Genomic DNA, 144179 nt, shown 5'->3' with positions numbered 1-144179 from the left:
CAAGTCACAGAGAGGAAACAATAATAAAATGCTATCACTATAAGCAATTTTGGTTGTGGGGCTCTAAGTTTAAGTTTTTGCGAAAAGCAAAATTTTTAGTTTTCCACTCTGCAAAGTTTTCTACACTTCACCCACAAGAATCGTTCCCTCCTTTTATGTCCTCGCACTGCCAGATGTTTGAGGACGGGACAAACGAAACATGGTCTTCCATAGAGTTCCTCTGGGCCACTGCTGTTGCCCATCCATTTCCTACTATTCCTCTACATCTGTTCGACAGTCCGTCCAGAGTCACAACTAGGGTCAACCAAGCCAGAGCCCATAGTGACTTGTGGCTGCACATGTAAGCTTCCGGTCAAGGTATATTCATCCGTGTCTTCGAGCCTCGGTGAAGCTTTCCGCAAGATGTCATGGCGCTTCTCCATGCATCCCTGTCTCAACCACCGGGTACTCCAGGGTGCCCTTCCATCTGTCCTCAACCCAGTAGTGAAATTTAAGTCCATCTGAGATCTTGAAGTCTTGGGGTTGTAGTCATCAACTTAACTCTTACAATTCCCATGTAATTCATTCAACCAACCCCGTGTACTAAGCATAGCAAAATAACTACAACGCTCTCGGGCATTGGTAACAAGGGGATTTGGGTTCAACCTACCACATGATACTACTCAAGAACAGAAAATCAAATTCACCTACTTGCATGCATGGTGGGCAAGATATCAACTAATGAAATAAAAATCATAGGCAATAAAATACACGATCAAATGACTTGCCTTGGTGACGATCTTCAAACTCTACAGACTCGTAATAAGAAGCCTCGCACTCCGGGTAATCTATCAAAACAAACAAGACATACATAAGCATACCACCATACAAAAAAATACTATAACAGTAAGTAAAACTAATAATAAAACAATCAATGAAACACACAAAGAAACCTAAAAACAAAACCAAAGAAAACTATAAAACTCAATGCAAAGTCTTACTACAAGTAAAACAGGCTACAAATAAATTTTCGGCCACTAATAAATTTTAACAGAAAGAAAAACAAAGTTTTTACTACATAACAGAAAGAAAATCAACTCAAATTTTCCATGCGAAAAGAATCATAGTAAAATCATTTATAAAACTCCCATAATGATCAAAACTAGTTTTCAAGAAAGATAAAAGAAACAAAGTAATACAAGAATTTTTTTACAACAGATAATTGGGCTACTGTTAACATAACAGAAACTAAATATAACTTTTCAAAAGAAGACAAAAGAAAATAATTTAAAACAATTAAAACGAAAGAAAATAGCACTAATCCTATAAAATACTAAAACACTACCGTTTTGATAAAAGATAAACTCTAAAATAAGGTAAAAACAAATCATGAGTGCTACTGAATAGACTACTATTTTTGTGACAAACTTCAAAAAGAACCAACTTAAATGCTATTTTCAAACAAAAGATATTTGTAATCAAGTGTTTGAATGAAATTCATGCAAATTCAAATTTCTAACTTTTAAACATAGTCAAACTTGGCCTCTACAGAAACTTGATAAAATTTCTAACCTAGTGCAAAAAGAATCACTAAAAATACTAAAAACTCTAGAAGATATGGATTTTCTAAAAACAGAAACTATTCTAAAATCTATAAAGAAAACAGAAAGGAAAAAAATCTACGGATCGGTTGATGGGCTACATGGCAAAGCACTATTGGCTGCGGCTAGCGACCGAACTTCAGATGCGGGCGGATGACCGAGCGCTAGAGAAAAATGGTTCACACCTAAATAAAAAATGCATTCTATTATGGCCGTGCGATTTAGATACTACGATGGAGGGGACTCCCGGGGCTCGGTGGTCGACGGGGAGGCTGCTCCGGTGTTCTCTAGCTGAGGAGAGGGGAGAGAGAGAGAGAGAGAGAGAGGTGTGGGCCGCACCGGGGGGGTCCTTTATTTATTAAACATTTCCATTTTGTAAATAATAGATAAATAAAAGAAACAAAAAGAGCAGAAAATAAAAATAATATATATGCATATTGTATATCGAAATGATCAGGAGAATAAATCCCAAAACATGGACTATTTTTAAGAGGCAAAATAAAACCTAAATAAAAATTACTTTTTAGAAAAATCCAAATAAAACACTATTTGACTTTCATTTCTTTTGACATTATTTTCTTATAATTTTCGGTGTCATGTTACCTCCTCTCATACTTTTTGACAAAAGTATTTTGTCAGGGATTCTTTTTGAAATATATTTAAATGATATTTTGAAATGAAGTCAAAACTAATATGGAAACCCAATTGCCTCTAAAAGTTCAACTGCCACCACACTTCAATCAAAATGCAATAGATGCTTAGCTATAATTTTAAAACATTCCAAATTGCAAATTTTGGGTGTTACATAAAAAGGACATGCAAAAGAACACTTTGAACTATAAAGAGAAAAATAAACTGACACTTTCAATAATACATATTTTGTGCTTAAAAAGTTGCATGTAAAACGTTTATTCACTTTCTTATTGGCATGAAAGGGCTAGAGAAGTTTGCATCATTCTTCTGTCTTAGAATTAATCGGCATTAAAAGTTGATTGAAATCCATCATACATGAGTGATTTGTAAAACGGTGATAAGTTGCACTAGATTTTAAAAATCGTATTCCCCTTTACAACAGGTTTAGTTACTAGGGGAGGGCGGGGGTTATCCGGCTGTCAAAATTAAAGTGATACGATCTGGTTCATCCTTGGTGTTGGACCTTAGAACCCGTAGGAAATTGTAAGGTTAAAGCCCCACTTCGATTGCCTTCGAAATTTAAAACATGAATGGTTACTCATGTATCTTATTGTACCAGTAAAATACAACTGAATATATTTTCCCCTATAATCCACCGCCATCGCCCAAAGAACAAGGAGACAATGCCCATCACGTCCAAGACTGATGTTGCACTATCGCAGATCGATCTCAAGACAACATCTTATTGGGCGGGACCCAAAGCATTGCCTCTGCAGCACATGGCCGTAGAAAAGTCCCGTAGTGGTCGTCGAACTCTAGATCGGCCTCCTCAGCACGACAAAGTTGGAGGGGAGCTCCAAATGTTCCACCATCCGAGGCGCCGGTGGCCTCCACACTACAGAGGCGAGTCTATGGTGTAGGGGAGGACAGTCGACTCAAGTTTCCGCCGGCTAGCTCATCCTGAAGTCTTGGTCGCCTTCGTTATCTTTTTTTTTTTTGTCCTCGCTCGACTTATAAAATTTACCAGGCCAAAGCCGATGGAGGAGGAAAATAATCCGACAATCCAATTGGCTCGGTTCAGGAAAAAGAATAGGCTCCATATTATATGGAGGTATGGGATATAAAGATAACGATCCAAGCGTGCCCTAAAGGTTGTGCACCCCCTAGTAGAGTAAACGGGTAACCTTTAGATTCGTAAGGTCCAACCCTACCACCTCATGTTGGCGCTGGGAGCAGTACGCCAGTACAACAGCTTGTGCTTCTTCTACACAGCTTGCTGTAATAAAATGGCAGTGCAACAACTATAGTCATGAAGTAGAATAAGAAGCTACAAATTATAGTAAACCGTTTTTATGGCCTATTCAATTCACGTGATTCTCAAACACAAGGATAGATAAACAATACTAGCGCATATGCCCGTGCGCTGCAACGGGAGAAAATTTTCATGAGAAGCATCGGAAGAGATAATTGATGTGTGCATCAAAACAATCTTCACAACAATGGGGCAACAGAGCGGAGAGCTGCACTGTTCTCACGGGTCATGTTTGGCCTGCGAGATCTTTATAGTAGTGGAGTTGGTCGGAGTGGCGGCCACTATCCAACTCGTGCCTTTTTTTCCTTCAGATCTGCCTCCTTGTCGAGGTTGCGGTGACCTTTTGATTTTTTAATCAAATATGCGAGCATTATTTCAGAAAAATCGTTAATTTCTGGAAAAAGGCAAACAAAATTTGACATAGGAAGATTTTTTGAAATTCACAATTTTTTTGAAAACAGGGACCATTTTTAAGGCAGAGAAACGAACATTTTTTGAATTTGTGAACAATTCTTGAAAATGGAAACTTGTTTTGAACATTAAAAACCATTTTCAAAAATGTGTCATTAGTCACGAACATTATTTTAAATTACTGAACATTTCAATAAAAAGAATATTATCATATTTCTGTTTTAATGCAATTTATTTTAGAATTGTAGAAGAATTTTGGAACTTTCTTTTGAAGAAATATGAACATTTTTTGAAATTTGAAAAAATTTGGAACGAGAATAAAAATTTAAAGTTCCAAATATTTTCGAGAATGTGAACAAATATTAAAATTCTGAAGATTTAATGAAAATTTGTAATAAAAAAGAAATTCTGAAAAAATACAAATAATAAATTTATGAGAAAAAAACAACTTGGAAGGAAAAAAAGAAAACGAAAAGTAGAAAAAGAACACAGAAAAATAGTCGTTGGGCGACCGATGCGAAGCTCCAACAATATGCCGGCAAGTGTGATCAATAAGGCTTTCCTAGCTACGTGGGCAGGATATAAATGGGTGGCTTCTCTGGGCCTTAGCGGGTGCGGGCCCATGTACAAAATTGTGGCCAAAACTCTCTTTTTTTCTTTATCTTTATCTTTACCTAATATTAAAGGGAGGATTGTTTCTCCACTTTTTTTGTCATAGTCATACGGTCGGACTCAGATAAATTTTCGTACATCAGGCGTTTCCACGTTAGTCCCGATTTGTTTTCTGCAAAAAAAAAAAAAAAATTAAGACGCACATAGCCGCGATGGCCCGGCCCATTAGTACAGCTCTCGCACCAGCGAAAAAAGTCAAAGGAAAATGAATACCGCATCTTGAGGACTCGAACCCGGGCCCTCAAAGCTAGAGGCTCGGAAAGCATTTATGATTACATGGACTACACAAGTTATTATGATTACATGGCAGCGCGACGTATTAAATTAGACTAGCAGCCGCGCCAGATACTGAGAGCAAAAGGAAAACAGTTTTTTCAAAAACCGAATATATTTTAGAACGCAAACATTTTTTAACCTGAATATTTTGTAAAACATGAACAATTTTCAAAAACTAGGAGGTATTATAATGATTTTTTTGAATTGGCGAACATTTTTTAAAAACACAAAAAAAATTGAACTTTGAATTTGAAATGGTAAAGATTTGTTCAAAACATAAATATTCTTGAAAAATGGGAGGTACTACAGCTAATTTTTTTTAAAATCTATAACTACTAATAAAACGGGGTGATTTTTTCAAATACACCCACGGATGCATTGTTTTAGTTTCATTTATTAAACTAGGGGCATGGAAGGAGTCCTTTTCTTCGTCGCCTCCTCACTTACGACTAGCCTAGCTCGGCCCAGTGACACCCGTCACAATGCATGAGCAGTGCAATTACGACTTCATGGTCTATTTGACACAAACTATTCGATTTATATGATAGCACGGGCATATATTATATGCACTACTTTTTCCTAATATATTACTCGGATGATAAAAAAATCTTTGTTCAAGCTCGTCATCTCGCCGGACATGTTTGCTCAGTGGGTAAGGACGTATGGGGTTTTTTTTCTCCCATTGCAACGCACGGGCATGTTTGCTAGTCTTTTCTAACAGATGGACCAGAATAATTTAGTACCACCTTGGGTATAAAAAATAATACATTCGGTGGTGAACGCATGAAAAAATTGGAGAAACACACCTTGCTTTATTAATAGGTATAGATATAGATATAGATACAGGGTTAGAGCAACATGTCCTCCAAAATCCGATACATTTTCTTGGGCAAGTCTATTTCTCGCCTTATGCGAGATAGAAGGCAGTGTCGCCTACAGAGAACAAGTGGTGGGTTGGCCCAGTAACCAAGTGGTCTTGTCATGCTAACGTCATGCTGATATCAGAGTGTCTTTTCTTCACTTTTGTTTATATTTTTAAAATTAAATACTAAATGCATATATTGCGAAAAAATAAATCAGTAATTCTTTAAAAAGTGTTCATTGCTGTAACATCCCAAATTTTCAATTTGGAATATTATACATTAGATCATCATTGCATAGCATATTTTATTGCATTTGGCAAATCCTCGAAAATCCTAAGCAACTCAAGGACCCTCGGAGAGAGTTGGGGATTTTTCGCGGTTTTCATATTTGATTTTTATCAAATGATGAAATGAGGATTTTTGGTTTTAATTATTTTTCTCTCCGAAAAATATTTCGTATTAAAATAAATGAGAGGAGAAAATATGACTTCTCTAAAATAATTGAAATATTGGAGGAAAAATATTAAAATCAAATATTTGATTTTATTCGGATTTTATTTGCAATTTTAATTGCATTAGAAAAATTGCACGTTTTCAAAACTGCATTTTTGGGCCAAGAAAATGTTCATCTCGTTCTAATTATTTTAATTAGACGGTGAAAAATTGTTTTGGCATTTTTGGATTTTTATTTATTTTTCTATGATTGTTTTTAGGTTCGGCGAAATTATTTTAAAAAAACGCGCGAGCGCCGACTGGGCCGAAGCCCGGCCGACGGCCCAGGTCCCGCCCGAGTCCTCCCCGACCTGGAGACCCGCCGCCGCCCGAGTCCTACTCGAGGACGACGCCGCCGCCGCCTTCGCCCCTTCCCCACGGCACCCCCCCCCCTCTTTAAGTACCCCCGCCGCCTCCCTCACCTCACCCCGCCCCGTCCCGACGCCGCCGGAGCCCGAAGCCGCCGGAGCCCCGACGCCCGAAGCCGCGCGCGAGGAGCCGCCGCCGGAGCTCCCGTACGCCGCCGCCCCCGTCGCCCCTCGCCACCCCGACGACGCCCGAGCCCCGCCGCCCCTCGCCACACCCGCAGGACCCCGCCGGAGCCCGTCCCGACCTCGCTGGAGTTGCCCGTCGAGGTATAGCCGCAGCCGCCGACCGTGCCGGTTTATTTTATTTATTTATTTTTCGAAACCCTAGATTTTTTTTAAATAGATCGGTTTATTTTTTTCGGTTTAGTTAGTTAGTGAACGTTCACCGACCTGTTCGTTTTAACAAACGTGTTCGTCGGTTAGTCGCTGTTAACGAACGTCCGTTCGTTTAACTGTTCGTCAGTTTTCCTTTTCGACGGATTATCCGCGATTTTCCCAGATCGCGATTTCTGATCTGTTTTTCGTTTTAGTTTATCTTTTAGCTCGTTTATCGGAATCAGGCGATTCAAGCGCCTAGAGTTTCGTCTCAAAATTCTCTTTCCGTTTAACCTGTTCAAACAAGTTTTTGCTACTGTAAAATTTGACTTAGATCCAGATTAGTAAACGAAGCTTGTTTCTTTCGCCGTTTGACTTTTGTTGCTTCGTTTGATTCGATTTTTTTTGCAAACCGGAGTTCTTAAGTGAACTTTCTGGTTAGATCTTTATTTGAGTTTTATCTGTGCACTAGATGAGTGCTTATTGTTTGGTTGTTTGTTTGCGATAGAGTACCCGGAGTGCGCCGCTTGCTACTTCGAATCTCTAGGTTTCACGGATCATCAGCAAGGCAAGTAACACTTTGATCATATCTCTTTTACTACCCAGTTTTATTGCATTAGATCAACCCTCAAACATTGCATGGTTAGGATCTAATTAAATTGTGGGAATTGGGAAGTAGTTGAGGTAGTACCTATTACCTGTTTATTATCAAACCCTTGGGAGTTACTTCTACGTTTGCTTATATTGCTATGCTATGCTAGTAGACATGGATTGGGTTTGAGTGTTACCATGACAGATGTGAGATTGTTAATTAATGGTTAACCTTAAGGTGGCAACTAAAACTCACATCTGGGTGGATTGAGGTACCTGGGTATTCCAGGATTGCCTGTTTTTCTTTTGGACCGCCACCCAGGTTCAAAGGGATCATGAGATTATTCATGGTAGAAACTTCCGTGTGCAGCCACAAGCTATTATGGGCTCTAGCATAGTTGACTAAGTTGTGTGAACTCTTACAGTGGTAGACTAGCAGATGTAGGGGAAAGTAGGTGTAACGGTCTACCCATTCGTAAGGTGCAAACACTTCTGAAAGACTGTGTCTCGGTCATCCGTTTCTCAAACATCATGTAGTGCGAGAATCAAGCGGAGGCGATCGAGTCTTGTGGGGAAAAGTGCACAAACCTCTGCAGAGTGTATAAACTAATCATGGTTAGCCGTGTCCCCGGTTATGAACATCTTGAGTATCTAGTACTTGGATTATCATGTGAATCTCATCATGTTACTTTAATTAAATTTGTTGGGTTAATGATGATAGTTAATTGGGATTGAGAATGTTGTCAACCATTCTCAATGTTTAACAACCACCATGATAGTTAAATAAAATTTATTCCTTTGCAGTAGGAAAAAATTGGCTTTTCGCAAAAACTGTAACCATAGAGCCTTCTACCAGCCATATATGCATGGAGTGTAGCATTATTATGTTCATTACTCTCTATGTGTTCCATTGCCAGCATATTCCATGTGCTGACCCGTTTTCGGGCTGCAACGTTTCATGTTGCAGACTTTTCAGACGACGAGTAAGGTGCCTTAGGTCGTGGTCTTATACGCAGTGATGCCGTTGGAGTTGATGGACTCACTTATCTTCCAAGTCTTCCACTGTTATCGTATTAGATGGCCTTAAGCCATATTTGTCATACTTATTTCCCTTTTGAGATACTCGTTGTAATAAGTGTGTGATTGCTACTCTGTTATAAATCCTCCATTTGTACTGTGCGTGTCAGCATTACTGATCCAGGGATGACACTGGTGCACAGCAGCACAGACTGTTTGAGGTCTGGTCGCTACAAAGGTGGTATCAGAGCACACGCTGACTGTAGGACACGACCACTAAGCTTAAACCCTAGAACACTACTCTCTTCTCATTTCTGACTCCTCTCCACTTTCTACTCTTTTAGGAATGGCGGATGCAAGGAACAAGTTCATGCAACCGGATGAAGAGACACCTTTTGGACGACACTTGAAGGAAGTCACTAAGTACCTGAACATCGGAATACCAAGCTTCACCGGGACTTACAACGCCACACTACCAGAAGAGAAGCGCTGGAAGATTCAAGTTCAAATTCCAGGAAGGACATTTACGCCAGTCACTGAGCCTATAGAGTTTTCCTTTGATGCACCAACCTGGAGTTTAGGGAAGAGCATGGCAGCCCACATCTCTATGGGACACATTGGAGAAGTCTACCACAGGGAGCTTAAGGATACTATTTATCAGGTTTGTGGACGCCGAGATGAGCAATGGGAGATGATCAGCACCAAGAAGGATGGATCAATTGCAGCTTTCATCCAGGAGCAAAACCAACACATTCGTCGCCAGGAGAACCAGATGTGCGCAGACATGATAGATCTAAAGAAGGCATTGACCAAGATCACGGAGTTGGAGGAAGAACTCAAGTCTACGCGCGATGGATATGAGGAGGAGATCGCCACGTTGTTGGAGAAGAATGACGACCTGATAAAGGAGATCGGAGTATTCATGGGAGAATCAGCACCAGGAGGAGGAGATAACGATTTTACTTGCCCGGATAACTACATCTTCATCGACAACACCGACTCAGACCCCAGTGAAGATGATTTTGTTGATGAAGCTGGAGCAGATATCATGGAGTCTTCGACCGATCAAAATTTCTAGTAGACCACCATATCAGTAGTAGTATTCCCCCATGTATATAGTATAGTCCGAGCACTTTGTAACGATAGTTAGATCGATTGTATGCCTTGATTGATTGAGTGATATTGATTGTGTTTGTCTCATGAGCATATGGGTAGTGTTTTCCCTCTAGACCTCATTCTATTCTAAATTCTCATCTTTTCTAAACCTATCAGATGCCTCCGAGACGCGACACCGGATTTGTTTTCCCACCGGAGATCACTCAGTTGATTCAGCAGCAGAATGTCGTGATGCAAGTGTTAGTACAGAACCAAGGCAACAACAACAACAACAACAACAACAACAACAACAACAACAACCCACCACCACCACCTGTTGACCACTTAGCCCGTTTCTTGAGGCTAAATCCGCCGGTGTTTTCCAGCAGCACCGAGCCAATTTTGTTGTAGATGATTGGCTCCGCAAAGTTGGAAGGGAGTTGACCACTGTAGGATGCACAGATGCGGAGAGAGTGCGTTTTGCCGCACATCATCTTGATGGACCCGCAGCATCATGGTGGGAGAATTACACAGCCACACACCCTATTGACACTGTCACATGGGACCAGTTTCAGCAAGCTTTCCGTACTGCCCGTGTTTCAGCAGGAGCTATGGCCATGAAGAAGCGTGAGTTTCGCAACCTACGCCAAGGAGGACGCACCGTAGGCCAATATGTGGAGGACTTTAGTAAGTTAGCACGTTATGCTCCACATGACGTTGCTACAGATGCAGCCAAGCAGGAGAAGTTTCTGGAAGGACTGAATGATGAGCTAAGCATGCAGTTGATGGTAGCAACCTTCAACAACTACCAGGAGTTGGTAGATAAAGCTCTCATGATTGAAGGGAAGCAGCAGCAGATTGAAAACCGTAAGAGGAAGTATGGACAAGGGAAGTATAATTCTGGAGCTCATTAGAAGCCACGTTTTACCCCGAAATCAGGAGGACAGTTTCAGCATACCCATGGTGGAGGTAGTTCGCACAACCATAATGGCCCCAAGAATGGTAATGGGAATGGAGGAAGCAATAGCCAGAACCGTACCAACCCTTCAACCCCAGCTAAGAGAGACCTGAGCCAAGTCACTTGCTTTAAGTGCCAGAAGACTGGACATTATGCCAATGAATGTCCTGAAGCCCAGAATGGAAATGGCAATGGAAGCTCTGGGAAGAAGCCGAACCCTTTCAACAAAGGACATGTGAACCACATTTACGTGGAGGAGGTTGAAGCACAGCCTGAAGCAGTAATAGGTAAGTTTTTGGTTAAGTCATTTACTGCAATCGTTCTTTTTGATACTGGTGCATCGCATTCATACATATCAAGGGGATTTGTGGATAAGTTTAAGTTGCCCACCAAAGTTCTCAGAACACCTATGTTAGTAACCTCGCCAGGAGCAGAGTATATGGCAAGCCAAGGATGTTTTCAGATGCCATTGGCCATAGGTAGGCATGATTTCCCCTCAGACCTAATAGTTTTGGAGTCGCAAGGATTGGATGTGATATTAGGCATGGATTGGTTATCGATGTATGGGGGAAACATCGATTGCGCCAGTAAGACGATTTTGCTTACCACCCCAGAAGGAAGAAGGATTAAGTATGTATCCCGGCATATGCCGAAGAGGACTCAGGTGAATTCCTTATCAGGAGTTGTACAGGAGGAAGTACCAGTGGTGAAGGATTACCCGGATGTATTTCCAGAAGAGTTGCCAGGCATGCCACTAGATAGAGACATAGAGTTTTTGATTGAACTTTTGCCAGGCACAGGGCCGATATCTAAGAGACCGTACAAGATGCCCGCAAAGGATTTGGAGAAAATTAAGAAGCAGATTAAGGAGTTACTGGATAAAGGCTATATTCGCCCAAGTTCATCACCTTGGGGATCACCCGTACTTCTAGTGGAGAAGAAAGATGGATCGTTGAGGATGGTTGTTGATTATCGAGGATTGAATGAAGTGACCATCAAAAATAAGTACCCACTGCCGATGATCAATGATTTGTTTGACCGATTACAAGGAGCTAAGGTATTTTCCAAGATCGATCTACGATCAGGATACCATCAGTTGAAGATTCGATAGCAGGATATACCTAAGACGGCTTTTACCACCAGGTATGGGCTATATGAGTATACCGTTATGTCATTTGGTCTGACTAACGCACCTGCCTATTTCATGAACCTGATGAACAAAGTGTTTATGGAGTTTCTGGATAAGTTCGTCGTAGTGTTCATTGATGACATTTTGGTTACTCCAAAAACGAAGAGGAGCATAAGGAGCATTTGCGTTTGGTACTTGAGAAGCTCAGAGAACATCAGCTATACGCCAAGTTCAGCAAATGTGAGTTTTGGTTGAAGGAAGTTGGATTCCTCGGACATGTTATATCCGGAGAAGGAATAGCAGTAGGCCCCACCAAAGTTGACACAGTAACAAACTGGGAATCACCCGCATCAGTTGGAGAAATCCGGAGTTTTCTTGGACTTGCAGGATACTACCGGAGGTTCATTGAGAATTTCTCGAGGATTGCTAAGCCCATGACAGAGTTGTTAAAGAAGGACACCAAGTTCAATTGGACTGAGGAATGTGAAGCTAGTTTCCAAGAGTTGAAGAAACGTTTGGTTACATCACCAGTGCTGATTCTGCCAGATCAACGCAAGGATTATGAAGTATATTGCAACGCTTCACGTCGAGGACTTGGGGCAGTGCTAATGCAGGAGGGAAGAGTTGTTTCATATGCTTCACGACAACTTAAACCCCATGAGAAGAATTATGCCACCCATGATTTGGAGTTAGCAGCCGTAGTGCATGCGTTGAAGACATGGAGACATTTTCTCATCGGAAATCACTGTGAGGTGTACACGGATCACAAGAGTTTGAAGTACATTTTCACGCATAAGGAGTTGAATCTCAGGCAAAGGAGATGGTTGGAGCTCATTAAGGATTATGATATGAGATTGCATTATCACCCCGGGAAGGCTAACGTAGTAGCAGATGCATTGAGCCGCAAGAGCCATGTCAACACCCTCATGACCGGAGAGTTACCGAAATTATTAGCCGAGGATCTTCGCGAGCTATGTTTGGAGATAGTTCCAAGAGGCTATTTAGCAACGTTGGAGATTCAGTCTACCTTGATGGAAAAGATCAGAGAAGCTCAGAAGACAGACAAGGAGATTGCAGAAATAAAGGAAAGGATGAGTAAAGGAAAAGCCAAGGGATTTCGTGAGGATGAGCACGATACCTTATGGTTTGAGGACCGCATTTATGTCCCCAATGATCCGGAGATCAGGAAGTTGGTCTTGCAAGAGGCCCATGATTCACCGTATTCGATTCACCCAGGAAATACCAAGATGTATTTAGATTTGAAGGATACTTTCTGGTGGACCGGAATGAAGAAGGATATTGCAGAGCATGTAGCAGTTTGTGATGTATGTCAGAGAGTGAAGGCAGAGCATCAGAAGCCAGCACGATTGCTACAGCCATTGCCGATACCCGAATGGAAATGGGATAAACTAGGCATGGATTTTATCACGGGATTGCCCAGGACTCGTTCAGGCTATGACTCAATATGGGTTGTAGTCGATCGTTTGACGAAAGTAGCTCATTTCATCCCAGTGAAGACCACTTACACCAGTGCTAAGTTGGCAAAGATATGCGTGACCAGGATCGTATGTCTGCATGGAGTTCCGAGGACCATTGTATCAGATAGAGGAACCCAGTTTACTTCAAAGTTTTGGAATCAGTTACATGAAACTTTGGGTACCAGGCTAGAGTTCAGTACAGCCTTTCACCCACAGACAGACGGACAGACCGAGAGACTCAATCAGATTTTGGAAGATATGCTGAGAGCTTGTGCGCTAGATTATGGATCTAGTTGGGACGACAATTTGCCGTATGCAGAGTTTTCTTACAACAACAGTTATCAAACCAGTTTGAAGATGGCCCCTTTCGAAGCTTTATATGGAAGGAGGTGTAGAACACCCTTGTGATGGGACGAAGTTGGAGACCGCCAGTTGTTTGGACCAGATTTGATTAAAGAGTCTGAACAAAAAGTGAAGTTGATTCGCGATAGACTCAAGGTAGCCCAATCCAGGCAGAAGAGTTATGCGGATTCTAAACGCAAGGAGACAGTTCACGAAGTCAGAGACAGAGTTTATCTTCGAGTATCACCACTTCGAGGAGTTAAGCGCTTTGGAGTTAAAGGAAAGTTAGCGCCACGTTTTGTAGGACCATACAAAATTTTGGAGCGTATGGGAGAAGTTGCTTACAAGCTGGAATTGCCTGAAGGATTGTCAGGAGTTCATGATGTATTTCACGTTTCCCAGTTGAAGAAGTGCCACGCAGGGATGGCTGAGATACCACTGAGAGATACGGTGCCATTGGAAGCGATTCAGCTGGATAGTGACTTGACCTATGAGGAGAAACCAGTTAAGATTCTTGAGTATGCCAGCCGAGTCACCCGCAGCAAGGTTATCAAGTTTTGCAAAGTTCAGTGGAGTCACCATACCGAGGACGAAGCCACCTGGGAGCGACAGGAAGATCTACTGAAGAACCACTCTCATCTATTTTCTAGCCAACCCGAATCTCGAGGGCGAGATTCATCTTAAGAGGGTAGGTTTGTAACATCCCAAATTTTCAATTTGGAACGTTATAAATTAGATCATCATTGCATAGCATATTTTATTGCATTTTGGCAAATCCACGAAAATCCTAAGCAACTCAAGGACCCTCGGAGAGAGTTGGGGATTTTTCGCGGTTTTCATATTTGATTTTTATCAAATGATGAAACGAGGATTTTTGGTTTTAATTATTTTTCTCTCCGAAAAATATTTCGTATTAAAATAAATGAGAGAAGAAAATATGAATTCTCCAAAATAATTGAAATATTGGAGGAAAATATTAAAATCAAATATTTGATTTTATTCGGATTTTATTTGCAATTTTAATTGCATTAGAAAAATTGCACGTTTTCAAAACTGCATTTTTGGGCCAAGAAAATGTTCATCTCGTTCTAATTATTTTAGTTAGACGGTGAAAATTTGTTTTGGCATTTTTGGATTTTTATTTATTTTTCTACGATTTTTTTAGGTTCGGCGAAATTATTTTAAAAAAACGCGCGAGCGCCGACTGGGACGAAGCCCAGCCGACGGCCCAGCTCCCGCCCGAGTCGTCCCCGACCTGGAGACCCGCCGCCGCCCGAGTCCTACTCGAGGACGACGACGCCGCCGCCTTCGCCCCTTCCCCACGGCACCCCCCCTCTTTAAGTACCCCCGCCGCCTCCCTCACCTCACCCCACCCCGTCCCGATGCCGCCGGAGCCCGAAGCCGCCGGAGCCCCGACGCCAGAAGCCGCCGCGCGAGGAGCCGCCGCCGGAGCTCCCGTACGCCGCCGCCCCCGTCGCCCCTCGCCGCCCCCGACGACGCCCGAGCCCCGCCGCCCCTCGCCGCACCCGCAGGACCCCGCCGGAGCCCGTCCCGACCTCGCCGGAGTTGCCCGTCGAGGTATAGCCGCAGCCGCCGACCGTGCCGTTTTTTTCTTCAGAAAAACCGCTCGGTTAATTTTTTTTTCCGAAACCCTAGATTTTTTTAAATAGATCGGTTTATTTTTTTCGGTTTAGTTAGTTAGTGCACGTTCACCGACCCGTTCGTTTTAACGAACGTGTTCGTCGGTTAGTCGCTGTTAACGAACGTCCATTCGTTAACTGTTCGTTAGTTTTCCTTTTCGACGGATTATCCGCGATTTTCCCAGATCGCGATTTCTCATCTGTTTTTCGTTTTAGTTTATTTTTTAGCTCGTTTATCGGAAACAGGCGATTCAAGCGCCTAGAGTTTCGTCTCGAAATTCTCTTTCCGTTTAACCTATTCAAACAAGTTTTTGCTACTGTAAAATGACTTAGATCCAGATTAGTAAACGAAGCTTGTTTCTTTCGCCGTTTGACTTTCGTTGCTTCGTTTGATTCGATTCTTTTTGCAAACCGGAGTTCTTAAGTTGAACTTTCTGGTTAGATCTTTATTTGAGTTTTACCTGTGCATTAGATGAGTGCTTATTGTTTTCTTGTTTGTTTGCGATAGAGTACCCGGAGTGCGCCGCTTGCTACTTCGAATCTCTAGGTTTCACGGATCATCAGCAAGGCAAGTAACACTCTGATCATATCTCTTTTACTACCCAGTTTTATTGCATTAGATCAACCCTCAAACATTGCATGGTTAGGATCTAATTAAATTGTGGGAATTGGGAAGTAGTTGAGGTAGTACCTATTACCTGTTTATTATCAAACCCTTGGGAGTTACTTCTACGTTTGCTTATATTGCTATGCTATGCTAGTAGACGTGGATTGGGTTTGAGTGTTACCATGACAGATGTGAGATTGTTAATTAATGGTTAACCTTAAGGTGGCAACTAAAACTCACATCTGGGTGGATTGAGGTACCTGGGTATTTCAGGATTGCCTGTTTTTCTTTTGGACCGCCACCCAGGTTCAAAGGGATCATGAGATTATTCATGGTAGAAACTTCCGTGTGCAGCCACAAGCTATTATGGGCTCTAGCATAGTTGACTAAGTTGTGTGAACTCTTACAGTGGTAGACTAGCAGATGTAGGGGAAAGTAAGTGTAACGGTCTACCCATTCGTAAGGTGCAAACACTTCTGAAAGACTGTGTCTCGGTCATCCGTTTCTGAAACATCATGTAGTGCGAGAATCAAGCGGAGGCGATCGAGTCTTGTGGGGAAAAGTGCACAAACCTCTGCAGAGTGTATAAACTAATCATGGTTAGCCGTGTCCCCGGTTATGGACATCTTGAGTATCTAGTACTTGGATTATCATGTGAATCTCATCATGTTACTTTAATTAAATTTGTTGGGTTAATGATGATACTTAATTGGGATTGAGAATGCTGTCAACCAATGTCAATGTTTAACAACCACCATGATAGTTAAATAAAATTTATTCCTTTGCAGTAGGAAAAAATTGGCTTTTCGCAAAAACTGTAACCATAGAGCCTTCTACCAGCCATATATGCATGTAATATAGCATTATTATGTTCATTACTCTCTATGTGTTACATTGCCAGCATATTCCATGTGCTGACCCGTTTTCGGGCTGCAACGTTTCATATTGCAGACTTTTTAGACGACGAGTAAGGTGCCTTAGGTCGTGGTCTTATACTCAGTGATGCCGTTGGAGTTGATGGACTCACTTATCTTCCAAGTCTTCCGCTGTTATCGTATTAGATGGCCTTAAGCCATATTTGTCATACTTATTTCTCTCTTGAGATACTCATTGTAATAAGTGTGTGATTGCTACTCTGTTATAAATCCTCCATTTGTACTGTGCGTGTCAGCATTACTGATCCAGGGATGACACTGGTGCACAGCAGCACAGACTGTTTGAGGTCTGGTCACTACAATTGCACATTTTGAAATGTAAACACAGTGTAAAAATATGTTCATTCAACTTAGAGGAAATATTTTTACCATACAACAAATCTACGTGAGATTAGAAACTCTCCCATTTAAAAAAACTTTACGGGACACTTTAAGAAAATTATAAAATATAAAAAAAAGTCCGTGTACTAAAACAAGGTTTTCACCATAAAGAAATGATAATTCATTTGAAACAAAAGTTTTGCGATATTGGAAAAAATATTTATTACATCTAAAATAATGTTTACATAATTTGATAAAAAAATGATTAGTATCATACAAAAAAGTTTCAACATGTATTCGAAAATTTTCAACACCTATTTCAAAAAATGGTCAAAACTATTATTTCAAAAAATTTAATCATATATTTAAAAAATTATTTAGTGTATACAAAAAATTTACAATGTGTATGAAAAGGCAGAAATCAAAACATATATTGGAAGAAATGTTAATAATGTTTGAAACAAATGGTAAACATGTATAAAATTATGAATTATATTCCTGATGTATACAAAAAATATGCAATGTGTATGGAAAAACTAGAGATGAATAGGAAAAATACCTCAAGAAAACATGTGAAATCCAAAACAGAAACGAATAGAGCCAAAGAAAAAAAGGAAAAAAATAAAAAGGATAAATGAAAGACCCCAAATAAACCCCGAAAAATGATGCAAAGCATTGAACAAACTAAAGAAAAAAAACGTGCTCAACTGCGTTATTAGGCTGGCCGAAATACTGCCATGCTGTAGGCGAGCTTTTTTTTTTTTTCGAGTCGCGCTGGAGCTGGGTAATAGGAATAAGAATATGCGACAATAAGCTCCCGTGCAATTTGTTCGAATCAACGGTGGGTTTAGTAAATTTAAAACCTTTACTTTTTTCAGCATTATTGTGTTTGGGCCACTGAGGTCGATGTGGCTTACGGATGGGCTACCCGTTTGAGGTATCGCAGTGCAGCGGAAAAGTAGCTAGTTTGGTGCTTTCCTTCTTGGGCCACTGACGCCCACAGTTTGCTCAGCAAGCTGGTCCACCGCATATGCAGCGCGCCACTTGTCGCAACCTGGGAGTTTTCTCTTTTTTCGTAGATCCGTTTATTCAAAACGTTTTATCTCTCAAACCGTGTGTTCAAATCTCGAACCGCTTTCACCGTTGGATTCCTCGCGTCGAGATCTTCAAAATTAGATCCCATGTTGATAGGTTTTGACAAACTTTTTTTTAACGAAAACCAGACAAAAAACCAAACCGGAAGCATGGGTTTTTTCCCTTTCCGAAAGAGGCATGCCCGTTCCTCTCACGAAATCACAACCGTGCCTCTCGCGGAAGCAAAACCGTGAGTCTCGCGGAAGGAAGAAAAAAAAGAGAAAGCGCATTTTTTCCGTTTTCGAGTAGGCACGGCCGTGACTATCGTGAAAGCACAATCGTGCCTCTTGCGAAAGCAAAACCGTGACTCTCGTGAAAGGAAAAAAAAAGAAAACGTGTTTTTTCCCTTTCCGAGAGGCACGGCGGTGACTCTCGCGAAAGCACAACCGTGCCCCTGATAGAAGCAAAAACCGTGACTCTCGCGAAAGAAAAAAAACAGAAAACGTGTTTTTTCCATTTCCGAGAGGCACGGCCATGACTCTCGCGAAAGCACACCCGTGCCTCTCGCGGAAGCAAAACCGTGACTCTCGCGAAAGCAAAAAAACAGAAAACGCGTTTTTTTCGTTTCGAGAGGCACGGCCGTGCCTCTCGCGAAAGCAAAACCGTGCCTCTTGCGGAAGCAAAACCGTGACTCTCGCGAAAAGAAAAAAAAAGAAAACGCATTTTTTCGCGCAAAAAGTTTATATTTTCCAAAAAAATTGATTGAAAAGCTAAGGAAGACCGGGGAAAACCAAAACATCGAAAAAACCCGAGAAAAAACCTTTTAAAAAGCCGAAACGCGTGCGGAAAAGTAAATAAAAAACAAAATCTTGAGGAAGCGCCCAAAGCGCGACACGTGGCGAATGGCAGAGAGCGCGCCAAGTGGCGCTGATCATTGCGAGGCTCCCAAAGGAGCGCTCGTTAACTAGTTACGTACCCTCGAGCGCTCGAATTTCTATGGGCTGGCCCATTAAATTTGGGATTTAACCCCAACTGGTTTTGGGAAGGTTCTAAGACTTTCCTTGAACCAATTTTTTCTGGTTTTCTCCTTTTGATTTTTCCTTTCATTTTTTTCTTTTTTCCTTTTTCTGTTTTCCATCCTTTTTTATTTTCTTTTTTCATTCTTCCCTTTGATTTTCTTCTTCTTTACTTTTCACCTTTTTGTGAATTTTCTTTTCAAACCCATGAATATTTTTTTGTTCATCAAATTCAATAAAAATTCATTGAAATTAAATTTAGTTCATTGAATTCAAAAATGTTTATCGAATTCAAAAAAATTCATCAAGATTTAAAAAATGTTAATCAGAATTCAAAATTTGTTCATTGTTTTAAGAAATGTTCTTCAAATTAGAAATTTGTTCGTCAATTTAAAAACATCATCAAATTCAAAATTTGTTCTTGCATGTTTTTCAAAATGTTCATCTAACTGAAAAAATGGTCATCATATTCAAATTTGTTCCGCATAATGTTTAAAAATGTTGACAAAATTTAAAAAATGTTACCAATATCCAAATTCACTAGCATTATTTGAAATAAGGAACATCTTTTCAAATTCATGAACATTATTCGAATTCAGGGACATCTTTTGGCTCCATGAACTCTTTTGAAATTCGCATTGTTTTTGGAATTTTGGAAAGTTTTCGAAATCCCGAATTATTTTAGAAAGAAAAACGAAGCAAGACAATAGGGGGCTTCGCGCTGCGCTCATGGGCCGACCAAAAATAGGCGCGCGCGTCCGCTCCTTAGCGCGTGCTGCACCATATAGGAGGAACCTTAACCCTGCTCCAGCGAGGCGCCGGCCACGGCCGTCGACCGAGCTCCGAGGACGGCAGCGCGGCTCCGTCGGCACGTCCAGCGCCAACCCCGAGCCAGGCCTTCGGCTTGGGGCGTGCCCTCGCCTGCGACCCTAAACGGTATGCGTTCTACCCACCTTCCCTTAGCAAGAAGAAACCCATCCTCTGTTCCCGGTGAGCTGACCATTAGTCTGAACATCTTTGCTACATCTACATTTACCCTCTCGATTACAACATTAATTAATCGTACGATCAGCCACCTCCTCCTTGACGTCGTCATCTACCGCCGATGGCAGCATCGTTGATGGTTCGTCGAGGAACTTACTGGCTTGCTCCAGGTACTTGTCCATGCGTGGCGTGGCCAAGAGCCGCATGTTCTCAATGTTGCAGCCCCTAGTCACGAAACGTTGCCAGATGTGTGAAGACTCGGATGATAACGTGTAGGGGCGGCCCTGCTTCTCGTAGGTTTCTGGTGTTTCTAAGAGCTCCTGCAACTCGGTCCTGAGCAGCGGGTTTGAGCGCTCCACCAGCATGTTCTGAGCCTCCACTAGCTTGTGCCTTGGCATCGAGCAGCATGTCGTTTGACTCAGGATAAACCTACAACTTCAATTACGGAGAACGGAGGGAGTGTCGCGTAATCACTGACTAGGAAAAACGCGAGCGACCCAGCAGAGTAGAAAGGATGTGCTTTATGATGTCTACGCCTTCTTCAGGTCAGGCCGGCCAGGGTTTCAATGAAATGCAAGAAAACACATGGAGGCTACTACGCCTTGTCGTTTGAGACTTCGCATGCTGTGCCAGAAGCGTTTCACGGTCAGAGAGCTGGCCAAGAAGTTCCACGACGACCCTACGGTGTAGCCGCCGTCGGCGGACGAGGACCGATCTTAAGGAGGAGGCCAAGAAGTTCCACGATGACCCAACCACGCAGCCGCCGCCGGTGGACGACGAATCAACAGTTGAGACGCTGCCAATGGCGTGTATGTATACGTCAAGTGTCTATATGGTTGAGGTTGAGACGCTGCCAATGGCGTATATGAATACGTCAAGTGTCAAGTGTCTAATTAAGCTAAGCAGGCGTGCTAAGCCGTAGCGCACTTCGATTAGTTTGTTTATTATTCTTCTACAGGTATTCCCACTCCCTGTGTTGTACTCCTAGTAAACTTCAATTAGTTTTGCACTCGAAACCCAAGTCATAAATCGGACCAAATCCATTATTACAACAGATTACATCAGAAACCGGCATACTGATTGCACCAGAGCAACATTGTGGACAGGATTAAAAATATTGAAAGAGAAAGTCAATGTTTTCTTGTTGCTTAGGCAGTTGGCTTGTCATTCTCACACGTTTTTGCTAGAAATGTATTCCATGGGGTGCTAGGCCAATAATAAAGATTACAAATAGATGTAGTTTACAAGGATACATTGACTTTCTGGTGGGGAAGCTATCTCCCCCGGTGACCGTTCGAAAAAAGCAAGGATACACGTTTACCGCCGTGTGTCGCCCACCTTTGAACATATCGCCATCAATAGTTTGGAGACTTATATCTGGTGAAGAATCTCTATAAGACTTGCAGAGGCTACTCAATTTGTCCAGAGTCCATAGAGATCACCAACAACTTCCATCATCGACCGTCTTCTTGCTTGCCATGGAGGCTGCCATATCCGTAGTCACGGGTGAACTAGTGAGTCGTTTCATCTCCTTCCTCAAAAACAAGTACAACTCCTCCTTGAGCCATGCACAATCAGAGAAGATGGAGGAGAGACTGCAGCACCTCTTGATGAGAGTCAGCATCGTCGTCGAGGAGGCGGATGTGCGGTACATAACCAACTCTGGGATGTTATTGCAGCTCAAAATGCTGTCAGGGGCCATGTACAAAGGATACCACATGCTGGACACCATGAGGTTCCAAAACCACCAAGAGAGTGCATGCTTTGACAAGGTTAGAATCAACGACTCATCTAGCAACAACTTGTATTTATCCATTCCTTTCAAGCGTTCTCGGACAAAAACTGAGATGGATGACAAGGCCATGCGCCTCGAGTCAGATGGTGCCTTGGAAAGCTTAGAAATTGTTGTTGCTAACATGACAGAATTTGTTGTGTTTCTGGGTGGATGTGAGCGCATGTCTCGTAGGCCATATGATGTTCATCTTTACACCAACAACTTCATGTTCAGCCGACATGCTGAAAAGCAAAAGCTCTTGAGCTTCTTGTTGGAGCACAATGATTTTCATGCACCTGCAGTTCTTCCAATCATAGGTGGTGTTGGAGTTGGGAAGAAAACATTGGTTGCTCATGTGTGTGCAGACGAAAGGGTTCGCTCACAATTCTCCACTACTTTGCACTTGAATGGAGACAACCTCTTGACGGTACTTGACCATGGAGGGACCATGTTTCGGATGATCTTGGTAGTTATAGAGTTTGCTTCTGATATAGGCGACGATGACTGGAAAAAGTTTCACTTGTTTCTCATAAGAATGAACAAAGGAAGCAAGATCATCATCATAAGTAAACTTAAAAGATTAGCCCGGTTTGGATCGGTGCAACCTATTTTCTTAAGTGTTTTGTCTTATGACGAGTTTAGGTATCTTTTTAAGACCCTAGCATTCGGGAGCGTAGACCCTGCAGAACATCCACGACTACTGCAATTAGCAGATGAGTTTGCCAATCAGTTGCACAATAAGCAAGGTTCACTTGTAGCAATAAATACGTTCTCACATGTGTTGAGAATGAACCTCACTATTCAGTTTTGGCGTTGCATATTTGACAAGATGACAAGGCATGTTAAAAGAAACCTCTTCATACATGGTGCGCACCCCAGCGTGCTTATGGAACAAGGCCTTCCAGTCGACATAACGGACTTTGCTTTGCATCCACTTACTATGACAAGTTATACAAGTAATGTTCCAATCAAGGAGAAATCACCAAGTGTGACATTTGCAGAGCTTCTAGCAGATCCTAGTGTTAGACCAGAAGGAGACTTCACTCTAATTAGATATGAATCAAGGATACCCCCTCATAAATCATTTGTTCATTTTGTTACAAGTCGTGCTCAGGATACACATGAAGGTAGTAGTAGTACCTTGCCAGGGAGGAAGCGACGGGGTGTGCCAATCTAATTTTGTTTTGGGACTCGTGTAATGTAAATCTTATTGTATTTTTGGATACATGATAAACATATGTGTTCATGTATCATATATATCAATTAAAGTACTGTAAATTTGTATTATGTTTTTGTTTTGGGTGGGGGGATTTCCCACCTGAATAAATTTCAGAATAAGGCATAGACCCAATCTATCTACTATATAATTAAAATAGAAGACGTGAACCAACCCGTGATTAGATGGTTAGGTGAACAATGGTATCCCCAACCCACCAGGTTTAAGTCGATGATGTGTCGGCTCAGTATCTCGGAGGTGCTCATAGGGGTAGGATGTGTGTGCGTGCGTTTATGGGGTTGAGCATCTGCGATTGTACTATGATAAAAACAGAATACAAATAGGTCAACACATTAATCCATATAAGCTAAAATTATTTTATCCATTGATCTTGCGTATGACAGCTGGGATTTAAAAGTCTAAAAGATATGACAATATTATTCATGTACAACTAGTGTTATAACTAGAGAATACCCCGCGCGTTGCTATGAGAATTGACTAAAATATATTTTAGTGATCTGATTGTATGAACTAGAACTAACAATATTATATATTATATTGGACTACTGTAGTCATAAAATATTTGAAATCAGTGACATAATATAATGAAAAACCTTTTCCCATGCATGTTAAGTGGACCTTTGACGAAACGACATGTGCGGTGAGATAAGATGTGCGCATGGGATCAATTAATAATGAAAACCTTTTTCCTACGCATGTTTGATGGGCCTTTAATGAGGTGATATGTGTGCATGTTAAGATAACAAAGATCGTGGGGATAAATTATTGAAGTATATAGTATATAGGATATGTCACGTATACAACCTTTCCACAAAAAATAAAAGAGCACCTCAGATATCAAATAACAAACAAATATCAATCGGATTTTAATGTGCCTGATTAGAAGGACAACGTACAACTGTACAAGTTTAGACATGTTTATGACAAAGAACTCTCAGAAATAAACAAAGGAACCTGTAAAACATGTTTTTTGGGGAAAGGCCATCATGGCTAGCTTTATTAAGATCAAACAACGATTACATCATTCACTAGTTGGCTAATCAAGAACCCTGGAGGTTCCTCGGTCCAAATATTATTATATTTATTACAAAAACTAAATTTAGCTAGCTCATGAGCTGTCGAATTTGCTTCGCGAAAACAATGACTAAAGATGACCTTTCCTATTGACGTAGTCACATCTGTGCATTCAACAAAGATGGCAGCAGCTGCATCCCACCATTGGTTTTGTCCCTGGCAACATTTCACAATGTTAAGCGAGTCAGACTCTGCTCCCACCCTGTTACAGCCCAAGTTGATCGCCAAGTTTAGCCCGTCACGCATCGCCATGGCTTTGGTTGTGACTGCATCCACTGCATAATGAATATATTTGCACTGTGCCGCTATGAATCGTCCTCGTTCATCCCGTATAACTGCAGCCGTTGCTCCTGACCCCTCATCTGAATGATAGGACGCGTCGACATTTAACTTAACAAATCTCGTCTCAGGCCTCTTCCATTCGCGCTCAATCACCTCCCTCTTCTGGCTAACAGATTTTACATAGTTAGCAACAATTGACAAAATTGAGGTAGTCCATGTGGTGAGTATGACTCCTCCGTAGCCACCAGAGGTACCAACAACCCGCTGAAATCACTTCCTTGTAATTTAAACTTGGCGTGATACTCAAGGGTGAATCAAGTTCCAGGAGAAGAAACTCCAAGACCGCCGATCCCGATCTGTCCACTAGCAGGGCGTGGTTTATGCGATCCATGAGTCCCAACACGCTCCATAGTTTCCTAGCAATATCACACTGGAACAACATATGTCGCATATCTTCAGCATCCCTGTGGCAGATCGGGCATTCCCCACTGATGGAAATATGTCTATTAGCAAGTACAGATTTTAATGGGACGATTCCTCGAAGAGCACGCCAACAGAATATTTGGATCTTCGTGGGCACTTACAAACACCATAGCTGCTTCCAAATCGCTAATTGCAGGGTACTACTGGACGTCAGATCACCGAGAGAATGGCTCCTGTACTTATGTGACCATTGTTCCATATATGCGCTTTTCACTGAAAATTTCCCATGTTTAGTCAAGTGCCAAGCAATGAAGTCATCAAAGGCCTGAAAGTTGATCGGTATTTGCAAAATCCTATTGGCATCTACGGGATAGAATATGTCTCGAATCCACTGTTCATGCCATTGTGTGGTGACTGGATCAATAAACTCAACTACTCTTGATATCACCGTATGACCTCGCGGGGTTATTACTTTCCTATCCGGACTCGAGGGAATCCACGAATCATCCCAAATATTTACATTCTCCCCCGAGCCGATTCGCCAGATAAAACCTCTTTTAAAAGTAGCTAGTCCTGCGACGATGCTCTGCCAAGTAAAGGAAGCACCATTTCTGGGACCTGCATGCAACAAATCAGTGCTTGGAAAATACTTTGCCTTCAAAATCCTTGCACAGATAGAATCTGGGTTGATAATCATTCTCCAACACTGTTGAGGATATAACCATTAGAGTCACCGGCGCAGGAGGGGCCGGGTTACGTTATAATAATCATCACGTGAAGCCCAGTACCAAGCTTGCGGAAGGCGGGTCAGTAATGGGCTTAAGATCCGGAGGCGGCTTAAGGCCCGTAATGATGAACCGCCGTTATGGCAAGACTTGTAGTGTAAGGCAAGAATAGCTAAGAGTCCGAGCCGGACACTGTTATAAGCCGGCCGGAACTCTGAGAGCCGCCGGGGGCGTCAACCTCTCTATATAAAGGGACGACCCGGCGGCGGTTCTGGACAAGAGAGAACAGATCGATAGCCAGGCATAGCGATTAAGCTCCCTGGTCATCGAAACCCCAAGTAATTCCACCTCAACTGGAGTAGGCTGTTACCTTCACCGTAAGGGGCCGAACCAGTATAATCCTCGTGTCCTTTGTCCCGTTTAACCCCTTTAAGCTTCCTAGTTGCGATGGCTCCACGACTAAGTCCTTGCACGAGGACATCTGCCGTGACAATTCCACGACAGTTGGCGCCCACCGTGGGGCCAGCGCACGGTGGATTTGAGTTCTTGAAGGGCAGCTTCGAAGGGCTCAAGGGATACGCTGTGGGCCGGATGACCAAGAGTCGTCGCGGCATGCTCTACATCGACGATGCGAGCTGGGGCCCCGACGCCGGCTCAATCGAGTACGGGTACCGGGTCCCCTTCGGCGGAATCCACGTTTTCATTGGCAAGATTGGCGAGCCGGGCCCTAAGCCGGACCTCTGCGCCGACCTCATCGAGACGGCTCAGCGTGCGAAACCCGCCCGGACTCTGCCTGCCTCGAAGCGTGCTTTCGTGGGATGCGTCCATGGAGGACTCTCTGAAGGATCTGGATCTGGCGATGAGGCGGCCGCTCGCTCTGACGGCGAGTCATCCACGGATGAGACCGGCTCGTTATACCAGCTTCAAGATGGCAGGCTTAGGGGTTGTTCCGATGGTGATAGTATTCCGGACCCCTTTGAGCCGCCCAGCCGGGTTGGAATCTTCATGGCCGGCGCACAACCTGTTCAAAACTCCGCCACTGGGGCAGGAGGCCCTGTGCACTCGCCGGCTCAGGTGCTGATGGATCTCACAGACAAGATGACGACCCTGTTAACTGCTACGGTCGCCCCAGCGGATCAGGCTCAACATGATGCGGAGATAGCACAGTTAAAGCTGGACATAGCAAGAGCCAAGGAAGATCTGGCAGCGGAAGGGATCAGGATGGCTGCGGAACGGGCGGCTCTCGACACCCAGACTCAGCTGATTCAGGCGCAATCCTTCCGGCTCACGATGGATCAGAACGCATCCAATGAGATCATGAGAAGGAGGCATCAGAAGGCTCAATGTCGACTCCCTCCGGTTTACGACCCTCGAAACCTCTTCAACACGCCTGGTGCAGGACCCAGTAACCCGCCGGAGATCCTGGCACCCGGGGCTGGAACGCCGATTCAGCCACAAGTGATGGGGCCTCCCCGGGTGAGCACTACCCCGCCTCAGTACGTGCCAATACCGCTGGGTCATTATGCCAACCCATTGGAAAACATGATCGCCGCGGCAGCGCGACTGGCGGCTCTTCCAATCGAGGGCGACTCTCCAACGGCGGTCGAAACCCGCCGGGTCAGAGAACTTCTTCAGACGGCTCTGGCGCAGTAAGAGGCATACTCATATAGCCGGGACAGGATTCATTCAACCCCTCGTCCAAACCAGAGCCCAAGTTATAGCAGGCACATGGAATCAGCGACCGGCTCAAGCAACGTCCGGCGCCGCAACTTGCCAGCTGGCCATGGCCTGGCGCATAATGAAGCCGTTAACATGGTAGACCATGACAGAGCACGACAAGAGGCGGAGCAGGCGGCTCAGTTGACGGCTTACCAGCCACTCCCGGCTTATCCGACGGCTTCTATCGACGCGGGTATACCTACGAGGACTGAGGTGTCCCTTGTCTAGTGCCGGCTCTCCGTAATGAACGCCTGCCTAAGGATTTCAAAGGGCCTAGGAAGGTACCTAATTACACGGCTGATTTACAACCCGGAGCATGGATCGAGAGTTACGAGATGGCTATGGAGTTGCTGGAGGTCAGTGAAGCGGCAATGGCCAAGTACTTCACCATGATGTTAGATGGGACTGCCCGCACTTGGTTGAAAGGACTACCGCCTAACTCTATCGGGTCTTGGGCTGAGCTAAAGGCCCGGTTCATCCAAAACTTCAAAGATACATGTAGGCAATCTATGTCAATTGTGAATTTGACTAACTGCAAGCAGCAGGAGGGTGAGTCTACAACCCATTGGGTTCGGGTCAAAGAGATAATACATTCCTCTGATAAGATGGATGCCGGCTCTGCGGTCTTAATGTTGGAGCAGAATTGTCGTTTTGCGCCCCTGAAGATGAAGCTCGGGCGGCTCAAGCGCGATTGCAATGATATGGGTACGCTGATTGCGGCTCTGGTCAAGTACGCCGACTCTGATAGTACCAAGGATCCCGCGTCGGATGATGAAAGGACAGGGAAGGGAAAACGGAATGGCAATGGCAAGAGCCCCCAGCATAACCCGGCGAACCAGGAAGGTAACAAGCGTAAGGCTGATGGTAGTATGGAGTTTGTGGCCAACGCCAATTCACAGGGTAACAACCACTGGCGTAAGGGGAGACCACCTCCCCGAGCCGGCTGGTCAGGCCCGACGCTTGAGCAGTTGTTGAATGAGCCTTGTCCAAGGCATGGCTCTAGGGAAAAGCCGGCCACTCATCTATGGAAGGACTGCGCAATCATGAAGGCCTTTAAAAATTCCAATGCTTTCAATGGCAACAATGGCCCGGGCGGCGGCTCAGGTGCCGGCGGTTTTCACGGCCCGGGCGGCGGCTCAAATTCTAACTCTCAGAATTTTCAAGGGGGCTTTAATCAGCGATCTGGCCAGGGTAATCAGCAGCAGCAGCAGGGGGATACCAGACCAATCCAAAGCAGCTCAATGGTGGACAGTATGATGTGTTTACCACCAGTCTGTGCAAGCGAGACCAGAAGCTTCATAAGAGGGCTGTAAATGTTGTTGAGCCGGCGATTCCCCGTTATTTAAGATGGTCTGAGCAGCCTATTGTGTGGAGTAGAGAAGATCACCCTCCACGGGTTGATAATCTGGGTCACCTGGCCTTGGTGGTGGCTCCTCAGGTTGGAGGGTACAAATTCACTAAGGTGCTCATGGACGGAGGTAGTAGCATCAACATCCTCTATTATGAGACCTTCCGTCGTATGGGGTTAACTGATAAGAACTTCAGCCAGTCTAATACCGTTTTCCATGGGGTGGTGCCCGGCAAGTCGGCGTATCCAGTCGGTAAGATCGAGCTGGAAGTGGCCTTTGGAGATGAGTACAACTATAGGGCGGAAAAACTAACCTTTGAGGTGGTTAAGATAAGAAGTCCGTACCATGCTTTATTTGGGCGGCCGGCTTACGCCAAGTTCATGGCACGGCCGTGTTACGTGTATTTGCAGCTCAAAATGCCGGGTCACAATGGGACCATTACGGTTCATGGCAGCAGAAAGATAGTCTTGGAGTGTGAGGAAGGTGACGCGGCTTACGCGGAATCTGTTTGTGCAACAGAGGAGTTGAAGTTTTACAAGGACAATGTTGACCCGGCAGATATGACATCTTTGAAAAAGCCAACCACGGAGCATGAGCCGGTAATGAAATTTAAGTCAGCTGATGAGACTAAACTTGTTGATTTTGTTCCAGGTGACTCATCTCAGCAGTTTAGCATCAGTGCCAATCTGGATCCGAAATACGAAGGCGCGCTCATCGAGTTCATCCGTGAGAACAGGGACATCTTTGCATGGAAACCTTCTGACATGCCGGGTGTACCTAGAGAACTCGCTGAGCACACTCTCAATATTGATCCGAAATTTAAGACGGTCAGGCAATTCCTCCGGCGGTTTAATGAGGAGAGGCGGAAAGCCATTCGTGAGGAGGTAGCCCGGCTCTTGGCGGCCGGGTTTATTGTTGAAGTTTTTCATCCGGAATGGTTAGCTAACCCGGTGCTCGTGCTCAAGAAGAACGGCACCTGGCGGATGTGTGTGGACTACACGGATTTAAACAAAGCTTGTCCGGCTGATCCTTTTGCTCTCCCCCGTATTGATCAAATTATTGATGCTACGGCGGGTTGTGAGCGCTTAAGTTTTTTGGATGCTTATTCTGGATACCATCAGATTAAAATGGCAGTTAAAGACCAGGAGAAGACGGCGTTCATCACTCCCTTTGGAGCCTTCTGTTATGTGTCTATGCCTTTTGGGATCAAGAGTGCACAGGCGACTTACCAGCGTTGCGTGCAGAATTGTCTTCATAACCAGATTGGGCGCAACGTTCATGCCTATGTGGATGATATCGTGGTTAAATCCAGGGAGAAGGAGACCTTGATAGATGATCTTAGAGAAACCTTTGATAATCTCCGGGTTTACAAGATGATGCTTAACCCGGCCAAGTGTGTTTTTTGTGTTCCCGCAGGCAAGCTCTTGGGTTTTCTGGTTTCTCACAGAGGCATTGAAGCTAACCCGGAAAAGATCAAGGCAATCACCTCTCTGTCCTACTCTATTACAGGACTCCCCGAGTCCAAAAGGTGAGGCATTGTTTTTAAGGTGTAACCATGAGCCGCCTAAGAAATCAAGGTGCTTGTTGGGTTGAAGCTCCCGGCTCATCCCTCTCCGCTCCTCCGGCTGTTTCCATGACCTGGAAGGTTGATGATTTCCAGTCAATGCCACTCAAGGCTTCAAATTGAGCCTCATCATCAATTAACCCGGCCGGGTCAACTTCTGGGGCGAAGGTATGCTTACGAGTCTGAGGGATCAGGCTGACTACTTCATAGCGTGGAGTTGGGATCCTCTGATTTTCCGCGTCATAGCCCGGTTCATACTTGGTAAGGTCTGTGTCATTCCCAATCAAGGTGGCCATCGGGCGTACGCTCTTCACACAGGCGGCGAAGTCTTTCTGGTCAAAGGGGGTGCCGTCTTCCTTCAGGCTGGGGTATCCAAGAGCGATGTCGGCCGGGTCTAGCTCCGGTAGAAACGCCTTGGCCCGGCTCAGAGCAGCTATAGCTCCGGCTCTTGCAGAAGCCCGTCTCAGCTCTTGGAAGCGCTGAGGAAGTACGGCAAGCCGCCTGAGTACATCTGCCAGGTGATTGGGAACTTCATTGGACAGAGCCACAACGGCTAAAGCACGTTGTGACCCGGTGTAAAGTTGCTCCACTAAAGTGTAAACCGCCTTCAACTTGGTCAGCACGCTCTGGTTGAGGTTGGAACTCCTGGGACTTGCATTACAAAGTCAAGTGAGCTGTTGGCAATTGAGATGTTTCTGGGAACTAAATGATGTAAACTGATTAGAAATTTACCAAAGATTGCGGAGACCATCTGAGAGACATGGCGTTTTAAGCCGGACAGCTCGGCGGTTCTCTCAGTAAGAGTGGCTTCCGCTTGTTCGGCCCGGCTAAGCAAAGCAGCTTTTTCATCTGCCCAGGCTTTCCTTTCCGCTTCAAATTTTTTCTTCAGTTTCTCTTGTGCAGATACACTGAGTTCAAATTTGGAGTTGGCTTTGTGGGTTTCACTTTCCTGGGTCTTCAGCCGGCTCTTCAAATCAGAGATATCCGATTCAAATTTCTTACAGGCGGCCTGTACAAATTCCAGGTTACAGTTCAGGTGATTATAATGCAATATTAAGTCCCAAGCACTTTGCAAGCAAAGACACTTGGTACTTGGGGACTAATGTCTGCTGAAAGGCTCTATCTATAGTGCCGGTTCATGAAAGTAAGTCCCGAGCACTTTGCAGGCAAAGGTACTCGGCACTTGGGGGCTAATGTGCAAAGTTGCTCAACTACTTGATTAAAACATAAGATAAAAGACCGGGTCACCTAGGCTGTTTAACCCGGCCCTTGAGTGTTACCAGGTAAGCCGGTATTAAGTCTACAACATATTCTATCATAAGTAATAGACTTGGGGGCTAGCATGGTAAGGATGACTATGGAGTAAGCAAGAGGGTTGTGCCTCAGATTTTTGCTATATCTGCTTCACCATGTCAATTTCCAGGTCCCGGCTGTTGTGCACTTGACTAATATAACCAGCGACAATATCTCCAATGCTCAGATTGGCATAGTTAGTAATGTCCAGCCTGGCTCTGCGGCGTTCCAGAAGTTCCTCCTTAGCAGAGCACTTGGCCAGCACGGTGGGTCTTCCGGGTTCAACAAATTCGGTCCGGGTAATCACCACATCCGGGTCATCCGGATGAGCCGGGCTGGGGATCTCCGGGTTATCAGAACCCTCCATAACTTGCTCGTCAGATGGGGCGGTGGTGGTTTCTGGAGCTGGTGCAGACGGCGGCTCAGAGGCAGAGGCGTTGGGTTCAGTCAAGACCGGCTCTTCGACCGGTTTACTTTTCTTTGTCCTCTTGCTGGGCTTGGCTTGTGCACTGAAAGTCAAAAGGTTAGTGCAAAAAAATGAGTAAGATAAGCACAAAATAAGCTGATCATCATTACCCGGGTGCGGTCTTGAAAGCCGGCAAGTTAGATTGCATGGAGTCACCGGAGGAAGGTGAAGTTTCCTGATAGTTTGAATCAGAAGAATTGAGTCGCTGACGAGTGACGCCCGCCAAAGGATGAAAAGGATATAAGTTGGAGATAACCTCGGTCCGGCGCTTCCTTGATGCTTCAGGTAAGCCGGAGGAGAGGTATGCATCCTTGTTGGTCCGGGTTTGCCTCCGGTTCTCATGAATCTGTCGCTTCAAAAGAAATTGAGGATCTTGATAAGCTAAAGGATGTGAAAATCTTACTTTCCGGGTTACTCTTCGGACTTTCAGCCTTGGCAAGGGCTCCGAGTCGGAGGAAAGTATAGTTACCTCTTCAATCACTGGATTACTCGCTCCGGTATCCTCCTGCTGATAATCAGTGTCAATAAGGTGGTTAAGAACAAACAAAACACAAAAGAAGAGCCTAAAGAATTAAGGGCTACCTCTGACTCGGAGGTGTCATCCAGTTGAAGCAGGTCTGAGGCGCTAGGCTTACTCCCCTTCTTGCGGGGAGCGGCTCTCCTGGCGGCTTTTTTAGCCTTCCTGGCTTTTTTAGCAGCCTCATGGTCATACCCGACCTTCCAGAACTTATCATTAGCCTGAAAAATACAACAAAGGTTTCTTGAAGTTAAGACGAAAATTGTTAAAATGGAAAGTAAGGTGTTCAGATTAGTAGCTTACTGCCGGAGCCGGGTTAGCCTTGCAGAAGGGACTTAAGCCTGTCCTCCCGCAATCTGCTGAGCTCTCGTTCAGAAGGGACTTGGTCATGTCATCAACGACGTCCTCAGGTAAGTCGTTGGGGCTATGCCGAAGAGGATCATCCTTCCGGCCCGTGTAATCACACATTAAGCCGGGGCGGCGGCTTAGAGGAATCACCCGCCAAGCAATCCAGACCCGGACCAGATCAACGCCGTTAAGGCCGTTTCCCAGAAGAGCTTTGATTTTGTTGATGGTGGGGATAAGTGGTTGACGCTCAGCTTGAGATAATTTGTCTGGCAGGGGGTGATTTGACTCCAAACGCAGCGCGCGAAAGCCGGGCAGAGGGTTGTCATCAGCCGGAGAAGTATCCTGGCAGTAGAACCATGTCTGGTTCCAGTCCTTTGGGTGGCTTGGCGGCTCAGCATAAGGAAAGAGACAATCTCTCCGTCGTTGAATTGAGATTCCACCAAGTTCCAAGCTAGGCCCGTTGGCGCATTCATTCTGGCGGTTCAGGTAAAATAACTCCCTAAAGAGTAGCAGGCTGGGTTCTTCTCCAAGGTATACCTCACAGAACACTTGAAAGTTGCAAATGTTCGACATGGAATTGGGTCCAATGTCTTGAGGTCGTAGATCGAAAAAGTTCAGAACATCTCTGAAGAATTTTGAGCCAGGAGGAGCAAAGCCCCGGCTCATGTGGTCAGCAAATATAACAACCTCTCCGTCTTTTGGTTGAGGTCTCTCTTCGGACGGGTCAGGCGCACGGTAGGACATGACCTCCTTTTTAGGCAGGTAACCCGTTTTTACGAAGTCATCTAAGGTGCTTTCAGTAACGTTGGACCTCACCCAGTTGCACGTAATGGGCGCCTTGGGAGCCTTGGGCGGCATTGTGGAAAATGGAAGCCTATGACAAAGGAAAATTTCCGGTTCAAATTTAAGCCGGAGATAGATTTCAGTTCAGTATTCAAGACGGCGTTTTATGAAGGGGCCTAATGATATATGACTAATTGTGTCAGGTTATTTAAGCCGCCGTGGATATTATAAGCAATTTAAGTTATTTAACTCTATTATGAGTAAGCCGGAAATCTCACAAAGCATGGCTTCTTTTAAGCCGGCGATATGAGCCGCCATGGCTAACAGATGCAGTTTTTGTCTAAGTGTTGCATAAACAAGTTCCACAGATTGCAGGAATTATTTTGGATCAAACGATCGTCCAGAAAGGAGAAATTTCTAGACCTAAAAAGCTGATACAGAGAAGTTCATAAGCCCTAAACAAGGTCTTTTTGCGGGCAAAGGGGATCTACTAGCATAAAAATGGGTGAGAAACTACTACTGCAGGGAGTCTGTACCGTTTTTGGATCAAAGGGAACCTCGGTGGCGGAACTGTGAAGAAATCGTGATGAACTACGAAGAACACAGAGAACTTGCGAGCCCTAATGCGGATCTAAGGTACGGGACGGCGAGGACTTACTGGTGCTGATAAGCAGCAGAGGTGCGCCACAGGTTTCTGGTCAAGACAGGTTGATGCAGCGGCCTTGGTCGGTGAAGACGAGGTGCGCGGCGGCGGCGGCGGAGCTCGGGCTCGGGAGCGTCAAAGGAGGAAGACGATGGAGGAGGAGAGTGACGAAGGCTTATGGGATGCAGCGGCCTTGGTCGGTGAAGACGAGGTGCGCGGCGGCGGCGGCGGAGCTCGGGCTCGGGAGCGTCAAAGGAGGAAGACGATGGAGGAGGAGAGTGACGAAGGCTTATGGGCCGGGCCTATTTATAAGGGACGGCTGGTAAATGGGCGCGAGAAACGAGGAGGCTGAAGACGTGTGATTATCTTGCCGCAGAAACGCCTCGATTTTCGGGATGGTCATTAAAGATAAGATCCGTTGGGATATGACAGAATAAAAAATGAATTTAATGGAAGATGACGTCATAGCGGGTTACCAAGAATCCTGAAGATGACGTCATGGCGGGTTATAACCTTTGCACAAGCAGAAGCCGGAAGATTTTGAAGATTGACGTGAACCGGTTCAAATCAGTCTGGGGCCTAATGTTAAGGATATAACCACTAGAGTCACCCGCCCAGGAGGGGCCGGGTTACGTTATAATAATCATCACGTGAAGCCCAGTACCAAGCTTGCGGAAGGCGGGTCAGTAATGGGCTTAAGACCCGGAGGCGGCTTATGGCCCGTAATGATGAACCGTCGTTATGGCAAGACTTGTAGTGTAAGGCAAGAATAGCTAAGAGTCCGAGCAGGACACTGTTATAAGCCGGCCGGAACTCTGAGAGCCGCCGGGGGCGTCAACCTCTCTATATAAAGGGACGACCCGGCGGCGATTCTGGACAAAAGAGAACAGATCGATAGCCAGGCATAGCGATTAAGCTCCCTGGTCATCGAAACCCCAAGTAATTCCACCTCAACTGGAGTAGGCTGTTACCTTCACCGTAAGGGGCCGAACCAGTATAATCCTCGTGTCCTTTGTCCCGTTTAACCCCTTTAAGCTTCCTAGTTGCGATGTCTCCACGACTAAGTCCTTGCACGAGGACATCTGTCGTGACAATTCCACGACAAACACTGTTTTGCAAGAAGTGCCAAGTTGAAAGAATGTAAGTCTCTAAATCCCATGCCCCCGTCACTCTTTGGGATACACAATTTCCACCATGAAAACCAATGCATTTTTTTATTTTCCTCATCATCTCCTCACCAATATTGAGCAATAACATCCGTGATATCCTTGCATACTCCTTTTGGCAAGAGAAAAACTGACATAGCAAAAACAGGAATAGACTAGGCTACTGCTTTTAACAAGGTTTCTTTCCCTCCTGTTGACAAATTTTTCTCCATCCATCCTTGTAACAATTTCTTTATCTTCTCACAGAAATGTTTAAAACAATCGCTTCTATCTGCCCCCACCATAGAAGGCAAACCAAGGTACTTATCAGAAATAGCTTGGTTATTAATGTTCAGATGTTGACATATTTCATCTCTGGTTTGCTCACGAGTGTTTGGGCTAAAGAAAATACTGGATTTCCCCAAACTTACCAACCTGTAAAACGTGTTAACATAGGACACGTACCAATTCTTGATTCAGTTTAGAACTCCACATGGAGTATAGGATAAAAAGAACTCTACATAGAGTCGGTCAAGGCAACAAAATAGAAAGACACTCAGCCGGCCACATCCAAAGCACGCCCAAGAGTCAGAGTCAACCAATTCTAGACAAATCCAAGTCTGCAAATCTGCTTTCCGACTGAGAGCACCACCAACAAAATCAAAGTCTTCCATAATCTGCTACCCAGGAAGAGTAACACCAATAGAATCGAAGAGTGCAGAACAAATTTGCGACCTGGCGAAAGCACCACCAACAAAATCGAGTTATGTGATGCCAGACAAACATAAAAAACAGTCAAAACTGTAATGTTAGTGCAACTGGACGACCGACCAAGTTAGGCAAAATCTTCTGAGCTTTTACAGGTATGGAACGCTATCTTTTATTATAGATCAACAAATGATCCGTGACTCATGTTTATTCACCAATGTAAAATAATAGTTTTACTTGACTAACTCCATGTGTGCCGGTACTCGGCAGAAGGAAGTTACCAAAAATGATTGAGATATATAGCAATACATAAGGAGCACTAGAAATATTTCCCAAAAGGAGAAGAATTAGGGCATTTCTAACTGATCCCGTATATCAATTTTTTTTGCGGGGCCCTATATCAACTTAGTGGAGTATATTGGCTTTTTACTCCACTAAGTTTGACCTAACCGATCCCCAACTACTTAGTGGACTATAATTTTTACTCCCGTATCCACCGGTGTATATATACTTCTCTCTGTGGCCGAGTAAAATCGGCTCTCTTCTCCCCGCCTCCCCCCCCCCCGCATTGCCACTGGCGCGGCCCCCGCCCTCCCTGGCCTCTTCGATGGGCGGACGTGGTGGTCGCCGGTCCCCGCCGCCAATCCGCGGCGCGGATCCACGCGCGGGTCATCCTCCGCGAGCGCTTCTCCGCCGGTTCGAGGACTTCCCCGTCCTCCCTCCGCCCCGGCTGCCGACGAGGACCTACCTCGGGGTCCGGCAATGGCAGTGGGGGACATGGATGGCCGAAATCACGTATGGGGAGACCCACACTCAGGAGCTTCCATAAGACCGTGCTCGCAGCCATGGAGTACGATTGCTGGCAGGTCCGCTACCACGGCACGGCAGCCCGACTCAACTTCCCCTTCGGCATGGCCTCGGTCCACCCCGTCCCGCCAGAGCCGGGGGTGGTGAACTCGGCTATGGCGCGGGAGGACCGCGAGGCGAGGGAGCGCCTCGAGGCCAAGGCCGCCGCGGACGCCTACATGCAAGAGCTCCGCCAGCGGCACCCAGAGGTCGTGGAGGCGGAGCGGATGATCTTTTGCCGATGCTGGCGGCAAGGTTATCGTTATCTCTTCCGACGACGAGGTTAAAGGCGGCGAGGGCGGCGAGGTGGGCAGCAAGGACGAGTAGATCGACATCTACGAGTGGAGGAGTGTGTTCCCCGACGACGAAGACGACGGCACCGGCCCGAACCCAAATCGCAGCACACCGTACCTGACGAGGAAGGATTGGCTCGACCTCACATTCGACCGAACGTAGTTTAGTTAAGATTAGTTTAGTTTAAATTTGTGTTTTATGTTCGGTTGTGCAAAACTATCTACATTTATGTTTGAATGCATGCTAAATTCGGTTCAAATTGCTTTGAATTTAATCTTATTGAGGTTTACTCCGTTAAGATTAGGGAATCGGCTAGAAACGGCAAAAAAATTAGTTAAGTATATATACTCCACTAAGGGTTTTACTCCGTAACTTATAGGGGATCGGCTAGAGATGCCCTTACTGGAATGAGGCACAAAAAGCAGAGAAGTTAGGTAATACATCAAACTTCTTCTTAGACATGATATCACCACTTCTTGAGGAACGAGACCCTCAGACATGTAGTGACAACTGAGTAATATCAGTTATAATGGAACCTTATCTATTTATGTCTCTCAACTTTTTCGGGTCGCTAACTTTATTTTGTTTTCACGACAATGGCTATAAGAGATCTCCTACACGAAAATATTCAAATGATCGTGTTTTGATTGACACAAACTAACTACAAAGGAAACCGACAAGTATTACTGCGATTATTGTTATATATATCAAGAAATTATAACATGTGCTAAGTACATTCTACTAATTTGAACAAGAACTTTCATATTACATATACTCTGCACTAATAACAATGGTATGGAAAGATTGTTGAACTCATTGGATGGAAAATCCGAGAAGCGCCAAGTAAACCATTGGACGGAACATAGCCGTGGAACCCGACTGCATAGCTCTCGACCCAGTGCCACAAACAGGAGAGCAGCGCAAATCAGGGAAACAGATCTCTCATATTCTCCAGTAACCTCCCCGGTTGCCGCATTGCCTCGCGTCCTCGCTTCGAGGGGGCAGAGAATTCGCGGCAGGAACGCGTGCCCCAGCCTCGGTCCGATCTGGCCTCCAAGAGCATCTCCTTCCCACTTTTAATGATGCACGGGTAGGCCACTCGATGGATTTGGTGCAGCCACTAGCCTTCACGTGGGCAAGCCAATTTCTCATAGCCAAAGCAAATCTCCACTCCTTTGGCAGGATCTAGCAACGAATTGTGGATGAATCCATAGATCAACGAACAAACGGAGAAAAAGGAACGGGATGAGAATGAGAATGGGAAGAGGGATGAATAGTACTACAGCCGGACGGAGAAAAAGTCCACATAGCCACCCCCACCCCCTGCGGAGATTTCATCCGTAGACTACTTAACCCCCTCAACTGTGAAATAGGGTATCTAGCCCCCTAAACATTACAAATACGGACAAATCACCCCCCCCCCCCCCCCCCCCCAAATCTATTTTATGTGGTTTCTCAGAACAAACTTTCATCCTGCTTTATAAATGAAGCAACCAACCGTTCTAACATCGAGTTGCAACATACAAACATAGATAGTCTGGTGCGGCCACGTCACAAGCACGCCCAGAAAACATAAGAGAAAGCATAAACAAGATCACCAATGGGTCATCCCATCAAGTGGACGCTGGCGAAGCTAGTCCACGCGACGAGGCCTGCAGCGCATCCAGCATCCGTTCTAGGCGCACCTGATCCCGTTGCCTAGCTAGCAGGGTCAGTGCTACAAGAACGCAAAGAAATTTCAAGAAAAAGCTAGAGGCACGTCGTAGAAAGACCCTCTCGATCACCATCTTATTTCCAGTGGTCCATAGTGTCCAAGTAAGAGCAACAAAGATCAGCCAGAAGAGGCGTCTTTGCCTTCCGGTCTGCATCGCTCTGGCCTGGAGGAATCCGGAAAGCAGTGATCACCTCGCTGCCATCAAGCACCTACTTCGGTACATCACGGGTACGCTCACACATGGATGTGTGTCGTGGCGTCGGCGAGAGCTTGGTCGGATATAGCAACTCCGACCATGCTGGTGACGTGGACTCCCAGAAGAGCACCTCGGGCATGTTGTTTCTTCTCGGGGGTAGCCCCGTCAGCTGCCAATCTATAAGGTAGAAGGTTGTCGCCGGATCTTCGTGTGAGGCGGAGTACATCGCGGCAGCTACAACGGCTTGTCAAGGCATCTGGCTTGCTCACCTTCTCCGCGAGATGCTGAACCATGACACTGCCCCTGCGCTCATCTTCGTCGACAACAAGTCGGTGATTTTACTCTGCAAGTATCCAGTGCCCCACGACCGCAACAAGCACATCGATCTCCACTATCACCTCATACGTGACTACGTCGAGAAGGGCAAGGTCATCGTGGAGTTCATCAGAACTAGTGAGCAGAAGGCCGACATCCTGACAAAGGTTCTTGGCCGCGACCGGCTCCAAGAACTGCACGACAAGATCGGGATCGTCGATATCTAACCCCAGAGATAGGGTTGAGGGGGAGAATGTTGGGTTCAACCCAGTCTGCCGGAAGGGCTATCCCGAGAAGGAGGTTCCTGGGAAGGAAGCTCGCGTCAGGCCCCACGTGCGCCGCACGTGGGGTGGCCCCCCATGTGTTGACTACACATGGGGCGGCCCACACGGCACGGCTGTTCCACAATCATGACCCATGCGGCATGTAGGGAATAGTGGTCTTCGATCACTGTTCCAACCACTCCATGGTGATATCATGAAGTGGTTTTGTCTAGAGAAGATAGGTACTCCCTCCGTTCCTAAATATAAGTCTTTTTAGAGATTTCACTATAAAGACTACAATCGGATGTATATAGACGCCTTTTAAGTATAAGTTCACTAATTTTGCTTCGTATATAGTCTATAGTGGAATCTCTTAAAAGACTTATATTTTGAAACGGAGGGACTAGTATTCTATTACTCCGTACTTAGTATGAAATCAATGAAACGCTCTCAGTAGAGAGTAGCGAAAAGGGAGAAAGCCTCCCAGACCAAATCTCAGACACATTGCTCCTCCTCCTCAATTACTCCGACACCGAGGTTCTGCCACGAGCTCATTCCGGCGGCCGGCAGAAAGATTGGGTTGGGCCAACAACCGCCACCAACTTCTGGGAAGATAGTGCTAGCCATTAGTACGTAAAAACAGAAAACAAACAGTGGTAAACAGGTTAGATGAGTTGCACAATGGAGAAGGTGTGGGCGTAAGCAGATGATGACCATGATTGATCTAGCCATCACAGTCAATTTGTTTCTAAAATGGCTGTAATTTAGTTTGACTTATTAGATAATGGTTACATTGTTCCCAAGTAAAATAAACTCTGTCTAATCCAGTAACACAATTGGGGGATACCTATCAACTCTCTTCGATAGCTCTGTGCTAGTTGACATGTAAACATCACATGCATCATGGTTTTGTTTCTGCACCTGCCACACCAGGGATTCGTTATGTGTTGATTGAAAAATAGCTCGGTGACATGCCCACGAATAGTACTGCGCACACACCTATCAATCATTATCTGCTTACATTCACACCCTTCTCGATTGTGCAACTGATCCATCTGTTCTAACATGGTTACCACTCTTTGTGATGATGTCTAGCACTATCTTTTTGGCTGGAAGCTGCTCTGGACTTCAATTGACACTGTCGATCCAAAGGTCTTGGCAAAACAGTACCGGTTCCACACTGTTTGCTATGGCTGTAATCAACTGAAATTCATGTATGTTGGTTTAAAAACTCAATTTCTGGGTAATATGTGTTTCATCTGTATTTCAGTCAACCATCAGCTGGATAAAAACAGTACAAGGCAATTAGCCACGTGTCCACGACCATGATTCCCATGATCTTTGGGGAGGGCTAGCTAAAAAGGAATTTACCAGCTGTTTAGGACCAAGTTGAGCAGAATATATAATAAGAGTGGTAAGTGATTACCTTTGAGTAGAATAGTGAACTCAACTAATATATATAGGGATACATTTGCCCACAGCCCAAACCTTCAGAGCTGAATTTATGTAATTTTGATTTCTTTTTTATCACAAATCATTGCAATAAAAAACTGCACAAATGTACAGTATAATTTGGTCACTGAAACATTGCTCCTAGCTAGGATGTCAACGGGCGTTATGTGCGTCTTTAGTATTCATAAGAAACCACAGGTTGAGTGAGAAGTGGTGTTGAATTAAGGGCTGCTGCACTAGCCTCACCGACGGCAACGTTCTTCGAAATTGCCTCAGTAATTTGTATTGTTTCAGTTTCCCAAATTCTATTAGAAAATTACTGCTTTTATGGGAGGTACTGGCGCCCAGCACACTTAAGCTTATCTTTAACTGTAAGCTACCTTACTGAGAATAGCCCAGTAGGTACTGCCACTTTAGATGATGTTGTTCGGTATCTAAGAAGAGCAGGTGCTGGTTTGCTCGATATATGATAAAACATACAAGTCTGTTGTACAGTAATTGAGATATGTGATACCTTTAGTTCAATGGTAATAGATAAACACAACCGTTTGTCATGTGTCAGAAATACAACAAGAGTTACATTACACAGAGTTCTGAAACAAAATTAGATTGGCACTCCTCGTCGCTTCCTCCTTGGCAAGGCACTACCTTCCAACTTGCTACCTTCATATGTTTCCGCAGCAAGACTTGTAACATAATGAGTGAATGATTTATGAGGCGCTATCCTTGATTTCCATGCAATTAAGGTGAAGTTTTCTTCTGGTCTGACACTAGGATTTGCTAGAAGTTCCCCTAACGCAATACTTGGTGATTCCTCCTTGATTGAAACATTAAGTGGTGGTTCCCCCAATGTCATGCTAAGTGGATGCAAAGCAAAGTCAGAAATGTCCACTAGATGGCCTTGTTCTATAAGAATGCCTGGGTGCACACCATATATAGAGAAGTTCCTTCTAAAGTATCGTATCCCCTTGTTCAATACGCAACGCCAAAACTGAACATGGAGATTCCTTCTCAGCACATCCGCGAACACATTTATTTCGACGAGTGAACCTCGCACATCGTGCACCACCTTGACAAATTCATCTGCTATTTGTACTAGCTGTGGATGTTCTGTGGGGTCTACGCTCCCGAATGCCATTGCCTTGAAAAGGTACCTCATCTCATCATAAGATAGAACCTTAAGGAAAATTGGTTTCACTGATCCAAACCGGGCTAATATTTTAAGTTTACTTATGATTATGATCTTACTCCCTCTGTCCATGCTTATGAAAAACGATTGAAACTTTTTCCAGTCATCATCGCAGACATCAGAAGCAAACTCAATAACAACCAACATCGTCAACCCAAACATGGTCTTTCCATGGTCAAGTATTCTCAATAGGTTGTCTCCATTCAAGTGCAAAACAGAAGAGAAGCGTGAAACAACCCTTTCGTCGCCACATGCATGAGCAACCAAAGTTTTCTTCCCAACTTTGGCACCACCTATGATCGGAAGAACGACCGGTGCATCACCAGGAGGGTTTTGCTGCAACAAGAAGCTCAAAAGATATTGTTTTTCAGCGTGTCGGCCGAACATGAAGTTGTCGGTGTAAAGATAAATGTCGTATGGCCTGCGAGACATGCGCTCGCATCCACCCAGAAGCACAACAAATTCTGCCATATTGGAAACAGCGACTTCTAATCTTTCCAAGGCATCATATGGCTCATGGCGCATGGCCTTGCCATCTTTCTGAGTTATTGTTCGAGAACGCTTGAAAGGAATGGTGAAATGCAAGCTGCTGCTAGATGTGTTGTCGATGCTAACCTCGTCGAAGCCTGCACTGTCTTGGAGGGTATGGTACCTCAAGGTATCCATCACGCTGTATCCTCTGTACATGGCCTCCGAGAGCATCTTGAGCTGCATCATCATCCCAGAGTTGGTTATGTATCGTGTGTCCGCCTCCTCGACGATGGTGCAAGCTCTCATCAGAAGATGCTGCAACCTCTCCACCGCCTTCTCTGATTGTGTATGGCTGGAGTAGTGGTACTTGTTGATCAGGAAGGAGATGAACCGGCTTAGGAGTTCACCTGCAACTGCAGACATGGCAGCCTCCATGGCTGGGATTGATGAGGTCGTTCTGTCTAGACAAATTTAACTAGGCTGGCCTCTGCCAAATCTTGCAGAGATTCTTGGCAAAATAGAAAAGTCTCCAGAGATGACTTCGATTCAGACAAGGGTGGCTGACACGTGACAAGGACATGCCAACTATCCAAGCAGCATGAAACAGTTGACTAGTATTTATAATATCCACAGTAAGTAGGTCCAGATTAATTATTGCCTAACCTTGGACACTTTCTACAGTTATATCTGCAAGTGTGAGAACGACAAGCCAACTGACCAAGAAACATGTAAACATATCTTTATTTTTCACATATCGACATGTATGTAAGTTAATTTTTGGCTCTTTCATCGGACTCGTTTTACATTTTACACGGCATATCCAGTATATGTGCACTCTACTCTAGCATAGTTTGACCGTGGAAACTGACTGGGCTTTTGCAGATGAACTTCGGTGGAGAAAGCAGAGCGCAACTCATCAGGAAGGCAACGGTGTGCGCCCTTTTATCTTGGTCAGTGATGAGGGCAATCACAACTCCATGCTTCAGCAATCATGCAGGGAACATGTATTTAACATATTTACTCCTTTGGTTGGTTTCTTCATAACCCAATCAGTCTACAGGGTTCAGGCTTACTCCTTTGTGCTAGTTCAGTATTTATCGGAGACTGTCACATCTTATGCATTCTACAGGGTTCAGGCTTGACCTGATGTTGACCCCCGAAATAGCGAAAATGGAAATAGGAAAATAGTAATGACTTGTTTGCGTAAATGAAATTGTTTTTGTCGCCCTGTATATTTGCTCCCTGTAATGATTATGATGAGAGAAATGACCAAAGCATCATGCATTCTGAAATTTACTGACTGAGAATTTTGGCCCAAATTCTTGCAGAGAAGCTAGTGATGGAGGAGTTGCGTGTTGTAACCGGGGTGCTACACGTCCAGCCAGTGCAGCACCTCGCTGGTGGCAGCAGAGGGCTCTTGCAACCTCCTTGTGCAGTCGTCCATCTTAGCAAAAGTGAGCACTGAAGTTGCTGAGCTTCAGAATTTGCAAAGTCAAATTCCAAGAACCTCATACATATACACTAGCACATATGCCCGTGCGTTACAACGGGAGAAAAAATAGTATGCATTTAAAGTTAGTGAGAATTATATGTGCAATCAAAACCTTGTGTCACGTGAAAAATGAACATTTAGCTTCTCGATTTCGCCGGGTGTGAAGGAATCAATCAACTATTTTCCATTCATTGATCGAGGGCATTTAAGAGTTTCGTTATGTCATTGTACACCAGAGAAGGCCCATGAATTATTGAATCTAGTTTTCCTTTCAACCGAGGAGATTTTAAGGTATAAAGTTTCTAAATATTGTAGGAAACATGAACCATTTTTTAAATACTGAACAACTTTTTAAAAGTTATGTACACCTTCATAAAAACGCGAACAAAATTTGAAACAGGGACATTTTTCTAAATTCAACAACATTTTTTGAAAACACCAACTTTTTTTATAAAAAACATGAACATTTTTTGAATTTGTGAAAAAATTTAGAATGGGAACATGCGTTCAAAATTCATAACATTTTTCGAAAATGTATATCTTTTATACGTGAACATTATTTTGAATTGTGAAAATTTCAATAAAAGTAGAATATTTTTCGAATTTGGAGCATTTTTTGAAAAGCCATTTTCATTTTAGAAATCTTGAACAATTTTGAAAACCAATAAAAAAATTGAAAAAATGGGAAATTTTTTCAAGTTCCTAATATTTTTCAAAATAATAACAAAATTTTGGAATTCTGAACATTTTCGAAAATTTGATGTTTTCTAAATTCTGAACATTTTTTGAGAATTTTGAATTTATGAAAAATTCTACAAATAAATTAACTTGTAAGGGGAAAAAATAAATAGGGGATGAGAATAAAATAGAAGTAAAACACGGAAACAAAGAAAAATGGGCCAGCCCATTATTGGTTGTCCTGTGCGAAGCTCCAACTATTCGTCGGCATGTGCAAAAAATAGAATTTCCCAACTGCGTGGGCAGAAAATTATGTGGGCTGGCTTCGCTGGGCCACAGCGTGCGGCCCACTTACGAATTGTGGAATAAAGGTCTTTTTTCTAGCGGACGAACGTATAAGAATTTAGTACCACTTTGGATTAAAAAAATCCTTTTCGGTGGTGAACAAATGAAAAAACTGGCGAAACGCATCTTGCTACTCCCTCCGTCCCAAAATAAGTGACTCAATATTGCACTAACTTAAATATAGATATAGATATAGAGGTATAGATAGATGTGGGGTTTGATCTGAGGTAGGGTACAGTTCTCGTGCACCCCATCACGCCTTTTATTTTGGCATTGGAATTTTTTCCTGGTCAAAATGTTAATTTAATCATTTTGGAAACATATAAATTTATCATTGTGCCTGTATATCTTTTACTAAAATCCTATACTGTAAGTTTTTCAGGTTGTTTCATAAAGACTTTAAAAAGGACACACGTCCTTTGCAACAACTACAGCACGTCCCGCCATGCGTTCATGTAATCCTGCCGGAGCAAGCTAAGATTTGAGCCGATGAATGCATCGTGAAAACCAGAAGGTGCGGAGATGTATGTGTGACTTGATGCTACATTAATTCGAGGTTCTTTAACAGGCCCCTTAACCATCTTCATTCAAGGATCAGGTCAAAATCTTGCCAGCTCAAAATGACTCCGAGTAACTTATGAGTGAGTTAATCTTCTTGGTCAGACTGATGATGATGACCCCAAAAGATGTAAAAGTTTCTGAACGTACATTAATTTAATTTTCTCAGTTGTGCATCGAAAAATTGGAGCCAGAGTTGTCCATTTTCTTGGCTGAGAGATTATTATTTTTAATTGGCTGAGAGAAATTTTGGACCAACTTGTTGTGCCTTTGACGTGTGGGACCTAGCCAGCAGAGAGTTAACAAAAGCCATACCGTTTCTGTTTTCATGTGCGGCCCAATGCTCAGTCCCCTACCAGTGATGATTAATGCACCCCGAATCTTCTTCCCCAAACACACCAATAGCGACAACCGGTGTCGAGCCACGCACCACTCAGCACGTAGCATTGCCGCCACGCCTCGTACGAAGCGATGGTGGTCGCCAACTTCAGGCTGGTTGTAATGCTAATATCATAGCTAGTATCATGCATACCAACTAGGCAATTTTGATGACGTGTCATAAATTAAATGAAGAAAGAGAGGCTCGAGTATCATATCATGATACCGTATCATAATAAATGATATGCTACTATGTGTCATGCATGACAATAAATAAAGTAGTACATGATACTGATATATAATACTATGCATTAGAGAGGTAGTATCATACACTAGTATCATATGCATGATACTAGTATATGATACTCCCTATTACAACCAGCCTCAAGTGGGGGCAATACACATATGTTCTTCATTCCTATTAGTTTCTAATTCACGTTTTACCATATATTTGACAATATTCAGAGTAGTTCAAGAAAGAAATGTGCATTTTACTTTTACCATTTTGACGGACAAGGACCTGAAATTCTCTGAACCTGGCTAGAGGTGTTCTGCTTATGTTGTAACTCACGTTTTAGAAACAGCAAATTATGGGGAGTCAAGTCACAGATATACATAAAACAGTGTTGATCCATGGATGATATAAAACGATAAGCAACCATTGGTTGGTTGGTCACGAATAAGGAGGGTGGTTGTGGTACCAGTCCACTAGGCCAAATCCCTATCTAACACCACATGTATGTCCTACTTAGCTGGTTATTTTTCCGGTGTAGGCGACATTTCTATTGACAACGATCTGTTTATGGTGACTTCATCAATCATCATGACTCTAGTTTTGGGTAAACATTATATGAGTGTACTGTGTGAATGCCTATGCCGTTTACCCAATATTTATCCAAGGAAAAGAATAAGTAAAAATAAACTAGAATTGGGGATGGCGTCCATGCATCCATCTTATTGCGTGGGCACGGGCACCTTATTGCGAGGTACTAGCAATATAATCATGCATCATGGAGCCGCTTGGTGGGTGACACAGCCTCTATAGCTTCTCCGAGGGGCCACTTGGCTTCGATGAAGTATTCCCCGTGCTTCACCTTCTCCACCACTGTGATCTCCTTGGCTGGCTCCAAACCTGCACTCGCCATATGATTCATATCAGCTAAACCAAGTCCAACTGGTTATCATCACATTGCCAGAAAACACTAGCAACCACGCACTAAAAATCCATCACCGGCAAGGACTGAAGACTACTATATGTAGCTACTTACCGAACCCATCCACAAGCAAGGAGTACTGGTAGACGAGGTCCATGCAAAGGTAGGGCACGTCGGTGGCTCGGGCCTTTGGGTATGCCGCCTTTGCTTCCTCTAGGCTCAGCGTGCAAATCTTCTCGGCAGCGGCCCTGTACGCTGCAGGGGTGGTCTTCCCACTGGTAGCCTCACTGTCGATTAATCCAACCTATCTCAGCCAGAAAGAGAGACACAAATACAACAGTTTTTTATCGAAAAACAAATACAACAGTTTATTAGTTATTCTCACAAAGATGTTTTGAAATTAAATTAGCCAGTGGCTCACCCTTGATGCCATGTAGTAGAAACTGGAGGCGGCATAGAGGTCGGCCTGGCCAGCACCGCCGCCGCCATTCCACACGCCATTGAAGGTGCAGTTCTTCGCTTCACAGGGTGCACTCAATTTTAGTGCCTTGGTCACATCCTCTTTGCACTTGTCATATGCTGCTCCTGTTGGTGATGCAATGGCGTCGTACTTATCTCCGTTGTAGGTGTATTTACCTTCAAGGGTAAATATGTATATATCAGATGGAGCTATCCTTGATTACGAACTTACTCAACCAAAGTAGGAAGGTGTTCATGCATGTGTAGTTTGAATTACCAATGAATCCACGCAGCATGCAGTAGCTGACTGGTCCATTCTTTGCCTTGAAGATCTCTCCTCGAGCAGCCATTGCGCCGTAGTGCAAGTAGCTGAAATGGAAACACCATTAAATTTTCCATTAGCACAAATAAGTTATTGATGAATCTAGTAGCTTAAATTCAAGTAGTCAAATAATGCAAGCAAAATACTCCCTCTATGCCAAATTATAGTGCATATTAGATTTTTCATAACTCATAGTGTTTGATATAAGTTTATGAAAAAAGTATGAACATCAATGAAAACATTGTTTTTTTGGATCATTCTTACTTTGGCTACATAGAGCAGCTTCTGGCTAGCTTTTAACTGCATCCAGTCATTTGTTTTATATTTTCATTAGCTTCAAAGTTTTTCGCAATTTTTTTAATTTGAATGGTTCTATTTTTTATTGGTCGACACAACATAATTTCAATAGTCTATTTCCTGTTTTTTTTTCCTATTTTAGCCCGATAGAATTCTAAAACTTTTCTGTTTATTGCATTAGGCTGCATAGGTGCGAGACCGTCAACCCCTACTCTGAAACCATTTTGATTTGGTGTGGAACTTCATAATATACCACACATCTTCCACTAGTATGCATAATATATATTTTCATTTAAATGAGTATGCATAATACTCTCTCCGTCCCAAAATAAGTGACTCAGCTTTGCACTAACTTTAAAGTTTGTGCAAAGTTGAGTCACTCATTTTGGGAACGATGGAGTACATGTTATTAGTTCTGATTCTGGTTTTGTACTATCTGTACTCACTATCTATCATTATTAGTGATTTAATACACCTATAACTGGTTTTACATATTCCTGCAAAAGGAGTAATAGTTGGTTCTACACATTTTTACACCTCTCTATTTTAAAATAGATATCTGCTTAAAATGAGGATCTATCTTGTATTTAGATTTCCCAACCAAATATAAGGATGATCAATCTTGTTTGATTCCAGATCTCCAGATCTTATGGATCAAATGAAAGTTTAACTTTGTATATTCTTCTCATGCCGTTCGCCCCACTAGTATTTATCACACATCTATTGTTTTTAAACTGAGTGCCTGCAACACATTTTTGCACCTCTCTATATTCTAAAATAGATATATGCTTAAAATCAGGATCTATCTTGTATTTAAATTTGCCAACCAAATATAAGGACGATCAATCTTGTTTGATTCCAGATCTGATGGATCAATTGAAAGTTCGACTTTGTATATTCCTCTCATGCCGCTTGCCCCACTAGTATTTATCACACATCTATTGTTTTTAAACAGAGTGCCTGCAACCCTTTTTAATTAAATTTTTTACCATTGATCAAGGTATCAATTAATTTTGGGAGCTACCATAGGGCCTTGTAACATTTAATCTTGATGTAAGTAAAATAACCAAGGATATTCTGAGGGTCCAACGACTAACCTGTGAGCATATACGTTGTAATCTCTTCCTTTGAGATACTCTTTCGTAACGTACTGATCCTTAACCACGGGAGCGGCAGCAGCAGCATCTGCAGAAATGGCATATGCCATTTGCACGGACCCACCTCCAAGGTCAATCACACCTACTGTCTTGGCGTACTCTCCTCCCAATTTATCCAACAGATAGTTTAGCGCAACCTACAATTTGCAACATTTATTTATTTTTCTAGCATATGCTATTAATTTGTGTGAATTAATACAGAGTACTGTATGTAATACTACTATATGAATTTCATGTACAGTAGTATATACCCATAAGTAAGATCCTTCCTGAGATCCCTCGAGCACATTGATCCAACTAGGATTGTACTGAAACTTGCTCTTGGTGTGGACAACACTCCTGACCTGTATTTTAGGAATCGGTTATGTTTTAGATTTTAGCAAGTCCATTTCAGATTTTGACAGCTGTTAAAACGAGACTAGCAAAAATAATCAAAATATACAGTTAGCCTCTAATTAAGTGATCAAAATAATTATTTACCGCTTCAAGAATTTGCTCCGCCTGCTCGTCTCCTATGAGTCTGAGTCCAGCCGTCGCCTGCACATTATTTCAATTTTGTTGGCCCAGAGGAGAAAACAATACAAGTACTCCCTCTGATTTTTTACTTCACATATTAGCTTTGTCTTAAGTTAAACTTGGAATTGAATGGACGGACGCACCCCAAGTTTAATGGGTGTTCTCTTCATGAGTGACCGAGGCACAGCGGTGTTGGCCTTCTCAAGCAGAGGCATGATGGAGTTGGCAGCGTCCTGTGGCCGTCCGGCGTACGAGCTCAGTCCCGGATTCACCTGCGCCAACAAATTACGGGATAATTAAGGCAACAAGAACATACTAGTGTAGATGAACACATGAACGGCTGACTGGATGTGCAATTGTGCGTAATGTATACATACCGTGGCGAAGACCTCAATGTCGCCGCCAACGTCGACGAGCTCCATCCTCTTGTCGAACCTGAAGACGTGGACGCGGGTGCCAGTGCTGCCGGCATCCATGATCACTGCGTACTTCCCCGGTCCTGGCCGTGCCTCCACAGCCGCGCCGGCCTTCTGGCCAAGTACGATGTCGGTAGACGCCGCCGAAGAGGCCAGGAGGAGGAGGAGGAGGAGAAGTGAGTGGATGCCCAGGGCGTGAGCCATCGCGACTGAGCTGCTGCACCCTTAGCTAGGTAGCTAGCTAGTGCAACTGCTGCTACTCAAGCTCAAGTGTGTACTCGTGAGTTGGGAGGGTAGGGTTTAAAAAGGGAAGGATATGGGAGAGATCTAGGGGAGGCAGCATTTCATTAATTAAGCAGTTTTCAATCCATGCGTAACACGCTCCATGTGCAAATATTCTGGCGGGGCGCCACTTGGCCGTGCGCGATCTCTCCTCGACTGTCGGTATCTTCCTCCCTCGATTATGAATGATATCACAAGAGATATGCACCACTATGTTAGGAGTAGGCTAGCTATACTCTGAAGAGTAGTAGTATTACTGTGTTTGAAAAATGCTAATGGAGCCTGAAATTAAAAAAAATAAAAATAAAAATTTAGGCTTAAAAGAAACTGGAAAAAAGTACACATATGCCTATAGAGTTATACTACTTGTCTATAAAGGCAAAATATATTTTCGTGCAAGCTACATAAAAATAAAAAAAATCCTGTATTTCTAACACATGTACTATTCACTAGTATAAAGGTTCATGATTTTGTCTTTCTGTACAGCTCACATCAAAATGTATTTCATAACGAAATTTTAGTCACATCTAATGTGCATCTAGAAGTACTTATGCATTTATTTTCAGATTTGTTTGCAACTTTAGAAGTTGATTATTGGATTTTCGAAAAGTTTATGCTCCGTGAAGCCGGAGAGCCAAAAGGGCTTGCTCGTCTGCTCTCTTATCCACAAGCAGATCTTTCTCTCTTATTATTATGTCCACTGGAGTACTGGACAGCAAGCTGTCAGCGGGATGCACGAACGTACCATTATGTTATGTATTATAATATAGCAACTATAGTATCTTGCAAATGGAGCCCCTGCCATGTGGTGTGATGCGATGTGGAACGGCTCTCTCTATCTCTATTCCTGACTTTGTCTGGTTCGAAGAATCAAAAGACTGTTGACCAAGATCCAATCTTGCTAGTGGCCGGCTTACGGTTTTCGAAGTACAGCGCAGTGAGATGAAAGGAAGAGGAGATAGATAGGCACACATCCCTTTGGGGAGCTCTGGCCCGCGAGGTAAGAAGGTCGTGGGGCTTCCGCTTCTGAGGCCATGCGCAACAGATCCTTCTTAGGGGACCAGGCCTGACCTAATTTTCTTAAACGGGCCAACAGAACTCCAGGCCCGAACCAGCCCTGGTTGCCACAATTCTCCCATGTACTAACACATATTCAGACGCCTTTTGCTACAAATGTTTTTATCATTTCATTTTTTTTGCGAGTGATTTCTTTCATAGATGATCTACAAGCTTTGGCAAAACCAGCACACGGTAGAGGACCAGGCACCCCGGCTAGACAGAATCGATGGATTGTACCCCGCAAAAAAAAAAGAATCAGTGGATTGCACCACCTGAGGATATGAAGACAATTAATGTGGATGCTGCTCTAACTAGGAACGCATCGGTAGGAGTCGTTGGTGGGGTGTGCAGGGATTCACAGGGAAATTATATTGAAGCCTCGACGATCACCTGTTTGGGAATTTTGGATCCAACCACACTTGAAGCCCTCGCAGTCCGGGAAGCGCTAACTTTAGCAGATGATCTCTATGAACAGAGAATTTGTATTGCCTCACATTGCAAAACTATCGTCGATGACATCAAGCAAAGATGTGCAGCAATTTATGTCACGATTATTCGGGAAATCATAGATCGTTCTAATCTTTTTACTAGTTGCATTTTTAGTCACGAGTTTAGGAGCTCGCATACTGAGGCTCACAATTTAGCGAAGCATGCTCTTACTTTCGATGTTGGCCGCCATGTTTAGTTAGGCAACCCGAGTGATGTAACTTTTGTCCATGTAAACATTGTAACATTTTTAATAAAGGTTTCACGAGATTGTCTTAAAAAATGTAACAAATCGTATAAACTCGTCAATAATGTGATTCTGTTTCACTAGACTTCAAAAAATAAAATTGATAAACTTATGAGTGAGTTCCTATGTTTGTGCACTAGGGGTTTAAGTAGTCCCCGACTTCGAAACAGCGTGGACGGCTGCTTTGTTCTCTTAGAGTGTTGGGCGAGCCTGATGGGCTGGGTAGTTTGGCCCTGGCCCATGACATTCCCCTCTCCATTACCAGGATTTACCCCAAGCCACGACATGAGGGAAACGAGTGCGAAGCTCCTATTCATTCTCCCATGTCTCTGGCGATGGCGGGAGCCCTGGCCACTACACCAATACTTCTTCGATGTGTGTATGATGGCGAGTACATTGGCAGTGCTACAGGGTGTACTAAGAAACTTGTACTGGCAGGTCCATGTCCTCCGGGTGCGGCAACTCCTGATGCACGGTACATGACGGCGACACTCCGGTGGGCAATTGGGAGATATGAAACAGTGGATGGATATTCGCGTGCTCCAGCAACTGCAAATGGTAGACTTGATTCATGACAGGCGCCAAGACTTGGGCATGGTGTGAAATAGCGGAAGACCAACTTGGCATTGGTGTGACACGCCGGAGATGTTTGGATGTATGGCTAGACCCGCAAGAAACCCAGTCACCGAAGGCAAAAGATCGATTAGAGCGCTTGTGGTCCGAGAAATCCTTCATCCGATGTCGAGCTCGGTGCAGATGTTGTCGGAGCAGCATGGTCGCCAGACAACAATCCTAAAGTCAGAGCTGTAAATCTAGTGCCACTGGCACTGATTCCATGGAGATGCCGAAGTGGTGCTGTTGGTAACCACACAGTGCGAGAAACATCTCGCTACTACTATGGACTCATGGGTCAACTGAGAACTACCCACACATCAACGGGGCCGCAGCAAAGTTGATGTAGAAGCCCTTCGTGATTGATTTCCCCTTCGGCAAAGTACCAGTGAAGGCCTCCATATGGGATCGCGGAAGAACATAGATTTGCGACGGCGGAATAATTGCTTCGGGTCTCACTCTGGGAATTTCCGAATATTTCTGAATTTATAGCACAGGAATTAGGTCAAGAGGACCTCTGTGGGGCCGACAAGCTCAGGGGCGCACCCTCCCCGCGTGCCCTATGAGCTTGTGGCCCTCTCGTAGCTCTCCCCCCCTCGCTCGTTATAGGACTTGACCAAACATCTCACGACACGAGCTGACGACAGCCCCCCCCCCCCCCCCCCCCCCCCCAAGTTTCCATGGTCCCTTCTGGTCCAGAAAAAATCAAATTAAAGTTTTATCGTGTTTGGACTTCGTTTGGTATGAATTTTCTATAAAACCAAGAAATAAGCAAAAAACAGAATCTGGCATTGGGCACTAAGTTCATAGGTTAGTATATAAATACAATATAAAATGGCATATAAATCATACAAAATTTATAATATAATAGCATGAAAATATCAAACATTATCTGACATATCACAATCCCTGTCCCACAGGCATCAAGTGAGCGAAATTGTGGAAGGCATAGGTGTAAACTGTATTGGCATTTGTTGCATGCCTCCAATTGTGTACCTCCACCACCATGCATGGTGGCCATCCCCTGTTGTTTTTCCTGCTGGGTTTTTCCTGCAAAATTTGCCACATCTGTAGGAGAGTTCCTCGAGCTTTGTCCACCTTGTCCATTATCTAAAGAACTCCCATTATTCCTCCCCTGAGCTACAGAACCACCAGTATTGTTACTACTAGATCCAGCAGAGAAATTCCCTCTAAACCCTCCTTCATTTCTCTTGCCATTAAAACGATCATAGCTCCGATCATCCTGCCTTCCATATCCGCCATGACCTTGAGCAAATCCCCCTCTTCCCTATCGATCTACCGGTCTATTTCCCTGCGAAGATCCCCCGGTCTGTTCTGCCAATTACCTTGCCTCCCAGCCGTCGGAATGTCACCATGATCTACTCCCTTTCCCTCGTCCTCGCCTCCAGCACTAACCGCCCCCGCCTTCGCCTCCTGTTTGGGGAGGGGAGGAAATAAAGATGCCCTAGGGCTGGTTTACTGAAGGTATATATACCTTTATCTCCCTCTCCAAACTGCTGGCACGTGTTTTGATGGGACACTTCAAGCCTTTTTCTATCATTCCGGGCTGCTCTGTTTTCAACATCATGTGTTTGGCCCAACTCTCCATATAGCTCTTGTATGTCCACTAGATCCACTGTATCTTTCTTTCCAGTATCAATATACCAGTCAGCACCCTCGCGTCGCGTCGCCTTTTTTTCTCCTCCACCTCACGTCGCCTCCCCCTGGGCGACGCCAGGGGCCCCGAAACCCTAGCGCCGCCAGCACCCTCTAGCGCCTCCTCCTGCCGCCGCTGCCGCCTTCGTGGGCCGCGGTGGCGGCGGGCCCGGTGCCGAAGGCATCTGGGCGGGTGGACGCGGTGGATCTTATCTGAGGTGGCAGGGGCGGCTCCTCTCATGCGATCCGAAGGCGGCGGCTGGGGCGGCGACCCCAGGCCGTGCGGCGGTGGCCGGGGCACCATAGCCGGCGGAGCGGCGGCCCTGGATGGACAGCGGTGGTGGCAGCGCCCCATCTGGCGGGGTGGGTTGTTCTAGTCAGGATGGAGACGATGGTGACTGCGGATCCAACTCCCCGATTGGATCCGTCGCGGGGAGGCCTTCCGCCGACCGGCGGCACGTGGAGGGGCCGGTGAGGAGATGCCGGATCTCTGCCGGAGTACCGATGGCGACGTACGTCTTCGTGGCGAGGTTCCGCTCGGTTCCAGCCAGCCTCGAGGTCGGGAAGACGTGGCTTCCGGTGAAAATCGCGCCTGACTGCGGTCTTGGCGGACGATGGCGGCGTCTCGGGTGTCGTTCCCTTCTGGAGGCATCGTCGTTGCAGGTCACGTCAACCTGATCGGGAAGTTCCGGGGGAAGCCCTAGATCTGGGTCTACTGGATCGGACGATGACGGTGCCTTCGGTGTCGTTCTCCCTCCCGGGGGCATCGTTTTGGAGCAAGTGCTGGTTGGAGGGGACAAGAGGAGGAGCGGTATTTCATCTTGTTCATTGATGACGGCGGATCTCGGCGGCGTGGCGCAATGGAGACTCGGCGCCTGATGAGCGGAGATGGACTCGCGCAGGAGGGTGACGCTGTCTGGCGTCGTGGTGGCGTCGGCGGCAGCTAGACCGGGCAAGGCAGATGCAGCAGTACAGCTCTGAAGATGGATTGGTGGCAGGTGGCTGCGGCGGCCTCATACCCGGCAGGCGTCCTTGTTGAGGAGCACGCCGGACTGGTGGGTGCCCATACCCGGCAGGCGTCCTGGTTGCGACCTCAGGTCCTAGATGTTAGGTTTGGCTGCGAGGTCTGTTTGGTATTAGGCCCAGACTATCAGCATCCCTTCATCAATTGGATAGGAGTAGCGACACTTTTGTTGCCTAGACGGTGGCTTCAGTCTTACTGTAGTATGACTTTGTAAGGTCTTGTGTGAATAATTAATAAAGCGGCTGCATGCATCGTCCAGATGCAGAGGCCGGGGGTCCTCCTCCATTTCTGAAAAAAAATGTATATACCAGTTAGCAAAATGTTCTAACAGCAAATTACAAGGAATTTTGCTACCAATTTTTTTCCTTTTTTTTTATCACAGCAACTTTCCCTTTCCCCCCTGTTCTTCAATACGGAAACATAACAAAATCTAAGACATTGGCCGTGAATTTTCGCAGGCCACCTTGCTAGTTTGACTTCAAAATCTAATATGAGCCATATTTTTCGACGGATATGGAGAATACGAATTACTCTCCCACTGCAGGGCCTCGTCAAAGTAAACAGTTCAACTAGAAGTAGCTCCACAACAGAAAAGTTGAGGTAGCTCCGGCCGATCTGCCTTTGGAGACACGTGGCGGGCTCTCGCATTTCTTCTCCTCGGATAGGCTGGCCGGCCGCCTGCCCGCCATTCACATGCGTCAGATTTTAAAGGTCAGCTTGCGACCCACGAATCACGTACGATGCAGTGACATATAGTATCACTATATACCTAGTTAGGCGCTGCGAGCCTTGGGTACAGAGCTAGCTGCAGCTGCTACGCGATCGATAGCCATGGCTCCACGGCGCCTTCTCCTCCTCCTGCTGCTGCTCCTCGCCGTTGCCGACGTCGCTGTAGAAGCAGAGGGGCAGACGTACTTCCCGCTCTATCCTTACTGCTCGACCACGGACAACTACGCGGAGGACAGCCAGTACCGGTTCAACCTTCTCGCACTGTTCGGCGACCTCCCGTGGCGCGCCATCAGCAACCGTGGCTTCTACGCCGGCACGGCCGGCGAAGCGCCCGACGAGGTGTTCGGCCTCATGGGGTGCTACGCGGACAGCAGCTGGACCGCGTGCCACGACTGCCTCTACACGGCGGCCGCCGGGATACAGCTATCGTGCCGGTACAGCCGGGAGATGAAGGGCGCCTACGACGCGTGCATCCTCCGCTACTCCAACCGGGCCTTCGTCTCCGTCGCCGACCTCAGCATCGCCTTCAACACGTCGCTGGACTCCCACGTCGCCGACCCGGCCAGCATGAACGCCACCAGGTGGGACCTCATCACCCGGCTCGCGTGGGAGGCCTCGCGTTCGCCTCTGCGGTTCGCCAACGGGAGCGTGCCGTGCATGGTGAACGGGGCCTCGCAGATGATGCACGGGCTGGCGCAGTGCACCAGGGACCTCAACGCCAGCGAGTGCAGCAGGTGTCTTACGGAATTCGTGGCAGCCCTCTCGGATGTGCGCCCCGACAACATCAAAGGTGGCGTGAAAGGCTACAGCTGCTACGTGGCGTACAGCATCGGTGAGGACCTCAAAATTACCATTCCACCACCACTTGCACAGCCACCACCTGCCGAAGGTTTGCGCTATTTCCGACTTTTTCCATACCCAAATTATCATAGATTTAGCAGCCTTTATTATTGAATTATTATTGAAGTTGATGTAAGACACCAAGGGGGTTTGTGAATTGTGCATAGCATAGATAACTACACCCTCCGTCCGGAAATACTTGTATCTAGACGTATTTTAATTCTAAATAAACCATTTTATTATATTTCTGTGACAAGTAATTTCGGACGAAGGTCAAAAAAATTACAAGAATAAATTTAATACCCATTACTAAGTTGGCTTCTTCCGTAGCCACAGATTTAATGAAGGGATAATATCCCTCTTGTCACCATAGTCAACCAGAGACGACCAGGGGCGGACCCAGGATTGGGCCAAGCCCAGGGCCCCATGCCGCTATAGTGCGAACTAAGCTACAGTCAACGAAGTAAATCACTCTCACGCCCGGGGCCCAGCCCCCCCCCCCCCCCCCCCCCCCCCCCCCCCCCGGCCTGGGTCCTGGATCCGCCACTGGAGACGACCAAGATAAGGTCGGCACGCACTCCTTCCAGGGCAAACATACCAATCGACCCCGCTAAGTGCGCCACACTGCATCAATTAGAGCGATAGTTCCACTACAGCCTCTGTACCACTGTAGATAAAATATGATAGATATACGGGCCATACAGGCTTCTACGGACTCCTTCCTAACTGCCCCCCCTCCCCTCCTAAGTTTCAGATGGGTGGGGCCCCTCCCTCCCCTTTGTCCAATGACAATTTGCCAGCTCAAACACACCTCGTAAAACCCCGTAAATGTCTGTCGCTGTAGCATTATTGGCTCTAGATATAAGAAAATCTCTATTTATTTGTAGAGGACCTTTTCTTTGAGGAAAAAAAGGCAATCTACTCTCTCACTGCCATTGCCGAGCATAAAACGTATCGAAAATGTTTACACGACCAACACTATCGACTTACATTACATATAAGAGAATCTAAGTCAACTAACGAGTTCTCACATCTCTCATCTCCATTATCCAACATAAATCATACATTATGTGTCATCTGATAAATGCATAATTTGATGAATCAGAAGCTACACCACTTTCTTCCCACCAAACCGGTACAAGGACACAACTGATGGCTGGCGCGTATGCTAGTTCAGTTGCCATGGTTATTATCACCATGAATCTCTTGATTTGGTTTTTTATACGGCGGAGGCTAAACCGCATGGCCAGAGAGGAAAAGGTAGATGCTTTTGACAATGATCCATTAGAAGACGACTTCGAGAAAAGGACTGGGCCAAAGCGGTTTCTCTACAGCGATCTTGCCATTGCCACCGACAATTTCTCAGATGAGAAGAAGCTGGGGGAAGGAGGATTCGGATCGGTGTACAAAGGATTTTTGAAGGAGCTAAAAGTTGAGGTAGCTATAAAAAAGGTGTCCAAGAGCTCCAAGCAAGGAAGGAAGGAGTACATCTCCGAGGTGAAGATCATAAGCCAGTTGAGGCATCGGAACCTCGTGCAACTCATTGGCTGGTGCCATTGTGGCGACGAGCTCTTGCTTGTCTACGATATTATGCTCAACGGCAGCCTCGACACCCATCTTTACAGTTCAAACACTATATTATCGTGGCCACTCAGGTAATTACGTTACATTTGCTAGCTTTTTTAGTGCTCATTTCATATGCCACTTTGTATATTCATGAATGGTTATCACCTTGTGTCTCCAAATTAATGATTTTTTTGTTTACTGCTATTTATAGGCATGAGATAGTGCTCGATTTAGGATCTGCACTCGTGTATCTACATCGGGACTGGGAGCAATGTGTTCTGCACCGGGACATCAAGCCAAGCAACATCATGCTCGATGCGTCATTCCATGCAAAGCTTGGTGATTTTGGTTTGGCGCGGCTCGTGGACCACGGACGAGCACCATACACGACAGGTCTTGCAGGAACACCGGGCTACATGGACCCTGAGTGTATGGTCACAGGAAAGACCAGCGCCGAGTCTGATGTCTATAGCTTTGGTGTGGTTCTCCTCGAGATCGCTTGTGGAAAGCAGCCAGCGGTAGCTTGTGAAGAAACCAAGGACGTAATTCACCTTGTACAATGGGTATGGGATTCACTGGGAGGTGGAAGGATCCTTGATGCAGCAGATGTGCGGCTCGGCACGGTGTTCCATGACCGTGAGATGGAGTGTGTGATGGTAGTTGGGCTCTGGTGCGCCCACCCTGACCTCAACCTAAGGCCATCCATCAAGCAAGCTGTCAACGTGCTGCGGTTTGAGGCGCCACTGCCAAACCTACCCGCGAAAATGCCGGTAGCAACATTTAAGCCGACTTCTGATTCTATCATTTCCGCTTCTCAACTCTCAGGTGGCAGATAATATGTCTTAACTGGATAGACCCTGGAGATTGTTTAGTTACCAGCGTTAGTGGATATAGATATAACTAGTGGAAGAAGAGGACGAGTGCCCGTGTAGATGCCGTGTTGGTGCCCATTGTTTGTGTGGTTTATGATTTATACGGTTGTTGCCTTTTGTCTTAAGAGTTTGAGTGAAGTAAATAGATGTATGAAAGAAATTAGTTTTTCTAACGGCGATGGTATGTGTAGCAGTAAAGGATCCGTCGTTCATGGGGGCGTGAAGATAGGTGCAATCTATTCTGGCATTTAAAGAGCGAAACATTTTTCTTTTCAATATGCATATATAACAGCTGACAGGTTTCTACCTTGATACTCGTTTCAAAACACTTTTTCACTCATTTATGAAAAAATCTGATTCATTAGGGTGGCACCTCCACTAGGACAACCGCGCCGGGATCTTCTACACTGTTGTCTCCTACTCCAATTGAAGGCGCGGTGGTCGGTTGTCACTGGTGCTAATCAGAGATTGGATGCGATGGAGGTGGCGAAATTGGAATGGTGCCGGCAGCGATTGTGTGGCAAAATTATGGGCATATCACACGATAAAAGCATATTTTTTGAATGAAATGAACTTTTACTTCTACCAGTTTAAACAGACAGGATAATCAAATCCTTGGAACCAAGAGCCGCTCTGCATACATAGCGACTCTCTTATAAGAAACAACAAATTAAATCATGGGGAGTCAACCATAGATAGATCGGAGTGTTGATCCACAGATAAATTGATAACGAACCATTAGTTGGTTGGTTAGGACTTAGGAGGGTGGTTGTGGCACCGGTGCACTAGTGTCCAAACCCATATTTCACACCATAGTTTGGGGTTAAGTCTCAACCCGAAACAATGCAAGAGAAGGAGGTTTATCTATTCACCATTTAAGAAAATGGCAACATAAAACATCCAAAGTAAAAAATCATTTTGTAGTTAGGGAAAAGTTCCGGGGCGTTACATTATGTATGTCTCATTTAGCTAATCATCCTTTCGGTGTAGGCAACATTTCTATCGGTAGCGGGTCGTCCATAGTGACTTTGTCAATCTTAAAGCATCACGACTAAAGTTTTAAAGTAAACGATGTCTGAGTGTATCCGTGTGATTGTCTATGCCGTTTACTCAGTATTTCCTAAAAGAAAAAGAATATTAAAAAATACTACAATTGGCGATGGCGTGGTCCATTCATGCATCTTATTGCGAGGGCGCGGGCACCTTATTGCAAGGGACTAGCTACCATTTAAATCACGCATCCTGGAGCCGCTTGGTGGGCGACACGGCCTCAATAGCTTCTCCGAGTGGCCACGCTGTTTTGATGAAGTATTCACCGTGCTTCACCTTCTCTACCACTGTGATCTCCTTCGTCGGCTCCAAACCTCCACCCACCATATCATATCAGCTAAACCAAGTCTAACTAGTAAGTATCACAATGCCGGAAAATACCAGCAACTGCACTAAGATCCATCGATGCATCCAAGAAGACTGAATAATAATGTATGTAGCTGCTTACCGAATCCATCCATGAGCAGGGAGTACTGGTAGACGAGGTCCATGCAAATGTAGGGCACGTCGGTGGCTCGGGCCCTTGGGTACGAAGCCTTTGCTTCCTCCAAGCTAAACAGGCAAATCTTCTCGGCGGCGGCCCTGTATGCCGCAGGGGTTGTCTTCCTGCTGGTAGCCTTGCTGTCGATCAATCCAACCTGCCTCAGCCAGAAAGAGAGAGACACACACACAGTTCATTAGTTATTGGCACAAAGATGTTTTGAAATGAAATTAGCGAGTGGCTCACCCTTGATGCCATGTAGCAGAAACTTGAGCTTGCGTAGAGGTCGGCCTGGCCGGCACCACCGCCGCCGTTCCCCGCGCCATTGAAGGTACAGTTATTTGCTTCACAAGGTGCGCTCAGCTTTAGTGCTTTGGTCACATCATCTCTGCACTTGTCATCTGCTGCTCCCGTTGGCGAGGCGACCGCGTCGTACTTATCTCCGTTGTAAGTGTATTTACCTTCAAGGATTAATATGTATATGTCAGATGGAGCTATGCTTCATTACGAACTTACTCAACCAAAGTAGGAAGGTGTTCATGCATGTGTAATTTGCGTTACCAATGAATCCGCGCAGCATGCAGTAGCTGATAGGTCCATTCTTTGCCTTGAAGATCTCTCCTCGAGCAGCCATTGCGCCGTAGTGCAAGTAGCTGAAATGGAAACACCATTAAATTTTCAAGTAGCAAAAGTTTTTTTTTTCAAGCAACCAGCAGGAGCTCTGCTTTTCATATATAGAAAAAGAGAACTGACTAGTTAATGAGGAAAACTGGCTGCAAAGCAATACCCGCACCAGCCCCCCAGGCTGCGTACCAAATGAGTTGATGACTGTAACCCAGGCAACCAAATTCGACACCCCACCACATGACCCGAAGTAGCTCAAATTAAGTAGTTAAATAATGTAATTGAAATATTTTTACAAATATTTTTTCTAATTTGAATTGTTCAATTTTTATCTGGTCGACATAACAAAATTTAAATAGACAATTACTTGGTCAATTTTCCTTTTAATGCCCGATAGAATTCTCAAACTTCTCTTTTTATTGCATTAGCTCAGATGCATTGGGTGAGAAACCGTCACCCTCTACTCCGAAATCATTTTGATTTGGTGTGAAACTTTGCATAGCTAAGGCAGTTAGGCTATCTAAAATAAGCTTAGCACAACACTGCAGTAATGTTTGACTTAAAGACCCAACATGTATGGTTTTAGAGCTTAGGGATCAGATGAACTGTTGTACAAATAATACAACTATACAACTATAACTTGTTTTACATATTGCTGCAAAAGGAGCAATTGTTGGTTCTGCATTTTCTTACATCTCTCTGTTTTATAATAGAGATCTCTTTAATAAGGGTCCATCTTGCATTTAGATTTGTCAACCAGCTTTCTCTATTTTAAAACATGGACAATCTTGTTTGATTCGAGAGATTAGCTAGGGATCAAATGAACGTTTGACTTTGTATATTCTTCTCATACCACTTGTCCCACTAATATGCATCACACGCATATTGTTTTCGAACTGAGTATGCCATATTGCTGCAAAAGGAGTAAATATTGGTTTTATATTTTCATTTCTAATACCGTAAAATCATGTCCGAAATTAATTGAAACGGTACCTGCACTCCCTGTGAGCATAGGGCGTTCCCGCATTTAATCTCGATGTAAGTAAAATAACACTGGATCTGAGGGTGCAACGACTAATCTGTGAGCATAGACATTATAATCTCTTCCTTTGAGATACTCTTTCGTGACATACGGATCCTTAATTATGAGAGCGGCAGCAGCAGCATCTGCAGAAATGGCATATGCCATTTGCACGGACCCACCTCCAAGGTCAATTACACCTACCGTCTTGGCGTACTCTCCTCCCAGTTTACCCAACAGATAGTTTAGAGCAACCTACGTTGCAATATGAATCGATTTTTCTCAGCATATACCATTAATCTGTGTAAATTAAAACAGAGCACTGACTGTAATATATTAAGGTGATGTAGCAGTATACCCATAAGTAAGATCCTTCCTGAGATCCCTCGAGAACATTGATCCAACTAGGATTATACTGAAATTTGCTCTTGGTGTGGACAACACCCCTGACCTGTATTGTAAGAATCAGTTAGATTTTAGATTTTAATGAGTCTGCTCTAGATTTCAATAACACCTAACTGTTGTAACAAGGCTATAAAAAATAAGAAAATGTACTGTCAGCCACTAAGAGATGAAAAATATGTACGGCTTCAAGAATTTGCTCGGCCTGGGCGTCTCCTATGAGTCTGAGTCCAGCCGTCGCCTGCACATTTAATTGGTAATTTTGGTCAAGGATCCAAATATCAGTTTTGCCGGTAGCTAGCTAGCTAGTGATGGCCTTATATAAGCTAGATCCAGCAAAAACTATACAAGAATTTAGTTATTTACCCCTAGTTTAAGGGGTGTTCTGTTCATGAGCGACCCAGGCACAACGCTCTCGGCCTTCTCGAGCAGAGGTTCGATCGACTTGGCGGCCTCCTGGGGCCGCCCGGCGTACGAGCTCAGCCCCGGGTTCACCTGCAGCAACAAATTACGGGATAATAATAATTAATGCAGAAATAATAATCACAAGAGATATGCACCAGTATGTTAGGAGTAGAGCTGTACTATCCTCAAGCAAAAATGCTACTGTGTTTGGAAATTGCTAATGGAGCTCGAGCTCTCCACGGTGCCCTGAACTTCAAAATTCAAAATTTTATGTTTCAAAAAGTCGTGAGAAAAAATAACACACATGTACTTGTGGATGTATTTTTTTTCTTGTAAATTTCGTAACGAAATACTCCCTCCGTCCAGAAATACTTGTCCGAGGAATGGATGTATCTAGAACTAAAATACATCTAGATACATCCATTTGTATCCATTTCTACGACAAGTATTTTCAGGCAAAAATAACAAAATCATGCATATGTATTTCGAACACATATACTATTCACTATAAAAATACAATATTTATTTGTACAGCCCACATGTAAACGTATTTCATGTGCGTTGATTCTGAATTCTTGAAAACTTCAGGTTCCGTGGACCCCGCCGAGAGCCAATAGCTCGTGTTCTCTCTTATCCACCAGCAGATCTCTCTCTCTCTCTTATTGTGTCCACTTGACATCACGCTGTCAGTGGGATGCACGTACGTAATATTATGTTATGTATTATAGTACTGTATAACAACTAGTATCTTGCAAATGGTGCCCCTGCCCATGTGATGTGATGCCATGGAGACGGCTTGGGAGTTGGGAGTATATACATAAATAGTACTGTTACCCCTGCATTTAGAAAGTTCCACTTGCTCTCCCTCTCTCCTTATCTCCCTTTGTCTGATTCGAAGAATCAAACGATTGTTGACCCAGATCCAATCTAGCTAGTGGCCTGGTAACTACTCCCTCTGTCTCATAATATAAGAACGTTTTTTACACTACACTAGTGTAAAAAACGTTCTTATATTATGGGATGGATGAAGTATTTTTTTTTAAGTACTGCAGAGTGAGATAGAGACCACCGGACATACAGACATAGGAAGCAACCTCCCTCCGAGGAGCTCTGGCCGGCGAGCAGGAAGGTAGTGGGGCTTTTGAGTTCAGGCCCAATAGATTTTTTTAGGAGAGCAGGCCTGATTTGCTACACTCACAAACAAAACTCCAGGCCCGAACAGGCCTTGGTTGCGCCAATGCTCCCATGTAACACAACCATATCCCCTCAAACAAAATGTAACACAACCATATAAACTCGGCAATACAGGGCGTGTTTGGTTGACGTTGTGAACAGTTCCTGCATTGCATACACTTCTCAACCCAGCCTGGTTGAGCAAAAACATGCCCTAATACGCCATCTGCAAGTTGTTTGGTTGCCTGCATCTAGTGTCCCTGCATTAGGTAATACGCAAGTGCACTTTGTTTGGTTGCCTGCATTGGCCCAAGCGGCACATGAACATGGCGTTTGGTTGCATACGGCGTACATATTGTGCTTACCTTGTACCCTAGTTGGTGAGCTTGTAGGAGATATGCCCTAGAGGCAATAATAAATGATATTATTTATCTCCGAGTTCATAATTATGTTTATGTTCCATGCTATAACTGCTATGGTTCTCGAGTCTGCAATAACCACGAGGCTCGGAGGAAGACTCATATGCACGTGTGGAATAATAAACGGTAAAATGTATTCCTAGTCTGGCCTCTAAGACTAGCTCAAGTGTTGCATGATGGTTATGTTTTCCTGATCATGGGCATGTCTATGTCACCAACCTTGAGGGCATAATGTTAAGAGAACATTTGTGTTGAATCGACCCGGCATGATGTTATGCTATGAGATTCATTCGTCACAAGTTTATTGGTACATAACACAGAGATGGTTAACGTTTGCATGATTTCTTAGACCATGAGAGTATCGAGTTTCTTCATGCTTGCTTCATGAACTTTGGGGTTTGTTAAACGTCATCCGTAAATGGGTGGCTATTACGGCGGCTTACGGGTTCATGAAAAAGTGTGTCAAGTAACTTGATAGCTCAAGATTGGGATTTGCTCCTCCGACGATGGAGAGATATCTCTGGGCCCTCTCGGTGTTACGGTATCCATCATCGTCTGGCCAGACACTTTGTGATTTGATCACGGGGATGCCGGAGCACGATAACGAGGAAAGAGAACAATACCGGTAACGAGGTAACTAGCATAGTGGACAAGTTGTTGATCCACGGGAATGCCAACATGTCTCACCTCGGGTATTTGTAACATATCGCGAAGCAACAGGAATAGCACACGGCAACTGGAGGTTCACTCGAATATTTATTCGTGTGGGTATAGGGGTCAATATGGGTGTCCACGGCTCCGATGTTGATCATTGATCGGAAGGGGTTCCGGGTCATGTCTATACTTCACCGAACCTATAGGGTCACACGCTTAAGGGTCATCTATCTGCTGAATACTAGACAGGGAGTCTGAGAGAAAATCACCGAAAAAGTTTCGGACACCGAAAAGTTTCGGACAGCGGAATCGTACCGCAGAGAGAGGTCATCGGATAAGTTTCGATGATACCGAAAAGTTGTTTCGGGATACACCATTAAGTCAAATTGGTTTCGGCACATGCCTGATAATTCTTGGAGGATGCCAGAATCATTCTGGAAGCTTTTTGGAATTTTCTGAGATAAAAACCGGAAATGTTCCGGAGCTGCCGGAGCCACTTCAGATGCGTTTCGCAGATGAAAATCACTAAAACCGGAATTGTTTCGGAACGCGTTGAAAATCATTTTAGTGGGTACTGGAAATGTTCTTAGCCCACATAAATATTTTCAGTTCGATCAGACGCTGAAAAATGTCGTCGTGAATAGTGAAAATCAGCTTTATGGTTACTTTATGGAAAGCCACCTTTTGGGGCTTTGCTCCAAAAGATCTTGGGGATGACATGGATGGATAGGAACCATTTTTTGGGCCCCTCAGGGGGGTGTGGCCGGCCACATGGGGTATCCCCCCTTGGGGACCCTCTTGTTCCTTGGTTTGACTCCTAGGTCCTTGTGGAAGGACTTCAGTCATGTGCATTTTGGGTTTTTTGTGAAACTACCCTACCCCCTTGGGATTTCCTATAAATAGAGGTGGAGGGGCAGCCCTCCACAATCATCCCTTGCTCTCATACACATGCCATGCATTATCTGGCTTCTTCTCTCCCTCCCACGAAAAGAGTTTCGTAGAGCCGTAAGGTTGTCTGGGTTCCGGCAGGAACTAGTTCTGGACGGGGAAGCCCTGCCGGATAGATGACACCGTATGTGTGCAACTCTGTAGAGAGATCGTAGTTTCGGTCTTAGTTCGTGAGTGCCTCCCGAAGGGCTGTCCATGTGACCGTCCGAGTTTCGAAGGTCCTCCCGAAGGGCTGTCCGAGTGACCGTTCGAGTTTCGAAGGTCCTCCCGAAGGGCTGTCCGCGACACCGTCCGGGGGGCTGTTCGACCGCCTCCTGGAGGGCTGTCTGAGGGGCAGATGAGGGTATACATCCTCGCGGTTGGGAGGTTGTAAATCCTAGCTGCGGGGATCTGCACCACCGATCATCATCGACTCTACTTCCCGCTGCGCTACGAGTCGGTAACGAAAAAGATCAAACCTTGTATGCAGTCTCCATAGTGGTCATGGGCTGGTGCGTAGGTCGGAAATTTTTTGTTTTCTGCTGCGTTCCCCTACAGTGGCATCATGAGCCGTGCTATGCGTAGATGCAGGTTTCGATCTAGAATACATAGAGATGTATGGGTATTGCATAATATAATTAGGTAGTAGATGAGATCTATTGCTGAAAATTATTTATGCGGGTGACAGCTGAAATCTGTTACCCGACGTTCTTGTTGCTTCCCTAGAATTTGCGTTTGCTCAATCTCGAGACAGCATGGTGGAATTTGACAAAGTTCTGGCAATCCGTGATCCTGATTGATCATGGAAGTGCTATCAGTTCTTTGGGTTCTGCCGTAGTCAAAAGAAAGATGAAATTCGCAGATGAAAGGGCATTGCAGATATGATCTGCACGGGGGTCATGCGTATGACGAAGTTTAGTATGGGGCTCGAGATTTAATTATCTCATGTTTCATACACCCCGAGATGTTAATCTAGCAACTTGAATAATCATACTTGATGATAAAACGTTGGTAGCTGCGGTTTAAGTCAAAACCTTAGAAGCCACGTAAAATAAATTTTGCATAAACCGATTAGAGGCGTCTAACTTGGTTTTGCAGGATGTGCATGTGATGTGGTATAGCAGTGCTCATACTAATTCGATTATGTATGAGATGACTATATGATGTAATTTGATTAACATGACCTGCGTGTCATGATTCGGCATGATGGCTGGAGCCATATGATTGCATTTTAATGACCTGCGTGTCAACCTTGTTGTAATGCATTATTTTGTTAGCTATAGAGATAGCAATATTATCTGGTGCATCGACAAGGTGGTGGCAATCTTCGTGAAGGTGACCACCGACGCGAATGCCGAAGACGAAGAAATGAAATACTTCTCCGTCAGAAAGGGCTATACCATATCATGCTATTATGAATTGCCTGAGATGTTTATCCCTTATGATGCACCCTTCTTGATTGCGGTAGTCGCTTTTATTAGGGTGATCTCTCACTTAAAATATCAAGTAGTTAGTGTTCTCCCAAGTGTAGCACCGTCACGGCACCTATCTTTTCGGGGTGCGCCATGGATGCATGGGTACGAACGATTAGAGAAGTGTGAGGCGGGTGAGGTCAGACCTCGCAGCAAGATCACTTGGTTGTCTTGACGTTCATGGCAGGATCGTCCTGAGCTCGGAACACACGCATCGAAAGATGAGCAAGAGTCACATAGAGATGTGATCGGCAAGTTGGCCTACCGATTAAAATTCCCGTTATGAGATGATGATTCTATGGCGATGAATTGAAGTCTGGATCTTGTATCACTCAAAATTAATTGTGAGAGATATTGATTTGAGTGGGAGCGCACTGTTGAATTAACATGTTTAATTCTCAGTGCAATTAATTATGAACACTGTCTAAGTGTTTCTTGCATAATAGTTGTAGAATAATGGCTCGCATTTCCACCTTCCCTATTAAAATTGAATAGCTGTTAAATATCTGGTTAAAACTTTACGATTGGTAACGTAATATGAGGATTGTCCTCAAAAGTGCCGAGAAGGACTTTGTCCTATCGCATGCTTTCCGTATCCTCCCGCTAATGCTATGGATCATGTGACTCTCGTCCTTCGATCCAAAAGCTAGAATTCTGTTACGGTCAAGTGGAATATGTTTGCTTCCATGAAACCCAAACTTCGAAAGTTGGGATAGTTATATGATATTCATGGAACTGAAAATTATTTTCAGATACAAACAAAGCAATGTTTGTTTGCAAGTATTAGTAAAAGTGTTTACTATGCATTTGACTGTTGGGAAAGGGATCCAGAAGAACGCCTGTCATATAATGAAAGGTGAATAAAACAACAACTTAAAGAGAAAGGAAGTGTCCAAAGGGTGTTAGTACGACTTACACGCCTAGGAAGTCCGGGGCTAATGCCACTCTTAAGTTGGGTGCTTCTTCTGAGAGTAGGAGAAATACTAAAAGTTAAACTGTTAGAAGTATAAAGGCAAAAGGAAAGAAGACTGGAATATCCAGCTCATGTATGAATGTCATACAAGTTTTTGATGTATAGAAGGCTGGTCAAAGATATAGTTCTTGCGAATTATGGTTAAACATGTTAATCACTAATTCTTGGGTATTGTGAGTTCATCACAAAATTGCCCGCTCGATTGCATTCTGTTGCAACTCGATGTAAGAACTACTATGGCCTGAAAGACTAGCTAGAAATGAGGTTAACGTATACACAGGGAACATAGTAAATGTTACTATACCTTCCATCGGTGTATTGCCATCTGTATTTATTTTCATAATTCATTTAGAGTTTTACAAACTCTATCCCATTGCATAAGGTATCTTGCAAGAAGGTTGTTCATAAGAGAACTTTTTATGTTCGATGTTATGAATAACACAAGGGCCATACTTTCATTATGAATGAGATGTATGTTATGAATATTGATAATAATACAATACCTCTGGGTTTACTTTCATAATTCATTTTAGAGTTTCATACACGCTAGCCCATTGCACAATGTTTGTTGCAAAAGAGTTGTTCATAAAAACAACAATTGTTGTTAAGTATTATGAATAACATGAAGGGCCATGCTTCCATCCAAGATGGCATGTATGTTATGAATATTGATGGAAATATGATACATCCATAACACCGACGCTAAATGTCGCAAGACTAAAAGAATACCACACAAGTGTGGCACTACATTTGGTCACATTGGAGAAACCCGCATGGAAAATTCCATTATGATGGATTTTGAAGTCTTTTTGATTTTGAATCATCTGACACTTGCAACTTTCCTCCGAAAGTGAAGTGACTAAAATACCGTTCACAGGCCATAAGGAACGAACAACAAACTTATTAGTGATCATACATTTGATGTGTGTAGTCTGATAAGTGTTGTTAGTAGTGGATTTATTTATCTTCAGAAATGACTCAAGTAGATATATGGATATTTACTTGATGAGACGTAAGTCTGGATCTTTTGAAATCATTCAAAAGGTTTTCAAAAATGAAGTAGAAGTTATTGTAACAAGAAAATTATGTTTCTGCAATTTGATTGCATAAAGGAATATTTGAGTTACATGTTTAGCGAATGTCTGATGAGTTGTGAAAGGGGTTTCATAACTTGCACCTCCCGGAACACCACTGCAAGTGGAAAGTCTGTGGAGATGTAATCAAACCATTTATGACATGGTAAGGTCAAAGATGACATAAATAAATTTGCCATTATCCCTTTTAAAGTGATGCTTTAAAGACTGCGGCTTTTACACTGAAAAGAGCTACATCGGGTCTGTTGAAATGAAGCCATGGTATGGTACGCCCAACCATGTTATATCTTTTCTTAACATTTGGAATATGGGGCTTGTGTAAAAGGTTACAAACCTATTCCAAATCAGACAAGTGCTACTTTGTAGGTTATACCAAAATGTTGGGTATTCCTCCCTCACTATACCGAGGCAAATAGTTTTGCCGCGAAACGGTGTGCTTTTAAAGAGAATGGTTCTTTCAAAAAGGTGAGTGGGAGAATAGTGCAACTCGACGAGATAAACAGTATCTACGTCATCAGATCAAAGGAAAGAGACCTTGGAAGTAATTCCAGAGTTTCCTACTGCGACTGATACGGAAGTCTCTACAATAAAATGTATGAACTTCGGTCGAACTTGCAGCTGAACCACGTAGGCAAGGCTCGTGCAAACCTCTCAGGTGCGCAAACGAGATATTGTTGTTAGACAACATTATACCTACGATACACAAGGAAGCGTTGATGGGCCCTGACTCCGGAATTGGCTAAATGCCAATACAACCCGAATTAGTTTCCATATAAGTGATTCAAGATTTAAACCTTGATACACCTTTCGGAAGACTTAGAGTCTAACGAATATTTGTGGAACTTAAAACTCATACGGATAAAAATGTTTTACCCATAAAGCTCGACTTGTTGAAATAACAATTTCAAGAGTTGACTACGATGAGGTTGTTTTCATCGTAGCGATGCTTAAAGTCGGTTCGGGTTGAACTAGCAATTAATACATATTTCAATCATGAGATATGAAACATGGATGATAAAAGGATTTCCATCTGATGGAAATGAAAGCTAGGACTTGTATATGATACAGTCCAAAGTAATTTGTCAATCCAGAGGATGCTAGTAGGTATGCAAACTTCAGAGTTCTAGCAATGGATAGAAGAGAGCAAAATGGAGTTGGAATCTTCGTGTTTTGATGAAATGGTCAAAGGGGTTTTGACTTCATCAATGGGTAACGAAGATGCTTGTAATTCAAGAAAGTAAGTGGGAGCGTAATAATATTTCTAAAAACCTTATGTGCTTGGCACATTGGTAATTGGAAATAAATTTCTTGACACGAATTAGGACTTCATTTGAAAATAGTTTTTCGATGAAGTGCTTAGGCTAAATAGCCTCAATATTAGGCATGATGATCTATGGAGATAGATTTACCTAATGGGGCTAAGCAATGAATACATATTGACAAGATGCTAAAACCTTTTAGCATTTAAAACGCCAAGGAGTGATTCTTGCCAAAGTCACATGGAAAGAGTTTTTACAAGACTCGGTGTCCCAAAACACTGATGAGTAAAATACATAATGCAGATTCCACACACTTTTGTGTTTGGATTAATCATGTATTCCATGGTATGTAAAACAACCAGATATGTCCGATGCTCCCAAGGTGTTGCGAGTATGGATACTAAAGTGATCAAAGTACTGATCGTGGGACAACAGTGAAAGATGTCATTGAGTACTAGAGTAAGTACTGATGATATGTTTTCTTGCAAGCGGAGATCATGAAGAGTTCGTTGTAAAATGTTACATCGATAGTCTTCATCTTTCCACCGTGCGATTTTCGATTTAAGTTAAGGGTTTTGTGTAACACACAATGTGGTGGCAGAGTTAGTTGGAATTTGTTCAAACTAGTTACTGTGGCGAATTCTATAACAAGGGCTAAGTATGTTGACGCTTTAGAAGCGACAAAGAAGATGTTGAATCATATAGTTCCTTCATGAACTTAGTATAGTTCCAAGATGGCTTTTGATAATGGGACACTACTGCAGGTAGTTGCTCCATAACTCAGTCTGAGGAATCCAGGTTCGACCTGTGATTCACATACATTCAAAGCCAAGTCCACACAAAATATGAATTTTGTGAAAACGTGAAAACGCGAGGACATGCAAAGATACACACGGAACTGAAGTCGTCAGATCCGTTGGACATCAGGCTATACCACAAGCGAAGCATATTTACACCGGTGTGCCACAGGTGTAAAGTGCATTAGCATTAACTAGATTATTGACTCTAGTGCAAGTGGGAGTCTGTAGGAGATATGCCCTAGAGGCAATAATAAATGATATTATTTATCTTCGAGTTCATAATTATGTTTATGTTCCATGCTATAACTGCTATGGTTCTCGAGTCTGCAATAACCACGAGGCTCGGAGGAAGACTCATATGCACGTGTGGAATAATAAACGGTAAAATGTATTCCTAGTCTGGCCTCTGAGACTAGCTCAAGTGTTGCATGATGGTTATGTTTTCCTGATCATGGGCATGTCTATGTCACCAACCTTGAGGGCATAATGTTAAGAGAACATTTGTGTTGAATCGACCCGGCATGATGTTATGCTATGAGATTCATTCGTCACAAGTTTATTGGTACATAACACAGAGATGGTTAACGTTTGCATGATTTCTTAGACCATGAGAGTATCGAGTTTCTTCATGCTTGCTTCATGAACTTTGGGGTTTGTTAAACATCATCCATAAATGGGTGGCTATTACGGCGGCTTACGGGTTCATGGAAAAGTGTGTCAAGTAACTTGATAGCTCAAGATTGGGATTTGCTCCTCCGACGATGGAGAGATATCTCTGGGCCCTCTCGGTGTTACGGTATCCATCATCGTCTGGCCAGACACTTTGTGATTTGATCACGGGGATGCCGGAACACGATAACGAGAAAAGAGAACAATACCGGTAACGAGGTAACTAGCATAGTGGACAAGTTGTTATCCACGGGAATGCCAACATGTCTCACCTCGGGTATTTGTAACATATCGCGAAGCAACAGGAATAGCACACGGCAACTGGAGGTTCACTCGAATATTTATTCGTGTGGGTATAGGGGTCAATATGGGTGTCCACGGCTCCGATGTTGATCATTGATCGGAAGGGGTTCCGGGTCATGTCTATACTTCACCGAACCTATAGGGTCACACGCTTAAGGGTCATCTATCTGCTGAATACTAGACAGGGAGTCTGAGAGAAAATCACTGAAAAAGTTTCGGACACCGAAAAGTTTCGGACAGCGGAATCGTACCGCAGAGAGAGGTCATCGGATAAGTTTCGATGACACCGAAAAGTTGTTTCGGGATACACCATTAAGTCAAATTGGTTTCGGCACATGCCTGATAATTCTTGGACGATGCCAGAATCATTCTGGAAGCTTTTTGGAATTTTCTGAGATAAAAACCGGAAATGTTCCGGAGCTGCCGGAGCCACTTCAGATGCGTTTCGCAGATGAAAATCACTAAAACCGGAATTTTTTCGGAACGCGTTGAAAATCATTTTAGTGGGTACTGGAAATGTTCTTAGCCCACATAAATATTTTCAGTTCGATCAGACGCTGAAAAATGTCGTCGTGAATAGTGAAAATCAGCTTTATGGTTACTTTATGGAAAGCCACCTTTTGGGGCTTTGCTCCAAAAGATCTTGGGGATGACATGGATGGATAGGAGCCATTTTTTGGGCCCCTCATGGGGGTGTGGCCGGCCACATGGGGTATCCCCCCTTGGGGACCCTCTTGTTCGTTGGTTTCACTCCTAGGTCCTTGTGGAAGGACTTCATTCATGTGCATTTTGGGTTTTTTGTGAAACTACCCTACCCCCTTGGGATTTCCTATAAATAGAGGTGGAGGGGCAGCCCTCCACAATCATCCCTTGCTCTCATACACATGCCATGCATTATCTGGCTTCTTCTCTCCCTCCCACGAAAAGAGTTTCGTAGAGCCGTAAGGCTGTCTGGGTTCCGGCAGGAACTAGTTCTGGACGGCGAAGCCCTGCCGGATAGATGACACCGTATGTGTGCAACTCTGTAGAGAGATCGTAGTTTCGGTCTTAGTTCGTGAGTGCCTCCCGAAGGGCTGTCCGTGTGACCGTCCGAGTTTCGATGGTCCTCCCGAAGGGCTGTCCGAGTGACCGTTCGAGTTTCGAAGGTCCTCCCGAAGGGCTGTCCGCGACACCGTCCGGGGGGCTGTTCGACCGCCTCCCAGAGGGCTGTCTGAGGGGCAGATGAGGGTATACATCCTCGCGGTTGGGAGGTTGTAAATCCTAGCTGCGGGGATCTGCACCACCGATCATCATCGACTCTACTTCCCGCTGCGCTACGAGTCGGTAACGAAAAAGATCAAACCTTGTATGCAGTCTCCATAGTGGTCCTGGGCTGGTGCGTAGGTCGGAAATTTTTTGTTTTCTACTGCGTTCCCCTACAGAGCTTACCCACAATGATCACACCTAGCACACCAACGTCACAACACAACAATGACGATGAACTAGGCGAAGATGATGAAGTTCTTCAGCTTCAGCCCAAACGGACGATCCACCTTGACACCTCCAACCTTGCCACTGTCTACACTGCTGCCTCCGTGCTTCCGCACCCAGTCAAAGTAAGCTTGTTCTGCCTAGTCTTGAACCCTCTATGGCTGTTGTTGCTATACGATGCCACTTGTGCACTAGCTTCTTCCCATGAACTATAAACCCCTGGAGCCTTACCGATGAACACGTCATACCACTTGCCCTAGCAATGCACAAGAGCAAGAGTTGAAGCAGCAAATCAATGGAGCACACAAGTAACAAGCAGAGTAGCACACAAACAACAATAGAGCAGAAGAGAAGAAGTAAAGCATGCATGATCATACGGCATACCAAGTTCTACCTAGCAGTACCTTGGTGTTAACCTACCACCACATCCAAAAGAGGGTGTCGTCCTACCACCGCAAGTTCACCATCAGCGTGAGGGGTTAGTATATACCACCTCACCAAAATATACGGACCATCAAATTGTTTTTCAGCCCTAGCTACACAAAATGTACGTCATCATCGTCGTCGTCGTCGTCGTCGCCACCGCCATCGTCGTTGGGGATCATGCATGCTCACAGGCAGCACTACTCTAGTAGTAGTGCTTGCCCAGCCAGCTCCTGAGCCACAGCACCCTGTGAGCGTCTGCCATGGCAACGAACCAAACACCCTGGGCCTTGTTGTCAAGCAGGTGGCTGAGAGCTGCCATGAGAGCCTCGTCGCTGAAGCCACCCTGGGTCATGACAGCGCCATACAGGTCAGGGTGGACATTGAGGGGCTTGCACTCCCTGATGGCTGTTGCCACCTCCTTCACCGCCTCAGTCATGTTGTAAAAGACATTGATCTCCTCCTCCATCAGGCCTCCTCTCTTCCTCTTCCTATCATGGATGGGGTCAAATGGCTTGTCGAAGGGCTTCACGAAGGGCTTGTCAGGGCCATCAAGGACCTGGACGTCCGGGGTCCCAGGTAAGTCTGGCATGGGAGAATCAAGAGGCTCCCCCGAGCCCATGGCATGCTTCTCAGTTGCCAGCCCGAAGGAGAAGATGTGCTGCATCTGGCGGTAGTTCTGTATGGGTGTGTTGAGGAACTCATCATCCTTTGGGTGGCCTAAGAATGAAACACAAGTGTTGTTAGTTGCGATTAGGAGTAGGCAATGGTGGACAGTATGAAAAGGAAGAGGGCTGTTAGCTAACCGTGACATGGCCGGCGTAGTGCTCTGCCTCTAGAACTATGGAGCAAGTGTTCTCATCCCATGAGGCGCCACTAAAGTCTCTCAGCTTGGACACTTGGATCCATCGACTTCTCCACTTCCTCAGGTGGTTGTACACATGGGTGCCAAACAACTCCTGCCCATAGAACTTGAACACCTGCTTCGCAACGGTGTTCAAGTGCACCTCCTTGAAGCCCTTGTTAGTCCTAACTCCACTAGAGATGAGCTCACACATCTTGTTCAGCACGAACGTGGACATGAAAGGCTGCCACTTCATGTTGTTCGACCTACCATCCTTCTTTGCCTTTGCTGCTGCTACCTTGAGTGCAGCGGCAGCAGCAGGAGTTGGCTCAACGAGCACTACTGGCAAATAGAGGGAATCAGACACGAACACCTCTGAATCAGGTGCCATCTCAGACATAGGCTGTGAGTCCTCGACAAACGATGGAGCAAACTGGTTGTCTGACAGGACAAGGGCCTGACTAAGATCTTGTGTCTGCGTGGTCATGTCCTACAATCATAGCACGCATTGACAATAAGCATAGCACACAACATACCGGGCAATGCATGAAAGGAGGAGCATACATGTACATGGTTCATCACTATCATAGCAAGCACATGCTTCATCACTATCATACTAAGCACATATGGTTCATCGCTATCATACTAAGCATACCGGACAATCTATGAGCACGAACATACATCTACAACAAACAACATGCTACAAATGGACCACCAATAGCTACAAATCACAGATCTAAGCACGAGTCAACACAAGCACAAGGTTCAACTTCAAACTCTACTACTAATCTAGCCTACCACATGCTTGAACATCTAGCCATACCACAAATTGCAACCGCGGCATAGCAATCAACCATATCAGCTCACAGATCAGACCACTAGTCAACCATGCATCTAGATCAAACCCTAGCTGCAGCTCAGATCTAGCTAGAAGGAACAGAGAGAAAGGGGGATTGAACTCACAGAGGCCATGGCTGCAGCTCGAGGACGAGGGGGGACAGTCGTGGAAGATCAATGCCGGCCGGTGAAGGAGCACCGACGCCGTGGACTGCCGGCCGATGAAGATGTGCCGCTTACCTGCTCGTCGATGCCGATGCGCGTCGGCGGGAAAGCTCGAACGGAGGGAGAATGGTGGCGAGAGTTGGCGCGGTGAGGGAGGGGGCTAAATAGGGGTGGACTCGGCGGGAGGTGAGCCGAAATCCTCCCGCCGATTTTTCGGCGACGCGGACGAGCTCGCGCCATCTCCCTGGTCGCACGAGGAGAGAAGCGCGTCGCCCTCCCTGCCTCGCCCGAGCCAGGCTCGCGAGCTAATACCTATTCGGGCGTTTCCCCTGGACCTGGCCTGGACGTGCTTTAAGTTCCGTGCGATGCTGGCCGCACAGGGCAGGCAACCAAACGAGCCAAGTTCTTCCCACGCGGGCTACGTTGGGCCATATGCAAGCAACCAAACACGCCCACAGTGACTCTGCTGCTTGGTTCCTGTGTTTGTGCACTATGGTTTAAGTAGTCCCCGACTTCGAATCAGTGTGGACAGTTGCTTGGTTCTCTTTGGTTGCTGGGCCAGCCCGATGGGCTAGGTAGTCTGGGCCTGGCCCATGATATTCCCCCCTCCTTTAGCAGTGGCTTCGCATCAAGCCACAACATGAGGGAAGCGAGTGGTGAAGCTCATTCTCCCATGTCTCTAGTGACGGCGTGAGCCCTGGCCACCAAACTAATACTTCTTTAATGTTTGTATGATGGCGACTACATTGTCGGTGCTACAGGCCGCGCTCCAAATAACTTGTAATGACAGGTGCCTGTCCTTGAGGTGCGGCAACCCCTAACGCATGATGCTTGACGGCGATACTCCGGTGCACAATTGGGAGATATGTTACACCAAATGGATCTTCGCATGCTCCAACAACTGCATACGGTAGACTAGATTCACGACGGGCGCCAAGACTTGTTATGGTTTGAAATAGCGAAAGGCCAACTTGGCGTTGGCGCGATGCGTTGGAGATGTCTGGATCTATGGCTAGACCCGTAAGAAGACCCAAACACCAAAGGCGAAAGATCGATTAGAGCACTTGCGGTCCGAGAAATCCTTCATCCGATGTTGAGCTCGGTGGAGATGTTGTCGAAGCAGCATGGTTGCCAGGCGACGATCCTAAAGTCAGACTTGTAAATCTAGTGCCACTCACACCTGATTCCGCGCGTGGAGATGCTGAAGTGGTGTGGTTGGTGACCACAGAGAAACAACGTTGTCTTGATAACCAAGTGGCATGATATACTGTACCAGAACTCAACCACATGAATCCATTGACTCCACTTGCTCGGGTACGAACTAATGAAACATCGAATGTAGGTCTCAAAGAAATGATTGACGTGCGGCCAGGTCGAAGCCCTAGCTGGTGGTCCCTGATTGGCCCAACATGCCGCGGTAGAAGACGTGGAGCGCGTAGGCTTTGCCGTCATGTGTGACCATGAAGTCGTAGCCGACATCGAAGGAGTGGATCATATTTCTCTAGAAATGCAGCGAGGCAATAGGGTGGAAGAACTTCATGTTTTCGTTTCCCTCGCGGATTGCCTCGAATTTTCCTCTTTGTTTCCACCTCCCCATGGCTTTCTTGAAGGACGGAGCCAACACCTCCCATCCCAAGCCTTGTGGCGCAAGGCAATCTCATCACCTGAAAGAGGACGGAGTTTGTGGGTACATTGAAATCGAACTGGTTTCAGTTTCTAAAATCTAGCTAAAGTTACTGATTTTGTGGGAGAAGCTGGCCAACGTTGGCACCGGGCACCTAGTCGGTTTCTTAGTCTAACTGTATCATGTAATTGTAAATATAATCTGATCCGATCTTAGTTCTTTGTAGAATCCACATCCACACGACAGCAGAAGACATCACACTTCATCATCGGTATCAACTTTAGAAAAATGTGATGATGATTATGATGATGATGATGATGCATGTACCTCTTTCTTGTAAAGCAACATTACTGAGACAGCTAGAAATAAATACTAGAAGAGCATGTGGTGGATAGTTTGATCTAGTAAAAATACAAAGTTTACTTTAAGTTACATGAGATCCGCAATACATTTAGTTCAATTGTACTCCGTATACATGAACATATCTGTTTATAATGTATGAAGTAATTTACAACAAGAATTACATTACACGAGTATTGAAATAAAATTAGACGGGCACTCCTCGTCGTTTCCTCCCGGGATGTAAAGCACTACCTGCACTTGTGTCCTCAGCATGACTTGTAACAAAGCGGGCAAATGTGTTGCGAGGGGGTATCCTTGATTCCCATGAAATTAGAATGAACTCTTCTTTGGGTCTAATGCTAGGATCGGCTAGAAGTTCCCCCAATGTCACACTTGGTGATTCCTCCTTGATTGAAGCATTAATTGTATAACGTCTCATGCTAAGTGGGTGCAAAGCAAAGTCCGTTATGTCCACTGGGTGGCCTTGTTCTAGAAGTGTGCTTGGGTGCACGCCATATATGGAGATGTTTCTTTTAACATATCTTATTCCCCTGTCCAATATGCAACGCCAAAACTGAACATCGAGGTTCCTTCTCAAGACATCTGCATACATATTTGTTGCGACAAGTGCGCCTTCCATAGCGTGCAACTCCTTGGAAAACCCATCTGCTATTTGTACTAGTCGTGGATGTTCTATGGGATCTACGCTCCCGAATGCCAGTGTCTTGGAAAGATACCTCAACTCATCATAAGACAGAACACTTAGAAAAATAGGTTGCACTGATCCAAACCGGGCTAATCTTTTAAGTTTACTTATGATGATGATCCTACTTCCGATGCTGATTCTTATGAGGAAGGAATGAAACCTTTTCCAGTCATCGTCATCCACATCAGAAGCAAACTCAATAACTACCAACATCGTCCCAAACATGGTCCTTCCATGGTCAAGTATCATCATGAGGTTATCTCCATTCAGGTGCAAAATAGAGGAGAAGTGTGAGTGAACCCTCTCGTCGCGACACACATGAGCAACCAATGTTTTCTTGCCAACTCCAACACCACCTATGATCGGAAGAATTGCTAGTGCATGATCACCTACAAGGTTGTTCTGCTCCAACAAGAAGGTCAAGAGCTTTTGCTTTTCGGCGTGTCTGCCCAACATGAAGTTGTTGGTGTAAAGATAAATATCATATAGCCTACGAGACATTCGCTCACATCCACCAAGAAGCACAACAAATTCTGCCATGTGAGCGACAACAATTTCTAAGCTTTCCAAGGCACCATCTGACTCGAGGCTCATGGCCTTGTCATCCTTCTCACTATATGTTCGAGAACGCTTGAAAGGAATGGCTAGATACAAGCTGCTACTAGATGGGTCATTGATGCTAACCTTGTCAAAGCCTGCCCTGTCTTGGAGGGATTTGTACCTCAAGGTGTCCAGCACGCGGTATCCTTTGTACATAGCCTCTGAGAGCATCTTGAGCTGCAATAACATCCCAGAGTTGGTTATGTACCGCCCATCCGCCTCCTCAACAACGATGCTCACTCTCATCAGGAGGTGCTGCAATCTCTGCACCACCTTCTCCTCGGATTCTGCATGGTTCAAGGAGGATTGGTACTTGTTCTTCAGGAAGGAGATGAAACGGCTCACTAATTCAGCTGTGACTACAGATATGGCAGCCTCCATAGCAAAAGCAGGAAGACAATCGATGAGGAAGCTGCTGGTAGATGTCTATGGAGTCTGGACAAATTAACTTAGCCTCTCCAAGTCTCGCTGAGTTTTGTCGCACAATAGAAAAGTCTCCAAACAATTGACTGCGACAAGTTCGAGGGTGGGTGATACACGGCTGCTAACATGTATCCTTATAAACTACATGTACTTGTATTGTATAATGGTCTAGTACCCCATGGAGTACACAAGTTGCTCTGCTAGTAAAAACATGTGAGAATGACAAGCCAACTGCCCAAGCGACACGGAAAACATTAGCTTGGGTTTTTAGTATTCACGGTAGGTAGGTCCAAATAAATATTGTTCCATGCTAACTTGTAAATTTTAAATATCATTATATATGTGCTCTATCTAGCAAGGTTTGATGGTCGAAATTGTTTGAAGGGCTAACAAGAAAATTAGAAGAAATGCAACTTTTATTCTGAAATGTTATCAAAAAACAAATACACCTTTTATAAAGGAACGGAGCGAGTATAATTTAAGATCTTATTGCATCCAATACGAGTCATAATATAAGATCTTATTACATCCAATATGAATATTACATCCAATATAATATATTCATTGGACGTAATAAGATTTTACATTATGAGACAAAGGGAAGGGAGTATCTTCTCTTTCTCAATTATAAAGTTTGCAGTTGGTGGTCCTACGTTAACTCCCGTGCCCCAACTCTTTATCTCGGCTCTTTCAAGCGGGCCATGCTATAGAAACCTAGGAGGCAACAAGTCAATTAAAAATTCATCTCACAGTTCAACTCCTGTACCTTTCTTGTGCTGCATACTTCCCTCAATCCAAGTCCATCTGACAGGCCACCACTAACATATCTAATCTGGTTCAACCGGTTCAAAATTCACATGCCAAGTCTCGGTACACCGCCTGATTCTTTCCTGATCATTTTCATTGTACTGTACTTCTCATCAGCGTCACGATCAGTCTCCACAGCAATGCTTGTCGTAGCAGCCGGAACAAAGCGGAGGCGTATGCCCTGCCAGCGTGCTCGCTCGCAGTCGCCGGACAAGGTCGCGCGGGAACTGCGCCCGTCCTCATGAGGGCTGTTCTGCGTTGCGTCGACAAACAAGAGGGCCGTCTGTCGTGCATCATCGCCTCTCCAGCTTTCTCTTTCCTGCTTCATTTGCATCTTGACAAAGTACACCTTGTCTAATCACACCCCATTCACCTTTTTTCGATAAAAGGCGCTTTTATTAACTCAAAATGTAGCATCAAACGGATACAAAAGCATGATGAGTAACACACGGCCTCTGCATAACGAAGATGCACACAGCCAAACACCAAAAGTTTGATACAGAATGAAAATAAACGAGAAACCGACATATCAGCAACAGTAGAGTCATATAAGACCAACACTCTGCCTATGTCGAAGAAGGTGGTGGCCGATCCGGAGATTATGCTCCCACTCATGTTGGGTAAAAACCCCTTGGCCACCCGCTCCAACCGCGTACACACCGCCTTGAACAGTGATTGGTATTCCGTTCGTTGTAGCGTAGACCACATACGAAGCAAGTGCGTACAGCGAAAAATAACCTGCAAAGCAGAAAAGTTTATGTTTTTAAAAACAAATTATTTCTACATAGCCAAATCGACCACAATAAGGCATACCCTCCCACCCTCAATAACGTTTTGACCCTATTTAAAATACCGTCCAACCAATGACCAAAAATATTGGCAACACTTGTGGGCGGATATAAATTGGACGCTATTTGAATGATTGACCATATAGAACGCACAAGCTTGCACTGAAAAAAGAGTTGTTTGATTGTCTCACTGTGAGTACAAAAGCTACACTTCTTACTTCCTTGCCAATTGCGACGGGCAAGGTTGTCTTTGGTTATAGCACAACCCCCCCCCCCCCCCCCCCCCTCCGAAGATACCACGTGAAGATTTTAACTTTTATTGTAATCTTCGACTTCCAATTTTTCTTGTCATTATCCACTGGGACCTCTGAATGCGTGAGCGCATGGTACATAGAGTCGACTGTGAAGGACCCAAATGTAGTGAGGTTTCAGCGGAACACATCTCGTCCTTGTGTCAGCTTAATCGAATCCAATCTAGACAACAGATTTTGCCATGACATAAGACGGGGGCCGATCAAATCTCACCTGAAAGAAATATTCAGCGGGGATGAACTGAGGACATGTGCGAGAGTATCATTCTTACTACGAACAATGCGGTGCAAAGCAGGATATTGTTCTCGAAGGCTGGCATTGCCTAGCCAGTTGTCCTCCCAGAAACGAATCTTCGAGCCGTCGTTTATCGCAAATGATCCAAATGGAAAAGATGCTTCTTTACCGCCATTAGGCCAGCCCAAAAGTGTGAGTCACCAGGTTTCCAATAGGCCTGGGACATATCCTTTTGGTCTAGATACATATTACGTAGGAGGGTTTGCCAAACACCATCCTCAATAAGTAGTTTGAACAACCATTTACTATGTAATGCATGATTCTTGACCTTTAGGTCATGAATGCCAAGGCCACCTTGGTCTTTTGGCTTACAAACCACGCTCTATTTGATCAGCCTATACTTATTCATTTTACTATCTCCTTGCCAAAAGAATCTAGATCTAAAATAATCCAACCTTTGCAAGACCCCTTTTGGGATTTGGAAAAAAGAAAGCATATAGAGAACCATATTTGTAAGGACAGAATTGATCAAGACTAGTCGTCCTCCAAGAGAGAGCAAATTGCCTTTCCAACTACTCAGCCGTTTCTCTAAGCGCTCATCTACATGTTTCCATTCCGCATTTGTGAGACGCCGATAATGAATCGGTATTCCCAAATATTTAATTAGGAATTGGCCTTGTGCACCACCCAAACAGGTCAGCGTAATTGGCTGCCACCTCATTGGCTTCTTCAAAGCAGTACAGTTCACTTTTATGGAAGTTAATTTCAAGGTCCGACATTTGCTCAAATGCTGAAAGCAATAGTTTCAGGTTTCGAGCCTTGTTCAGGTAATATTCCATAAAAAGAATTGTATCATCGGCACATTGCAGAATAGAGAGGCCACCATCCACAAGGTGTGGCACTACTCCTGCAATCTGACCATCCTGCTTGGCACGATCAATCAGAATAGCCAACATGTCAGCAACAATGTTAAATAACATTGGAGACATGGAGTCACCCTGGGGTAGTCCTTTTTTGTCTGAAAGTAATGTCCTACATCATCATTGACCTCGATGGCCACACTACCTCCAGTGAATTTTTTTTGGATCCACTCACGCCATTTATCGGAGAATGACCATTTGACCTTGTCATAAGCCTTTTCAAAGTCAATCTTTAAAATTACTCCACTCATGTTTTTTCGGTGCATCTGGTGAACGGTCTCATGTAGGATTACTACTCCATCAAGTATATTTCTTCTTTGCATGAAAGTTGTTTGAGATGGCCGTATGACATGATCAGAAACCGTGTTGAACCTATTAGTAGACACTTTGGTGAAAATCTTGAAGCTGACATTAAGGAGACATATGGGTCTGTATTGCTGAATCCACTTAGCCTCCTTAATTTTCGGCAACAAAACGATCTCACCAAAATCAAGCCTGAATAGTTCAAGTTGGCCGGCATGAAGACAATTGAACAACTCCAAAAGGTTAGTCTTGATGACATCCAGAAATTCTAATATAATTCTGCAGGGAAGCCATTAGGACCAGGAGCTTTGTTATGTTCCATTTGGAATACCGCAGCTCTCACCTCCTCTTTAGAGAAAGGTGTCGTGATGATAGAATTCTCTTCTGTCATGACATGTGGAATATCATCTATTCTGGTCTCGTCAAGGGTGAAATTCCCTTGATCTGGCACCCCGAAAAGAGATTTTGTAGTATTTAGTGATATAACTTTTGAGCTCTACCTGATCTTCGATCCTCCCCTCATCTTGATGGAGACTAAAGTTACACTTCTTCCTATGCTGACCGTTGGCGACCAACTGGAAATATCATGTATTACTGTCTCCTTTCAAGACGATGTCAGCCTTGGATCTTTGGTAATATTTGATTTCCTCTTCATGAAGAAGACGTGCAATCTTCTCGTTGGATTGATTTTTCAATTCAATCTCTTGTTGAGACAAGATGCGAGTTTTTGCGATTTGTTCGAGGTCATCAATAATAGTTGAGAGATGTTGCTTTTCTTTTTTGTACCACCCATTGGCGTGTTTCGCCCATCCAGAGATGTATTTCCTTATGGTTCTTATTTTAATGTTCCATCTCTGAATAGGTGTACGACCAACGGCTTATGATGGATATAGCTACATATTTCGACTATGAGATATGACAGATGGATGTCAAAACTGCTTTCTTAAGTGGAAATCTGACAGAGGATGTATACATGATACGATCAGAAGCTTTTATCGATCCAAAGAATGCTGGAAAGGTGTGCAAGATTCAAAGGTCAATCTATGCTTTGAAGCAAGCATCAAGGAGCTGGAATAAACGTTCTGATGAAGTGGTAAAAAGTTTGGCTTAAAATGACGAGGAAGCTCGTGTATACAAGAAGTTTAGTGGGAGCTCTGTGGCATTTCTAATATTATATGTAGACAACATATTGTTGATTGAAAATGACACTAAATATCTTATACTTGTAAATTGCGTTGGGATTTTTTCCGAAGAGGAGGGGTGAAGCAGTACAGTAGAGATAAATATTTCCCTCAGTGAGAACGAAAGTTATTGAATGAATAAGAGAACCACACAAACCTTCGTTAGCAGCACCTACACACACAAAAGCAAATACTTGCAAGTATTAATTCTAATAGTGATAGATAGATAAATAAAAATAAAAGTAAATAAAAATTATAAAATTACATCAAAGCATTTTTTGGTTTTAATAATATGATAAAGGTACCTAGGGGCCATAGTTTTCACTAGAGGCTTCTCTCTCGAGCACATTGCATATAGTGGGTAAAGAAATTACTGTTGGGCAATTGATAGAAAAGTGGATAGTTATGACGATATTCATGGCAATGATCACACATATAGGCATCACCTCCGTGACAAGTAGGCCGACTCCTGCCTGCATCTACAACTATTACTCGATCAATCGACTTCTATCCAACATGCATCTATGGTATTAAGTTCATGACAAACATAGTAACGCTTTAAGGAAGATGACATGATGTAGACAAAATAAACTCAAGCATTACGAATAAACCGCATCGTTTTATCCTTAATGGCAACAATACAATACGTGGCTCGCTACCCCTTCTGTCATAAGGTGAGGACACTGCAAGATCGAACCCATCACAAAGCACCTCTCCCACTGAAGATATATCAATCTAATTGGTCATACCAAATGGATAGATCAAAGAGAAATACAAATCTATCATAATCATGCATAATAAAGTTAAGAAAAACTCAATTACTTTCAATGAATAATCTGTTCATAAACCCACAATTCATCGGACCCCAACAAACACAACGCAAAAGAAGATTACATCAGATAAAGCTCCAAGAAGATCGTGGAGAACATTGCATTGAAGATCAAGGAGAGAGAAGAAGTCATCTAGCTACTAGCTATTGACAGGTCTGTGGTAAACTACCCGCCCGTCATCGAAAGGTAGCAAGGATGATGTAGAAGCCTTCCGCGATCAATCCCCCCTCCGGCAGAGTACAAGAAAAGACCTCTAGATGGGGTAGCGGAAGAACAGGAGTTTGCGATAGCGGAAAAAGTGTTTCGGGTGGCTCTCTACGGGTTTCCCTATATTTCAGAATTTATAGAAGTGGAATTAGGTCAGATGGGGCCATGTGGATCCAGAAGGTAACAGGGCACGTCCTACCCCCCTAGGCGCGCCCTGTTGCCTTGTCGTATCCTCACTTTGCGTCTGGTTTCCTCCTAAAGCTTTTAGGGTCTCTTATGTCCAGCAAAAAATCCTCAAAAAGTTCCGTAGCATTTGGATTCCATTTGGTACTGATTTTCTGGAAATCAAAACAAACAAAAAAGAACAATTGACACTAGGCACTTGGTTAATAGGTTAGTTCCAAAAATGATATAAAATAGCATAAAAATGCAAATAAAATATACAAGATTGATAATATAATTGAAACAGTCAAAAATTATAAATACTTTAGAGACGTATCAGTATCTTGGCACAATAAAATACTATTTGAAGAGTGTATTTTCAATGAAAGACTTAGGTGAAGCTGCATATATATTGGGCATAAAGATTTACAGACATAGATCAAGATGTATAATAGCACTAAGTCAGAGCATGTACATTGACAAGGTTTTGAAGAGGCTTAAAATGAGGAATGCCAAGAAAGGTTTCTCCCAATGTCACATGGCATAACACTTAGCAGAAATCAATGTCCCAAGACTATTGATGAGTAAGTGCAAATGAGTGGAGTTCCATATGCCTCTGCTATTGGCTCCATCATGTATGATATGATATGTACAAGACTAGATGTTCCTTATGCGCTAAGTGTTAGTTGCAGATACCAAAGTGATCCAGGAGTAGCTCACTATATAGTAATTAAAAATATTCTAAAGTACCTTAGGAGAACAAAGGACATGCTCCTGGTTTATGCAGGAGATGAAGAACTCGTTGTAAATTGTTACACCGATACTAGCTTCATGACTGATATAGATGACTATAAATCTCAATCGGGTAATGTTTTCACACTTAATGGTGGTGTGGTTGTTTGGAAGAGTTTCAAACAAAACACTGTTGCGGATTCTATGACAGAAGCAGAGTATATTACAGCTTTAGAAGCTTCAAAGGAGGCGTTCTGGATCAAGAAGTTTCTTGAAGAAGTTGGTGTAGTCCCAAGTGTGATGTATTCAATGGCTCTCTATTGTAATAATAGTGAAGTTGTTGCTCAAGCAAAGGAACCAAGATCACACACGAAGTCTAGACACATTGAACGCAAGTATCACATTGTCTGACAATATGTTGAGTAGGGCTATGTGAAGATTCTCAAGATTCACACGGATTTGAATGTGTCAGATCCAATGACGAAGGCTTTAGCATGAACGAAGCATGAGCAACACCGGATAGTCATAGGTGTTAAAGAGACTATGTAAACTAGATTATTGACTCTAGTGCAAGTGGGAGACTGTTGGAAATATGCCCTAGAGGCAATAATATTAGTATTATTATATTTTCATGTTCAGAATTATAGATTTTATATTCTATGTTATAACTTCTATGATCCTGGAATATGCGATTCAGCGGAAAACTCATATGCACGTGTGAAACGATAAACAGTTAAATAAAAGGTTCCTAGTCTTGCCTTTGGGACTAGCTCAGGTGTTGTTGGTGATCACGTTTTCTGGATCTCAGGATATCATTAAGTGCAACTATAGTCCTAAAACAACATTGAGATTATGACATTAGAAGAACAGTCATATTGAATTGACCCAATCTTGGTTGTCATGAATTGAGTTAATATCGTTTGTAATCAATAGTAATAACACGGAGTGTTAACGTGTGATTTTGCTCCTTAGGCAATGATAGTATCGTGGTCACTTCTTACCGTATGATGGGCTTTGTGGTTGCTCAAACGCCACCTGGAACATGCTGATCATAACGACAACTTATGGGTTCATCCGAAAGTTTGACAAGTGGCCGGATATCTCGAGAGTGGAATTTGCTCCACCGGCGATGGACCGATATTCTTAGGGCCCATTGGGTGTGACAGCATCCATCATCGTCTGGCCAGACATAGGTGACTACGTCACGGGGATGTTAGAAAACAATAACGAGAAAGAAGAACAAAACTGGTAATGAGGATTTTGGTATAGTGAGCATAGTGATGATTCAGGACGATACCGATGCATCCTGGGTTTTGTAAAGTATAACGAAGGGAACATCACATGGTAACCAAAGGTTCACTCGAATATCATTCGTGTGCTCGTAGGGTTTGATATGGACGTCCATGGTCGCGCTATCGGTCATTGAATGAACGGTTTCGTTCATGTCTATGAGTTCTGAAACTTTGGGGTCACAAGCTTAAGGAAATCATGATTTGCTGAGTGTTAGTAGGACGGGAGTGATGAGAATATAATTGTGTAATTGTTTCATTAATATCCATAATAGTTCCGAGAGGATCCAGAAGTGCTTCGGGGTCACCGGAAGGGTTTCGGTGAATATCGGGTAATACCGGGCATTACCAATAAATGTATATAGGAGAAAAATGTTTCCGGCGATGTTAAATTATATATATAATGATCTAATAGTATTTAGAACTATTTTATATTTAATTTAATATCAACGGGCTTTTAAATCCTAAGAGGTGGAAGTCATCTTGGGCCACAAGGGCCCAAGAGGGGAGGCACCCCTTCCTATAAGGAAGGTGGCCAGATATGGACGGGGAGCAGTCACACTCCTCCTCCCCCTAGTAGGTGCACCAAGGGGGAAACTTTCCCCCTTGGTGGCAGCCATTGCTCTCCTCTGTGGCCTATATATACTCGAGGTTTGGCGCTCTTTTAACACACAAATTTAGGAGGCTCCTCTTGTTCTTCCCGTTCTAGTTCTAGTTGGTCCTAGTTGACTAATTAGAGCTAGCCTAATCCTCTTGTCCTCACATAATTAGAAGCCCTATATGGTTCTAATATCCTACCTATAATTTTTCGGCGATGATTAGCTCTGGACAACAAAGCGCTCCCAGATCATGAAGGTTGCACGCTTGCAACTAAATAGAGAGGTCGTGCTTTTGGTCTCCAGTTCGAGGGATTGTTCGTGGGCGGTACGAGGGATCGTTCATCGACGGTTCGAGGGACTCCAAGTAAGATCTACACTGACATGTTCTTCTTCTGCTGCAACTCGGTGACAGTAATGATCGTGATGCCAACCCATTGTGCATCTTCATATTAGATCTTTGGTGTGCGTAGGTGCGAAATTCTTCGTTTTCTACTACATTTCCCAACAGTGTGGTGATGCATGGTTTCATGGCCACAAATGTAAACTAGCTCCTTCACCAGATGTCCTAACTAGAGAAGACCCCACAGACCAGCATAAGGAACAAGAAGAACTAGAAGAACAAGATAATACTGATCAACCACAAACTTAAGAACAATGCATGAAAATATCATTGCAAGCCATGCATTTTGACAATGTCAACACCATTTCTATTATGGTTTTCATCGGGGGAAAACAAGCTATTGCGTTTGTGGATTCATGCAGCAATTCTACTTTTATAAAGCTTCAGTTTGCTCTTCAAGTATCTTACACAATTGTAAATGATAAAACAAGAGCATTCACTACGACAAGTGGAGGCAAGCTCTGGTCAGGTTATTTTGTGTGAACAAGAACTTTCACTGTTGGTGGAATATAATTTCAGCAATAGTTCAGGGTTTTGGACCTCCCAAGTCATGATATAATACTTGGCAGTGATTGGATGGCCAACCATACCCCAGTTGCATTTCACTATATGTAACCCTAGGAAAATCACTGTAAGGAAAAGACAAAGAAATTCATATCATTATACCAACTCATGACACTCTGTCGACAACAACTGAAATTGAGTTTCCTGAAGATGCTAAGTTAGTAGCTAGTGGAGCTCCTGGTTACGTATTGCAACTTAAAAGGGATACAACACTTATTGTTCCTGAGAAACAATCTATTGCACCTGAAGTACAGGAACTCTTGCCACAATTCATTGACATTTTCAAGGAACCAGAAGCCCTTCTTCCCAAGAGAACTTGTGACCACAAGATACCATTTAAGGAAAAGGCATTTCCTCCTAACAGAAGAATTTACAAAGTGCCTCACATGCAGAGGGGTGAATTGAAGAGACAAGTTGGTCCGAGGGTGAGATCCAAAATTATTACAGCAAGTGAAAGTCCATACTCCTCTCCAGCAATTCTAGTTATGAAGAATGATGACACTTGAAGGTTATGCATTGACTATGGAAAACTCAATTTTTCCACAACTAAAGACAAATTACCAATTCCAGTGTTAGAAGATCTATTGGACGAATTTCATGGGGCTAGAGTTTTTTCCTAACTTGAATCTCATATTAGGCTACCACGGATTAGACTGAATGACTCTGACATTCCAAATACTGCCTTCAAGACCTACTTTGGCAATTATGAATTTTGGTCATGTCATTTGGAATTTCAAATACATCTGGCACATTTCAGGCATTAATGAATAACATATTTGGGCCTTATATCAGGAAATTTGTTCTTGTATTTTTTTTGACATATTAGTATTCAACAAGTCACTTTCTGAACATATTGCACATTTGGAAATAGTCTTGTAATTGATCCAAGAATACCAATCCTTTGCTAAGCTCTGTAAGTGTGTCTTTGATATCTCCCAAGTGGACTATTTGGGGCATATTATTTCTGGAGGGGGTGCAGCTGCTACCCATCTAAGGTAGCAACAATTGATGATTGCCAGAACCTGCTAGTACCTCACAACTTAGAGGACTATTGGGACAATGTGGTTACTACGGGAGGTTTTGTGAAGAACTTTGGCATAATTGTTAGGCCTTCCCATGATGCACTTAAAAGGACAAATTTTGTAGGACACTTGCAAGGACAAAAGGCCTTCCAGGAACTGAAACAATCCCTCATTACTGCCTCAATTCTTGCCCTCCCCTACATTTCTGAACCTTTCTACTTGGTAGGTGCAGCCATGATGCAAAAAGGCAGACCCTTGGCTTATTACATCTCTACACACTACCCCAAAAATGCTACTTTCTCGACCTATGAAAAGGAAGCATTGGATATCATTGTTGCATTGAGAAGGTGGAGACACGATTTCCTAGGTAATGACCCGATCGTCAGAATACACCACCAGAGTTTACAGTTCATAATAGATCAGAAAATTACCACTGGAATACAACACAAGCTTATGCTAAACTATTGGAATTTAATTTCACCCCAGAATATAAAAAGGGCAAAGAGAAATTTGTTGGAGATGCACTTTCCAGGAGAAATTCCCTCATGGCAATGTCTCTGAAGTGGAACAATCTTACATTGCTAATTCTACGTAGAACTGTACTTGCAAATCATGTTTTGGAAAAACTGTTACTGTCACCAAACCACTATGTTGATCAGAACACACTACACTCACGGATCATTAGACATAAAGGAAGAATCTATCTAGGCAAAGAAACCACTCTGAGAACAAAGCTCCTCACTCTTTACATGCTTCTGCCATTGGGGGCCACTCAGGGATGAAAGCATTCTACCCTAGGATCAAAGGTATATTCCACTAGCCAGGGCTCAAATAGCATGTTGACAAGTTTGTCACTGATTGCCCTACTTCTTAGAAAAACAGGGGGGTTGTCCCCATCCTGGATTTGTAGACCCACTTAAAATACCTAACATGGTATGGACTCACCTGAAAATGGTGGATAGACTTCCAAAGTTTGCACACTTTATCCCCCTATCTGACCCATTTATAGTGCGGACAATGGCTCAAGCAAACATCAATAATTTACATGTCAGCTTTGGCAGGATATTTTCAAGAGAATGGGCAGTGAACTACACTATATTTCTGCATATCATCCACAGTCTAATAGACCGAATGAGAGTGTAAAGCATTGTATTGAAAACTACCTACGTTGTCTTGCATCCTCCCAACCCAAGAACTAGTCTACACAATTTGAAATAGTATAAAGATTCCGGTAAAAAGGGCCGTAACCCAGCAGCATTGCTTCTGATATAATTTTTTTAGTCAGTTGCCATCAGGGCTAGAGTACATAGATGTCATCATCGTGCATTTTTTTATTTTTACATTGTTCCCAGAAGAAATATCTTAGCAAAAGTTGGATATAATGCATTCACAGTGCATGGATTTGATAAGTGGAAGAATGTGAATGATGAAAAAAATTGTCCAGTCTTAGGCCATGTATGTTCTACACCTTGCTCACCACACAACAATCCAGCCATAGAATATGAAGCATTATTGAATTAGGCAGCCCATCTAGAAAATGTTGTGGCAAGGAAAGTCCTAGATGGTATTGTTAGCAACCCACCCATAGTCTTTCATTTACAAAGGCCAAGAAAATGGCAATTTCTGGTCAAATTTTAATATACTACACTACAAGGCGATTAGTTAGCATAAATCCCATCATAACTGGTGTTTCTTCGACATTAGCACCATATATCTTTTAAGAGGATATTTTAATTATGGGATAATTACATTTATGCCCCTAGTTGTGCCTCACTCGGCTGTTTTACCCCTAATTTCCAAAGTCACCGGTTCTGTCCAAGTCACTTCGCTCCTCTTATGCTTTTGCCCTTTGACCGTTTGACCGTCAGTTCGAAAACTTCATAACTTGTAACACCCACGATGCGGCTATATCTCCCACGTGTCGAGGCACCACTTAGAGGCATAACCGCATTGTGGTTTTGTGGCAAGAACGGTCATCTTCACACAATCCCATGTACTGAACAAGAAAGGGGTAAATAGAGTTGGCTTAAAATCTCCACTTCACATAGTAATGACCAAGGTCCCCGTCGAACTCCCACTTGAGTTCGGTAGCATCACCTGCATCGGTATCATCGGTACTTGCAACTGTTTTGGTAGTATCTGTGAGTCACGAGGACTTAGCAATCTCAAAACCCGCGAGATCAAGGCTATTTAAGCTTATGGGTAGGATGTGGTAATGAGGTGGGGTTGCAGTAAGCGCAAAACAAATATGGTGGCTAACATACACAAATAAGAGTAAGATGAGAAACTACGCAACGGTTGTGAAGCTAGAAGTGACCAAGAAGTGATCCTGAACTACTTACGTTCAATCATAACTCAAACCGTGTTCACTTCCCGGACTCCACTAAAAAGAGACCACCGGATATTAACAAATTTCCATCTGCCACATAACCGCGGGCACGGCTCTCGGAAGTTTAAACCATGCAGGGGTGTCCCAACTTAGCCCATCACAAGCTCTCACGATCAACGAAGGATATTCCTTCTCCCGAAACAACCCAATCAGACTCGGAATCCCGGTTACAAGATATTTCGGCAATGGTGAAATAAGTCCAGCAAGACCTCCCGATGCACCGACCGAGCCTGATAGGAGTAGCGCGATCTCGTTCTCAGGGTACACCGGATGAGCTAAGCGTACAGGTACCAACATAACCCAAGTTTGCAAGATGATGAGATTGATGAGTCCTCGTGACTCAAAGATACTACCAAAACAGTTGCAGGTGCCGATGCTACCGATGCAGGTGATGCTACCAAACTCAAGTGGGAGTTCGACGAGGACCTTGGTCATTACTATGTTTCGTTTCCTGATGATCACTAGTGGAGCCCAGTTGGGACGATCGGAGATCTAGCATTTGGGGTTGTCTTCTTTCCTTTTGGTTCCGTAGTCAGACCTATGTGTGTACTCTGAATGATGTATGCTTTATTTAAGTATTGTGTGAAGTGGCGATTGTAAGCCAACCCTCTATTATCCCTTTCTTGTTCATTACATGGGATTGTGTGAAGATGACCCTTCTTGCGACAAGACCATAACGTGGTTATGCCTCTAAGTCGTGCCTCGACACGTGGGAGATATAGCCGCATCATGGGCGTTACATAATTAATTCATACTAAATCAGAAAATGCAAATAAGACACCAAAATGTTCGGCAAAATATCACCTATATGTCAGTGTCATTTGCATTCATGACAAAAGTTTTGGAAAGTGCCCATCCGAGTTTTAGTTCTTATGATATCACCATGAATAGTAAAATATAAAAAAATGAAAAAATTCTAAAAAAAATTGGTGGCAAAGAATGGCAATTGTTTTAAGTGCTTGCCAAGTTTCATCAGGGAATCATGTTCGTGGATGTCGTAGCAAAAAAAACAATCAACACTCCAAAATAGATTGTTTTTTTGCCATGACTTCCACGAATGTTGTTCCCTAATGAAACTTAGCAAGCAATTCAAACATTTGTCATTCTTTGCCACCAATTTTTTTAAGAATATTTTGAATTTTTTTTATATTTTACTATTCATGGTGGTATTATAAGAGCAAAAACTCGGATGGGCACTTTCCAACACTTTGGTCATGAATGCAAATGACACTAACATATAGGTGATGTTTTTCCGAACATTTTGGTATCTTATTTGGATTTTTTTGATTTGGTATGAATTAGTTATGAGGTCTTCAAACTGACTGTCAAATGGTCAAAGGGCAAAAGCATAAGAGGAGCGAAGTGACTTGGACAGAACCCGTGACTTTTGGAAATTAGGGGTAAAACAGTCGGGTGGGACACAACTAGGGGCATAAATCTAGTTATCCCTTTAATTATCTAGCTTGGCCAACAAAATTTGAGCCATAGTGGCACATCACAATCCATCTTGGCTGAAAGAACATCGACCCAGCTTGTTGCTCCATTGACATGTGGGACCTAGCGAACTAGTAAGTTAGCAGGAAACAAAACCAATTCTGTCCGATGGGAAAATCCACCGGCGATGACTCCCCCATTCTCCTTCTTCCCTAAACCCAACCACGGTGGTGGGATGAAGGTGAGGCGCTGTGCTAGGTGGACCATGAGTGACTCGCTAGTGGCAATGTGTGCATTGTGAATCTAGTGTGACACCGTGGTGCCCTGCGAGTTCTTTGAAATGGATTCCTCGGTAATTTGAGTTCAAAACCATTTCAATTTTAGGAATTTTGCAAACATTTACTAATCCACACTACACGCAGAGCTTAATCCTCTTTTTACATGGAGCGATACCAGCATTTTTGGTTGGTCCGTTGCAAGTGTGTATGCTAACATGGTACCAACCGTAGTAAATTTTAGTCACAACTATGCGATGATGATGATGCATATACCCCTTTGTTTAATTTATGTTTCATTAGTAAGTAAGCCAACTTACTGAGAACTATAGTACATTTAGTTCACAATGTCTAAGAAGAGCAGGTGGATTGTTGGATCTGATACAACATAATACAAGTTTATTGTACGGCCATTGAGATCTGTAATACAATTAGTTCAATGGATAGGTTTCTTTTACCATGTATCAAAAAAATACAACAAGAGTTACATTACATGAGCTCCAAAAAAAAACTCTTAAATTGGCACTCCTCGTCGCTTCCTACCTAACAAAGCACTACCTTCACATGTGTCATGAGCATGACTTGTAGCAAAATAAACAAATGATTTATGAGGGGGTAACCTTGATTCCCATGATGTTAGAATAAAGTCTCCTTCTGGTCTAACACTTGGATCTACTATAAGTCCCCCCAATGTCACACTTGGTGATTCCTCCTTGATTGAAACATTAATTGTATAACGTGTCATGCTAAGTGGATGCAAAGCAAAGTCTGTTATGTCCACTTGATGACCTTGTGCTAAACGCGTGCTTGGTTGCACACCATCTATGGATAGGTTTCTTTTAAGAAATCTTATTGCCTTGTCCAATGTGCAACGCCAAAACCGAACATTGAGATTTTTTCTCAACACATCCGCGTATGAATTTGCTGCGATAAGTGAACCTTGCATATTGTTCAACACCTTCACAAATTCATCTGCTACTTGAACTAACCGTGGATGTTCTGCAGGGTCTATGCTCCCGAATGCCAATGCCTTGAAAAGGTACCTCAACTCATCATTTGATAGAACAGTAAGGAAAATTGGTTTCACCGATCCAAACCTGCCTAATATTTTTAGTTTACTTATGATGATTATCTTACTTCCTCTGCCTATTCTTATGAAAAATGAGCGAAACTTTTTCCAATCATCGTCCCCTACATCAGAAGCAAACTCGATAACGACCAACAACATTCCTTCCATGGTCCTTCCATGGTCAAGTATGCTCATAATGTTGTCTCCATCTAAGTGCAATACAGAAGGGAATCGCGAGCGAACCCTTTCATCGCCGCACACATGGGCAACCAAAGTTTTCTTCCCAGTTGTTGGACCACCTATGACCGGGAGAACTGGGAGTGCATGATCTCCGTGAGGGTCGTTGTGCTGCAACAAGAAGCTCAAGAGCTTTTGCTTTTCAGCATGTCGGCTGAACATGAAGTTGTCGGTGTAAAGATAAACGTCGTATGGCCTACGAGACATGCGCTCACATCCACCCAGAAGCACAACAAATTCTACCATGTCAGCTATAGCAATTTCTAAACTTTCCAAGGCACTGTGCGACTCAAGGTGTGTGCCCTTATCAGTTGTTGTTCGTGAGCGCTTGGCTAAATACAAACTGCTGCTAGATGAATTGTTGCTGCTAACCTTGTCAATGCACGCACCATCTTGGAGGGCTTGGTACCTCGAGTTATCCAGCACACTGTATCCTCGGTACATGGCCTCTGAGAGCGTCTTGAGCTGCATCATCATCCCGGAGTTGGTTATGTATCGTGTGTCTGCCTCCTCGACGATGGTGCAAGCTCTCATCAGGAGATGCTGCAAGTTCTCCAGCACCTTCTCCTCTGACTGTGCATGGCTGGAGGATTGGTACTTGTTCATCAGGAAGGAGATGAACCGGCTCACCAGTTCACTTGCAACTACAGACTTGGCAACCTCCATGTTTGAGATTGATGAGGTAATCTGCCTTTTGGTCTCTGGACAAATTTAACTGGGCTGGCTTCTGCCAAGTCTTGCATAGCAAGGATGACTTTAGCTGCAACGAGGTTGGCTGAGACTGTCCAGCCACCCTTCTGCACTTATATGTGCACAGGCAGCAGGGAAAAATTGGTTAGTATTTTTAGTATTCACATTAAGTAGGTCCAAATTAGTTTTTTTTCTATTGACTCCTTCTATACTTATGTGTGTACTCTACTGTACCAAAGTACCACCGTGGAAATTGCCTGGGCTAGATGAACGACAGTTGAGAAGCATGGCGCAACAAATTGGCAAGGAAACAATATGCTCCATTTTTTATATTGGTCAATGAAGATGAGGATCACCACTCAATGCTTCAGTAATCTTTGGGAGGAGATTTGACCATTTTGTTTGTACATTTTTGCTCCTTTAGTCCTTCAGAACGCAACCAGTATATATGTGGCTTATTTTATGGTAGTTTAGTCTTTAACTGAAATCCGTTGCACCATGTGCATTCTTCACATTGCTACAAAAAATGGAAAAAGTAAAAAAAGTATGATGCAACTTCGGACGATAGAGACTTGATTTGTTTGCTGTTTGAAACTAGGAGTCGTCTGCCTGCATGAAATTGTTGTTGCCCCCCGTAATGATTAGGGTTAGAGCAATTATCAGTTCTAATTATCTAAGCATCGGACATTATGAAATTTCAATAAAACTCATCTCCTGGGTGTGGGGTGGAGATGCTGTGCAATATAGCCTGCCACGGCAGCAATAACTCCCGCCCTGGGACTCAGCAGTGGCACTGGAGAGCTCCTCATTGTCGTCGGGGTTGTCTTGTACAGTCAATCTTATCATTACCGGTCGTCTTTCTTATAGCATGCTTATTCCTGGAAAGGCAAGCCAAGCGAGTAAAAAAAGAAAATTTAAGATAAGGGTCGCCGAGTGTTAATTCTCTATGTAATCTAGTCTGAAATATGCAGGTTAGCTAGATATATAGCTGGTGTTTGTGTGTGTTTCTTCATGTTTTCACCTGTGACGGCACATATGGCAGCCTCCATGGCAAGCAAAAAGACGATGGAGAACGAAAACTACTGCTGGTCGGTCTTGTTGGCGTCTGGATAAATTGACTAGCCTGTGCCAAGTCTCAAAAAGGTTCTTCGTAAATTAGGGAAGTCCCCAAACTATTGACTACGACGAGTTCAAGGGTGGGTGTCATCCTCCCATTGTATTGGGTACTCGGCTTAAAAAAAAATCCTGTAGTGACACACGGCTGCTTACATCTCTCCTTATAAACTAGGTGTTGTATTGTATATTTTAACGAGTGAATGACACACGGCTCCTAACATCTATCCTTACAAACTAGGTGTTCTTGTATTGTATATTTTCACGGGTGGGTGACACATGGCTGCTAACATCTATCCTTACAAACAAGGTGTTCTTGTATTGTATATTTTCACGGGTGGGTGACACACGGCTGCTAACATCTATCCTTATAAACTAGGTGTTCTTGTATTGTATATTGGCCTAGTACCCAATAGAATACACAAGCTGCGATCCTAGCAAAAACATATGAGAATGACAAGCCAGCTGCCCAAACGTCAGTAGGTAGGCCCAAATTAATATCGTTATTACATGCCAGCTTGTACATTTTAATTATCTTTACTACAAGAAAAACACATAATGCCGAGTATCAGAAATAGAGCAAAGGCCAAATACACCTCGGCAAAAAGTTTGCCCAGTGTTACACCCAGCAAAGCTGACTCGGCTTCACCCATGTCGGCAAAGCGACGTAAGCCGAGTGTTTTTATCAGGGACTCAGAAAACGGTTTGCAAGTATATATAAATCAGCAGCTCTCGGCAACTTAAAGATGTCTGACGGCCAGCAGACGAAAAGCTAGGTGTCGCCGCTCGGCTTCCATTTCAGCTAGGGGTCAATCAGAAGGTGACACGTATCCAACATATGAGCCGAGTGTCTCATAGCCAGTTCACGGCATAGGAGTATGCCAAGGGACACTGCTCAGCTTCCATTTCTGCCAGGGGTCAACCGAAAGGTGTTGTTGACGTATAAATGTATTACTTAGTCTCTTTCATAAGATTGGGTTTTTGGTTGCATTGGCTTAAACATATACTTGTACATTGTATCAAATCCAAAAGGTCATGCACTTCTACAGATGCCATGTGTCCATAATATAAACTGAGTTCCTCATAGGCTGTTCACGGCATAGGGGTAAGCCGAGTGTCGCCGCATGGTTCTATTCAGCCAGGGGTCAACCGGAGGGTGCCACATGTCCTTAAGGTATGCTGAGAGTTTCATCTGTGATACTCGGTATAAACGTAAGCCAACACTTAAAAGTATCCTAACTATTAACTGCGACGTGTTCAAGGGTGGGTGACACATGGCTGCTGACATGTAGCCTTATAAACATCATTTACTTGTGTTGTATATTGGCCTAGTACGCCATGGAAAACACAAGTTGTGCTCCTAGTAAAAGCATGTGAGAATGACAGCCAACTATCCAAACGACATCAAAACATTGACTCGTATTTGTAATATTCATTCACAGTAGGTAAGTCGAAACTAATACTACTTCCATATAAACGTACATATTTTAGTGACTTTTCTACTCCCGGGTGTGGGTACACTTCTATCTACACGGTTCATAGCAGATTGTCTTCGCTCTGAGATCCCAACTAAATTTACTTGTGTTGTGTGGGACAGTTCTTCACTTGCGTACATGTACATTAACACGAATTCTGATACTTGGCTCCATGTGCTGTCAGTCTGCTGCAGCATAGAAAGCTGATTACGAAAAGTCAAACACAGAGGTGTGCCACGAGTCAGGCTCCTGTGAGAATCGCAGTACCACATGACGGCTGAGATAAGGGGTGTGTGTAAGCCTGGGAGTAGCCACACCTTTCCGGCATCGAGTATATGTGCACTCTACTCTAGCAAAGTTTGACGGTGGAAATTGTTTGAGCTTTTCCGGATGAACTTCACTCGAGAAAGCATGGCACCACTCCTTGACAAGGAAAAGGTATGCGCCCTTATGTTTTCATCAGTGATGATGAGAATAACTACAGCATGCTTTACTACTAATCTTTCAGAGGATATTGTTGCCCAAAATCTTACAAACAAGCTGCTGGAAGGTGCGAGGAGGAGGTGGTGTTGCGACTTGCAGGTCATCATTATTGCCTGGATTTTCAAGCTAGCCTTGTACAGTAAATTTTGTCGTTACCGGTCTTCCTATCAAAAGAAAAGTCAAGCAGGGAGTAAATAGAAATGTAGTAACTCAGATGCTGGCTTCTTTAATCTTTATGTAATCTGTGTATGTTCCTCCTTCACAATAAAGGAAGTTAAGTTTCCTTCAAATTTGTGTCGAACTGATCTTGAATCATGATTCTGCTCTAGATTTCTAGTCCATTTGGTCATCACTGCAAGCTCGTTTTCCTTTTCTCTTTCCCATTTTCCTTTTTTTAGAAAAGGAGGATATACCCCCGGCCTTTGCATCTAGACTATGCATGCAGCCATTTTATTAATTATCACAAAGACCTTACAAAGTAATACATGAGTCAGTCTAAAGCCAACACCTGTGGCTACTCCTATCCACTTGATAAAGGGTTCCGAATGTCCGAGCCGAATACCAAACAAATGTCGCACCAAAGCCTAACATCCAAAGCCGGATGGCCCAACCAAGCCACAATGCCGGGAGTGGGTCACACACCGGTCCGGCGCACTCTCAGAGGCCGCCACGCCATCGTCTTCTACCGATCCATCTCCAGAGCAGGTACTGACGCACCGACCTTTACAGGCATGTCGTTGACGCCACCACGGCGTCAAACAACTCCACCATCCTGTACGTATCGATCCACGCGTATGTCGCTGAAACTCGGCGGTGACATGCCATCGGGATCCGTCGTCGGCCTTGCGGATGATATAATACCGCTCCTCCTCTTGTCCCCTTCAGTCAACACTTGCTTCAAAACGATGCCCCTAGGAGGGAGAACGACACCGAAGGCGTCATCATCGTCCGATCCGGTAGACCCAGATCTAGGGTTTCCCCTGGAACACCCCTATCGAGTTGACGTGACCTGCAACGACGATGCCTCGAGAAGGAAACGACGTCAGAGATGCTGCCATCGTCCGACAAGACTGCAGTCAGGCGCGGTTTTCACTGGAAGCCGCATCGTCACGATCTGGCAGCTTGCTAGAACCTCACGGAGCTTTGCCATAAAGGCGTAAGCCGCCTCTAGTACTCCGGCGGATATCCTCCATCCCTTCACTGGAGCCCTCATCGCGCCGCCGACCATCTACTTGAACAATCAACTATGGATCTAGGTGGGATCCAGATCTGTGGCCTCCGCCATGCCCACCATCGCCAGCACCAGCAGCCATGGGGTCGTCGGTTGCCGTCGCACGGCCAGGGAGCCACCCTGGCCTCGGCATAAGCCCCCAGCCCAAAGTGCCCCAGCCGCCTTGAGGGGTTGTCGCCGCCTCCTCCTAAGTTAGCGCCTTGGCACCGGGCGCCGCCGCCACCGAGGCCAACGCCGGCGGCAGGATCCGTTGTGGGTTGTGGGGCTGGCGGCGCTGGGATCTGATCTTTTGAAAAATATTGTATCATCGCATCCAAAACAATAAAATTTGGTAGTGTGGGTTGTGAGCTTGTCTAAAGAAAAATCGCCAAAATTTAAGATTCCAAATCAATAAAATTATATTCATCATGAAATATGCTGTGCATTATAAACTGAGAATGGAGGCTAGCAGTGTCAGAGCAGTTACCAAAGCGCAACATCAGTGTGGCCCAAAAGTCGTGCAGAAAATCTGTGGAAATACCCAACAGCAAACTAAATGGATCAGATTCAAATCTCGAAAGACAAACAAGATGCTAGTAGTCTACTACTGCCTCGTTGCCAAATTATTGTGCATACAATATTTTTCAAAATTCAAACATAGTCCAGGTTTATAGATAAATTTATCAACATTTACTACATCAAATCAATAACATTAGATTCATCATGGAATATATGCACTATAATTTGGCAAGCAGGGAAGTATATTACAGAAAAAGAAACAGAATGAACCAGAGCTTAAACATCCTAGATGGGGTTGTTGTCCTTCATGAAACAGTTCACGGATTGCATCGGAAAAAACTGAATGGGGTGGTTCTTAAAATCGACTTTGAAAAAGCTTATGACAAAGTCAAGTGGTCTTTCCTTCAACAGACTCTCAGAATAAAAGGTTTTTCTGCTGAGTGGCGCGCTATGATCCATAGTTTCGTGTCTGGAGGTAGTGTTGTCATTAAAGTCAATGATGACGTTGGCAACTATTTCCAAACAAAGACAGGATTGCGACAAGGTGACTCAATATCGCCCATGCTATTCAATATAGTGGCTGATATGTTAGCGGTCATGATTGAGCGTGCCAAGGTGATGGCCAAATTGATGGGGTAGTGAATCATCTAGTGGATGGTGGCCTATCTATCCTCCAATATGCCGACGATACGATTCTCTTTATGGATCATGACCTCGAGAAAGCAAGAAATCTGAAATTAATTTTATCAGTATTCGAGCAACTCTCAGGGCTTAAGATCAATTTCCATAAAAGTGAACTGTTTTGTTTTGGCGAGGCTCAAGACGAAGCCCATCTGTATGGTGAGCTATTCGGATGCGGATTGGGCCAGTTTCCGAGCACTTATTTGGGGATACCGATACATTATCGGAGACTCACAAATTCTGAATGGAAACACGTCGACGAGATACTACAAAATAGATTTAATAGTTGGAAAGGTAAATTGCTATCTCTGGGTGGAAGGTTGGTCCTCATAAATTCAGTACTAAGTAACATGGTACTATATATGATTTCCTTCTTCAAATTGCCGAAAGGAGTATTACATAGATTGGATTACTTCCGATCAAGATTCTTTTGGTAAGGTGATAGCGAGAGAAAAAAATATCGGCTGGCTAAATGGAGTGTGGTTTGCCGTCCCAAGGAACAAGGCGGGTTGGGCATTCATGACCTTGAGGTTAAGAACAGGGCCCTCCTCGGCAAATGGTTGTTTAAGTTGTTGACGGAAGATGGTGTATAGCAAACCCTCCTAAGGAGAAAATATGTGGGTTCTAAGGCGGTATCCCAAGTATACTGGAAGCCTGGGGACTCTCATTTTTGGGCCGGACTAATGGCAACGAAGAAATATTTCTTCCGCTATGGTTCCTTCTCAATTAAGGATGGCTCGGAAATTAGATTCTGGGAGGATAAGTGGCTAGGTAGTGCTACTCTCCGGGAACAATATCCAGCTATGTACAATATTGTGCATCACAAGGGCGATAGTATTGCCAATGTTTTGGAATCATTTCCGCCAAATGTGACGTTCAGAAGGGATTTAATTGGACCTAGACTCCAATCGTGGAACATACTGCTCCAACGGTTAACCACGGTACAGTTGTCACAAGGGTCCGATATCTTTCGTTGGAACCTACATGGGAATGGGCAGTTCTCAGTGGAGTCTATGTATAGAGGTCTGATCCAGTCAGATGTGCCAGTTGATAATAATAAGAAGATCTGAAAGATGAAGATACCTCTTAAGAATAAAATCTTTGCGTGGTATCTTCGTCGCGGAGTCATTCTTACTAAAGATAACCTTATTAAGAGGAATTGGCATGGAAGTACGCAATGTGTATTTTGTCCGCATGATGAGATAATAAAACATTTGTTCTTTCATTGTAAATTGGCTTGTTCTATATGGTCAGTCATTCAGATAGCTTATGGCTTATATCCTCCGTGTAGTGTTGCTAATATATTTGGCAACTGGTTACATGGTATTGATCACAAGTTTAGAATTCTTCTTAGGGTGGGAGCGCTTGCCATGATTTGGTCACTTTGGCTATGTAGAAATGATAAGGTTTTTAATGATAAAGTACTTCCCTTATGCAGGTTATCTACATATGTACCGGGACGCTTCGTCTATTGTCCTCTCTACAGCGAGTGAAGAATCGAGACCTGTTTACGGAGGTGTGTACACGATTGGAGGCTGCGGCGAGGGATACTTTTACGGAGGTGTGTACATGATTGGGCCTCCTACCGTTTAGGTGTCATACATATATTCATCTTTGTATTTCGCCTTCTTCTTTTATTTTGGCTTGTAGTGAGGACTTTATTGGCTGTGTGCATCTTAGTTATGCAAAGGCCGGGTGTAATGCTTAAATCATTTAAGTAATAAAGCACCCATTTTCAAAAAATTAGTTTACCACCTCAAGAATCAAGATACAGTAAAGGCAGGCTAACGTTCAGCTCGACAGCTAGAATGCTTGCTTAATTTAGTCTTCTGTAAACAAGCTCAATCTCCGCATCTCCTCTTCCCTAGTGGCAACATTGTTCGTAAGAGCAGCAAAGACTAGCTCGTCCTTGATGGCATCGTCCATCGACGACGGCAGCAGCATCGTCGGGTCATCGAGGAACTTCTTGGCCTGCTCAAGGTAGATGTCCATACGTGGTGTCGCGAAGAGCCGCGTGACCCCCCTAGCTGTGAAACGCTGCCGGTCATGTGAAGACTCGGAGGACGAGGCATAGGAGCGACCCTTCCAGGGGCCGTACCTTTCCGGGTCCAAGAGCATTATGGCCAGTTTTTTTTGTGGCTTCTAGAATAAGCTGCAATAAGCTGCCCCCTACCTAGCTTATTCTAGAAGCCCAACCAAATTTATCTTTTAGAAGCCTAATAGTTAAGACTTGACTAATAGGCTTATAAAAAATAATTTGTTTGGGCTTCCAGAATAAGCTGGGTAGGGGGCAGCTTATTCTGGAAGCCCAAAAGAGCTAACAAAAGAACTGGCCCTAAGAGATCCTGCAGCTCCGTCATGAGCAGCGGGTCCGACTCCTCAACCAGCATATTTTGAGCCTCCACTAGCTTGCCATACGCACGTTTGGAGTAGAAGTTGCCCCCCATGGTTTTTGCCTCCTTGATCATCTTTGCCGTCTCCAAACAGGCCTCCTCCCTCTGTGACTCCACCGGCTTCTCCTCCTCGAAGTCTGAGACATCTACGCCGGTGCGCCACACGGTCAGCATCTCTGGACGCGCAACAAACTGCTGCCTCCCAGAAGAGCTGCACATCACATTTACGAAGCCTATGAACATGCATGCAATATGGTCTCATTCCTAAATCCTAATACAAATATCAGTTGGAATTGACTGGTATTTGGTACCTGCTTCTGTATGAGTAGGTGGCCTTGAGGATCTCGGTACTCCGCTCGCTCTCAATGGTGGGGAGGCGGAGGTCAACCATGACCTTGCGCACTTCCCTTCCATAGAGGTTGCCGAGCCTGATTGTCACCAAGGTTTTGGTTACCGGTCGAAATTTCGATATTTTTCATGGTTACCGCGTATTTCCGTGCCCCTCGGTAAATCCCCGTACCAAGCAAAAAAATATCAGTTTTTTGAATTTTTTGAATTTAAACACTCAATTTATAGTAAGTACGTAGGATCTAATTAATGCCATGAGAGTAGGTTCTGGCGTGTTGGTAGCAACCTAGTTCCTGTTTTGAGAGGTCTCTGGTTCAAATGTTCGTTCATTCATTTATTTGAATTTAAAATTCAACTATAAAATTTGTTTGAAATATTCTCAGAGGAGAAAGGAGGGAGGGGGGGGGGGGGGGGCGCAACGGAGCCCTTTTATCTGGGTCGGTGAATGATCAGAATCACATTTCCTTCACTAAAAATTTTCAGAGGACATGTAACCAGTTTGTTTCTACATTTGCTGCTGTGGTTCTTGATAGTCTGCATGGCTGCTTAATTAGACCATTATTTCCAAGCTCAATCTCCGCATCTCCTCAGCCCTACTGGCAACATTAATGTTAAGAACACCAACCTCCTGCTGGACATCGTCATCCGTAGACGGCAGTGGTATCGTAGGGTCATCGTGGAACTTCTTGGCCTGCTCTAGGTACTCATCAATGCGTGGCGTTGCAAAGAGCCGCATGGTCTCCATGTTGCCCCTCGCCGCGTAACGCTCCAGGCGGTGCGAAATAGACGAGGACGCCGTGTACGGTTGGCCGTGCTTGGCGTACGATTCTGGCGCTTCCAACAGATCGATGATCCCCTGCAGCTCGGTCCTGAGCTCCGGGATGCAGCGCTCCCTGTTCTGGGCCTCCACTAGCAGAGCCTTGGCACTGCCAAGGTCTCTCATGTCCTCCGCCAGGTACATCGCCTGGTGAAGCATTTCCACCGCGTGCAAACGGGCCTCCTCCATCAGTAACTCTGGCGGCATCTCCTCCTCGAAGACCTCCATGCTGGTGCGCCACACACTCATTGTCTTAGGAGGCATGCTGATGAACTCTGGCCTCCCTGAAGAGCTGCATTTCGGTCATCACAGACATATTAAAGATGATTTCATTTGATGGTTTACACTGATTATCTCATTGATTGCTACCTGTTTTTGATGGATACCGTACCAGCGTGACTTCGATCTCCGTGCTACGCTCGCTGTCGATTGCCGGTAGAAGAAGTTCAACAATGACCCTGCGAACTTCTCTGCTGTAGAGGTTGCCAAAGCTTACGCGCTCGTGACCCTTGCCGCCGTAGGACTTTAGATTCCCAGAGTTCACCTTAACTATATGTAATTCGCCAATGACCCATTCCATCTTCAGTTCGAGCTCCTCAATCGCGACCGTAAGCAGCCCGGCGAGGCACTGGGCTACGGCCATGATCAGGCCAGCACCGCCAGTGTCCTGGACGTGACCGTCAGACATGAGCATGATGCTGGCGACGCGACCGTCGCTCACCTTGCGGTCGGTAAGGATATTGGCCCCGGTCCGGAGGCCGTCAATTATGTTGGTGGCGCCCTGGGCCACAAGACTGTCGATGAGCTGCTGCAACTGCCGCTGCGAGGCCTCGGTGACCTGCTGCAGCGGACAGAGCTTGGTGGCGATATTAGAGAATGTGACAATGGAGAGTCGGTCGATGGGGCTGAGCTTCTGTACGACAAACCGCATGGCGGTCTTTACTTGGTCTAGCTTCTCGCCCTCCATACTGCCACTGACGTCCATGACGAGCACCAGGTCCAGGCCCGGCCGGTCACTGGTGCTGTCGCCACCGGTGAGCTCCAGCATCACCTTTATTTTACACTCTTTCAGTGGGGCCCTTTTGCAGTGCTTGAACGCCAGCTGCACGCTCAGTGTTCTTTGTTTTCTTGGTTCATCTTCATTATTCATTACTAGTTTTCTTGTCTATCGAATAATGGCCAGCTACGGCTGAAATGTCCTTTATCGAAAAAAATTATTTAAGTAGGCTAAAAACTAAGTACTCACATTTCTTAGCATATCTATAAGTGGCGGATATCCAACTCGGTGCCCAGGCTCATCTGCTCCTGCTCAAAACAAAATTCACAATAAATACTAGAAAAAATAAAAAAATTCCAAAAAAAAAATTGTGTGGTAGATAATTTGATGCGTGAGGTCCGGTACAAATTTCGACTCATTTGGACATCTGAGGAGCTCTCGGCAAAAAAGACAAATCGGATCAGAACAGTGCGTGAATAGTAAACTTTTTTACCAACACTGTATTTGTCTTTTTTGCCGAGAGCTGCTCAGATATCCAAATGAGTTAAAATTTGGACCGGACCTCACGCATCAAATTATCTACCACACAAAAAATTAGAATTTTTTGAATTTTTCTAGTATTTATTTTGATTTTTTCTGAGCGAGGGTGCAGATGAGCCCGGGAGCAGAAACTCCGCACTCTATAGGTGGTCCCTATACATATAACTGGCTGTACGTCACCTACTTTATGTATATTCCACAACACTTGGTTTGGTAAAAAGTGTTACTTTAGTGCATCTGCAGTGTTACAAACCTTTTACTGCCTAATAAAAAATAGATGCCAAAATATAAGTAATCTTATTGACGAAGAGGTTGTCAAATGTTACTATTTCTGCAACAAGAGCGTGGAGTGTTACCATATTCAAGCCGGCTTAGTGGAAATTATATTCTATGTTATCCCCGTCTCTCTACATAGATGCAGAGATGTACCCATGCATATGTTTTTGGAACGATACATAGATAAAGATAGTAAGAAATTAGCAATTGTGCCATTAGTGACCACACCTTGTATATCGTCGACCCTTGGTCTCCGAAATCGCGGCGCAGTCTCGGTCTCATTCAGCATACTGATGATTACACCTATACTCGGCCTTTGGTGTCGATCGGCATCCACACAGCTTAAAGCTATTTCGATACATCTCTTCACTTGTTTGGAATGACGCTCCAGCGTGTAAACTGATCTTGTCTGTAGCTTGTTCTTCCAGTTCCCATGCACCTACCAGTATGTAACATAAAGCGTGGCAGTTTCTCGAATTATATGGAGATATTATTCATGAAATACGTACTACTAGTCTCAGTAAAGGCAATAATTCCGCTTACAAGCTCTATGAATTGTTTTTTTTTTTAGATCAGCTCTATGAATTGTTGGGTAGCCATTTCAGCACTCCGAAAAGTAGCCGTTTGGTCCAGTCATTATCTTTATGATTAGCACACCCAAACTGAATATGTCAAACTTAGTAGAGATTATACCCGCATCTATGTATTCCGGCGGTACGTACCCACTATATGACAAAATGACACATCATATATGTTATCGAGACCATCGGTCTAATGTATATAATTTTTCAATTCACATAGATGATTAGACTTACAGTGTTCCTACAGCACTTTTGGTCATTTGTGTTTGTTCTCCTCTGAAGAGCCTTGACAAGCCAAAATCGGCTAATTTCGGCACCATATTTTCATCTAGCAATACATTCGCTGGTTTTAAATCCAAATGATACATAGGAGGATCCAATTCCTCATGAAGGTACTTCAGACCCTGACAAATCCCCTTAGTTATTGCGTAGCGTGTGCACCAATCATGTCCAGTAGATTCATCTACAGCAACAAACAAAGGGCAGCCTCCATAAGTGTATGTTATGAATGGTTGCTTAACATGCTATATCATAATACAAGCAGAGCACCCTGCATCATACCAGTAAGACAACCATCAAGGCTTCCATTTTGCATATACTCAAAGCAAAGGGCTCTCTGTGTCATCTCAGCAAAAACCAGTTTTCCATTGTAAGGCAGAAATTCTCGCCTAGTTTCATGGCAATAGCCAAGTAACCGCACAATATTTTTGTGCCGTAGAGTTGCAAGGTTGTGATACTCCTTCTCAAATTGCTCATCATCAATTCCTGGAATGTAATGAAGCACCTTCACAGCAATAATTTCCCCAGTTGTATGCTCTCCCTGTTCAACATATCAATGCATGCATGGTTTAAAGTTCTGTTTGCAGCGATACAGGTAACACGACTAGGCATAAAATTTGTCCATACTGATACATGTAACACAGAGTATTGTTTTTTGTCAGATTATAGTGCACCAGTGTAAGATCAACTATGCAAGCAGTCATTAACAAAGATAAATAGAGAACAAAATATTTGTGTTTTGTGAAGTGTGAACTTGAGCAGTTACTCTCTGCTGGGAGAACTTGTTCTACCAGCTCAAGTAAATGCTGTACACGGTGGTGTTTGAAATTAACACGAGCATGTCTGGTTATTAAAGTCTCATCATCACTTGTACCTTATAAACATTTCCGTATGAACCTGCGCCAATTTTCATGTCCGTAGAGAAACCTTTTGTAATTTCATTCAATAACCGGAACGACAGAACCCTTGGCGCTGCATGTACATTTTCCATGTTATTGCTTCCTCCGATAGAGAAACAAACACAAATGATTACCTGAAATAAACCATATGTCTATATTTTACATGTAGAACAAGCAATAGAGATATATGACTAGTCTAACTTTCTCTCCATGTGATCTCCATCAAATGACCAATCGAGCTTGCACAAGATCTGATCAGTTTGATTGATGTATCAAAAGACAACGCTCAAATATGATACAAGATTCTGTTTGGAGGAAGAACATTTGAAGCAACAGCTACTGGATGGTCAGCAATAGGAACGATGAATTGAATACATACTTGAGACTTGCCCGTGGGGTGATATACAGAACAAGCAATAACTTGGAAACTGCTATGCAGATCGATGTCCAGTCATGCGATCAAAATCTGCGTCAAGCAACAAAGATGCAAAATTTGTATTAAGATCAACCAAGTTAGATCTCAAGTTCTGAACATAGTATATAGTTGGAACGAACATGAAACGAATCCAAGAATAATCTAACATACGAGTAGAGGATAAAAATTAAGGTGAATTGAGTTCAAAAGCACAATACAGAGTGCTAGCTATAGACATGTTGAACAGAGCTAGAAGATTTTTTTAAACATCTTCGAACAAAAAGAGAGAAGTCAGAGCAAAATGACTATTGTGAATCAACAGACCTGTTAGCGCTCAACTTCATACACCCATGGCAATGAGGCGCAGGAGATCGAGAGAATGAGCAAATTGTGCTAGCTGGACTCCAATTAGTAGCGCTAGGTGTTGGTTTTTGTGGCAGCCACCTAACTAAGTGCCGTGTCTGGTTGTGTTACCATGCTTGTTGTCAGCAAGTTGAGCCACTTGCTATCTCCACGTGTTCTCTCGGGCCGCGACTTATTGAATGGAATTTTTCTTCGCATACGAACAATCTTGACTAGTAGCCGGCTGCTGCAAGTGGGCATATGGTTATATTTGTTTAAAAACCTACAGATCTGATTTCGGTCAACGTACGCTGTCTGCTTGCATGACGCATTTTCGTTAAGTGAATACTGTACCTAAAGTTGGACTGCAAATTAAGTCAATTAATTCAGACATACCAGCCAACTACTTGTGTCCTGATCGAGTTCAGTTTTTTCCGTGGACTAATCAACTACTGACGTTCATCAAATCCTGAGCCGAGGTTGGTTCTTGCCATCAGTGGACAAAAGTCACTGAGCCATTGAACTCATTCTGCTTTTGTTCTTGCCACTGAAGGGAAGAGAGAAGGGCACACCTTGTAGAGCTCGCCCGCCATACAGAATAACACACAATCAGCACGGCTAGATTGCAATACATCTTTTTACGGGACCAGAGAACATAGAGAAGAATTACTTAAGTTGTAAGGTCAATCGACACCACAGCTTGCACATACCTGTTAGGAAATGGATCTAGCATATATGCGACGAAGCGAGAGTGCACGCACAAATCTTGGTGAAACTGAATGATAGTGATAAGGGGTGTACCTGCATGCGTAATAAGTGATAGCATATAGTACTCCTTCTGTAAACTATTGTAAGACTTTTTAGATCACTAAAAGTCTTATACAGTAATAGTTTTCAGAGGGAGTACCACTTATTAGCTTCGTAAGACTTGACAAAGTCTACATTTATGGCAACAAGACGAATGATTCTCTCAATGAGCTAGATTCTGATGGCTAAGAGCATCTAGAACCAGACCTCTCAAAACCCCCTTATAGGTCTGAGCAAATGGCCCGGTCACTGTCGGATCACGAAATTGCCATCCAACAAGATCCCCCAAACTCAGCCCAAACGTCTGGGCTGTCCGGCACCCTCAAAACCCAGCTCATATTTAGGGCAGCCAGTACAGGGTCGCTACGTCGGACCAGCCCATGCTGGCCAACCCCATTCCCACATAAACAACACTCTCGACCGCTCCCCTTCCGCCAAGGTCGTCCCTGGCATCGAGCCGGACCCAGTCGTCTAGGCTGGGCTCGTGAAGGAGGACTCGAGCTCCGCATCGGCAGACAAGGAGCTCGCCCACTATGCCGCCCTCTAACGCTCGCGTATGGACAAGGGCGGCTCTTCGAGCTCCGTGACGCCCCATCGTCCACTCAGGTGAAAGCAGCAGCTGCAAGCGTAATCGCCCAATGTCGTCCCCCATTGTCCGGCATCGGTCACCGCTGGCACCCATTCATGTGGCCGCTGGCTGTTCGTGCCACGTCAAGCACCCCAACCAACCCCGCGGTGGACGCAGGAGTCCGAGGCACGGGCCCTTGACTCAGCTCGCCCAGGAGAAGGCACGGAAGGCGGCGACCAGATCTCGTCGGTGCAGCTGTGCCCCCATCAACCGCACGTCATCGTCCGACGAGGAGGACAAGCTCCTTCGCGAGATCCCTCGCCGCTCATTGACCAGCGTGGAGACGGACGGCCGCCGCCGCAAGAATGCAAAGGCCTTGTGGGAGGGCAACAAGGCATCCCAGTGGACAGCCGCTGAGAAAGAGGTGGCCATGGCCAAAGCCTGCTACCTCGCTACGGAGAAGCCCCCGGGGCCAGACGTCTCACCGTCCTTCCCTGCACCTCGTCCTCGTCTTTCGTCACCAACAACAGTTCCTTTGACTCCAACGACTCCCCTGACGACAACCCCTAGGCCGTCTTCGCCATGTACTACAACCGCCGCCGCCGAGATGACAAGGGGGAGGACAAGGTGCCGTGCCGGTGAATCATGTCCTGTCCTATTCTTAAATACCTGCATATATAGATGCGATGAACTTGCAACTCTTTTGGTTGTCCGAGTCCGACGATGAACTATGCAATGATCTTTTGGTTGTCCTATGAAATGTGGAAGAATCCTTTGTGTTCTATGTATGCTCTTTATTCCTATGTGATATACGTGCATGGATTTGTATGGATTTGAGGGGTGGGAAATACGGGATCGACTGCGGAGAGAGGGGGGAGGCAAATTTGGCAATCCTAGATGTAGATGCTCTAACAGCAGGGTATCTCTACTACCTAAAAGAAACGTAAGGTTCCATTTCCCCTCTTACATTCCCCCTCTTCGTCCAACCCCTTCGTACGATCCCCCCTCCCCTCCAGCGATTTTTTTTTCTCCCGACACCGGTTTTCTCCCCACCGATTTTCTCCCTCTGCCGATGTTCTTTTCTCCCTCCAATCGACTCTATCTTTGGTAAAGAAATAATTCACATAAGGCAACCAAGCGGAATCAATCAACAATCAATCGAAACGCAATCAATTCATTCATGATGGTGATAAATCTCCTTCCTTCTTTCAATCAAACGTTGATCAATCTCCTTCTTTCAATCACTTCCTTTTTCCTATCACCATGGTTTACTTGGCGCCAATGAAAATGAAAATAGTCAGATCAGTCAATATACGTCCTTGCGTTCTGAACCATGAGTCGTGTTAGAAGAGAAATCGGGTCTTAGCACTCATGCCGATGGGACCCAGGATGGGCCGTCCTGGCTCGAAGAGGGTCATGGCACCACCGCCTGTGAACTTCGTTCCCGCTCCCGTTGGCCCTCCACCGCCGATCGCCAGGCAACATTTTATCCATTCCTGCTTTTAGTTATTTGCATTAGGAAATATACAGAATTGTGCTCTTTGTCAACCAATTGCAGACATGTAAGGTTCAGCGAAATAGAAAACCTACATATATACAGTAGAGGTTGGGACGCAACGGCAAAGGTTTTGTATGCTCGCATCAAACATACCCGGAGTGGAGCAGCCATCTTTCACGCCATCCTCATCGACCAAACTGTAAGTATTCAAAGAAGATATGCTATCAAGTGATCTGCTGATAATATATTCAACATGCTGCTAATGTATGCAATAGGTTTCCAGGGGGTCAAAATGGATGTAATTGCATTTGATCCATTTCAACCGATCGCATATCGCTTCAGCGACAACCTACGTGCCGGCTCAGTACACTTATTCAAAAAAGTTGGTTTTGAACCAGCAGCTATGCATCTGCCAGTTGCATTGCCGGTGCCATGTGACTTTTACATCGTCCTCCACTCGCGCACTGAAATACTTCTTGCCAGGGCCAGCATTAACATCCCTTCGTTGCCGCCACGATTCATTGATTTTATAGATGTCTACAGCCTCAGAAACAGGATGCTTGCAGGTGCATTGTATCATCTCACAATGAATTTTGCTAACATGTAGTTGAGCCAGACTTTCTTAACAAATTCACATCATTTTTTCCCAGATGTCATTGGCATAGTGATGCATGTTAGCAAAATAATGTTACACAGGTCAGACGACCGTACCACACCATACCGACATGTGATGCATGGCAGTGGGCTAACATTTTATTGCTCAACCAGGAGGGAGTTTATCTACCTACGTGTCTGGGACCAGCATGTGTCACGCCACTTGATGCGGTGGGGACTAGCAAAGCAGGGGCTTTGGACTTTAGGTGCCACACTGCTTGAGGTCAACAGAGCACAACGTGAGTGCTTGTGTAATCGAAGAATGTTTAACATGACCATCTTGTATAAAAATATGGATTGTATGTTGTTTTATTAAACCTATTTTGTACGGTTCTTGAAAACGACATACATGAGCCAGCTTGTCTTCCAACCAGACAACCAGCAGTCCTATGAGCTGGCAGCCTGCCGTGCGGCACTAGGAGATGCTCAACCGGGCAAGCTTGATTGTTCAACGAACGAGCCATGTTCACGTTCAACGAATGAGGAGGGTTCAAGTTTGATGCAAAATTCACTTCGATGCTCTATAATGATGTTCAAATGTTATTATGTTCGCACAGTCCGTTTCGGAAAAAAAATATGTTCGCACAGCCACTTAGTGTTCGTCGCCTCTAAAACAGCTTCACAAGGATCTATTTTTATAGTACGTGTTGTCATCATTATAAATCCAGCTAGATGAAAGAAATCAATGACAGATCAGATTCTGTCCGGGATCAACTGCTATATCTATGTTCTTTCCATTTTTTTTGTTTCCCCACTAATTCCTTGTGTAATAATGCGCATTAACTTTAATTAATTAATACGGGATCACTTTCCTATCCATGGTTGCATATAAGTCTACTTGGCATACGAACCTCACGCACTCTTCGTGGCATTGGCTTCCTGCTGATCTGTCCCCGCCTCCAATTCAATCAGCTCGACTATCAACCCGGGTGCCACGCCGCTAAGATAAACGCAAGCAGACTCCTATCTAATTTGGTTCGGTAAGACCTATAGTTTATTCATGTTTACCATGTATAATTAGCCCCATGTTTGTGAGCATCGACTCTATGCAAACCACATCCTGTTTACTATTTGGGCTTCGAGCATAATAGAATAGTATGCTTCAGATGAGGTTGCAGAAATACACGTACCCACATATAATCGGTGACTGGCTGGGAGAAGGGGGCCTCCATCCCTTTGCGATGCGTCGGCTGCAGCTCCTCTCCACGCCGCCGGAGCAAACTCCAGCACACAGAAACCGCTCAGCCTCCGTCTTCCGCGCGGACGCCGTCTCCCGGCCCGCCGTCACCGTAGCGCGCGCAGCCTGCCATCAATGGCGACGGCCCACGCAGCCCCCATCACCATGGCCAGGACGTCCGCCTTCAAGGACGGCGGCACCACATCCTCAACGAGCACAGCGGGATAGATCGACGCCGGACGCGACATCGCCGTCGAGCATCGCGAATTGCCGGCGCGGTTACGCCGGCAAGGAATTCGGCGCCGACGCAGCCGCTATCTCCTTCCTTTCCGTGAATGACGGCGAAAATTGGAGGATATTTTGGGTAGGGTTTCCACCAGTGCTGATTTTGCGATCGTGTTGTTGATCTGTGCCATCCAGGGGATCGGACGGTGCGCATAGTGGCACAGCGGTGTTGGCAGGCCCAAGTTGGGCCAATTTAGAATGGATGGATGGTAGCACTTGATGTAATAGGCCGTTGACCAGATTAGTTCTCGTGGGTGGGCCAAATGTTATACTACGCTGTGTTTTTCTCTTGTACAACGATGCCTCCATTTTTTATATTTTCTCATGTGGACAATATCTAATGTATGGTAAACGGTCCTAAAAAAATAGTCTGATGAAATGTTGTGACTCAAGAGAATGCAAGATACTTGTGGTACCACGTGCTATTAATTTTATGGATATAAAATACTCCCTCCGTCCCAAAATTCTTGTCTTAGATTTGTCTAGATACGGATGTATCAAGTCATTCTTGTCTTAGATTTGTCTAAATACGGATGTATCAAGTCACATTTTAGTATTAGATACATCCGTATCTAGACAAATCTAAGACAAGAATTTTGGGATGGAGGGAGTATTTATCATTTTAATTTGCATCAACAACACGATCATTTATGCTCTTGAGGTAATGTCAACTGAATTTCACTGTAGACATTGGACAACTAGCATACTTGCATGAATAATTTTTAAATCATCATCATTAGTGATTTTAATTCGTGGTATAATAAACAGGAGTGCATAAGTCGAATATGAATTGGAATGAGGTAGAATAAGTGTGCACTCTACAATCTTACCACGGTGGCCACGTAACAGAAACTTTTTTTTGATACTATCTTCCTTGCAGATGAAGTCTCCGACGCGATCGAGTGATCGTACTCCCTTCAAAGACATGTCGAACTCTACGAACCAAAGTAATATTTAATGATTTAATGTTGTGAATTTGTACAATCTGATGCACAAGAAATAACTAAATTATTATTCTGTTTTTTAGGTGTCATCGATATTAATAATGGAGGGGAACCTATAGATGTGAAAGAGCGCAAGCGGCAACGTGCTAGGGAACGATATGCGCAAATGGATGCAGATAAAAAAGATGAGCTATTAAAAAGCGTCGTGAAGCCTATCAACAAAAGAAAGCTCGACTATTGGTTCATTCCCAAGAGACAGAATCAAGTCAAGATACGTCAGTTGTTAAAGGTGCTTAATAGTAGGCATATTATTACTTGCAAATATAGCAATTTCGTTGTTCCATGTTTCTAAGCAACTATACCTCACGTGCCATGGTTAGAACAAGAAGACACTTCTTGCAACAAGGAAAATATGGTTCCTCTTGAAGATAATGAGGGCTATGGTCCAGCCAACGTGCTTCTGCGCCACTCACGCATAATCATGAGTATCAACATTTGCTGTCCTTCTAGCAAAACGAATATCAAAAGACTCAAAAAGTGGACTGCTTGGTGATTCCGTCTTATCCGCCATAGACCCGCCAAATTTGTCGTTGGATGGGATGTTTCCACTCAGAGTAAAAGTATACGATACAATAAAACAGAGCGACATCTCTGGCCATTTTCTTGCTCCTGATATTTTTGCATGCGATAATGGCGCTAGCCAATCGGTAAATAAATCAGAGGGAAGCAATCATGTTTATGTAGGGAAGATAATCGCGGAGATTGCCCTATGTAGGGAAGATAATCGCCGAGATTGCAGGGCAGTTAAGGCGGCGCGTCACATGCAGCAAGAAAATCCCGAGTTCAGCGGAAGGGAAGGAAATAATAAAGCTAGGCTGCTCGCACTACCCCATTTTCATCTATCATATTGCTAAAAACATTTACTCCTATCCAGCAATCTGTCTGGGTTTTTAGTTTTAAAGTTTATGCGCGCGTGGCATGATCATGAACATGGATTACCAGTTGTCCTGGTGAGTATTCTACATTCACCATTCATGTGTCCTTTTAGATGTGAGCCTTGCATGACAGCATAATGCACGTGCAGGACGATTATGACCTACAGAATCAGGTGTTGGTACACTTGCTGTCGTACAAGGACAATGAATGCGTAGAAAATATTCCACAAGTCGTGCGTGATTTGGTGAAGAGAATTGGGAACTTTTTTTAGTCGGAGAAGCATATGTGTAATTTTATTACAACATTGTGAAATAGCTTTGTTTACTCTGTATCAATACGTTATTACAGTTTTTATTCTTTTAATCTAAATATGAACAATGCTATTTTTTGCAAGCTTACTTCAAATATTTCTTGTGAAGTGGATAGTTATATGCTAAATGAAAAGAAATGTGTGTGCTCTTCTTAAATTCAACTCAGTACAGATGTACGCTACTTCATCTCAACATTGAGTTAGATAATCCTCAACTAAACTTTGTCATTCAATTAGATGGACACGTCTAAAATTTGTACATGTATTATTGCCCGTGGCAACGCACGGGCATTTTACTACTAGTTAGTTAAAGAAAAGCTAACTAGCTAGATAGTCGCAGTTAATTTACTATACGCTGTCAGCAAGATGCCCCATTGTATTGTTTAATAACTACCTGCAAATGGTGCAATCATTAAGCCCATGTGATGCGATGCGATGGGGATGGCTTCATAGTCGGGACAATCAATATAGTCTACTGCAAAGGAAGACTTCGTTCATCTGCACTCAAGTCGTCAAGTATAGCCGCTAGCTATTGATCTGAACGAAGCAAATGTTATACAAAATTCCACTTGCTCTGTCTGCCCTTATCTGATTGGAGTCGAAATACTATTGAACGGTTGTTTGACATGTGAAAAGATCCAATCTAGTGGCCGGCTGAAAGTGGACTCCGCGACTGTTCAGCTAATTCAGAACCTACAGCTTTTGATAGACAAAATCAAAATTAATTCAAACACATGCGTAGGGAGATGAAAGCCAGTTCCTAAATTTGGACAGCATATAGCAAATTAATTCAAAGACATCAGCATTGAGATTAATGTGGACTGCATAGAATATTAATTCAACCTTTGCAGAAACCAGAGGCCGGTTTGAACACTGAAGCAACGAAAGAGGATTGTCGAGCTCTCCGGCCGTACAAGTGCGGCCGCGAGCAAACACACCCCTCGCCGGACGCGGCGTGTCCAGCGCGAATTGCTTTGGAGCTCGGGCCGGCGGGCTGCCAGGTCAGAGAAATGCACGGCCAGCTGCAACTGCAAGCTCGTGGGGGCTCCGAGAAACATGGAGCCTCCGCAGTCTTCATGCCAAGATCTCTCCGCCGCCGCGATGGCGAAGGCGATGGCTGGAAACGGCGAGCGGACAGATCGGCGCGCGCCGCCGGGAAGGAGGAATGAGAGGCGACTAGGTCCAGTAGATCCATGTAGAGCCTGACGGGAGACAGGCAAACCGTCGCTGAAGGGTGGCATGAGTTGGCCCGGGCGCGCGGGAGCCACAGCCTCGTTTTCGGTTTTGTTTTTCTTTCAAATTTTTCGTTTTTGTTTTTTGCTTTTATATTTTGACAACTATTCCAAATATTCCAAGAATTTCAGATATTCCAAATTAAGAGGAAATTTTTTGTTTCTGTTTTCAAAAATTTTATTTTGCTTATACTTACAAATATTCCAAATAAAAATATTACATAAACCACTCTATACAAAACATTTAAAATGTTAACCAAGAATTTGAAATATGCTAAAGGTGGATAAATAAAATGTATACAATATACAATGTGTGTGAAACACTTTCATCATGTATTTAAAAAATAGTCATCAAGCATTTGAACAAAATTTGAACAAGCAGTTGAATTTTTTTAACCAAGCATTTGAAAAATATTATTGTATATATAAAAAATGTAGACCATGTATTACAAAATTTTAGTCTTTTATTTGAAAAATGTTAACCAATAATTTTAGAAAACAAATATGAAAAATGAATATAAAGAATGTTAGCTATTTTATAAAAAAGTTAATCTTTTATCAGAAAAACGTTAATCAATCATTTTAGAAAAATACTAAAATGAATAGAAAAAATGTTGACGATGTATAGGAAAAATATTTATATTTGGAAAATGTTCAAAAGTGTGTATAGAAAAAATAGTGACTATGCATACACAAATTAAACTTGTATTTTAACAAATGTTAAACGTGTATTTAAAAAATTAGTAGATAAAATGCTGAAAAATGGTAACCAAGCATTTGAAAAATGTTAAATGTGCAAGGATAAAATATATAGAAAAATACAATGTGTATGAAACATTTTCATCATGTATTTAAAAAAATGTTAGTCAAGCATTTGAAAAATATTGATCAATTATTTGACAAATTATAATCAAGCATTTGAAAGATGTCAATTGTTTCTAGAATAATGTAACCATGTACAATTTTTTTTTGAAAAGGTTGATCATGTATATAATAATGTTAATCAAACTATTTAAAAAATCTTAAATGTGCTCAGAAAAAATGTTGATCATGTAATAAAAATAGTTAATCTTTTATCTGAAAATGGTCAATCAAGCATTTTAGAAAACAAAATGAATAGTAAAATGTCAAGACCATTTCTTAAAAAAAGATTTATATTTGAAACACGTTAATAAGGCATTTGAAAAAGCGTGTAGAGAGAAAATGTTGACTATGTATTAAAAATTGTTGGCTATATTTTTAAAATGTTGAACATGTATTATTAAAATGAATTAGATAATTTAAAAATGTGTGTATAAGTAATTTTGACCAAGTATTCAAAATTGTTAAACTTATATTTCAAAAAAGTTAAACGTGTTTTAGAAAAAAATGTATTAACTATATACCAAAAATGTGTATAGAAAAACCATGAAAACCCGAATGAAAAGAAAAAAAGATGAAAAACAAGAAAGAAACAAACAAAACCGAAGAAAATAAAAAAGGCAATTGAAAACTGAGAACAAAACAAGAAAAACAAAGAAAGAAGAAATATTTTTTTTAGAAAAAACAAGGAAAGGAAGAAAACCCGGTGAAAGAAAAGAAAAAAAAAACAAAGAAAACCCGGAAAGCCAATGAAGACCCCGCTCTTCAAGTTGTTCGCACCCTAGTATAACACGGACTCGAGGATGGCTTATTGAAGTGTGTAGTGTGCTAAAAGGGTCGGCCCTATATTGTTGACACTTGCGGGAGAAACGCTACCATCTCGCTATAAGCGAGACATAGCTCCAGCGTAGCCTGACTTGCTTAGACTGACCAAGAACTCCACCAGCCACTGCAGTGACCTCCGCGTCCTTCGAAATCATCGGCAATTTGAATGTGGGCTTCTTTTTGCTTATGTATCTCGCTAATTCTACTGATTACTGGGGAGTCGCTGGCATGGGAAGGATCCCCAGCGTGCAGTTGTTTCATTAATCTTATCTACTATGTAGATGTAGTTGCTACCTAATCCAAGCACGACCTACTATTTTGTTTTTGTTTATCGTGAGCTTCATCTTCCTTCATATGTGTATAGCATTGTAGATTGGATGGGATAGAACCATGCATAGAGTTGCACACATACAGTTTCGTTTGTTGATAGATTGCTAACAAAATGCCAATCCGAACTACGTTATGATGATTCACAACCTCTTTCTTGTTAGTTTAATACGTGTTTCATTAGTTAGCCTCTTACTAAGAAATATCTACAGTAGTGAGGACAGACTGAGTGTTACTTATAATGATTTGTATCCATTTGATGCTGCATTCTGAGAGAATAAATGTCGCCCTTTATCGGAAAAAAATGTAGAGTATTGAGGAGTAGATGTACACACCGCCAATTAAAAATTATGCTATCTAAGAAGCGCAGGGAGGAGGAGATTGTTGGATCTTACAGATCATACAGTCTCATCTTTAATTGAGATCTATAATGTGTATAGTCGAACGGTATATAATTACTCATTAAAATGCTTTATGGCCATGCAAAAATATGTTTCTCATTCGTGTATCAGAAAATACAAAAATAGTTAGTCTTTTATTTGAAAATGGTTATTCAAGTAGTTGAAAAATGTTAAATGTGTATACAAAAAATGTTGGGCATGTATTAAAAAATGTTAATCTTTTATTTGAAAATGGTTAGTCAACCATTTTAGATAAAAATTAAAATGAATAGAAAAATGTTGACCATTTACTTAAAAAATGTTTATGTTTGAAAAATGTCAATGAAGCATTTGAAAAATGTACAAAAGCGTGTATAGAGAAAATGTTGACTATGTATTAAAATTTATTAAACATCTATTTAAAAAAAGGTAAACATGAATTATAAAAATAATAAATGTGTGTATAAGAAATGTTGACCATGTATTAAAGAAATGTTAAACTTATATTTCAAAAATGTTATTCATGTTTTAGAAAAATAACTATTAAACATATACCTAACATGTGTATAGAAAAACTATGAAAACCCGAAGGAAAAAAACAGATGAAAAATGAGAAAGAAACAAGTAAAACTGAAGAAAAATAAAAAGGAAAGAGAAAGCTAATTGTAAACCGAGAAAAAAAACCCGAAGGAAAACAAATAAAGAAGAAAGATAACAAGTAAAAAAATGGAGAAGGAAAGGAAGAAAACCCGGTTAAAACAATGAAAACTCGTAAAGCCAATTTAGACCCCGCTCTTCAAGTTGTTTGCACCCTAGTATAACATGGACTCGAGGATGGCTTATTGTAGTATGTAGTGTGCTAAAAGGGTCGGCCCTTTACTCTAGACACTCGACGGGAGAAAGCCAAGCCTGACTTGCTTAGAATGACCATGAACTCCACCAGTCACCGCTGTGATCTGTGTGTCCTTCGAAATCATCGGTAATTTGAATCTGGACTTCTTTTTGCTTATGTATCTCGTTAATTCTGAGTGCGGCGTTTCGGTGATCAGGCTCATCTGCACCCGGTCAGAAAAAAATCAAAACAAATAATAGAAAAATTCAAAAAATTCCAACCTTTTTTGGGTGGTAGATAATTTGATGCATGAGGTTTGCTCCAACTTTTAAATCATTTTGACATCTGAGCAGCTTTCAGCAAAAAAGACAAATCAGATAAGAACAGTTTGTGAACAGTAAACATTTCTACGGACCCTGAATTTGTCTTTTTTGCCGAGAGCTGCTCGGATTTCCAAATTATTTGAAAAATTTGAGCGAACCTCACGCATCAAATTATCTACCCCATGGGTCAAGGCCTAGGTCTGCCACTGTATGTATCCAGATTGCTTGTACATTTGCTCCTTTGGTTCTTCATAACCAGTGTGGCTTATTTTATGCTAGCTAGTTCAGTCTTTAAGCGAAAAGTGTTGCAAGTTGTGCCTTGATGTTGGTCTGCACTGTGCTGAAAAATGGAGAAGGATTTTCATCCGATGCAGCTTGGTCGGTTGACAAACTTAGTTTTGTTTCCTATTGGAAACAGTAGTCTCTGTGGAGAAATTAAGTGGCCTCTGACAAAAAAGTCTCGCAAGAGCTGTTTGCAAAACAGAAAAGTCTCCAGGGATGATTGACTGCGACAAGTGGGTGGGTGACACAAGAATTTTTGTGGAAATGTCCAAACATTTGACAAGGACAAGCCAACTATTCGAGCACCATGAAAAAATTGACTAGTATTTCTAGTATCCACAGTAGGTAATTAATTATTGTTACATGGCAAAATGCATGTATGTGCACCCTATTCTACCAAAGGTTGATACTGAAAATCGTTTTGGGCTTTTCCTGACGAACTTCAGTGAAGAAGCAGGGCACAACTCAGCGGCAAGGAAATGATATGCGCCATTTTAACTTGGTCAGTGATGATGAGAACCACAACTCCATGCGTCGGTAATCTTTCACGGCACATGTTTGTTTGTACATTTTCTCCTTTGGTTTCTTCAGAATCCAATCAGCCTGAATGTGGGTTATTTAGTGCATTCGTCAGAATGCTGAAAATGGAAAAGGAAAATAGTATGATGCAACATGGATGATCAACAACTTGGTTTTGTTTGCTATTTGAAACTAGGAGTTGTCTGCCTACATGAAATTGTTTCCGAGAACCCCCCCCCCCCCCCCCCCCCCCTGTCTTATCTGTTCTCTATAATGATAAGGATGAGAGGAATCACTAAAGCATCAGACATTCTGAATTTATTTTTCAAGAAATTTCGAGGAGGATGGGGCGGCATAGTGGAAGGTGTTGCGAGTCATCTACCCGGCCAGCCACTGCAGCAACAACTACGTTTTTTTTTTTTTGCGAAAACTTGTATTACTCAAAACTCAAGTGTTACAATCACGACGAATAATGTCGAGGACTTCCTCCGGGCCAGACCCAAGCCGTACAGCAGTTCTAACTTGGGATCTGCCAAAGTTGGTCATAGAGTGACTAGCAGTCAGTTTTAAGATCCTATTATGTTTGTGTCAAGCTGGTCATGAATTCTAATGCTGTTCTAGATTTCTGACCCATTTTCGGCCTTCAGAGATCACTGCACCCTCATTGGTTCATTTTATTTTTCTCACGTAAGTTTATATCCATGGGCACAAGTAGTAGAACTCACACTAGAGTTGATCTTAGATTGCAGAAAACAGAGGCTAATACTGTGTACTGTATTCTCAGTTGCTCCCACAATTTGCGTACTTGAAGTTAGACAGCAGAAAATAGTTGAAGTTAAGCGGTTACAGTATCTTATATCTTATATCTACTAATTGGAGGCACCAATGAAGCCTTCACGTTAATCAACATCATTAGAATTAATTAAGCTGTCAGATCTCAAATTTGCGGTTAGAATTAACTGAGCGAAAGACTATACCAGGACGTGACCTACGTGACAATAAATGAGACATGCAAATTGTACGTACAAAGGCAAAAGGAGACGTTTGTGGCCTGGACTCTTGAGTCCTAATGGAAAGACTATGTCTTGGACGTGACCCCTAAATTGTACGTGAAAAGTCAAAAGTGGAGATGGTTGCAATCTGGACACTTGAAGTCCAAATGATATTATTTTGTTTGCAAAGCGTCCTGCTTATATATAATACTCCCTCTGTTTCATAATGTAGTGACTATAGATTTTTTTTAAAGTCAAACCTTACAAACTTTGACCAAGTTTGTGAAGAAAAATATTTACATCTAGAATGCGAAACATATATCACTAGATTCGCTAATTTTTTTAATAATACATTTTTTTATTAATTTGCACAAATATTATGCTGAAAAAATAATTTTCAAAAATAATACACCGTCGGCCCGCTGCAGGCCGACTGGGCCTAGTCAGCCCACAACAGGCCGACTGGGCGTACTCGGCCAGTAGCAGGCCGACAGCTGGCCCGCCTGCCACTTGTCGCACGCGCATTGGGCAGGCCACGTCGCGGGGTGGGGAGAGGGAGCTGTCGGCGCGGCGGTCACGGGGTGAGCCCCTGTCAGCCTACTGCGGGCCGATCGGCCAGCTGCGGGCCGACAGGGTGCGGCCCCACCTGCAGCACGCCCGGCTCCCTGCGGCTCGAGCATATCTGTTCGCTATCCCACTCGAGCATATCTGTTCTTCCTCTGTTCTTTCTTTCTCCCTTCTGTACACGAAAATGCCTTCAATTTCTACACCTAAATGAGCCAGTTTTTTTGCGGATTTGGCACCGTGAATGGATTCAACTTAGTTAGGGCAGCCAAAAGAGTCCTCGATCTACTGATGGGGTAGCTCGTGGTGGTCGTGGTGAGCATTTTGGTAGCTCGTGGAGGTGAAGGTGGTGGTGGTGAAGTTGGGGCAGTGTGGTGGAGATGGTGGAGGTGAAGCTCGTCGTTCGTTGTTCTTCGTTGGAGGCGGAGCACCGGCAGTTTGGTGGCCGCCGTTCATTGTTCTTCGTTCGCACGCACGCTTCAAGGGTATATTTTAGCAAACATTTTATTTTTTCGTAGGTGCTCCGGTAGTATTTTTTAATATGTTTGGATGTGAAATAAAATAGGTGTGCGATTATTGTTATTTGCCCCGGTAGTATACGTAAATATATTTAGATGTCAACTAATTATTTGTGTAAAAATGTGTAGTTGCTCCGGTAATATTCCGTACTATATGTGGATGTGAAGTATTTAGGAGTGTCAGTATTTGGAGTAGCTCCGGTAAAATCCGTAACATAGGTAGTCAAATATTAAAATCTGTAAATATTTGTAGTTGCTCCGGCAAATATTTGTAATATACTTGTAGGTGTGTGAATTGTATTAGTTGCTCCGTTAATATTCTGTATACATATATAGACATGTCCAATATTTTTTAGTGAATTGTATTTCGTTGTTGAAAAAAATTGGTGAGCCGAGATGTCTGATGTAGTGAAGTTCAGATTTTACTATGGTCCTGGTACTGTCCAAACAACTGAGATGGGAGCAGATCTGAGTGAATTTACTCACATAGAGGTGCCAATGAGCGCACCTCAAACATGGTCTGTCAGTCAGTTGAAAGAATGGATTGCGGCAAGTTTAGGTCTTGATACTGAAACACACACCGTCGGTGTTCATGCATTATGGACACGGTCAAGTACAATAATTTACTTTTATTTGAGGCCGATAGAGCGAGACTCCGATTGGGTGCGGTGGTTACAAGGTTGTGAACGAAGGGGATGCAATCCTGTTGCTTTAGTGCTTCCCGTCGTGAAGGAGGTCACTGCACATGAAGGTGAGGGTGGCTACGATCCTGGTCATAGTAGTGTAGGGAGGCAGTTATCTATGTCAAATGCTGGAGATGATGGTTACGAATAAGGACAGAGCAGTCAGGTAGAAGGAGGAAATGCTTATGGTTATGAATCAGGGCAGAGTGGTCAGGTACAAGGAGGAAATGCCGATGGTGATTACAATGGCGAGGTGGACGCCGACGAGGTAGATGGGCACATGCAGGACCAGATGGAAGAAGAAGACACCGATGTTGAAAGGGGTCATGCCGATGATTCTGACGAGTCAGATGAAGAAGAAAATGCAGAGGAGGTCCCGAATCCTGCATCGTGGAATCATGACTTCTCATCTGCAATGACCGTGAATGATGGACATGATTCAGCCTGGCAATATCACCAGAACAATATTGCGACGAGTGCTATGTATCCGAACAAGCAAGCCCTGAAGGATGCAATAATTAATTGGGCAATGTCCACGCAAAGGGTTTTCACAGCTCAGGTGTCCAGTCAGAAATTCCTGACAATGGTATGCAAGAACGCAGATTGTCCCGCCAGGGTGCACGGCTTTCTCCCTAAGTATGGCACAAGTTGGGTGATAAGTGACTTAGTTAATCACACTTGTCTTATTCCCTGCATCCCTCAAGATCATGCCAACCTTTCATCCACGCTTATTGCTCGGTTGTTTTACTATGAGATAGTGCAGGGCAAAGCTATGGAAGTGAAGGCAGTCCGGACAAAAGTCTTCGCCAGGTTCAAGTACATAATTTCTTATGGCAAGGCTTGGAGGGCTAAGCATGCGGCGCTTGAGAGGAGATTTGGTTCTTATTTTGATGCATATGACTCTGTTGTCCACCTCCTCCACACCCTGCAGCAGCGGAATCCAGACACCTATATCGATATCCAAGACATGTTCATGCCAGAGTTCCCAACTGTGAGGGTGTTGCATCGTCTCTTCTTCTCTTTCGGTGTATGCATCGAAGCTTTCAGGCATTGCCGACCGGTGATATGTGTTGACGGTACTTTTCTCACAGGCAAGTACAAGGGTCAGATCCTGACAGCCATAGGTCAAGACGGCCAAAATCAAGTCGTCCCACTGGCATTTGCTTTTGTGGAGAGTGAGAACATTGAAAGTTGGACATGGTTCTTCAGGCAGTTGAAAATATCAGTTGTGAAGGAGAAGCCCAATGTGTGCATCCTTCATGACAGGCATGCAGGTATACTCAGTGCGATAAGGGCACTAACAAACCCAGGCCCTGAGGAACAAGTTCCATGGCAGGACTTGCAGAGCCGTTGGTGCATCCGCCATCTGGGGGCTAATTTCCTCTCGCAATTTAGAAATAAGAACCTGATGAATCTGTTCAAAAAACTCTGCAAGTAGAACCAGTTATGGAAGTACAATTTGATACGCGACAGACTTAATGTGTGCACGCAGAGACACGTGAGGGACAGGAAAGCTGCAAGAGATGCAGCGGTGAGGGCACATGTTGAAGCAGTAGCTGCACAGTTGGCAACAGGAACAGCGGCCGTGGAGGAGGAGCCTGTTGGGCTATGTGACCTGCCAGGCTTTGACCCACCTGGTACTAGGAGAAGGCTCGGGAGGTCGATTAAAACCTTCGAGCAGTGGATAGAGCATGAGCCTCTGGAGAGGTGGTCTTTGCTACATGACACACATGGAGCAAGGTACGGTGTCATGACAACGAACCTCGCGGAAACATACAACTTTGTCCTCAGAGGAAACCGGGCATTGCCACTTACAGCCATCGTTGAGGGTATTTTCTATGGCACCGTCAAGTATTTCAGAGATAGACGTCAAAAAGCAGAGCAACATATCTTAAACAACCCAAATACACGGTACTGTGAAAGAGTCACGAAGTACATGGACAACAAGATGCAAAAAGCTAGGTCACACACTGTAGTCGCCATCAGTAATCAAGAAAGAAGGTTTGAGGTCCACTTAGCCAACAACAAATTCGGATGTGCAAATGAGTTGAGGACGCATTAGGTGAAAATTGGTAATGAAGCCTGGCCAACATGTGAGTGCACATGCAACAAACCGAATTGCTTCACCTACCTTGCTCACATGTACTTGCTGCTTGCGGGCAGCTTGGAATGGACGCAATATCGTTTGTGTCTCCATTTTTTCTGAAAGAGTCTGTCCTCAATACCTGGACAGGTGAGCTGATGGGTTTTCGATCAATGGGTAATTTCAACAGCGTCAACCCCGCTGAAAGGCGTTACATTCCAAACCCAGAGCATATGCGTACAAGTAGAGGCAGACGGCAGTGTCAGCGCATCCGAAATGATATGGATGAATCTGAAGCAGGAGGTCCGACTAGGCAATGCATTCTATGCAATGAATTTGGCCATAGGGACACTAATTGTCCCACTTTCGTCACTGGGCGTGGACGAGGCAACCGGGGAAGAAGAGGAGGTAGAGGCAGTAGAGGAGTAAGGGCGAGAGGAAGAAGCTAAGCTAGCAGTAGTATGTTCTGAATTTTTATTAAGTGTGGCACTATGTTCTGAATTTGTATTAAGTGTGGCACTATGTTCTGAATTTTTATTAAGTGTGGCACTATGTTCTGAATTTGTATTAAGTGTGGCACTATGTTCTGAATTTGTATTAAGTGTGGCACTATGTTCTGAATTTGTATTAAGTGTGGCACTATGTTCTGAATTTGTATTAAGTGTGACACTATGTTCTGAATTTTTATTAAGTGTGACACTATGTTCTAAATTTTTATTAAGTGTGACACTATGTTCTGAATTTGTATGCATGCGGCGCTTGAGAGGAGATTTGTATTAAGTGTGACACTATGTTCTGAATTTTTTATGTGCAGGAATGTCGGGATTGTGGTTGCTGAATGGGGACATTGATAGGGGTCATCGTGATGCGATATGGTATGAGCGCAAGCTTGAGCCTCTTGTCACTCGCACTCCTAAGGAAAACTGGATGATACACCAAGGATGGCTTCAGCGGTACGTGCTTTATTAATTTGCACACTGACATGCATATTAATGGGAGACACTAACTAAAATGTTCTCTAATGAAGGTTGAAATGGGCCGGCCTTTTACCTTTCGCGCGTCTGGTTGAGTCTATCCCGGGTGAGAAATGCCTCGCCATCGACGGGTCCTTGCTGAGCTGCTTAGTGGACCGTTGGAGGCCAGAGACCCACACGTTTCACTTCAGATGGGGAGAGATGGCTCCTACTCTGGAGGATGTGTCACTTTTGCTCGGACTACCATTGGCAGGTCATGCCGTAGGACCGTTGGACGCACCGGCTGGTTGGGAGCGAGCTCTTACACAACGTTTTCATGGTGTTTTTCCGGATGCTCCGGATCCGGTATGGGAGCATCACGGACCTAAGTATGAGTGGTTGCTCAATTTCTGGGTAATTTCCCCTATCTCTTATCTTCAAGTTATCGTGCATACGATTTTACAGAAAATAACTGCGGCTTACTAAAACTTTCTCTTTGCTTAATGCAGATCCAGAACTTCCGGGCGCCGTTGACTGCGGAACAGATCACTCGAAGCCTGGAGGCCTACTTAATGTGTCTTTTCGGCAAGGTGATGTTCACAGAGAACCATGTCACCACTATTAGCGTGCTCTACATCCCTATGGAACTCGAGATAGCGAGCGCTCAGACGGCTGATCAGATCAGACAGAGGAGTTGGGGTTCGGCGGTCTTGGCGGCTACATACCGAGGTATGTGCAACGGTTGCCAGCTTACATCGAGAAAGCCAGCCCTTCTTGGATGCCCTCTATTCCTACAGCTGTGGTCATGGGAGAGGTTCTCTATGTAGGGGAACGTAGCAGAAAACAAAAATTTTCCGACCTACGCACCAGCCCAGGACCACTGTGGAGACTGCATACATGGTTTGATCTTTTTCGTTACCGACTCGTAGCGCAGCGGGAAGTAGAGTCGATGACGATCGGCGGTGCAGATCCCCGCAGCTAGGATTTACAACCTCCTAACCGCGAGGATGTATACCCTCATCTGCTCCTCAGACAGCCCTCCAGGAGGCGGTCGAACAGCCCCCCGGACGGTGTCGCGGACAGCCCTTCGGGAGGACCTTCGAAACTCGAACGGTCACTCGGACAGCCCTTCGGGAGGACCTTCGAAACTCGGACGGTCACATGGACAGCCCTTCGGGAGGCACTCACGAACTAAGACCGAAACTACGATCTCTCTACAGAGTTGCACACATACGGTGTCATCTATCCGGCAGGGCTTCGCCGTCCAGAACTAGTTCCTGCCGGAACCCAGACAGCCTTACGGCTCTACGAAACTCTTTTCGTGGGAGGGAGAGAAGAAGCCAGATAATGCATGGCATGTGTATGAGAGCAAGGGATGAGTGTGGAGGGCTGCCCCTCCACCTCTATTTATAGGAAATCCCAAGGGGGTAGGGTAGTTTCACAAAAAACCCAAAATGCACATGAATGAAGTCCTTCCACAAGGACCTAGGAGTGAAACCAAGGAACAAGAGGGTCCCCAAGGGGGGATACCCCATGTGGCCGGCCACACCCCCATGAGGGGCCCAAAATATGGCTCCTATCCATCCATGTCATCCCCAAGATCTTTTGGAGCAAAGCCCCAAAAGGTGGCTTTCCATAAAGTAACCATAAAGCTGATTTTCACTATTCACGACGACATTTTTCAGCGTCTGATCGAACTAAAAATATTTATGTGGGCTAAGAACATTTCCAGTACCCACTAAAATGATTTTCAATGCGTTCCGAAACAATTCCGGTTTTAGTGATTTTCATCTGCGAAACGCATCTGAAGTGGCTCCGGCAGCTCCGGAACATTTCCGGGTTTTATCTCAGAAAATTCCAAAAAGCTTCCAGAATGATTCTGGCATCCTCCAAGAATTATCAGGCATGTGCCGAAACCAATTTGACTTAATGGTGTATCCCGAAACAACTTTTCGGTATCATCGAAACTTATCCGATGACCTCTCTCTGCGGTACGATTCCGCTGTCCGAAACTTTTCGGTGTCCGAAACTTTTTCGGTGATTTTCTCTCAGACTCCCTGTCTAGTATTCAGCAGATAGATGACCCTTAAGCGTGTGACCCTATAGGTTCGGTGAAGTATAGACATGACCCGGAACCCCTTCCAATCAATGATCAACATCGGAGCCGTGGAAACCCATATTGACCCCTATACCCACACGAATAAATATTCGAGTGAACCTCCAGTTGCCGTGTGCTATTCCTGTTGCTTCGCGATATGTTACAAATACCCGAGGTGAGACATGTTGGCATTCCCGTGGATCAACAACTTGTCCACTATGCTAGTTACCTCGTTACCGGTATTGTTCTCTTTTCTCGTTATCGTGTTCCGGCATCCCCGTGATCAAATCACAAAGTGTCTGGCCAGACGATGATGGATACCGTAACACCGAGAGGGCCCAGAGATATCTCTCCATCGTCGGAGGAGCAAATCCCAATCTTGAGCTATCAAGTTACTTGACACACTTTTCCATGAACCCGTAAGCCGCCGTAATAGCCACCCATTTACGGATGACGTTTAACAAACCCCAAAGTTCATGAAGCAAGCATGAAGAAACTCGATACTCTCATGGTCTAAGGAATCATGCAAACGTTAACCTTCTCTGTGTTATGAACCAATAAACTTGTGACGAATGAATCTCATAGCATAACATCATGCCGGGTCGATTCAACACAAATGTTCTCTTAACATTATGCCCTCAAGGTTGCTGACATAGACATGCCCATGATCAGGAAAACATAACCATCATGCAACACTTGAGCTAGTCTTAGAGGCCAGACTAGGAATACATTTTACCGTTTATTATTCCACACGTGCATATGAGTCTTCCTCCGAGCCTCGTGGTTATTGCAGACTCGAGAACCATAGCAGTTATAGCATGGAACATAAACATAATTATGAACTCGGAGATAAATAATATCATTTATTATTGCCTCTAGGGCATATCTCCTACAGACTCCCACTTGCACTAGAGTCAATAATCTAGTTAATGCTAATGCACTTTACACCTGTGGCACACCGGTGTAAATATGCTTCGCTTGTGGTATAGCCTGATGTCCAACGGATCTTACGACTTCAGTTCCGTGTGTATCTTTGCATGTCCTCGCGTTTTCACGTTTTCACAAAATTCATATTTTGTGTGGACTTGGCTTTGTATGTATGTGAATCACAGGTCGAACCTGGATTCCTCAGACTGAGTTATGGAGCAACTACCTGCAGTAGTGTCCCATTGTCAAAAGCCATCTTGGAACTATACTAAGTTCATGAATGAACTATATGATTCAACATCTTATTTGTCGCTTCTAAAGCGTCAACATACTTAGCCCTTGTTATAGAATTCGCCACAGTAACTAGTTTGAACAAATTCCAACTAACTGTGCCACCACATTGTGTGTTACACAAAACCCTTAACTTAAATCGAAAATCGCACGGTGAAAAGATGAAGACTATCGATGTAACATTTTACAACGAACTCTTCATGATCTCCGCTTGCAAGAAAACATATCATCAGTACTTACTCTAGTACTCAATGACATCTTTCACTGTTGTCCCACGATCAGTACTTTGATCACTTTAGTATCCATACTCGCAACACCTTGGGAGTATCGGACATATCTGGTTGTTTTACATACCATGGAATACATGATTAATCCAAACACAAAAGTGTGTGGAATCTGCATCATGTATTTTACTCATCAGTGTTTTGGGACATCGAGTCTTGCAAAAACTCCTTCCATGTGACTTTGGCAAGAATCACTCCTTGGCGTTTTAAATGCTAAAAGGTTTTAGCATCTTGTCAATATGTATTCATTGCTTAGCCCCATTAGGTAAATCTATCTCCATAGATCATCATGCCTAATATTGAGGCTATTTAGCCTAAGCACTTCATCGAAAAACTATTTTCAAATGAAGTCCTAATTCGTGTCAAGAAATTTATTTCCAATTACCAATGTGCCAAGCACATAAGGTTTTTAGAAATATTATTACGCTCCCACTTACTTTCTTGAATTACAAGCATCTTCGTTACCCATTGATGAAGTCAAAACCCCTTTGACCATTTCATCAAAACACGAAGATTCCAACTCCATTTTGCTCTCTTCTGTCCATTGCTGGAACTCTGAAGTTTGCATACCTACTAGCATCCTCTGGATCGACAAATTACTTTGGACTGTATCATATACAAGTCCTAGCTTTCATTTCCATCAGATGGAAATCCTTTTATCATCCATGTTTCATATCTCATGATTGAAATATGTATTAATTGCTAGTTCAACCCGAACCGACTTTAAGCATCGCTACGATGAAAACAACCTCATCGTAGTCAACTCTTGAACTTGTTATTTCAACAAGTCGAGCTTTATGGATAAAACATTTTTATCCATATCAGTTTTAAGTTCCATAAATATTCGTTAGACTCTAAGTCTTCCGAATGGTGTATCAAGGTTTTAATCTTGAATCACTTATATGGAAACTAACTTGGGTTGTATTGGCATTTAGCCAATTCCGGAGTCAGGGCCCATCAACGCTTCCTTGTGTATCGTAGGTATAATGTTGTCTAACAACAATATCTCGTTTGCGCACCTGAGAGGTTTGCACGAGCCTTGCCTACGTGGTTCAGCTGCAAGTTCGACCGAAGTTCATACATTTTATTGTAGAGACTTCCGTATCAGTCGCAGTAGGAAACTCTGGAATTACTTCCAAGGTCTCTTTCCTTTGATCTGATGACTTAGATACTGTTTATCTCGTCGAGTTGCACTATTCTCCCACTCACCTTTTTGAAAGAACCATTCTCTTTAAAAGCACACCGTTTCGCGGCAAAACTATTTGCCTCGGTATAGTGAGGGAGGAATACCCAACATTTTGGTATAACCTACAAAGTAGCACTTGTCTGATTTGGAATAGGTTTGTAACCTTTTACACAAGCCCCATATTCCAAATGTTAAGAAAAGATATAACATGGTTGGGCGTACCATACCATGGCTTCATTTCAACAGACCCGATGTAGCTCTTTTCAGTGTAAAAGCCGCAGTCTCTAAAGCATCACCTTAAAAAGGATAATGGCAAATTTATTTATGTCATCTTTGACCTTACCATGTCATAAATGGTTAGATTACATCTCCACGGACTTTTCACTTGCTGTGGTGTTCCGGGAGGTGCAAGTTATGAAACCCCTTTCACAACTCATCAAACATTCGCTAAACATGTAACTCAAATATTCCTTTGTGCAATCAAATTGCAGAAACATAATTTTCTTGTTACAATAACTTCTACTTCATTTTTGAAAACCTTTCGAATGATTTCAAAAGATCCAGACTTACGTCTCATCAAGTAAATATCCATATATCTACTTGAGTCATTTCTGAAGATAAATAAATCCACCACTAACAACACTTATCGGACTACACACATCAAATGTATGATCACTAATAAGTTTGTTGTTCGTTCCTTATTGCCTGTGAACGGTATTTTAGTCACTTCACTTTTCGGAGGAAAGTTGCAAGTGTCAGATGATTCAAAATCAAAAAGACTTCAAAATCCATCATAATGGAATTTTCCATGCGGGTTTCTCCAATGTGACCAAATGTAGTGCCACACTTGTGTGGTATTCTTTTAGTCTTGCGACATTTAGCGTCAGTGTTATGGATGTATCATATTACCCTCAATATTCATAACATACGTCCCATCTTGGATGGAAGCATGGCCCTTCATGTTATTCATAATACTTAACAACAATTGTTGTTTTTATGAACAACTCTTTTGCAACAAACATTGTGCAATGGGCTAGAGTGTATGAAACTCTAAAATGAATTATGAAAGTAAACCCAGAGGTATTGTATTATTATCAATATTCATAACATACATCTCATTCATAATGAAAGTATGGCCCTTGTGTTATTCATAACATCGAACATAAAAGGTTCTCTTATGAACAACCTTCTTGCAAGATACCTTATGCAATGGGCTAGAGTTTGTAAAACTCTAAATGAATTATGAAAATAAATACAGACGGCAATACACCGATGGAAGGTATAGTAACATTTACTATGTTCCCTGTGTATACCTTAACCTCATTTCTGGCTAGTCTTTTTAGGCCACAGTAGCTCTTACAGTGATTCGCAATTGAATGCAATCGAGCGGGTATCTTTGTGATTAACTCACAATACCCAAGAATTAGTGATTAACATGTTTAACCATAATTCCCAAGAACTATATCTTTGACTAGCCTACTATACAACAAAAACTTGTATGACATTCATACATGAGCTGGATATTCCAGTCATCTTTCTTTCTGCCTTTTTACTTCTAACAGTTTAACTTTTAGTATTTCTCCTACTCGCAAAAGAAGCACCCAACTTAAGAGTGGCGTTAGCCCCGGACTTCCTAGGCGTGTAAGTCATACTAACACCCTTTGGACACTTCCTTTCTCTTTAAGTTGTTGTTTTATTCACCTTTCATTATATGACAGGCGTTCTTCTGGATCCCTTTCCCAACAGTCAAATGCATAGTAAACACTTTTACTAATACTTGCAAACAAACATTGCTTTGTTTGTATCTGAAAATAATTTTCAGTTCCATGAATATCATATAACTATCCCAACTTTCGAAGTTTGGGTTTCATGGAAGCAAACATATTGCACTTGACTAAAACGGAATTATAGCTTTTGGATCGAAGGATGAGAGTCACATGATCCATAGCTTTAGCGGGAGGATATGGAAAGCATGCGATAGGACAAAGTCCTTCTCGGCACTTTTGAGGACAATCCTCATATTACGTTACCAATCGTAAAGTTTTAACCAGATATTTAACAGTTATTCAATTTTAATAGGGAAGGTGGAAACGCGAGCCATTATTCTACAACTATTTTGCAAGAAACACTTAGACAGTGTTCATAATTAATTGCACTGAGAATTAAACATGTTAATTCAACAGTGCGCTCCCACTCAAATCAATATCTCTCACAATTAATTTTGAGTGATACAAGATCCGGACTTCAATTCATCGCCATAGAATCATCATCTCATAACGGGAATTTTAATCGGTAGGCCAACTTGCCGATCACATCTCTATGTGACTCTTGCTCATCTTTCGATGCGTGTGTTCCGAGCTCAGGACGATCCTGCCATGAACGTCAAGACAACCAAGTGATCTTGCTGCGAGGTCTGACCTCACCCGCCTCACACTTCTCTAATCGTTCGTACCCATGCATCCATGGCGCACCCCGAAAAGATAGGTGCCGTGACGGTGCTACACTTGGGAGAACACTAACTACTTGATATTTTAAGTGAGAGATCACCCTAATAAAAGCGACTACCGCGCAATCAAGAAGGGTGCATCATAAGGGATAAACATCTCAGGCAATTCATAATAGCATGATATGGTATAGCCCTTTCTGACGGAGAAGTATTTCATTTCTTCGTCTTCGGCATTCGCGTCGGTGGTCACCTTCACGAAGATTGCCACCACCTTGTCGATGCACCAGATAATATTGCTATCTCTATAGCTAACAAAATAATGCATTACAACAAGGTTGACACGCAGGTCATTAAAATGCAATCATATGGCTCCAGCCATCATGCCGAATCATGACACGCAGGTCATGTTAATCAAATTACATCATATAGTCATCTCATACATAATCGAATTAGTATGAGCACTGCTATACCACATCACATGCACATCCTGAAAAACCAAGTTAGACGCCTCTAATAGGTTTATGCAAAATTTTATTTTACGTGGCTTCTAAGGTTTTGACTTAAACCGCAGCTACCAATGTTTTATCATCAAGTATGATTATTCAGGTTGCTAGATTAACATCTCGGGGTGTATGAAACATGGGATAATTAAATCTCAAGCCCCATACTAAACTTCGTCATACGCATGACCCCCGTGCAGATCATATCTGCAATGCCCTTTCATCTGCGAATTTCATCTTTCATTTGACTACGGCAGAACCCAAAGAACTGATAGCACTTCCATGATCAATCAGGATCACGGATTGCCAGAACTTTGTCAAATTCCACCATGCTGTCTCGAGATTGAGCAAACGCAAATTCTAGGGAAGAAACAAGAACCTCGGGTAACAGATTTCATCTGTCACCCGCATAAATAATTTTTAGCAATAGATCTCATCTACTACCTAATTATATTATGCAATACCCATACATCTCCATGTATTCTAGATCGAAACCTGCATCTACGCATAGCACGGCTCTTGATGCCACTGTAGGGGAACGCAGCAGAAAACAAAAAATTTCCGACCTACGCACCAGCCCAGGACCACTATGGAGACTGCATACATGGTTTGATCTTTTTCGTTACCGACTCGTAGCACAGCGGGAAGTAGAGTCGATGACGATCGGCGGTGCAGATCCCCGCAGCTAGGATTTACAACCTCCCAACCGCGAGGATGTATACCCTCATATGCTCCTCAGACAGCCCTCCAGGAGGCGGTCAAACAGCCCCCCGGACGGTGTCGCGGACAGCCCTTCGGGAGGACCTTCGAAACTCGAACGGTCACTCGGACAGCCCTTCGGGAGGACCTTCGAAACTCGGACGGTCACACGGACAGCCCTTCGGGAGGCACTCACGAACTAAGACCGAAACTACGATCTCTCTACAGAGTTGCACACATACGGTGTCATCTATCCGGCAGGGCTTCGCCGTCCAGAACTAGTTCCTGCCGGAACCCAGACAGCCTTACGGCTCTACGAAACTCTTTTCGTGGGAGGGAGAGAAGAAGCCAGATAATGCATGGCATGTGTATGAGAGCAAGGGATGAGTGTGGAGGGCTGCCCCTCCACCTCTATTTATAGGAAATCCCAAGGGGGTAGGGTAGTTTCACAAAAAACCCAAAATGCACATGAATGAAGTCCTTCCACAAGGACCTAGGAGTGAAACCAAGGAACAAGAGGGTCCCCAAGGGGGGATACCCCATGTGGCCGGCCACACCCCCATGAGGGGCCCAAAATATGGCTCCTATCCATCCATGTCATCCCCAAGATCTTTTGGAGCAAAGCCCCAAAAGGTGGCTTTCCATAAAGTAACCATAAAGCTGATTTTCACTATTCACGACGACATTTTTCAGCGTCTGATCGAACTAAAAATATTTATGTGGGCTAAGAACATTTCAAGTACCCACTAAAATGATTTTCAACGCGTTCCGAAACAATTCCGGTTTTAGTGATTTTCATCTGCGAAACGCATCTGAAGTGGCTCCGGCAGCTCCGGAACATTTCCGGGTTTTATCTCAGAAAATTCCAAAAAGCTTCCAGAATGATTCTGGCATCCTCCAAGAATTATCAGGCATGTGCCGAAACCAATTTGACTTAATGGTGTATCCCGAAACAACTTTTCGGTATCATCGAAACTTATCCGATGACCTCTCTCTGCGGTACGATTCCGCTGTCCGAAACTTTTCGGTGTCCGAAACTTTTTCGGTGATTTTCTCTCAGACTCCCTGTCTAGTATTCAGCAGATAGATGACCCTTAAGCGTGTGACCCTATAGGTTCGGTGAAGTATAGACATGACCCGGAACCCCTTCCAATCAATGATCAACATCGGAGCCGTGGACACCCATATTGACCCCTATACCCACACGAATAAATATTCGAGTGAACCTCCAGTTGCCGTGTGCTATTCCTGTTGCTTCGCGATATGTTACAAATACCCGAGGTGAGACATGTTGGCATTCCCGTGGATCAACAACTTGTCCACTATGCTAGTTACCTCGTTACCGGTATTGTTCTCTTTTCTCGTTATCGTGTTCCGGCATCCCCGTGATCAAATCACGAAGTGTCTGGCCAGACGATGATGGATACCGTAACACCGAGAGGGCCCAGAGATATCTCTCCATCGTCGGAGGAGCAAATCCCAATCTTGAGCTATCAAGTTACTTGACACACTTTTCCATGAACCCGTAAGCCGCCGTAATAGCCACCCATTTACGGATGACGTTTAACAAACCCCAAAGTTCATGAAGCAAGCATGAAGAAACTCGATACTCTCATGGTCTAAGGAATCATGCAAACGTTAACCATCTCTGTGTTATGAACCAATAAACTTGTGACGAATGAATCTCATAGCATAACATCATGCCGGGTCGATTCAACACAAATGTTCTTTTAACATTATGCCCTCAAGGTTGCTGACATAGACATGCCCATGATCAGGAAAACATAACCATCATGCAACACTTGAGCTAGTCTTAGAGGCCAGACTAGGAATACATTTTACCGTTTATTATTCCACACGTGCATATGAGTCTTCCTCCGAGCCTCGTGGTTATTGCAGACTCGAGAACCATAGCAGTTATAGCATGGAACATAAACATAATTATGAACTTGGAGATAAATAATATCATTTATTATTGCCTCTAGGGCATATCTCCTACACTCTATAGGGCGACCAGATGTATGTGTTCGTGAGCCTATAGACGCCATGTTTGATGTTGACGGCATCGACATGCCTACTTTCGGTCTGTGTTGGACACGTCGCGAGGTATGCACCGTGTTGTAGTTTAATGCAACTTTTTTCTGCACAAGAGATAGTTCAATGCTAGCGGCTACTAACTTTTGTTTTCTGCAGAGACGCTTTGCTAGTGATCAGACCAGGAAGGCATACACAGCATTGAACGAGCAGTTCGATGCATACACCGGGGTCATCTGGCAGCCCTACACGGAAGCAGATACAAGCGAGATACCCTGATGGTATGTCTGTGCTATGCACAAGGGACCGAGATTACTGGATGACAAAATCAAAGATCATCTTCGATGTCTTCGTCGAGGAGATGGCACAACAGAGGGTTATGAGGCAATTTGGTCTTCTGCAGTTGGAGCTGCCTCCCCCTATAGAGCACCCGGTGCCAGCACACATCCACAGGTATTAACCAGTTTTTCAATGTTGCATTATCTTTCATAGTACTCCATTCGAAGCTTTAGGTAATTGTTGAACACACACCACAATTTTAGGACGACAAGGAAGGGCATGACCAGGACAACTGCTGACTGGCTAGTTAGACTAGAGCCGTATGTTATAGAATGGGAGACAGCAAACACACATCTATGGCACGAGAATCACCATTTTGATCTCAATAAATTCAATCTCTATTTGCGGCGCTACATGACCGGAACACGGTTACGCATCGTTGAGCACTCCCACCCAGAGGAGATACCGGATCCTACTCCGTCGGATATGTACCCGAGCTATGACACTTCGGGCTCTAGGCAGTACGCGGTAAGATATATTTTCTTTAAGTAATGTTGTCACATACTTTGATGTGCAAGAGACAGACATTATTAATCATCATGGAAATTTGCAGGCTACCTTGACACACGAACTCTACGAAGACGTGACCACCTTTGGACCATCACTGTCGTCTAGACCTCTTCTTCAGCACCGTCCAGTGCTACAGCCCTTCTTGGAAAGAATTCAGAATAAGATATGGACTGTGTACGAGGCTATCACGTGCACCCGGAGAACCGACGTTGTTCAGCACCAGCAGCAGCAGCCGCGTCACTCCACGCACCGACATCAACCACGTCCACGTCTAGCACATCAGCCGACAACAAGGCCACCCCGTCCTGACCAACCTCGCAGTTCAACATGGCAGCAACCACATCACTATGGTCCCACGTCGAGCTTCGTGTTTTCTCCACAGCCACAGCAGCACGGTCCCTCGTCGAGCTTCGTGTTTTCTCCACAGCCACAGTAGCACGGTCCCTCGTCCAGCTTCGTGTTTGAGCCAGACCAGCCATCACATCCAGCAGGTATGTGTCTTCATATTTATTGTTTTCAATATTAATTGACGCGACCTCATTCTTCATGATGAAACGTTCCATCGCGCAGGAGCATACGGATATCAGGCATCTATGTCGGCATCACATGATACATGGGGGAGTGATCAACATCCCGAGGGGAACATACATGCTCAGATGTCGCAGCACACCCAGTGGATGAACATGTTTTCGACTCCTCCACCAGGCCCCACACAGGATACACAACATTACCAGGAAGAGTCTGAGATTCCTCCTCGTCACATTAGGCCACCCGACAGGTGGGGATGGTCGCCGCTTCCTGATCTGCCTCCTCGCCAGGCCAGACGTCGTCACTGACGCTTCTATCTATCCGTACAGACATTACCATCTATTTCTATGTGAGACTTATGTCTATTCTATGTATGAGACAAATGACTATGTACTTATGTATGAGACATATGCCTACTCTATTTTAGTACTCTGTTATCTGAACTACAAGATCATATTTAGATAGAACATAATGCTCATACAACAAGACATTACAAACAACTAGATAGAACTACATCTAAATTAAACGGTACGTACGACTGAACTTGCAACATACAGCATAAAAACTACATGAAGACATCATCGTCATTCTCGATCATTGCAGAACTAGTAGAAAACTGGGCTTTGGTCACAGGGCAATATTCACATTAGTCCTGGTTCAGTCACGAACCGGGACTAATGTGAGCATTGGTCCCGGTTCGTGCGGCCAGGGGCCTGCCGGGCCTCGTGGGGGCATTGGTCCCGGTTCGTTCGGACCCTTTGGTCCCGGTTGGTGGGACAAACCGGGACCAATGGGCCACGCTCCTAGCCCACCACCCTTTAGTCCCGGTTCCTACCACAAACCGGGACTAAAGGGCTGGTCCTAGTTGCGGCCAGTGTTTAGTGCCACCTCGCCAACCGAAGGGCGCTCACACTAGTTTATAAGCCCGTCCCTCTCTGCCTTGTTGAGCTCCTCTTAAAGTGAAAATAGATGCCCTTATACAGGGAATTTGACCTAAATTCACAGTAAATTTCATAGAAATTTATTATGAATTTAGGTTGAATTTCCTCTATAAGCGCATCTATGTTAATTTTTTTATAGTAAATAAAATAAATAAACCTTAATAAAATAAATAAAAATAAATAAACCTTAATAAAATAAAATAAAATAAACTATAGTAACTAAAATAAATAAACCTTAATAAATTAAATAAAAATAGCAGCAGTAAAATAAATAAAAATAGCAGCAGTAAAATAAATAAAAATAAAATAATTAAAGTAAAATACATAAGTAATTAGAAATAAAATAAATAAGTTTTTTGTTGTAAGTACAAACAAAACAAAACAAATAAAGCAAAAGAGAAAACAAAAAATAGAGAAAAAAATTATGCCACCTACTGGGCCACCACGACCTGAATACGACTTGAAACCCATCCGTGGGCCAGGATTCAGGCCCGTAGAAGGCCCAGTAGGCCCCATAGGCAAAGAGAACGGTTAGGCCCGAAAGCCTGCAGTTGAGAGGAGCTCGAGAGGGTGGGCGCAGCAGCGCTTATAAACCACTCTCGAGCCCTCTCAACTAGCGAGGTGGGACTAAACTTTTGACGTGGGGCAGCACAAGGCCTTTGGTCCCGGTTGGTGCGACCAACTGGGACGAAAGGGGGCATTGGTCTCAGTTCGTGGCACCAACCGGGACCAAAGGCCTTTAGTCCCGGTTGGTGCCACGAACCGGGACCAAAGAGTTCCCTATATATACCCCATCGCCACAGCAGAGCACTCCACAGTGCTCTGCTTTTTCTGGCCGGCGAGGGGAGGGCATTTGGGCGCTCTAGCTCACCTCCTATGCACATGAGGTGTTCGATGAAATGTCTGAGCCACACTAGTTAATCTTTCTCCTCTCGAAACTCGACCTCCGAGCTCCATTTTCCCCGAGATTTGTCTAGGTTTAGCGGTCCGTCACGTCCCGCCCCCGTCTTCACCGCTGTCGATCGCCCGCGTCGATCTTGTCGCCAGCACCACCGTGGTGAGCCTCTTGTTCTTATCTTCTTTCTGAAAGGAAAAAAATCTTACTTTAGATAGTTACTTGTCTAATTTTGTTACTTTTATTATTCCTTCTTATTACATAGTGCGATGGTTTTGGTATCCGCCCCCGTCGGCCCTCGTCCTGTCTATGATTCGGATGTGGTATATATTATCTTTTTATAACTATTTGGTTCATTTATTGTTTATGACAAATATACCGACCAACGTGACATAGATTTTATTTATCTAGGAGGTGGTTGAAGCGGAAATTCTAACCGACCCTATTGTCGAGAGGTTAAATTTTGTTGAAGAAGAAAACAATTATTTGTAGGAAAAAATAAAAAAAATTGAGGAGGAGAAGATGATATTGGAGTTGCATGTTGCGGATGTCGTCGATGATCACAAGATCAAGATGGATGCAATGCGCTTGAAGATTAGAAAGATTAGAAAATATGCCATTCATACCGAGGCTTGGTATCATTATGCCGTTGGATCAATTGTTACCTTGGTTGCGATTATGATCGCATTTGTTTTCGCATTGAAATGTTTTACATAGTTTCAATGTATGGTTTAATTAATTAGATGCTCTGGAGAGCTATATATATGTTGTTAGATGAGAACTATGTATGTACTTTGGTTTTAATGTGATGATGAACTTCTATTAATTTGGTCACTTAATTATCTATTCATGATGTTCTGTAATGGTTTTTGACACACTTAATTATATATAATGCACGCAGATGAACCGGCAATGGATGTATGGTGACAGAC

At 43.8% G+C, this 144179-nt stretch overlaps 10 protein-coding genes and 1 long non-coding RNA gene across 11 annotated transcripts; 2 read left to right on the top strand and 9 right to left on the bottom strand.

The window, feature by feature from the left end:
• The first annotated feature begins 21573 nt into the window (after positions 1-21573).
• On the top strand, positions 21574-23172 carry LOC109754194 (disease resistance protein RGA2-like). Its single transcript, XM_020313113.3, has one exon. The coding sequence runs from the start codon at positions 21588-21590 to the stop codon at positions 23058-23060; it is 1473 nt and encodes a 490-aa protein (XP_020168702.1). The 5' UTR covers positions 21574-21587; the 3' UTR covers positions 23061-23172.
• An 18582-nt stretch (positions 23173-41754) lies between these two features.
• On the bottom strand, positions 41755-43359 carry LOC109754182 (putative disease resistance RPP13-like protein 1). Its single transcript, XM_020313105.4, has one exon. It carries the CDS (start codon positions 43332-43334, stop codon positions 41844-41846), a length of 1491 nt encoding a protein of 496 aa, XP_020168694.1. The 5' UTR covers positions 43335-43359; the 3' UTR covers positions 41755-41843.
• Positions 43360-46929: 3570 nt separating this feature from the next.
• Positions 46930-50956, bottom strand: LOC109754172 (probable apyrase 3). Its single transcript, XM_020313096.4, has 9 exons — positions 50633-50956; positions 50399-50527; positions 50220-50276; positions 49991-50083; positions 49680-49876; positions 48241-48332; positions 47926-48140; positions 47619-47808; positions 46930-47482 (listed from the first exon to the last, which is right to left on the bottom strand). The coding sequence occupies exons 1-9, from the start codon at positions 50873-50875 to the stop codon at positions 47352-47354; spliced, it is 1347 nt and encodes a 448-aa protein (XP_020168685.1). The 5' UTR covers positions 50876-50956; the 3' UTR covers positions 46930-47351.
• Positions 50957-56868: 5912 nt separating this feature from the next.
• On the top strand, positions 56869-60008 carry LOC109754234 (L-type lectin-domain containing receptor kinase IX.1-like). The gene is made up of 3 exons (XM_020313148.1): positions 56869-57655; positions 58712-59261; positions 59384-60008. Exons 1-3 carry the CDS (start codon positions 56869-56871, stop codon positions 60006-60008), a joined length of 1962 nt encoding a protein of 653 aa, XP_020168737.1.
• Positions 60009-61277: 1269 nt separating this feature from the next.
• Positions 61278-75845, bottom strand: LOC109754224 (probable apyrase 3). Its single transcript, XM_020313139.1, has 9 exons — positions 75792-75845; positions 63989-64117; positions 63807-63863; positions 63579-63671; positions 63282-63475; positions 62137-62231; positions 61822-62036; positions 61543-61732; positions 61278-61408 (listed from the first exon to the last, which is right to left on the bottom strand). The coding sequence occupies exons 1-9, from the start codon at positions 75843-75845 to the stop codon at positions 61278-61280; spliced, it is 1158 nt and encodes a 385-aa protein (XP_020168728.1).
• Positions 75846-79680: 3835 nt separating this feature from the next.
• LOC109754166 (disease resistance protein RGA2-like) lies at positions 79681-81162 on the bottom strand. The gene has a single exon (XM_020313089.1). It carries the CDS (start codon positions 81160-81162, stop codon positions 79681-79683), a length of 1482 nt encoding a protein of 493 aa, XP_020168678.1.
• Positions 81163-96100: 14938 nt separating this feature from the next.
• On the bottom strand, positions 96101-97624 carry LOC109754157 (uncharacterized). The gene has a single exon (XM_020313083.2). It carries the CDS (start codon positions 97622-97624, stop codon positions 96167-96169), a length of 1458 nt encoding a protein of 485 aa, XP_020168672.1. The 3' UTR covers positions 96101-96166.
• A 7326-nt stretch (positions 97625-104950) lies between these two features.
• On the bottom strand, positions 104951-105913 carry LOC141040602 (uncharacterized). The gene is made up of 3 exons (XM_073506713.1): positions 105834-105913; positions 105452-105733; positions 104951-105227 (listed from the first exon to the last, which is right to left on the bottom strand). The coding sequence occupies exons 1-3, from the start codon at positions 105911-105913 to the stop codon at positions 104951-104953; spliced, it is 639 nt and encodes a 212-aa protein (XP_073362814.1).
• Positions 105914-106366: 453 nt separating this feature from the next.
• LOC141020487 (probable E3 ubiquitin-protein ligase EDA40) lies at positions 106367-108068 on the bottom strand. Its single transcript, XM_073506712.1, has 2 exons — positions 107057-108068; positions 106367-106971 (listed from the first exon to the last, which is right to left on the bottom strand). Exons 1-2 carry the CDS (start codon positions 107835-107837, stop codon positions 106421-106423), a joined length of 1332 nt encoding a protein of 443 aa, XP_073362813.1. The 5' UTR covers positions 107838-108068; the 3' UTR covers positions 106367-106420.
• Positions 108069-108310: 242 nt separating this feature from the next.
• Positions 108311-111067, bottom strand: LOC109754206 (probable serine/threonine-protein kinase PBL23). The gene is made up of 6 exons (XM_073509469.1): positions 110999-111067; positions 110639-110725; positions 110235-110393; positions 109643-109901; positions 109316-109544; positions 108311-108939 (listed from the first exon to the last, which is right to left on the bottom strand). Exons 3-6 carry the CDS (start codon positions 110349-110351, stop codon positions 108867-108869), a joined length of 678 nt encoding a protein of 225 aa, XP_073365570.1. The 5' UTR covers positions 110352-110393; positions 110639-110725; positions 110999-111067; the 3' UTR covers positions 108311-108866.
• A 2385-nt stretch (positions 111068-113452) lies between these two features.
• LOC123497299 (uncharacterized) lies at positions 113453-116046 on the bottom strand. The gene is made up of 3 exons (XR_006670965.2): positions 115674-116046; positions 113982-114086; positions 113453-113887 (listed from the first exon to the last, which is right to left on the bottom strand). It is a non-coding gene; the product is annotated as an uncharacterized lncRNA (long non-coding RNA).
• Between the last annotated feature and the right edge of the window lie 28133 nt (positions 116047-144179).

Source organism: Aegilops tauschii, chromosome 2 (genome assembly GCF_002575655.3).
Source record: "Aegilops tauschii subsp. strangulata cultivar AL8/78 chromosome 2, Aet v6.0, whole genome shotgun sequence".
Lineage (NCBI taxonomy): Eukaryota > Viridiplantae > Streptophyta > Magnoliopsida > Poales > Poaceae > Aegilops > Aegilops tauschii.
This window is presented reverse-complemented; position numbering and strand designations above follow the sequence as displayed.

Excerpts from the sequence above, each read along its gene's own strand:
- LOC141020487 (XM_073506712.1), bottom strand. The coding sequence starts at position 107,837 with ATGAATAATGAAGATGAACCAAGAAAACAAAGAACACTGAGCGTGCAG. Across the intron at positions 106,972-107,056 it reads ACGGTATCCATCAAAAACAG|GGAGGCCAGAGTTCATCAGC; the intron begins GTAGCAATCAAT and ends GCAGCTCTTCAG.
- LOC109754206 (XM_073509469.1), bottom strand. The coding sequence starts at position 110,351 with ATGGAAAATGTACATGCAGCGCCAAGGGTTCTGTCGTTCCGGTTATTG. Across the intron at positions 109,902-110,234 it reads CATACGGAAATGTTTATAAG|GGAGAGCATACAACTGGGGA; the intron begins GTACAAGTGATG and ends TATGTTGAACAG. Across the intron at positions 109,545-109,642 it reads CCTTGATGGTTGTCTTACTG|ATGAATCTACTGGACATGAT; the intron begins GTATGATGCAGG and ends TTGTTGCTGTAG.
- LOC109754166 (XM_020313089.1), bottom strand. The coding sequence starts at position 81,162 with ATGGAGGCTGCCATATCTGTAGTCACAGCTGAATTAGTGAGCCGTTTC.
- LOC109754172 (XM_020313096.4), bottom strand. The coding sequence starts at position 50,875 with ATGGCTCACGCCCTGGGCATCCACTCACTTCTCCTCCTCCTCCTCCTC. Across the intron at positions 49,877-49,990 it reads AGGAAGGATCTTACTTATGG|GTTGCGCTAAACTATCTGTT; the intron begins GTATATACTACT and ends TGCAAATTGTAG. Across the intron at positions 47,483-47,618 it reads CTTGCTTGTGGATGGGTTCG|GTTTGGAGCCAGCCAAGGAG; the intron begins GTAAGTAGCTAC and ends TGGCGAGTGCAG.
- LOC109754194 (XM_020313113.3), top strand. The coding sequence starts at position 21,588 with ATGGAGGCTGCCATATCCGTAGTCACGGGTGAACTAGTGAGTCGTTTC.
- LOC109754157 (XM_020313083.2), bottom strand. The coding sequence starts at position 97,624 with ATGGAGGTTGCCAAGTCTGTAGTTGCAAGTGAACTGGTGAGCCGGTTC.
- LOC141040602 (XM_073506713.1), bottom strand. The coding sequence starts at position 105,913 with ATGGTTGACCTCCGCCTCCCCACCATTGAGAGCGAGCGGAGTACCGAG. Across the intron at positions 105,734-105,833 it reads ACCTACTCATACAGAAGCAG|CTCTTCTGGGAGGCAGCAGT; the intron begins GTACCAAATACC and ends TGTGATGTGCAG. Across the intron at positions 105,228-105,451 it reads CTCTTAGGGCCAGTTCTTTT|GTACGGCCCCTGGAAGGGTC; the intron begins GTTAGCTCTTTT and ends GGACCCGGAAAG.
- LOC109754182 (XM_020313105.4), bottom strand. The coding sequence starts at position 43,334 with ATGGAGGCTGCCATGTCTGCAGTTGCAGGTGAACTCCTAAGCCGGTTC.
- LOC109754234 (XM_020313148.1), top strand. The coding sequence starts at position 56,869 with ATGGCTCCACGGCGCCTTCTCCTCCTCCTGCTGCTGCTCCTCGCCGTT. Across the intron at positions 57,656-58,711 it reads ACAGCCACCACCTGCCGAAG|AAGCTACACCACTTTCTTCC; the intron begins GTTTGCGCTATT and ends TTGATGAATCAG. Across the intron at positions 59,262-59,383 it reads ATATTATCGTGGCCACTCAG|GCATGAGATAGTGCTCGATT; the intron begins GTAATTACGTTA and ends TGCTATTTATAG.
- LOC109754224 (XM_020313139.1), bottom strand. The coding sequence starts at position 75,845 with ATGATCCCCAACGACGATGGCGGTGGCGACGACGACGACGACGACGAT. Across the intron at positions 63,476-63,578 it reads AGGAAGGATCTTACTTATGG|GTTGCTCTAAACTATCTGTT; the intron begins GTATACTGCTAC and ends ATTGCAACGTAG. Across the intron at positions 62,037-62,136 it reads CATGCTGCGCGGATTCATTG|GTAAATACACTTACAACGGA; the intron begins GTAACGCAAATT and ends TAATCCTTGAAG.